This window comes from Pleurodeles waltl, chromosome 6 (assembly GCF_031143425.1).
Source record: "Pleurodeles waltl isolate 20211129_DDA chromosome 6, aPleWal1.hap1.20221129, whole genome shotgun sequence".
NCBI lineage: Eukaryota > Metazoa > Chordata > Amphibia > Caudata > Salamandridae > Pleurodeles > Pleurodeles waltl.
Window position 1 is genome coordinate 1052139103 of NC_090445.1, and position 144179 is coordinate 1052283281.

The 144179-nt window shown below is 48.1% G+C and overlaps 3 protein-coding genes across 3 annotated transcripts; 2 read left to right on the forward strand and 1 right to left on the reverse strand.

Moving 5' to 3' along the window:
• Positions 1-843: 843 nt before the first annotated feature.
• Positions 844-75692, reverse strand: RPL22 (ribosomal protein L22). The gene is made up of 4 exons (XM_069240001.1): positions 75566-75692; positions 67260-67364; positions 42208-42332; positions 844-1054 (listed from the first exon to the last, which is right to left on the reverse strand). Exons 1-4 carry the CDS (start codon positions 75575-75577, stop codon positions 910-912), a joined length of 387 nt encoding a protein of 128 aa, XP_069096102.1. The 5' UTR covers positions 75578-75692; the 3' UTR covers positions 844-909.
• Positions 3148-33317, forward strand: LOC138302225 (proline-rich protein 36-like; the record flags this gene model as incomplete). The annotated part of the gene is made up of 6 exons (XM_069242550.1): positions 3148-3250; positions 26418-27455; positions 27542-30156; positions 30698-32347; positions 32398-32478; positions 33270-33317. Coding segments are annotated over exons 1-6 (5535 nt in total), but the record flags the coding sequence as incomplete, so codon positions are not given.
• Positions 35565-36186, forward strand: LOC138302227 (putative uncharacterized protein DDB_G0290521; the record flags this gene model as incomplete). The annotated part of the gene is made up of 2 exons (XM_069242551.1): positions 35565-35735; positions 36091-36186. Coding segments are annotated over 2 exons (267 nt in total), but the record flags the coding sequence as incomplete, so codon positions are not given.
• Positions 75693-144179: the final 68487 nt, after the last annotated feature.

Below are 144179 nucleotides of genomic sequence, written 5' to 3' on the forward strand. Positions count from 1 at the left end.
GATGCTGTTTTCTTTACAAAACATTAATGTGCCAAATTCTTGTATTACTATGTGGACAAAGCTGTCTGCCATTATTAGACCAGTGTTCATACCACCCGAGGTATTGCCTGTACAAGTCCAACCTGGAATCCTACTTTTGATCAAGCCAACATTTCAACAGGGCGAGTGTAACATATTCCCAAACAGTTGGATGACCCAAACTTTCTTCAGGTGAATAATCCCAATATATCATGGCATTTACTCATTGCAACAATAATTCAAGAGCACATGGCTACTCTACATGGAGCTGAAAGAAGTGTTCTTAATGAGCTCACCTACATTAAGGAACCCCACACCCATGTAACTGCTGTGTGGCTCCGATATACATTTTCTGTTTCAGTAATAAAATGTCTTCTTTGTTGTGTGAGTTGGCTTGATACAAAGTGTGCAGGATTTTGCTTATTTAAACAAAAAAATAAAAATTAGGCAATGGAATATAGTATCAATCTGCTGAGCACATCGAAAACCCACCATGTTTGTTAATTTTCCTTCTATAATTTGGCTGTCAAATTGTATGCGACTTGCTCCCTCCCTTCCCCATTACCAAAATTGTGACCCTTACCTTGCGGACAAGGAATTAATTGACTCAACAACCTCCTGCCAGCCCATAAAAAGATTCTTCACTCACAGGTTTGAGTATCGTGTTCTACATGGATCTGGATGGATTGCCCTTAGAGGCAATGTACTTTAGGATTGTTAACGTCCTTCCTAACAAAGGCAGGTATGTACAATGGATAAAAGGATTTTACAGAGAAATAATGGATTTAGACACAATAGAATACTGGTAAATTAATAAAACCAAAATTTTCTTTCCACTAATTTTATTTCAGGAAATTAATATACAAAAATGGTCCAATGTTTTTTGTTTTTTTAATCCTCATCTTCCTCCTCCTCTTCATCCTGATTAATTTGGAAGTATCTCAGCTCGTAGCTTTCCTTGCTGTTTGCAACAACACGTAACCAATCCCGCAGATTATTTTTCTTCAGATACTTCTTAGTTAGGTACTTGAGATACCTGCAAATAAAAAGGAAAAGTGAGAAACTACAACCGACATCTACAAGCTAGTGTGCAACAGCAATCGTAATAGATTTGGACATACTTTAAACAGAACCATTTAACATATTAAGTCAAAAGTAAAATGAAGTTACCATGTAATGAGGGTACACGGTCAAGCTATTCAACCCAAATGCAGCTGGTAACTTGGAACCACCAGTCAAATTAAAAATACCCACAATAATAAATGCCCAGTTTAAATGCTAATAACATTTGTTACTCTAGTCCCACATATTCTTATCCTAGCATTTACACCAATGCATTTACAGTAGAGCACTTTTCTTAATCAAACGCACTCAAAAGAGATGGGAACAACACTTTTACCGGGACAGGGAACAGTTAGAAATAATCCCACTTTGTTATTTCATGACATGAAATACTAAAGTAGTACCTGACAACAAGCTAGAAACCAGAGTGATATACTAGCTGTCACTCCGACTATCATATCCAGTACAAATAAAGCACCCATCTAGGAGCTACTAAGAGATTAAAGAATATCGAAAGGGCAGAACAATTACTGTAGAATTAACAAAGATAACAGATCCTAGGAGAAGAGCAAGTTGAAAACCACTCAAAGACAACACTTTGAGCTTCCTAGACTATGCAATATGCTACCCTTGAGACTCTGAAAAGAAACTCATAAGGGGGAGGACCTGCTAGCCTTCAAGATCATTGAAAACTCATTTTCTCACTTACCAATAGGTAACGGTTTAAATCTCAAACTAGTTTAAATTATCCTATAGATTTTGGGGGTTTACAGCATACTTTCCATTGGCGTAATGTCCCTTAGGCAGATAAAGTGTACAGAACCAAGAGGAATGAAAAAACTAATAGAGCAAAGAAAGGAGACACCAGCCACTTCAATGAACAGACTAGAAAGAATGACATGTATTTTCTGTCACACCAAGAAAAACTAAAATCAAACAATTAGTCCATCAACTGAAGGCATGAACAAGTGCAGGAGTTCCATCAGATGTATCCAATTCCAACAGTGTTGGTAAGAGAACTCTTCAAGCCAGTCCAAGTAGACTTGAGGGTTGTGAAGTTGAAAGGCTGCAAATGTTTCTCACTGTCCAGGCGCAAAACATCTCTAGATCAGACCACTAGTATGAAGTCTTTCACTGCAATGAAGATGGAAATCTAAGATAATGCGTTTATGTTCAGAGGGACAGATCTGAACAAAACAAATCCAGACTGATATGAAAGGCTACCACTATGGAGACTGCCTGGGCTCAAGTCTCAAGAGCCAACATACCGTCACTGTCTCAGTCACACAGTTAATTTGCATAAAGGAGAGAAGGAATTCAAGAATCTTAAGCCCAGCATCACTACATGAACTGAATCTCCTCAGAAGCTAGTAGGATTTAGGGTGGTTCACTGAACGTAAGCACATTTAGGAATTTGAGTGCCTGAGCAATAAAACACTCTGTATCCTGCTTTGATATTGCCGGTTGAGACAGCTATCTAGCTAGATCTATAAACTCTCCTGCTGTCACAACTACAACCAGAAATTTAACAGGACAATGCTTTGCAAGGCAGCATTGGTTTCCTAGTGTGAAATGGCAGTATTTCCTGTATTATATCTTAAGTGGTATAATGAAGAGAGAATACTAGTCAATTGGGACAAAAGACTGCTTCCAAGCGAAAATCAGTCTTCACATTTTCAGGGAAAGGAGCTATTTTACAGATATTGAAATACAGTCTCCAATTTTACTTACAAAGAAACAGTATGGGCTATCACTACCCCTCACTATGTGGTAAAGGCTTCATCACTCTTAAAAAGTTTACCTTCCGAGGATGTCCTTGTGATATGGGGCAACTAAGAAACTGAACAGAGGATACGTAGCCGCTGCACAGCACAGTTCTTCACAACTGACAGAATCCAATTATCTGTGGCTATTGGGACCCACAGATGTTAATGATGGAAGGGAGAGGGTTGTTCTCTGGAGCGGTCAATGGGATATATACACATCACTCACATCTAAGCAGCAGGAGCTACCATAGGACTTGATTTAAGTCACTCATTTCTTGGCCTCCAGGACTGTAGGACTAGCATGACCTTTTATAATAATAAAATTGAAAAACTTGCCCTGGGACCCCAGGACTCTGGCTTTCAGTCCACATACATCAACCGGGCCCGTCAGCAAAAGAATCCAGGTTCTATGTGGCATGTGGAAAATGAATAAAGACTGCTCAACCTGTGCCTATTCTTTTCTGAATGCTACTAGTATGTGCAGTTTTTGAGCAGCGAGAGAGTTTATAGTGGGATATAGGGCACATGAGTAGGGTGTGTCACTTTTTTGTTGACTAGGAAGCTGACAATACTGTAACCTGTTACCAATTAAACCATTTAAATAAATAAAAAAAACAAAGGAAAAACTTCAGTTGCTTAACATCTACTTCATATGATTATTCTGAGACTGCCAGGATACTGAAGAGCTTACACAAATGTGCATGGAAAAAACTAGCACAAGAAATGTAGATTACTATTAAATATTTGTGCATGGCTTGAAACCCAAGCACTGCACCAGGATATGCCTTAAAGGAGAAGAAATAACCCCCAAAAAATTAGGGCAAGGAAACTGGCTTGCTAAATCACTGTAAAAAAGCACATTCAACTCAACCCTGCTGCAAGGTACCAGGATACCCAGAGGCTAGCAGCAGGTGAGACTCCAAAAAAGGTGCACATGGTGTGATCATGTTATTTCTGTTAACTGCTAAATTATATTGTGATCATGACCTCAATAACTAACATTGAAGAAGTGGGATAGCTCCCCAGGTGATGCCTAGTGTTGCCGAATGACTATAGAAAACAGGGTAAAGGTCAATCTACTACTGGTGCTTCCTGGCACTTCTGCTTTTTTCATACTTGGTTGACTTTCCCTGTACACTTAGATTAATCCCTCTGACTGCCAGGGTGTGTCTGCACTCATGGACTGGCTAACCTCTCAAGTCTTTGGACATATCTTAAACAAACAGTTGTACTTTCGTTCAGGTCTCCATCTTGGGATCATGGCATATATTTACACATTATAAGGATGAACTAGCATCTGGACATTCAGTGTGTGCCAGCCTACTCCTCTTTAAAAGCCCAGGTAAAGAAAGAACAAAGTCCTTCCTGCTACTTAATATGCTGACTTGATCTACTGGCCTAGTGTTGTTTAACACCGGGTTAAATAAATATAAATTCAGAGTCAATTGTTGGAAGTGAGCCCCTTTATGAATTTTCCTAAGTCATAACTTAATAAAACTTCAAAATGTGTTTTTGTTATGAGACAAAAAGGTACCTAAATTCTACTTCAGCAGTAGGTAAAACAACTTTAATTTGGCCAATTCGAATTTGCATTGAGGAGTCTGAAGTGAACAGAGGTAGCCCAATGTTAAAGGGGCCCGTATTGAAAGGCTTCAATAATTCCCAACACTAGGTGTGCCTAGAAGTTCCCTGAGTTTTAATCGCTCAGGAAATAGACTGAATAATTGAATTTGGGCTACTTTGCTGGCTACAAGCCTATTAAAGAGACCATCTCTCTGCACACGCACACAAATTAAGTTCCTAAAGAAATGATCACACAGGCAGTTTGTGGCTTGAAATTAAATATCAGTTTAGTGCAGTTTCTTTGTAGATTAGGTCGACAGATGGCTCCGGGATCATTTACCAAAAATGCACATTTAATCTTAGAAAATTTGTTGGGCTGCAAGTGATCCTGTACATCTTACATCAGCTGACTCCACTGCTCCCTTTTCAAGTCAAATGGAAACGAAGAATAACAGACTACCTTCGAAAAGTTTGTCGTCATCTTATCAAACATTCTAACTTCAATATTTAGATCTCCTGGATTCAAGTCACTTGTAACAAATATAGCATTGATAATTAAAACATTAAAATTACATATATCTGGTAGCTATGTATGTTATAGGAAATCAACAAGATGAAGCAGGGGCACCCATCACATAAACATAAAATGCTTTGGCTCCTCTAAGAGCTGAACTATGGTCAATGTACAGGGAGATTGAAATATTTTCGAAAACAAGCACCTGATCTACTGAAGTCACAAACTTATCTAGAGATTGTTCCTCAAAGGAGCATATTGATTTTCTACGCAAGGATAGCTTATTTTTTTCATAACCATTTATTGAATCAAATATCATATGAGTATAGTATAATACTAAATAAGAATGCCCTGTGATTTAGCCTTTGCCTATTCTGGTACTGATCTAAATCTTCAGTTAATGAAAGATAAGACCTCACAGTCAAATTGAGTACAGGGCAAACTTTTACCCTCATAGTGAATAATTTCACCCACCAACCTGAGTGGTTTTACAGAAGTGAATTCAATTAGTAATCATTTTACCATGCTTAAATTAAAATGAAGAGTAAGTTTTTCCTGTATCAGCATAGATTTACCCAATTTCCCGGCTACTTTAACCAGAGGGCAATTTAAAGTTTGGCCAGCACAGTTCCCAATAAATATAGCACCTAAAGAAAAACTGGTTCTAGGCAAACTCACATTTGCATTCATTTTGGGTTTTTGTTACTGCTTTCCTAGGACTACTATTTTGATCAGAGCCTGTAGAGGAAGAGACCCTATTGTCAAGACTTTGTTCATCTAGTGTAAACATGAAGACTTCTTTGAAATTAGGGCACCTTCAAAGTAGGAACTCCATTAGTGCCTACAAGTGAAGTGTTTTTGGGCTTGGTTTAAGACACTCATTTTTTGCAGATATCGTATTTATGATTTAGTTAGAGGGGCTTTTAGCCAGATCGTCTTTCACTACTAGCCAGCGTGACATTCACATTCTTCTTCCACCCACTACAGTATCAGACATTCAATAACTTGAGCACTTCTCTGATCACATGGAGGGGCGAGAGAGGCTTGAAAGGAGAGGAAAGGCTTTTCCTCTCCTTTCATGTCTCAGCATTTCTGCAATGCGATCGGGCAGCAGAAATGCTCACTTTGCATCAGGGATTTTTTTTTTCTTCTTTTTTTTAAATGCACAGGACAGATCGGCCTATTTTTATTAGGCTGATCTGCCCCCAAGGTTGAGCAGAATCCACTAGGCCCGTTTTTTTTTGTTTGTTTTTTTGCACCAATTTTACACACGTGGACTGACCTCTTAGGCAGATTTCTATTAGGCCAATCTGCCCCCTGGGGTAGCAGAAACCACTTAAGCACTAGGGATATATATATATGTGTGTGTGTGTGTGTTTTGTTTCGGGGTCGCACGTTCCTGTTGGCCATATCTGCCCCCTTGGGACAGATAGGGCAATTACCCTGATCCACACCCTGATGGGGCAGAAAGTCTACTAGATGCCAGTAAATAAATAAAAAAATTGTGGGGTGGTGGCTACCAACCAGTATGGGCCTGGTTATGCCCCCACCCCAACTGAAGGGGCTAACAGTCTTTCAGCTCTCCCCCCGCACACTAAAACATCTTATCCCACGGCAACCAAAATCACATTTGATTATTTTGGGTTTTGGTTTTCCATTTGAGCCATGGGAGCTTGGCTAACTCTCAAAATCGTCCGACTTGGAATGGTGAGGGCTGCACTTTTTGGACTTTGGGACACTGCCATGTAAAAAAATCCACTGGACTCCCTCGGGTATCTAGTTTTCAGAAAAGTCTGGGTTTTTAGGTTTCCCTGTATGGCTTCTGAGCCCAAGACCAAAATTGCAGGTGTGCCCCCCCGCCACAAAAACAGGTAATTTTGAATTTGATCATTTTGATGTGTCCAGATAGTGTTTGGGGCATTTCTTGTCGCGAGCACTAGGCTTTCCCACACAAGTGAGGTACCATTTTTATCGGGAGACTTGGGGGAATGCTGGGTGGAAGGAAATTTGTAGCTCTTCTCAGATTCCACAACTTTCTGTCACCGAAATGTGACCAAAGTGTTTTTTTGGGCCTACAAGTCACCCCACCCCAGATTCCCCTAGGTGTCTAGTTTAAAAAAAAAATGCACAGGTTTGGTATGTTTTCCGGCTGAGCTAGAGATCAAAATCCACAGCTAGGTACTTTCCACAAAACACGTCAGTTTTAAATGTAAAAATGTCATGTGTCCACGTTGCGTTTCGTGTCTTGGCCTGTAGGCCTTCCCATGCAAGTGAGGTACCATTTTTCATGTCAGAGGGCATGCAGTTGTGGTGCAAGCGAGGCGGCTGCAGTAACAGACCCTAATGATGGTGCTCAGCTTGGCCTCTGGAGAGAAGGTTGCATCCAAATATTCCATGTACAGGAGCGATAAGGGGGTGAGTCGCTTAAAGCTAGAGATCAGTGGGCGATAGCTATGTTCTGGGCATTCTGGGGAACAGAATGCCTACAGTTAAAGAAAAGCTCAGTTCTAGATCAATTTATTTACTTACATATATCATACCTCACTCTTGCTGAAGAGAGTAATCTGTGGGTGCCCATTACTGTTAGAACAATACAGGCGTCTTGCAAGTGGCAGGGTCTTGCATGTTACTACAGAGGATTTGGACACATTCTAGCTAAACTGTGTCCAGTAACAGGCCAGCAGGTGAATAATTCCAAAGAACTGCTTTTTAGAAATATACCTAAACCTTAAAGGTGGAAAATGCAGATTACATTTACAGCACTAAGAGTAATCTTGGTGAAAAGGTGCATTGTTTTATGCTGGTGGAAACTGAGGGAGCCACAATTGACCAATTTGTTGAAAGACATACTAGATACCGTAGAGTCATAAGAAGCTTAGGATAAGACTTAGCAAAGTGGACTACAATGATTTAGCAAGGTACAAGACTGCCCTGGAACTGAAGTATCAAGTGTTGCTTGACAGGGATAAAGCAAGTCTGTGAAATGATGCAGCTGATCCGTTTGGGTTGCTGTGATGGCATGGAGGGGTAAAAACTGAAGGGAGATCGGTCTGATACCTTCTTATCAATGTACATTGGACTCGCCTTTATGAATGTGCAGTCACAATGTCTAAGTAGGGGTGGCTGCATGATAAATGAAAGTGGACACTGTCATGTGATGTAATGATATGCTGTCAACCTGAGCTTAACATTGCTCCTATAACATCCTAGGTATTGCTTCTCTAACATTGCATTTTTCATATAGTCACATGTTTGAATCCTTCCCGGTCATCAGGCTCGGAATCCCTGGCAAAAATAAAGACCAGACAACAGTGCCTGAACAGTTTAAAAGCATATCCACCTCATTTGAAGCATCCTGAACCCCAGTCAGCTATCCTTCTCCTCCCTCAAGAGGCCATCGTAGCTCAGATTTCTACTGCATCTCAGGTGTGAGGGTCTCCGGACAGAGCTCTGCTCTACCCTTTCAGTGAACTCTCAAAATTGTTATTTTCTTGGTCTACCCTAGGACTGATCAAGAACTGTTTCCTGCTTCTACAGCACCATGTGGTTTTTAGTGAAACAGTTTTTTTGGTTTTGTGATTTATTTTTTTTGCTTGGAACAGGGGATGGGTTTGGGGGGGGGGGGGAGGGGAAGGAGACACTTTGGCTCTTTGACCAACTGTCATGGCTGACAGAGTGAAATCTCTTCAAATCCTGTTCACTTTGTGGGCAGAGAAAGATTTACACTGATCTGCATTCTCAGTTTACCTGTTGAGGTTATGCTGGCCTTAGAACACCACTGTACAAGAAAAAGACTATAGGTGTACATCCTTCTCAGTTCAAGCAGCCAAACTATGGAATTTGTTACCCCCATCTATAAGAGCCACAGTTCACTATCTTGTCTTCAGAAAACTACTCAAGAGTTGTCTCTTTCCTTCATAACCACCATATTCAAACAGCTATGGACTGCATATGCCTATATTGATAAATATTTGTATCTGATTATATGTATATTCTAGTTATATATAGTTCTTTAGAAAATATGTATCACTACTATGTCAAACTACACATGGTCTTCAAACCTGTTTAATGTATATTTACTCATGGTTGAAATATGTATGTGTGTGTTATTCTATGCTTAACATGTTCATAGTCCATTGCATAGCTCCTAGATAAATTGTTATATTTGATACTTATGAATACCTGCTCTTATTTTATATCACACTGTCTACCCATCACCATGTCATGTCTCTATCAATCTATCCTACTTTCCCATGTTGACTCATCCCAAATCCATTCTACTTTCATCTCCTAAATAACCCTGCCTACGTTCTTCCCTCCTCTTCCACATCTAACTCACCCAAACCTCACTTTACTACCATGATCTCCCAAACAACCCTACTAAATTCTCCCTCATTTATCTCAGCTCAAACTCATCCAAAAGCCCTCCTGCTATGATCTCCCTAACCCTTCCCACAGACTCTTCTCTCTTTCATCCCCCCCTTTGCTCATCCCAAGCCTAAATCCTATTACCATAAACTCCCAAATTAACACTTCGGGATTCTTCCCTCCTCCACCCCTCCATTACTCCAGTCAATCCAACTAACAAACTCACATATCCGCAGCTCAAATTAACTCCTAATACTAAAACTGTACTCATATTTCCCTATACTAATCCACCACTAATTCCTTTTTGGTTCCGGAGTAGTGTGCTACTCGCCGAAAAGCGCTTCAACGCCTCATCAGGGGTAGTAAGCGCTATATAATAAATACTATTACAATTCAATTTATCGCGAGAACACAGAATAGCAGAACAAGTGTTATTGCCCTTTGTCTTTCTCAACATGTTTTTCCTTCCAAATGTAACTATGTAAAAAAGACATCTGTAGGAAGTTGGCTCTGTATGTGCTATTTCAAAGTAAGGAATAGCATGCACAGAGTCCAAGGGTTCCCCTTAGAGGTAAAATAGTGGTAAAAATAGATAATACTAATGCTCTATTTTGTGGTAGTGTGGTCGAGCTGTAGGCTTATCCAAGGAGTAGTGTTAAGCATTTGTTGTACATACACATAGACAATAAATGAGGTACACACACTCAGAGACAAATCCAGCCAATAGGTTTTTGTATAGAAAAATCTCTTTTCTTAGTTTATTTTAAGAACCACAGGTTCAAATTCTACATGTAATATCTCATTTGAAAGGTATTGCAGGTAAGTACTTTAGGAACTTTAAATCATAAAAATTGCATGTATACTTTTCAAGTTATTGACAAATAGCGGTTTTAAAAGTTCACAGTTCCTAGGGGAGGTAAGTTTTGGTTAGTTTTACCAGGTAAGTAAGACACTTACAGGGTTCAGTTCTTGGTCCAAGGTAGCCCACCGTTGGGGGTTCAGAGCAACCCCAAAGTCACCACACCAGCAGCTCAGGGCCGGTCAGGTGCAGAGTTCAAAGTGGTGCCCAAAACACATAGGCTAGAATGGAGAGAAGGGGGTGCCCCGGTTCCGGTCTGCTTGCAGGTAAGTACCCGCGTCTTCGGAGGGCAGACCAGGGGGGTTTTGTAGGGCACCGGGGGGGACACAAGCCCACACAGAAATTTCACCCTCAGCAGCGCGGGGGCGGCCGGGTGCAGTGTAGAAACAAGCGTCGGGTTTGTAATGGAAGTCAATGGGAGATCTAGGGATCTCTTCAGCGCTGCAGGCAGGCAAGGGGGGGGGGTTCCTCGGGGAAACCTCCACTTGGTCAAGGGAGAGGGACTCCTGGGGGTCACTCCTCCAGTGAAAGTCCGGTCCTTCAGGTCCTGGGGGCTGCGGGTGCAGGGTCTCTCCCAGGTGTCGGGACTTAGGATTCAAAGAGTCGCGGTCAGGGGAAGCCTCGGGATTCCCTCTGCAGGCGGCGCTGTGGGGGCTCAGGGGGGACAGGTTTTTGTACTCACAGTCTTAGAGTAGTCCTGGGGTCCCTCCTGAGGTGTTGGATCGCCACCAGCCGAGTCGGGGTCGCTGGGTGCAGTGTTGCAAGTCTCACGCTTCTTGCGGGGAGCTTGCAGGGTTCTTTAAAGCTGCTGGAAACAAAGTTGCAGCTTTTCTTGGAGCAGGTCCGCTGTCCTCTGGAGTTTCTTGTCTTTTCGAAGCAGGGGCAGTCCTCAGAGGATGTCGAGGTCGCTGGTCCCTTTGGAAGGCGTCGCTGGAGCAGGATCTTTGGAAGGCAGGAGACAGGCCGGTGAGTTTCTGGAGCCAAGGCAGTTGTCGTCTTCTGGTCTTCCTCTGCAGGGGTTTTCAGCTAGGCAGTCCTTCTTGTAGTTGCAGGAATCTAATTTTCTAGGGTTCAGGGTAGCCCTTAAATACTAAATTTAAGGGCGTGTTTAGGTCTGGGGGGCTAGTAGCCAATGGCTACTAGCCCTGAGGGTGGGTACACCCTCTTTGTGCCTCCTCCCAAGGGGAGGGGGTCACAATCCTAACCCTATTGGGGGAATCCTCCATCTGCAAGATGGAGGATTTCTAAAAGTCAGAGTCACCTCAGCTCAGGACACCTTAGGGGCTGTCCTGACTGGCCAGTGACTCCTCCTTGTTGCTTTCTTTGTTCCCTCCAGCCTTGCTGCCAAAAGTGGGGGCCGTGGCCGGAGGGGGCGGGCAACTCCACTAAGCTGGAGTGCCCTGCTGGGCTGTGACAAAGGGGTGAGCCTTTGAGGCTCACCGCCAGGTGTTACAGCTCCTGCCTGGGGGAGGTGTTAGCATCTCCACCCAGAGCAGGCTTTGTTACGGGCCTCAGAGTGACAAAGGCACTCTCCCCATGGGACCAGCAACATGTCTCTAGTGTGGCAGGCTGCTGGGACCAGTCAGCCTACACAGATAGTCGGATAGGTTTCAGGGGGCACCTCTAAGGTGCCCTCTGTGGTGGGTTTTACAATAAAATGTACACTGGCATCAGTGTGCATTTATTGTGCTGAGAAGTTTGATACCAAACTTCCCAGTTTTCAGTGTAGCCATTATGGTGCTGTGGAGTTCGTGTTTCACAGACTCCCAGACCATATACTCTTATGGCTACCCTGCACTTACAATGTCTAAGGTTTTGTTTAGACACTGTAGGGGTACCATGCTCATGCACTGGTACCCTCACCTATGGTATAGTGCACCCTGCCTTAGGGCTGTAAGGCCTGCTAGAGGGGTGTCTTACCTATACTGCATAGGCAGTGAGAGGCTGGCATGGCACCCTGAGGGGAGTGCCATGTCGACTTACTCGTTTTGTCCTCACTAGCACACACAAGCTGGCAAGCAGTGTGTCTGTGCTGAGTGAGAGGTCTCCAGGGTGGCATAAGACATGCTGCAGCCCTTAGAGACCTTCCTTGGCATCAGGGCCCTTGGTACTAGAAGTACCAGTTACAAGGGACTTATCTGGATGCCAGGGTCTGCCAATTGTGGGTACAAAAGTACAGGTTAGGGAAAGAACACTGGTGCTGGGGCCTGGTTAGCAGGCCTCAGCACACTTTCAATTGTAAACATAGCATCAGCAAAGGCAAAAAGTCAGGGGGCAACCATGCCAAGGAGGCATTTCCTTACAACATCTATTTGAGAAATACCCTGTAATTCACATGCAGGTATGGGGACACCAGAATTCAGAGATGTGCAAATAACCATTGCTTCTCAGCACCTTATCTTGTGCCCATTTTGGAAATACAAAGGGTTTCTTGATAGCTATTTTTCACTCTTTGTGCAACTCATTTATTGGCTCTGGGTACCTAGGGTTCTTGATGAACCCACAAGCCCCTATATAATCCCACAACCAGAAGAGTCCAGCAGACGTAATGGTATATTGCTTTCAAAAACCTGACATCGCAGGAAAAAGCTAGAGTAAAACGTGGAGAAAAGTGGCTGTTTTTCTCCACTTCAATTTCGATATTTTTTTTATTTCAGCTGTTATTTTCTGTAGGAAAACCTTGCAGGATCTACACAAATGACCCCTTGCTGAATTGAGAATTTTGTCTACTTTTCAGAAATGTTTAGCTTTCTGGGATCCAGCATTGGTTTCACACCCATTTCTGTCATTAACTGGAAGGAGGCTAAAAGCACAAAAAAAATAGTAAAAATGGGGTATGTCCCAGTAAAATGCCAAAATTGTGTTGAAAATGTGGTTTGCTGATTCAAGTCTGCCTGTTCTTGAACGCCTTCTTCTGCAACCCTTTTTCCCATTTTTTTTTTTTAATGAATTTTTCACTGTATTTTGGCTAATGTCTTGGTCTCCTTTAGGGGGGACCCACAAACTCTGGGTACCTCTAGAATCCCTAGAACAGTGGGTCCCAACCTTTTGCCTTCTTTGGACCCCCAATTTATCAGTACTGGAGCCCGGAACCCCCACTGAATCTTTACTGAAATCCAGGGACCCCCCCCCCCCCACACAAAGTCATTAATGAAAGCTGGGGACCTAATCTGTTAATATTATTTAGTTTTCTTAGCAGTCGCGGACCCTCTGAGGATGCTTCGCAGACCACAGGTTGGGAACCACTGCCCTAGAATGTTGGGGAAAAAGGACGCAAATTTGGCGTGTCTAGCTTATGTGGACAAAAGGTTATGAGGGACTAAGCACGAACAGCCCCAAATAGCCAAAAAAAGTGCCTGGCACCTGAGGGGGATAAGGACTGGCAGCGAAGAGGTTAATCCTTTGGGCCAGAGTTCTGTTGGTAAGATGTTACTTTACAGGAGATACTTAGCACCTGGTTTAATAAACATGACAAACAAATTGTGTAGTTTTGGCACAGAAGCTGCTCAAGAAGTGCCGTAGTCACCAATTCAGTGGCCCTGAAATCATGGTAAGATTCACTCGACAAACTTCACTGAGCTGTGATCATTTCTGTCGAGAAATGTCAACAAATATGCTGAAGGAAGGTGGTGCAAAATCCATAGATATATAGTGTGTAGGTCTCAACAATGGAGATTTTAACTCCAAAAATCTACTCCCCAAAGGAAGTGGAATAATATGGTGAAACCAAAAAGGAAAAAGTAGAACTCACGAGATGTGCCATTGAACATATGCCAAACGTAAGAGTTGGTCTTGCCCATTTTGTATTACACTACTGTTAAATGGCATGAAATAAGTATCTGTAGTTTCAATTTGAACGAGGTTAAGCGTTAGGTAATTCATATACAAACCAAACAATTTCTACTGAATAGGTTGCCCCATTGAGGACGTTTGTTATAAAGCTGCAGCTTTGTAAATGTTGAACTAGAGAACATTTTGCACTGATAACATCGTTTAGCAAAATTTCCACTGGCAAAGGAACTATTTATCGCAATTTTCTAGACAGCCCTAAGGAAACTGTTCAGAAGATTAACAGTACCATCCCTATTAAACTATAGGAGCATGCCACTCGGCTACACTTCTTCTGGGTAAGGTCCTTTTGACATATATGCCCAAATTATTTCTTGACGTACACTGATTTTCCTAACCAGTCATGGTTGGATAATAAATGTTGTTACCTTTCAAAAGTAATGGTTATTTAAGCTGCTGGTCATATTAAATCCCTCTCGAGCACTTTTTGATGTTAGCTTCAGCTCAACGCATGCTGTTGAAAGGATAATTGTGCTCACCAAGAAGGTATATTTGTATTCTTCAGAATTCAAAGAGTGAGGCAGGGTGAACAGAGGAAAATTTATATCAAAAGGTGTTGCAAGATACCTCATTCTAATTGTTAGTTTCAAGAGGGACATTTAATCAAATAACAAGTTACACAAGTAACCTAAGCTGTGCAGTCTAAGTCACACACTGCATTATTCCGCCATCCAGTGGATGGGTCTGGAACAGCCCTGAATTAGTACTTTTGTTTTTAACCTTTACATTATCAATCGTTGGCAGAGTCTATGACATCAAGTGCAGGCCCACAAAGTCCCAGTGTTTGCCCTTCATTAGCATTTTTCAGATTCTTTTCCGGAGCGGTTTATTTTTTTAATTTAAAAAAGAAAACTAAACCACCAACCCAGGATGTGGGAAGGTTGGTTGTATCAAGCTACAAAAGTATGGGAACATGCAAGTAAATAGGTTCTTAGAGCACCACCCTTTCTAGATGCACATGCTTTGCACATATGTATACGACTTTCCGTTTCCTCCTATTGAGAGGTGTATGATGGATAATGAAAATGTCACTTACCCAGTGTACATCTGTTCGTGGCATCAGTCGCTGGAGATTCACATGTTCTGCATAGCTCGCCATCTGGTGTTGGGTCGGAGTGTTACAAGTTGTTTTTCTTCGAAGAAGTCTTTCGAGTCACGGGACCGAGTGACTCCTCCTTCTGTCTCCATTGCGCATGGGCGTCGACTCCATCTTCGATTGTTTTCCCCGCAGAGGGTGAGGTAGGAGTTGTGTTGTAGTAATAGTGCCCATGCAATGGAGTGACTAAGTATGTACCTATTTAAGGTTAAAATAATATAAATACAAATGTACAAAGTTGAAGCTAACTTCCAAACTGCTACAGGCTCCCGGGGAGGTGGGTGGGCACATGTGAATCTCCAGCGACTGATGCCACGAACAGATGTACACTGGGTAAGTGACATTTTCAGTTCGATGGCATCTGTCGCTGTAGATACACATGTTCTGCATAGACTAGTAAGCAGTTATCTCCCCAAAAGCGGTGGCTCAGCCTGTAGGAATGGAAGTGGTTTGAAATAATGTTCTTAACACGGCTTGACCTACTGTGGCTTGCTGTGCGGATAACACGTCTACACAGTAGTGCTTGGTGAACGTGTGTGGCGTAGACCATGTGGCTGCCTTACATATTTCTTGCATTGGGATGTTTCCTAGAAAGGCCATGGTAGCACCTTTTTTTTTTTGGTTGAGTGTGCCCTTGGTGTAATGGGCAGTTGTCGTTTTGCTTTAAGGTAGCAGATTTGGATGCATTTAACTATCCATCTGGCTATACCTTGTTTTGATATTGGGTTTCCTGCATGAGGTTTTTGGAATGCAATAAATAGTTGTTTAGTCTTTCTGATGTTTTTCGTTCTGTCAATGTAGTACATTAATGCTCTTTTGACATCTAATGTATGTAGTGCCCTCTCAGCTACGGAATCTGGCTGTGGGAAGAACACTGGTAGTTCCACTGTTTGATTTAGGTGGAACGGTGAAACAACCTTTGGTAAAAATTTTGGATTAGTCCTTAGGACGACTTTATTTTTGTGTAGTTGTATAAAAGGTTCTTGTATTGTAAACGCCTGAATTTCGCTTACTCTTCTTAGAGATGTAATGGCGATGAGAAATGCAACCTTCCAGGTTAGGAACTGTATTTCGCAAGAGTGCATGGGTTCAAAAGGTGGACCCATGAGTCTTGTTAAGACAACATTTAAGTTCCATGAAGGAACAGGTGGTGTTCTTGGTGGTATAATTCTTTTAAGGCCTTCCATGAATGCTTTAATGACTGGTATCCTATATAGGAAGTTGAATAGGTAGTCTGCAGGTATGCAGATATTGCCGCAAGGTGTATTTTAATGGAAGAGAAGGCTAGGTTAGATTTTTGTAAGTGAAGCAAGTAACCCACTACGTCCTTTGGAGTTGCGTGTAAAGGTTGGATCTGATTATGATGGCAGTAGCAGACAAACCTCTTCCATTTACTTGCATAGCAGTGCCTAGTGGACGGCCTTCTGGCTTGCTTTATGACGTCCATACATTCTTGAGTAAGTTGCAAGTGTCCGAATTCTAGGATTTCAGGAGCCAGATTGCTAGATTCAGTGATGCTGGATCTGGATGTCTGATCTGTTGGTTGTGTTGTGTTAACAGATCCGGCCTGTTGGGCAATTTGATGTGGGGTACTACTGATAGGTCTAGCAGTGTTGTGTACCAGGGTTGCCTTGCCCAAGTTGGTGCTATTAAAATGAGTTTGAGTTTGTTTTGACTCAATTTGTTTACCAGATAAGGAAGGAGAGGGAGAGGAGGAAAAGCGTAGGCAAATATCCCTGACCAGTTCATCCATATGGCATTGCCTTGGGACTGCCTGTGTGGGTATCTGGATGCGAAGTTTTGGCATTTTGCGTTCTCTCTTGTTGCAAACAAGTCTATTTGAGGTGTTCCCCAGAGTCTGAAGTAAGTGTTTAGAATTTGGGGGTGAATTTCCCATTCGTGGACCTGTTGGTGATCTCGAGAGAGATTGTCTGCAAGTTGATTCTGGATCCCTGGAATAAACTGCGCTATTAGGCAAATGTGGTTGTGAATTGCCCATCGCCATATCTTCTGTGCTAGAAGGCTCAACTGCGTTGTGTGTCCCCCCCTGTTTGTTTAGATAATACATTGTTGTCATGTTGTCTGTTTTGACAAGAATGTATTTGTGAGTTATAATTGGTTGGAAAGCCCTTAATGCTTGAAAAACTGCTAGCATTTCTAGGTGATTTATATGCAGTTTTGTTTGATGTACGTTCCATTGTCCTTGTATGCTGTGTTGATCGAGGTGTGCTCCCCACCCTGTCATGGAAGCATCTGTTATTACGCATTGTGGCACTGGGTCTTGGAATGGCCGCCCTTTGTTTAAATTTATACTGTTCCACCATAGAAGCGAGAGGTAAGTTTGGCGGTCTATTAACACCAGATCTAGAAGGTGACCCTGTGCTTGTGACCATTGTGATGCTAGGCACTGTTGTAAGGGCCTCATGTGTAGTCTTGCGTTCGAGACAATGGCTATGCATGAAGACATCATGCCTAGGAGTTGTAATATCATCTTTGCTTGTATTGTTTGTGTTGGATACATGCGTTGTATGGTCTTGTTGACATTTTGAATTCTTTGTGGACTTGGAGTGGCTACTCCTTTTGTTGTGTCTATTATGGCTCCCAGGTATTGTTGTACTTTGCAAGGCAAAATGTTGGATTTTGCAAAGTTGACGGTGAACCCTAGTTTGTAAAGGGTTTGTATGATTTGATTTGTGTGTTGTAAGCACTTTGTTAGTGAATTGGTTTTGATTAGCCAGTCGTCTAGATACGGGAATACATGTATTTGCTGCCTTCTGATGTGTGCAGCCACTACTGCTAGACATTTTGTAAAGACTCTTGGTGCGGTTGTTAAACCAAAAGGCAATACTTTGAATTGGTAATGTATTCCTTTGAATACGAACCGTAGGTATTTCCTGTGCGACGGATGTATTGGTATATGGAAATACGCGTCTTTGAGGTCTAAGGTTGTCATGTAGTCCTGTAGTTTTAGCAATGGTAACACTTCTTGTAGCGTGACCATGTGAAAGTGGTCTGATTTGATGTAGGTGTTTAGTATTCTGAGGTCTAGGATTGGGCTCAGTGTTTTGTCCTTTTTTGGTATTAAGAAGTACAGTGAATAGACTCCTGAGTTTGTGTGTTTGGTACTAATTAGATTGCATTCTTTTGCAATAGTGCTTGAACTTCTATTTCCAGGAGTTCGGAATGTTGTTTTGATAAATTCTGTGCTTTTGGTGGTATGTTTGGAGGGAATTGTAGGAATTCTATGCAATAACCATGTTGGATAATTGCTAAGACCCAAGTGTCTGTAGTTATTTCCTCCCATGCTTTGTAATAATGACCTATTCTTCCCCCCACTGGTGTTGTGTGGAGGGGGTGAGTGACATCTGAGTCACTGCTTGGTTGTAGGGGTTTTTGGGCTTCGAAATTTTCCTCTATTCCTAGGGAATTGCCCTCCTCTGTATTGGCCCCGAAAGCCTCCCCTGTACTGTCCCTGGTAGCTGGACGGTGTTGCCTGTGAGGTGCTGGCTTGTGTGGCCTGACCCCGAAACCCCCCTCTAAAGGGTGTCTTGCGGAAGGTGCTGTAGGTTCCTCTGCTCTGCGGGAAGTAGAGTGCGCCCATGGCTTTAGCAGTGTCAGTGTCTTTTTAAAGTTTTTCGATTGCCGTGTCCACTTCTGGTCCGAACAGTTGTTTTTCGTTGAATGGCATACTGAGCACTGCCTGCTGTATCTCTGGTTTGAACCCAGAAGTTCTTAGCCATGCGTGCCTTCTAATGGTCACAGATGTATTAATTGTTCTTGCAGCTGTGTCTGCTGCGTCCATAGAAGAACGTATCTGGTTATTTGATATGTTCTGCCCTTCCTCAACCACCTGCTTTGCCCTCTTTTGTAGTTCCTTGGGAAGATGCTCGATGAGGTGTTGCATCTCATCCCAATGGGCTCTGTCATAGCGCGCAAGTAGTGCTTGAGAGTTAGCGATGCGCCATTGGTTTGCAGCTTGTACTGCGACTCTTTTCCCAGCTGCATCGAACTTGCGGCTCTCTTTATCTGGGGGTGGTGCATCCCGAGATGTGTGGGAGTTGGCTCTTTTCCGAGCTGCTCCTACTACGACGGAATCTGGTGGCAGCTGTGTGGTGATGAAAACAGGGTCCGTAGGAGGTGCCTTATACTTCTTTTCCACCCTTGGCGTTATTGCCCTACTTTTGACCGGCTCCTTGAATATTTCCTTTGCGTGCCGAAGCATACCTGGCAGCATAGACAGGCTTTGGTAGGAGCTGTGGGTGGAGGAGAGGGTGTTGAATAAAAAGTCATCCTCGACTTGTTCTGAGTGGAGGTTTACGTTGTGGAATTGTGCTGCTCTAGCCACCACTTGAGAGTATGCTGAGCTGTCTTCTGGTGGTGAGGGCTTTGTTGGATTATGCCTCCGGACTGTTGTCCGACACCGGGGCGTCTATAAGTCCCAAGCGTCTTGATCCTGGTCACCTTGGCTCATGGTGGTGTGAGCCGGGGAATGTGACGGAGTTTGCGCTGGTGAGACGTTAATTACAGGTGGAGGAGAGGGTGGCGGAGTCCCCTTTTTCACCATTTTTGTTTGTGGCGCCTGGTCTGTTTGAAACTCCAGTCTCCTTTTTCTCCTAATAGGGGGAAGGGTGCTTATTCTTCCCGTTCCCTGCTGTATGAAAATACGTTTTTGCGTATGGTCCACTTCGGTGGATTGCAGCTCTTCCTCAAACCTATGCTTTCGCATCTGAGAGGACAGTGATTGTTCCTCTGTATAAGAGCCTGGACCTGGGTCGGTTACGGGTTGTTTCGGCACCGAAACCCTGCCTGTATCTCTTTTCGGCTCCGAGATGGCTTTTTTCTTTTTTGGCATCGAAACCTCTCGGCTTCGATCTTCGTCGGTGCCGCTGTCTCGGCGTCGAGCCGCTTCTACACCGCTATCTCGGTGTCGTTGCTTTTCTCCAGCACTTTCTCGATCCAGAGAAGGCTGCGTGCCGGTGTCTTGACCGGAGTCGGACGATCTCGGCACAGTTTTGGCCTTTTTCGGTGCCGATGGTCGGTCACCGAATTTATGGGTGGAGCCATGGCCTGGTGGCAGTGGCGTCCCCTGGGCCTTGTCACTTTTCTTCTGTGTTGTTTGACGTCTTACTCACGGTTCTTTGATCGTCGAATTCCTCGGAGTCCGATTCGTGGATCGAAAAGGTTTCTTCTTCCTCTTCTTCCTCGAACTCTCGGTGCGCTGTCGGCGTGGACGCCATCTGAAGTCTCCTGGCTCGACGGTCACGGAGTGTCTTTCGGGACCGGAACGCACGACAGGCCTCGCAAGTCTCTTCACTGTGCTCAGGCGACAGGCACAGGTTACAGACCAAATGTTGGTCTGTATACGGGTATTTGTTGTGGCATTTGGGACAAAAACGGAACGGGATCCGTTCCATTGACGTTGTTCGACACGCGGTCGGGCCGACCAGGCCCCGACGGGGGATCGAAAACTACCCCGAAGGGCACCGGAGCGCGTCGATCTTCGATGCGGTGTTGACTAACTACGCCGATCCCGAACGCAACAATACCGACGAAAATCTTCCGATATTAACTAACTTTCCGTTCCGAAACTCGGAGCGACAGGAACACGTCCGAACCCGATGGCGGAAAGAAAACAATCGAAGATGGAGTCGACACCCATGCGCAATGGAGACAGAAGGAGGAGTCACTCGGTCCCGTGACTCGAAAGACTTCTTCGAAGAAAAACAACTTGTAACACTCCGACCCAACACCAGATGGCGAGCTATGCAGAACATGTGTATCTACAGCGACAGATGCCATCGAACATGCATGTTTCAACACTGACTGTGTAAATACTTGTGTTTACTTGCTTGAATATCTAAACAGTAAGTGTGTGTGGGTAATAAGCATGCAGCTATTAGAACAGATCCACCAGCCAGGTATTTCTTCGGCCATCTACTGCAACGTTTTAAACACAGCTGATCATTAATGCATAAGGTATTCGCTTGCCCCTACTTTTATTGCATTTAATACACAATCCACACCATGCATGGCCATAGGAGAACCACGCCTTGGATTAGTGAAATCTTATTTCGTTTAACAGCAAAATTAGTTCCTTTTAGATCCAATCAGATACTGAAAAGGCATGCTTAAGATTACCCTGCCTCATCAGCATGTTCAGGAAATTAACACAACAAAATATGCTAAGCAATGATGTGCAACAGTATTTGTGAAGCTGGTGTCATCGGAAAAGGCTGTACAAGCACATTTGTGCGAACATTTTGGAAGAAAGTATAAGAAAAAATGAATACCAAACTAACTACGTCCACCGAAAGGAAAACCGAGACAACAGGCAGTGTTTACAAAGTATTCTGCAGTGCTGAATGTTTTTGCAATGAAAGTCCCTTTAATGGTTATAGCCAGAATATTCCCGAACAAAGAGAAAATACGGGTACTGCGGTCCTTTTTGGAAATCTCCATCTATACCTGAATGCAAAACAGGTCTACCAAGATACTTACTTTAAGGAATTTGTGTTCTGAGGCGGAAGTTAGTGTGACCTATATAAAAGGCACGGTTGATTATTCTCAACTACCAGTAACAGATACAGTCTTTAGAAAATAAAACTGGCTTAGTCAGAAAAAAACTCCTGGAAAAATCAAAGAGAAACGTCCACGTACTTTGAAGTAGTTTGCAAATGCACACTTTACAACAAAAGTGAGCTGGAGATGGTAAACAGACTGCAAATTGAGCTTACATTACCTAGAGACTGTTTCCAATGGTGTCTTTGGACAAAACTGGCTGAACTCTTAAAAGGTATCAACTTGATACAATGTGTGTTGATGACACATGGTACATTAAATATCAAAAGCAGCTGTGCAAATTTCAACACCGTGAATTAAGAGCGACCATCATTTGTATGGTAACTGCAAGTCACTCATTTGAATCGTGGCAGAGCTCCCCAGCCTCTTGAACGTTCTAGCTCAATGAGGTGTAGATGTTTAGATAGAATCCCTGTTTAATGAGAATTTAATTGTCTCATTTTGGTAATAAAAACAGTAAAAGTGAAAATTGTGATGGGCGTCTCTTGCGCAAATGCAAATAATACTTTTACTATACTAAATGTGTAATGCCCAGGTCGTGAATCCCTTTTCATAATCGGCATTCCATTCAATGAAACTACAGTTCCAAGAACGTTGTACAAAACATGAAATTCCAAAATCGAGATTTAAAAATGGTATGCAAGAGTAACTTTTACACAAGGCAGTAGTGTGTTCAAATTCATCTTTTTATTAGGCAGGGAATGTTAAAAATAACGTGCATTTAAATTTCCTAACCCAAGTCCTTGGATTTGAAGAAAGGGCATATACAATTTGTGTTTGAGGTGTGTATGTACGCGAGTTACAGCAGTATACGTTTAAAACAGTTGGTTAAATTAGGCGTGTATATCCTTACCAAAAACGTTACTGCAAATTACCGAGCATAAAATAACGGCTGTCATTTTTAGTGACTTATGTATAACCAGTTTGATTCGTTGTCAATGCCATTCTTGGAGCAACAAAGGGTCAACGAGGATCTTTTCATCTAAAACATGCGCTATTTTATATTCAGTTTCCATGGGAATGAGGTACAGTGTACTTTCACTACTAATGGACATGTAAGTGCACAGTAGGAAACAGACTAAACATTTCTTTCTATTCCAGAGAACTGTTAAATCTAATGCAGTCAGTCCCATTTAAGGATTTGCATTACTGGAATTTAACCCCTTCGCTGCCAGGCCTTTTCCTCCTCCTGTGCCAGGCCTTTTTTTTGGCTATTTGGGGCAGTTCGCGCTTAGGCCCTCATAACTTTTTGTCCATATAAGCGAGCCATGCCAAATTTGCATCCTTTTTTCCCCAACATCCTAGGGATTCTAGAGGTACCCAGACTTTGTGGGTTCCCCTGAAGGAGGCCAAGAAATTAGCCAAAATACAGTGAACATTTCGTGTTTTTCAAAATAAATTGAAAAAGTGGCTGCAGAAGGCGGCTTGTGGTTTTCCCCCTGAAAATGGCATCAACAAAGGGTTTGCGGTGCTAAAATCGCCAGCTTCCCAGCTTTCAGGAACAGGCAGACTTGAATCAGGAATAATTGGGTTTTAACACAAATTTGGCATTTTACTGGGACATACCCCATTTTTATGATTTTTTGTGCTTTCAGCCTCTCTCCAGTCAGTGACAGAAATGGGCGTGAAACCAATGCTGGATCCCAGAAACCTAAACATTTCTGAAAAGTGGACAAAATTCTGAATTCAGCAAGGGGTAATTTGTGTAGATCCTACAAGGGTTTCCTAAAGAAAACAACAACTGAAAAAGAAAAATATTGAAATGGCCTAAAATAAATTTGCCCCCCCACCTCCCCAACCCCTGTCCAGGAGCGACCCTTGCCTACGGGGTCGCTCCCCTTGTGTGACATTGGCGCAAAAAAACAAAATCCCCGGTGCCTAGTGGTTTCTCCCTTGGGGGCAGATTGACCTAAAATCGGCAGATCTTTCCCCAAGGGGGGCAGAAATGGTCTAAATACAATTTGCCACCCAGGGGAGTGACCCTTGCCTAATGGGTCGCTCCCCATCTCTAAAAAAAAAAAAAAAAAAAAAAAAAAAAAAAAAAAAAAAGTGCACTGGCGCCTAGAGGTTTCTGGTCTAATAACAATAGGCCGACATGCGCGGGGGGGGGGGGCAGAAATGGCCTAAAATAAACTTGCCCCCCTACCCCACCGGGAGCAACCCTTGCCTACGGGGTTGCTCCCCCTGCATGACATTGGCGCAAAAAAAAAAAAAAGATCCCCAGTGCCTAGTGGTTTCTGCCTAATCAAAATAGATTAAATAACCCCCCCCCCCCCCCAGGGGAGCGCCCCTTGCCTAAGGGGTCACTCCCCTTGCGTGAAATTCTATCTTCACAGTACATTAGAACTCTTTTGATGTCAAGAGTATGAAGGGCTCTTTCTGCAACTGAGTCTGGCTGTGGAAAGAAACTGGCAATTCCACTGTTTGGTTTATGTGAAAAGGTGATAACACTTTTGGCAGAAATTTGGTATTTGTACTAAGTACAACTTTATGTTTGTGCACTTGGAAAAAAGGTTTTCAAGAGTGAATGCTTGTATCTCCCTAACTTCGCAATGAAGTAACAGCTAATAGGAAGGCGACCTTCCATGTCAAAAATTGACTCACAAGAATGCATGGGTTTAAAAGGTGGGCCCATAAGTCTGGTGAGTACGATATTTAGATTCCAAGTAGTAACATGTGGGGTTCTAGGAGGAATAATACGTTGTAATCCATCCATGAAGGCTTTTATAACTGGAACGCTGATTAGAGAGGTATGTTGAAGACTGCAAGCATGCGGATATTGCAGTAAAATGGATTTTAATGAATGAGAAAGCTAGATATGATTTCTGCAAATGAAGTAGATAGCTTCTATAGCTTGGAAATATACATCTTGTATTGATGCTGTAAGTGGATTATTTTTTTTAGATTGACAGTAAACAAATCTTTTCCATTTGTTAGTATAACATTGTCTAGTGGTAGGTTTACGTGCCTGCTTGAGCACTTCCATGCATTCTAATGGAAGTTTTAGGTATCAAAATTCTACGACTTCAGTAGCCAAATCGCTAAGTTGAGAGCACTTGTGTTTCGATGCCTGATTTGATTTTTGTTTTGGGTTAACAAATCCAGCCTGTTTTGGAAGTGAGGTACTACCGACAGGTCTAGAAGTGTGGTGTACCAATGTTGTCGTGCCCACCTTGGGGCTATAAGTATCATGGTGAAAGACGCTTGACAGTTTGTTGACCAGAAATGGAAGTAATGAGAGAGGGGGGGAAAAGCGTAAGCAAAAATCCCTGACCAGTTGATCCATAGAACATTGCCCTTGGATAGAGGATGTGGGTATCTAGATGCGAAGTATTGGCATTTAGCGTTTTCGCTTGTTACAAATAAGTCTATTTCTGGTGTTCCCCACTTTTGAAAGTACTATTGAAGTACCTGAAAGTGAATTAATGTGTCAGTTGGTGGGTCCTGCTTAGGAGATCCACCAGCTGATTGTGTATTCCTGGAATGTAATCTGCTAATAGATGAATGAGATTGTGAATTGCCCATTTCCATATTGTCCGGGCTAAAAGGGACAGTTGAGACTAATGTGTCCCGCCTTGTTTTCTCAGGTAATATATGGCTGTCATTGTCTGTTTTTATCAGAACAATCTTGTGTCTGAGAAGGGGTTGAAACACTTTTAGGGCAAGAACACAGCTATATTCTAAATGGTTTATGTGAAAATTTCTCTGTTTCGAATCCCATTCCCCTTGAATGCTAAGATTGTTGAGATGAACTCCCCCAACCTATCATTGATGCATCTGTTATTGTGGTATGCGGCACAGGGTCTTGAAATGACCACCCCGTTGGTGGTCCAACAACAGTAGATCTTGCAATTGACCCTGTGCTTGAGACCACTGTTGTGAGAGGCACTGTTGTAGTGTCCTCATGTTGAGTCTTGTAGGTGGTACTATTGCTATGTGGGATGCCATCATTCCTAGGATTCTCATGATAAATCTTAGTGTATTGTTGATTTGGCTGTATTTGTGGTATGAGATTTTGGAAAGCTTCTATCCTTTGTGTATTTGGATATGCTAGGGCTCTTTGCGTATTTAAAATAGAACCTAGTGTACCTGTGCTGGCGGAAGATGAGATTTTTGGTAGCTGAGAGTGAACCCAAGTGTATGTAGGGTTGCTTCTACGTATTGAGTGTGTTGTTGCATTGTATAAAATTGCTTGATTTTATTAGCCTATCCTCTATATATGAAAAGTGTATGTGTTGCCTTCTTAGGTAGGCTGCTACTACCGCTAGATATTTTGTGAATACTCTTGGGGCTGTTATGCTATGACAAACCTGAGGTATTTTCTGTGAGCTGGACGGATGGGTATATGGAAATACGCATCTGAGGTCTAATGCAGTTATGTAGACTTGTTTTTGTAGTAGTGGAATGACGTCCTGCAAAGTTACCATGTAAAAGTGTTCTGACAGGATATATAGATTTAGAGATCTGAGGTCTAGGATGGGCCTGAGAGTGCCATCCTTTTTGGGAATAAGGAAGTATAGTGAGTATACTCCTGTTCCTTGTTGAGAATGTGGGACCAATTCTATTGCTTGTTTTAGTAGTAGCGATTGCACTTCTTGTTGTAATAGAACATTGTGCTCTGGGGACAGCCTGTGGTAACATGGAGGAATGTCTGGAGGGGTAGAAATCAATTCTAGGCAATAGCCATTGCGGATAATTGACAACACCCAATGGTCTGATGTTTTGCCAATGGGACTGGAATAGCTGCAGTCTTCCCACCACAGGAGAGGTGTGACCCCAGCCCAGAGTCCAGCCCAGAGTCCAGCCCAGCCGCCAGGCCCAGAGCCGAGCAGAGCCCAGCCCAGCCGCCAGGCCCAGAGCCGAGCAGAGTCCAGCCCAGCCGCCAGGCCCAGAGCCGAGCAGAGTCCAGCCCAGCCGCCAGGCCCAGAGCCGAGCAGAGTCCAGCCCAGCGCCCAGCCCCGCGCCAGGCCCAGAGCCGAGCAGAGTCCAGCCCAGCCGCCAGGCCCAGAGCCGAGCAGAGTCCAGCCCAGCGCCCAGCCCCGAGCAGAGTCCAGCCCAGCGCCCAGCCGAGTCCAGCCCAGCGCCCAGCCGAGTCCAGCCCAGCGCCCAGCCGAGTCCAGCCCAGCGCCCAGCCGAGTCCAGCCCAGCGCCCAGCCGAGTCCAGCCCAGCGCCCAGCCCCGAGCAGAGTCCAGCCCAGCGCCCAGCCCCGAGCAGAGTCCAGCCCAGCGCCCAGCCGAGTCCAGCCCAGCGCCCAGCCGAGTCCAGCCCAGCGCCCAGCCGAGTCCAGCCCAGCGCCCAGCCGAGTCCAGCCCAGCGCCCAGCCGAGTCCAGCCCAGCGCCCAGCCGAGTCCAGCCCAGCGCCCAGCCGAGTCCAGCCCAGCGCCCAGCCGAGTCCAGCCCAGCCGAGTCCAGCCCAGCGCCCAGCCGAGTCCAGCCCAGCGCCCAGCCGAGTCCAGCCCAGCGCCCAGCCCCGAGCAGAGTCCAGCCCAGCCCCGAGCAGAGTCCAGCCCAGCGCCCAGCCCAGCCCCGAGCAGAGTCCAGCCCAGAGTCCAGCCCAGCCCCGAGCCGAGCAGAGTCCAGCCCAGCCCCGAGCAGAGTCCAGCCCAGAGTCCAGCCCAGCGCCCAGCAGAGTCCAGCCCAGCGCCCAGCCCCGAGCCGAGCAGAGTCCAGCCCAGCGCCCAGCCCCGAGCAGAGTCCAGCCCAGCGCCCAGCCCCGAGCAGAGTCCAGCCCAGCGCCCAGCCCCGAGCAGAGTCCAGCCCAGCGCCCAGCCCCGAGCAGAGTCCAGCCCAGCGCCCAGCCCCGAGCAGAGTCCAGCCCAGCGCCCAGCCCCGAGCAGAGTCCAGCCCAGCGCCCAGCCCCGAGCAGAGTCCAGCCCAGCGCCCAGCCCCGAGCAGAGTCCAGCCCAGCGCCCAGCCCCGAGCAGAGTCCAGCCCAGCCCCGAGCCCAGAGCCGAGCAGAGTCCAGCCCAGCCCCGAGCCCAGAGCCGAGCCCAGCCCAGCCCCGAGCCCAGAGCCGAGCAGAGTCCAGCCCAGCGCCGAGCCCAGAGCCGAGCAGAGTCCAGCCCAGAGCCGAGCAGAGTCCAGCCCAGCGCCGAGCCCAGAGCCGAGCAGAGTCCAGCCCAGAGCCGAGCAGAGTCCAGCGCCGAGCCCAGAGCCGAGCAGAGTCCAGCCCAGCGCCGAGCCCAGAGCCGAGCAGAGCCCAGCCCAGCGCCGAGCAGAGCCCAGCCCAGCGCCGAGCCGAGCCCAGCCCAGCGCCGAGCCGAGCCCAGCCCAGCGCCGAGCCGAGCCCAGCCCAGCGCCGAGCCGAGCCCAGCCCAGCGCCGAGCCGAGCCCAGCCCAGCGCCGAGCCGAGCCCAGCCCAGCGCCGAGCCCAGCCCAGCGCCGAGCAGAGCCCAGCCCAGCGCCGAGCAGAGCCCAGCCCAGCGCCGAGCAGAGCCCAGCCCAGCGCCGAGCAGAGCCCAGCCCAGCGCCGAGCAGAGCCCAGCCCAGCGCCGAGCAGAGCCCAGCCCAGCGCCGAGCAGAGCCCAGCCCAGCGCCGAGCAGAGCCCAGCCCAGCGCCGAGCAGAGCCCAGCCCAGCGCCGAGCAGAGCCCAGCCCAGCCCAGCGCCGAGCAGAGCCCAGCCCAGCGCCGAGCAGAGCCCAGCCCAGCGCCGAGCAGAGCCCAGCCCAGCGCCGAGCAGAGCCCAGCCCAGCGCCGAGCAGAGCCCAGCCCAGCGCCGAGCAGAGCCCAGCCCAGCGCCGAGCAGAGCCCAGCCCAGCGCCGAGCAGAGCCCAGCCCAGCCCCCAGCCCAGCCCAGCCCCCAGCCCAGCCCAGCGCCGAGCAGAGCCCAGCGCCGAGCAGAGCCCAGCGCCGAGCAGAGCCCAGCGCCGAGCAGAGCCCAGCGCCGAGCAGAGCCCAGCGCCGAGCAGAGCCCAGCGCCGAGCAGAGCCCAGCGCCGAGCAGAGCCCAGCGCCGAGCCCAGCGCCGAGCCCAGCGCCGAGCCCAGCGCCGAGCCCAGCGCCGAGCCCAGCGCCGAGCCCAGCGCCGAGCCCAGCGCCGAGCCCAGCGCCGAGCCCAGCGCCGAGCCCAGCCCCGAGTCCAGCCCCGAGCAGAGTCCAGCCCCGAGCCCAGAGCAGAGTCCAGCCCCGAGCCCAGAGCAGAGTCCAGCCCCGAGCCCAGAGCAGAGTCCAGCCCCGAGCCCAGAGCCCAGCCCAGAGCCCAGAGCCGAGCAGAGTCCAGCCCAGCCTGGAGCAGAGCCCAGCCCCGAGCCCAGAGCCGAGCAGAGTCCAGCCCAGCCTGGAGCAGAGCCCAGCCCTCAGCCCCCAGCCCAGAGCCCAGAGCCGAGCAGAGTCCAGCCCAGCCTGGAGCAGAGCCCAGCCCTCAGCCCCCAGCCCAGAGCCCAGAGCCGAGCAGAGTCCAGCCCAGCCTGGAGCAGAGCCCAGCCCTCAGCCCCCAGCCCAGAGCCCAGAGCCGAGCAGAGTCCAGCCCAGCCTGGAGCAGAGCCCAGCCCTCAGCCCCCAGCCCAGAGCCCAGAGCCGAGCAGAGTCCAGCCCAGCCTGGAGCAGAGCCCAGCCCTCAGCCCCCAGCCCAGAGCCCAGAGCCGAGCAGAGTCCAGCCCAGCCTGGAGCAGAGTCCAGCCCAGCCTGGAGCAGAGCCCAGCCCTCAGCCCCCAGCCCCCAGCCCCCAGCCCCCAGCCCCCAGCCCAGCCTGGAGCAGAGTCCAGCCCAGCCTGGAGCAGAGCCCAGCCCTCAGCCCCCAGCCCAGAGCCGAGCAGAGTCCAGCCCAGCCTGGAGCAGAGCCCAGCCCTCAGCCCCCAGCCCAGAGCCGAGCAGAGTCCAGCCCAGCCCTCAGCCCCCAGCCCCCAGCCCAGAGCCGAGCAGAGTCCAGCCCAGCCCTCAGCCCCCAGCCCAGAGCCGAGCAGAGTCCAGCCCAGCCCTCAGCCCCCAGCCCAGAGCCCAGAGCCGAGCAGAGTCCAGCCCAGCCCTCAGCCCCCAGCCCAGAGCCCAGAGCCCAGAGCCCAGAGCCCAGCAGAGTCCAGCCCAGCCCAGAGCCGAGCAGAGTCCAGCCCAGCCCTCAGCCCCCAGCCCAGAGCCCAGAGCCGAGCAGAGTCCAGCCCAGCCCTCAGCCCAGAGCCCAGAGCCCAGAGCCGAGCAGAGTCCAGCCCAGCCCTCAGCCCCCAGCCCCGAGCCCAGAGCCCAGAGCCGAGCAGAGTCCAGCCCAGCCCTCAGCCCCCAGCCCAGAGCCCAGAGCCGAGCAGAGTCCAGCCCAGCCCTCAGCCCCCAGCCCAGAGCCCAGAGCCGAGCAGAGTCCAGCCCAGCCCAGCCCTCAGCCCCCAGCCCAGAGCCGAGCAGAGTCCAGCCCAGCCCTCAGCCCCCAGCCCAGAGCCCAGAGCCGAGCAGAGTCCAGCCCAGCCCTCAGCCCCCAGCCCAGAGCCCAGAGCAGAGTCCAGCCCAGCCTGGAGCAGAGCCCAGCCCTCAGCCCCCAGCCCAGAGCCGAGCAGAGTCCAGCCCAGCCTGGAGCAGAGCCCAGCCCTCAGCCCCCAGCCCAGAGCCCCGAGCCCAGCGCTGAACCCAGCCCCCAGCCCAGCGCTGAACCCAGCCCAGCCCCGAGCCCAGCGCTGAACCCAGCCCCGCGCTGAACCCAGCCCAGCCCCCAGCCCAGAGCCCCGAGCCCAGCGCTGAACCCAGCCCCCAGCCCAGCGCTGAACCCAGCCCAGCCCCCAGCCCAGAGCCCCGAGCCCAGCGCTGAACCCAGCCCCCAGCCCAGCGCTGAACCCAGCCCAGCCCCCAGCCCAGAGCCCCGAGCCCAGCGCTGAACCCAGCCCCCAGCCCAGAGCCCCGAGCCCAGCGCTGAACCCAGCCTCCAGCCTCCAGCCCAGCGCTGAACCCAGCCCAGCCCCCAGCCCAGAGCCCCGAGCCCAGCGCTGAACCCAGCCCCCAGCCCAGCGCTGAACCCAGCCCAGCCCCCAGCCCAGCCCCCAGCCCAGCGCTGAACCCAGCCCAGCCCCCAACCCAGCGCTGAACCGAGCCCAGCCCCCAGCAGAGCCCAGCCCCCAGCAGAGCCCAGCCGAGCCCAGCCCCCAGCAGAGCCCAGCCGAGCCCAGCCCCCAGCAGAGCCCAGCCGAGCCCAGCCGAGCCCAGCCCCCAGCAGAGCCCAGCCGAGCCCAGCCGAGCCCAGCCCCCAGCAGAGCCCAGCCGAGCCCAGCCGAGCCCAGCCCCCAGCCGAGCCCAGCCGAGCCCAGCCCCCAGCAGAGCCCAGCCGAGCCCAGCCGAGCCCAGCCCCCAGCAGAGCCCAGCCGAGCCCAGCCGAGCCCAGCCCCCAGCAGAGCCCAGCCGAGCCCAGCCGAGCCCAGCCGAGCCCAGCCGAGCCCAGCCCCCAGCAGAGCCCAGCCGAGCCCAGCCGAGCCCAGCCCCCAGCAGAGCCCAGCCGAGCCCAGCCGAGCCCAGCCCCCAGCCGAGCCCAGCCGAGCCCAGCCCCCAGCAGAGCCCAGCCGAGCCCAGCCGAGCCCAGCCCCCAGCAGAGCCCAGCCGAGCCCAGCCGAGCCCAGCCCCCAGCAGAGCCCAGCCGAGCCCAGCCGAGCCCAGCCCCCAGCAGAGCCCAGCCGAGCCCAGCCGAGCCCAGCCGAGCCCAGCCGAGCCCAGCCGAGCCCAGCCCCCAGCAGAGCCCAGCCGAGCCCAGCCCCCAGCCGAGCCCAGCCCCCAGCAGAGCCCAGCCGAGCCCAGCCGAGCCCAGCCCCCAGCAGAGCCCAGCCGAGCCCAGCCGAGCCCAGCCGAGCCCAGCCGAGCCCAGCCGAGCCCAGCCGAGCCCAGCCGAGCCCAGCCCCCAGCAGAGCCCAGCCGAGCCCAGCCGAGCCCAGCCGAGCCCAGCCGAGCCCAGCCGAGCCCAGCCGAGCCCAGCCGAGCCCAGCCGAGCCCAGCCCCCAGCAGAGCCCAGCCGAGCCCAGCCGAGCCCAGCCGAGCCCAGCCGAGCCCAGCCGAGCCCAGCCCCCAGCCGAGCCCAGCCGAGCCCAGCAGAGCCCAGCCGAGCCCAGCCGAGCCCAGCCCCCAGCCGAGCCCAGCCGAGCCCAGAGCCCAGCCGAGCCCAGCCGAGCCCAGCCCCCAGCAGAGCCCAGCCGAGCCCAGCCGAGCCCAGAGCCCAGCCGAGCCCAGCCGAGCCCAGCCCCCAGCAGAGCCCAGCCGAGCCCAGCCGAGCCCAGCCCCCAGCAGAGCCCAGCCGAGCCCAGCAGAGCCCAGCCGAGCCCAGCCGAGCCCAGCCCCCAGCAGAGCCCAGCCGAGCCCAGCCGAGCCCAGCCCCCAGCCGAGCCCAGCCGAGCCCAGCCCCCAGCAGAGCCCAGCCGAGCCCAGCCGAGCCCAGCCCCCAGCCGAGCCCAGCCGAGCCCAGCCGAGCCCAGCCCCCAGCAGAGCCCAGCCGAGCCCAGCCGAGCCCAGCAGAGCCCAGCCGAGCCCAGCCGAGCCCAGCCGAGCCCAGCCGAGCCCAGCCGAGCCCAGCCGAGCCCAGCCGAGCCCAGCCGAGCCCAGCCGAGCCCAGCCGAGCCCAGCCGAGCCCAGCCCCCAGCCGAGCCCAGCCGAGCCCAGCCCCCAGCCGAGCCCAGCCGAGCCCAGCCGAGCCCAGCCGAGCCCAGCCGAGCCCAGCCGAGCCCAGCCGAGCCCAGCCGAGCCCAGCCCCCAGCCGAGCCCAGCCGAGCCCAGCCGAGCCCAGCCGAGCCCAGCCCCCAGCCGAGCCCAGCCCCCAGCCGAGCCCAGCCCCCAGCCGAGCCCAGCCCCCAGCAGAGCCCAGCCCCCAGCAGAGCCCAGCCCCCAGCAGAGCCCAGCCCCCAGCCCAGAGTCCAGCCCCCAGCCCAGAGTCCAGCCCAGAGTCCAGCCCAGCCCCCAGCCGAGCAGAGTCCAGCCCAGCCCCCAGCCGAGCAGAGTCCAGCCCAGCCCCCAGCCGAGCAGAGTCCAGCCCAGAGCCGAGCAGAGTCCAGCCCAGAGCCGAGCAGAGTCCAGCCCAGAGCCGAGCAGAGTCCAGCCCAGAGCCGAGCAGAGTCCAGCCCAGAGCCGAGCAGAGTCCAGCCCAGAGCCGAGCAGAGTCCAGCCCAGAGCCGAGCAGAGTCCAGCCCAGAGCCGAGCAGAGTCCAGCCCAGAGCCGAGCAGAGTCCAGCCCAGAGCCGAGCAGAGTCCAGCCCAGAGCCGAGCAGAGTCCAGCCCAGAGCCGAGCAGAGTCCAGCCCAGAGCCGAGCAGAGTCCAGCCCAGAGCCGAGCAGAGTCCAGCCCAGAGCCGAGCAGAGTCCAGCCCAGAGTCCAGCCCAGAGTCCAGCCCAGAGTCCAGCCCAGAGTCCAGCCCAGAGTCCAGCCCAGAGTCCAGCCCAGAGTCCAGCCCAGAGTCCAGCCCAGAGTCCAGCCCAGAGTCCAGCCCAGAGTCCAGCCCAGAGTCCAGCCCAGAGTCCAGCCCAGAGTCCAGCCCAGAGTCCAGCCCCCAGCTCAGAGTCCAGCCCCCAGCTCAGAGTCCAGCCCCCAGCTCAGAGTCCAGCCCCCAGCTCAGAGTCCAGCCCCCAGCTCAGAGTCCAGCCCCCAGCTCAGAGTCCAGCCCCCAGCTCAGAGTCCAGCCCCCAGCTCAGAGTCCAGCCCCCAGCCCCGAGTCCAGCCCCCAGCCCCGAGTCCAGCCCCCAGCCCCGAGTCCAGCCCCCAGCCCCGAGTCCAGCCCCCAGCCCCGAGTCCAGCCCCCAGCCCCGAGTCCAGCCCCCAGCCCCGAGTCCAGCCCCCAGCCCCGAGTCCAGCCCCCAGCCCCGAGTCCAGCCCCCAGCCCCGAGTCCAGCCCCCAGCCCCGAGTCCAGCCCCGAGTCCAGCCCCCAGCCCCGAGTCCAGCCCAGAGTCCAGCCCCCAGCCCCGAGTCCAGCCCAGAGTCCAGCCCCGAGTCCAGCCCCCAGCCCCGAGTCCAGCCCAGAGTCCAGCCCCCAGCCCCGAGTCCAGCCCAGAGTCCAGCCCCGAGTCCAGCCCCCAGCCCCGAGTCCAGCCCCCAGCCCCGAGTCCAGCCCAGAGTCCAGCCCCGAGTCCAGCCCCCAGCCCCGAGTCCAGCCCCCAGCCCCGAGTCCAGCCCCCAGCCCCGAGTCCAGCCCCCAGCCCCGAGTCCAGCCCCCAGCCCCGAGTCCAGCCCCCAGCCCCGAGTCCAGCCCCCAGCCCCGAGTCCAGCCCAGAGTCCAGCCCCCAGCCCCGAGTCCAGCCCCCAGCCCCGAGTCCAGCCCAGAGTCCAGCCCCCAGCCCCGAGTCCAGCCCAGAGTCCAGCCCCCAGCCCAGAGTCCAGCCCCCAGCCCAGAGTCCAGAGTCCAGCCCCCAGCCCAGAGTCCAGAGTCCAGCCCCCAGCCCAGAGTCCAGAGTCCAGCCCCCAGCCCAGAGTCCAGAGTCCAGCCCCCAGCCCAGAGTCCAGAGTCCAGCCCCCAGCCCAGAGTCCAGAGTCCAGCCCCCAGCCCAGAGTCCAGAGTCCAGCCCCCAGCCCAGAGTCCAGCCCCCAGCCCAGAGTCCAGAGTCCAGCCCCCAGCCCAGAGTCCAGCCCCCAGCCCAGAGTCCAGAGTCCAGCCCCCAGCCCAGAGTCCAGCCCAGAGTCCAGCCCCCAGTCCAGAGTCCAGCCCCCAGCCCAGCCCCCAGTCCAGAGTCCAGCCCCCAGCCCAGAGTCCAGCCCAGAGTCCAGCCCAGAGTCCAGAGTCCAGCCCCCAGCCCAGAGTCCAGCCCCCAGCCCAGAGTCCAGCCCCCAGCCCAGAGTCCAGCCCCCAGCCCAGAGTCCAGCCCCCAGCCCAGAGTCCAGCCCCCAGCCCAGAGTCCAGCCCCCAGCCCAGAGTCCAGCCCCCAGCCCCGAGTCCAGCCCAGAGTCCAGCCCCCAGCCCCGAGTCCAGCCCCCAGCCCCGAGTCCAGCCCCCAGCCCCGAGTCCAGCCCAGAGTCCAGCCCCCAGCCCAGAGTCCAGCCCCCAGCCCCGAGTCCAGCCCAGAGTCCAGCCCCCAGCCCCGAGTCCAGCCCCCAGCCCAGAGTCCAGCCCCCAGCCCAGAGTCCAGCCCAGAGTCCAGCCCCCAGCCCAGAGTCCAGCCCCCAGCCCAGAGTCCAGCCCCCAGCCCAGAGTCCAGCCCCCAGCCCAGAGTCCAGCCCCCAGCCCAGAGTCCAGCCCCCAGCCCAGAGTCCAGCCCAGAGTCCAGCCCCCAGCCCAGAGTCCAGCCCCCAGCCCAGAGTCCAGCCCCCAGCCCAGAGTCCAGCCCCCAGCCCAGAGTCCAGCCCCCAGCCCAGAGTCCAGCCCCCAGCCCAGAGTCCAGCCCAGAGTCCAGCCCAGAGTCCAGCCCCCAGCCCCCAGTCCAGAGTCCAGCCCAGAGTCCAGAGTCCAGCCCAGAGTCCAGAGTCCAGCCCAGAGTCCAGCCCCGAGTCCAGCCCAGAGTCCAGAGTCCAGCCCAGAGTCCAGAGTCCAGCCCAGAGTCCAGCCCAGAGTCCAGCCCCCAGCCCCGAGTCCAGCCCAGAGTCCAGCCCCCAGCCCCGAGTCCAGCCCAGAGTCCAGCCCCCAGCCCCGAGTCCAGCCCAGAGTCCAGCCCCCAGCCCCGAGTCCAGCCCAGAGTCCAGCCCCCAGCCCCGAGTCCAGCCCAGAGTCCAGCCCCCAGCCCCGAGTCCAGCCCAGAGTCCAGCCCCCAGCCCCGAGTCCAGCCCAGAGTCCAGCCCCCAGCCCCGAGTCCAGCCCAGAGTCCAGCCCCCAGCCCCGAGTCCAGCCCCCAGCCCAGAGTCCAGCCCAGAGTCCAGCCCAGAGTCCAGCCCCCAGCCCAGAGTCCAGCCCAGAGTCCAGCCCAGAGTCCAGCCCAGAGTCCAGCCCAGAGTCCAGCCCAGAGTCCAGCCCAGAGTCCAGCCCAGAGTCCAGCCCCCAGCCCAGCCCCCAGCCCCGAGTCCAGCCCAGAGTCCAGCCCAGAGTCCAGCCCAGAGTCCAGCCCAGAGTCCAGCCCCGAGTCCAGCCCAGAGTCCAGCCCAGAGTCCAGCCCCGAGTCCAGCCCCGAGTCCAGCCCCGAGTCCAGCCCCGAGTCCAGCCCCGAGTCCAGCCCCGAGTCCAGCCCCGAGTCCAGCCCAGAGTCCAGCCCAGAGTCCAGCCCAGAGTCCAGCCCAGAGTCCAGCCCCGAGTCCAGCCCAGAGTCCAGCCCCGAGTCCAGCCCAGAGTCCAGAGTCCAGCCCCGAGTCCAGCCCCGAGTCCAGTCCAGAGTCCAGCCCCGAGTCCAGCCCCGAGTCCAGCCCAGAGTCCAGCCCAGAGTCCAGCCCAGAGTCCAGCCCAGAGTCCAGCCCAGAGTCCAGCCCAGAGTCCAGCCCAGAGTCCAGCCCAGAGTCCAGCCCAGAGTCCAGCCCAGAGTCCAGCCCAGAGTCCAGCCCAGAGTCCAGCCCAGAGTCCAGCCCAGAGTCCAGCCCAGAGTCCAGCCCCGAGTCCAGCCCCGAGTCCAGCCCCGAGTCCAGCCCCGAGTCCAGCCCCGAGTCCAGCCCCGAGTCCAGCCCCGAGTCCAGCCCCGAGTCCAGCCCCGAGTCCAGCCCAGAGTCCAGCCCCGAGTCCAGCCCAGAGTCCAGCCCCGAGTCCAGCCCCGAGTCCAGCCCCGAGTCCAGCCCCGAGTCCAGCCCCGAGTCCAGCCCCGAGTCCAGCCCCGAGTCCAGCCCAGAGTCCAGAGTCCAGTCCAGAGTCCAGCCCCGAGTCCAGCCCCGAGTCCAGCCCCGAGTCCAGCCCCGAGTCCAGCCCCGAGTCCAGCCCCGAGTCCAGCCCCGAGTCCAGCCCCGAGTCCAGCCCCGAGTCCAGCCCCGAGTCCAGCCCCGAGTCCAGCCCCGAGTCCAGCCCCGAGTCCAGCCCCGAGTCCAGCCCCGAGTCCCGAGTCCAGCCCCCAGCCCAGCCCCCAGCCCAGCCCCCAGCCCAGCCCCCAGCCCAGAGTCCAGCCCAGAGTCCAGCCCAGAGTCCAGCCCAGAGCCGAGCAGAGTCCAGCCCAGAGCCGAGCAGAGTCCAGCCCAGAGCCGAGCAGAGTCCAGCCCAGAGCCGAGCAGAGTCCAGCCCAGAGTCCAGCCCAGAGTCCAGCCCAGAGTCCAGCCCAGAGTCCAGCCCAGAGTCCAGCCCAGAGTCCAGCCCAGAGTCCAGCCCAGAGTCCAGCCCAGAGTCCAGCCCAGAGTCCAGCCCAGAGTCCAGCCCAGAGTCCAGCCCCGAGTCCAGCCCCGAGTCCAGCCCCGAGTCCAGCCCCGAGTCCAGCCCCGAGTCCAGCCCCGAGTCCAGCCCCGAGTCCAGCCCCGAGTCCAGCCCCGAGTCCAGCCCCGAGTCCAGCCCCGAGTCCAGCCCCGAGTCCAGCTCAGAGTCCAGCCCCCAGCTCAGAGTCCAGCCCCCAGCTCAGAGTCCAGCCCCCAGCTCAGAGTCCAGCCCCCAGCTCAGAGTCCAGCCCCCAGCTCAGAGTCCAGCCCCCAGCTCAGAGTCCAGCCCCCAGCTCAGAGTCCAGCCCCCAGCTCAGAGTCCAGCCCCCAGCTCAGAGTCCAGCCCCCAGCTCAGAGTCCAGCCCCCAGCCCAGAGTCCAGCCCCCAGCCCAGAGTCCAGCCCCCAGCCCAGAGTCCAGCCCCGAGTCCAGCCCCCAGCCCAGAGTCCAGTCCAGAGTCCAGCCCAGAGTCCAGAGTCCAGCCCAGAGTCCAGTCCAGAGTCCAGCCCAGAGTCCAGCCCAGAGTCCAGCCCAGAGTCCAGCCCAGAGTCCAGCCCAGAGTCCAGCCCAGAGTCCAGCCCAGAGTCCAGCCCAGAGTCCAGCCCAGAGTCCAGCCCAGAGTCCAGCCCAGAGTCCAGCCCAGAGTCCAGCCCCGAGTCCAGCCCCGAGTCCAGCCCCGAGTCCAGCCCCGAGTCCAGCCCCGAGTCCAGCCCCGAGTCCAGCCCAGAGTCCAGCCCAGAGTCCAGCCCAGAGTCCAGCCCAGAGTCCAGCCCAGAGTCCAGCCCAGAGTCCAGCCCCCAGCCCCGAGTCCCGAGTCCAGCCCAGAGTCCAGCCCAGAGTCCAGCCCCCAGCCCCGAGTCCCGAGTCCCGAGTCCAGCCCAGAGTCCAGCCCAGAGTCCAGCCCCCAGCCCAGCCCCGAGTCCCGAGTCCAGCCCAGCCCCCAGCCCCGAGTCCAGCCCAGAGTCCAGCCCAGCCCCCAGCCCCGAGTCCAGCCCAGAGTCCAGCCCCGAGTCCAGCCCAGAGTCCAGCCCCCAGCCCCGAGTCCAGCCCAGAGTCCAGCCCAGAGTCCAGCCCAGAGTCCAGCCCCGAGTCCAGCCCCGAGTCCAGCCCCGAGTCCAGCCCCGAGTCCAGCCCCGAGTCCAGCCCCGAGTCCAGCCCCGAGTCCAGCCCCGAGTCCAGCCCCGAGTCCAGCCCCGAGTCCAGCCCCGAGTCCAGCCCCGAGTCCAGCCCCGAGTCCAGCCCCGAGTCCAGCCCCGAGTCCAGCCCCGAGTCCAGCCCCGAGTCCAGCCCCCAGCCCCCAGCCCCCAGTCCAGCCCAGAGTCCAGCCCCCAGCCCCGAGTCCCGAGTCCAGCCCAGAGTCCAGCCCCCAGCCCCGAGTCCAGCCCAGAGTCCAGCCCAGAGTCCAGCCCAGAGTCCAGCCCAGAGTCCAGCCCAGAGTCCAGCCCAGAGTCCAGCCCAGAGTCCAGCCCCCAGCCCAGCCCCCAGCCCCGAGTCCAGCCCAGAGTCCAGCCCAGAGTCCAGCCCCCAGCCCAGCCCCCAGCCCCGAGTCCCGCCCCCAGCCCAGCCCCCAGCCCCGAGTCCCGAGTCCCGCCCCCAGCCCAGCCCCGAGTCCCGAGTCCCGCCCCCAGCCCAGCCCCCAGCCCCGAGTCCCGAGTCCCGCCCCCAGCCCAGCCCCCAGCCCCCAGTCCCGAGTCCCGAGTCCAGCCCCCAGCCCAGCCCCCAGCCCAGCGTCCAGCCCCCAGCCCAGCCCAGAGTCCAGCCCCCAGCCCAGCCCAGAGTCCAGCCCCCAGCCCAGCCCCCAGCCCAGCGTCCAGCCCCCAGCCCAGCCCAGAGTCCAGCCCCCAGCCCAGCCCAGAGTCCAGCCCCCAGCCCAGCCCCCAGCCCCCAGCCCAGCCCAGAGTCCAGCCCCCAGCCCAGCCCCCAGCCCAGCCCCCAGCCCCGAGTCCAGCCCAGAGTCCAGCCCCCAGCCCAGCCCCGAGTCCAGCCCAGAGTCCAGCCCAGAGTCCAGCCCCCAGCCCAGCCCCGAGTCCAGCCCCGAGTCCAGCCCCGAGTCCAGCCCCGAGTCCAGCCCCGAGTCCAGCCCCGAGTCCAGCCCCGAGTCCAGCCCCGAGTCCAGCCCCGAGTCCAGCCCCGAGTCCAGCCCCGAGTCCAGCCCCGAGTCCAGCCCCGAGTCCAGCCCCGAGTCCAGCCCCGAGTCCAGCCCCGAGTCCAGCCCCGAGTCCAGCCCAGAGTCCAGCCCAGAGTCCAGCCCAGAGTCCAGCCCAGAGTCCAGCCCAGAGTCCAGCCCAGAGTCCAGCCCAGAGTCCAGCCCAGAGTCCCGCCCCGAGTCCAGCCCCGAGTCCAGCCCCGAGTCCAGCCCAGAGTCCCGCCCCCAGCCCAGCCCCCAGCCCCGAGTCCCGAGTCCAGCCCAGAGTCCCGCCCCCAGCCCAGCCCCCAGCCCCGAGTCCCGAGTCCAGCCCAGAGTCCAGCCCCCAGCCCAGCCCCCAGCCCCGAGTCCCGAGTCCAGCCCAGAGTCCAGCCCCCAGCCCAGCCCCGAGTCCAGCCCAGAGTCCAGCCCCCAGCCCAGCCCCGAGTCCCGAGTCCCGCCCCGAGTCCAGCCCCCAGCCCAGCCCCGAGTCCCGAGTCCCGCCCCGAGTCCAGCCCCCAGCCCCGAGTCCCGAGTCCCGCCCCGAGTCCAGCCCCCAGCCCAGCCCCGAGTCCCGAGTCCAGCCCCGAGTCCAGCCCCCAGCCCAGCCCCGAGTCCCGAGTCCAGCCCCGAGTCCAGCCCCCAGCCCAGCCCCCAGCCCCGAGTCCCGAGTCCAGCCCCCAGCCCAGCCCCCAGCCCAGCCCAGAGTCCAGCCCCCAGCCCAGCCCCCAGCCCAGCCCAGAGTCCAGCCCCCAGCCCAGCCCAGAGTCCAGCCCCCAGCCCAGCCCAGAGTCCAGCCCCCAGCCCAGCCCAGAGTCCAGCCCCCAGCCCAGAGTCCAGAGTCCAGAGTCCAGCCCCGAGTCCAGCCCCCAGCCCCGAGTCCAGCCCCCAGCCCCCAGCCCCGAGTCCAGCCCCCAGCCCAGAGTCCAGAGTCCAGCCCCGAGTCCAGAGTCCAGCCCCCAGCCCAGAGTCCAGCCCCCAGCCCAGCCCAGAGTCCAGCCCCCAGCCCAGCCCAGAGTCCAGCCCCCAGCCCAGCCCAGAGTCCAGCCCCCAGCCCAGCCCAGAGTCCAGCCCCCAGCCCAGCCCAGAGTCCAGCCCCCAGCCCAGAGTCCAGCCCCCAGCCCAGCCCAGAGTCCAGCCCCCAGCCCAGAGTCCAGCCCCCAGCCCAGCCCAGAGTCCAGCCCCCAGCCCAGCCCAGAGTCCAGCCCCCAGCCCAGCCCAGAGTCCAGCCCAGAGTCCAGCCCAGAGTCCAGCCCCCAGTCCAGCCCCCAGTCCAGCCCCCAGTCCAGCCCCCAGTCCAGCCCCCAGTCCAGCCCCCAGTCCAGCCCCCAGTCCAGCCCCCAGTCCAGAGTCCAGCCCCCAGCCCAGAGTCCAGCCCCCAGCCCAGAGTCCAGCCCCCAGCCCAGAGTCCAGCCCCCAGCCCAGAGTCCAGCCCCCAGCCCAGAGTCCAGCCCCCAGCCCAGAGTCCAGCCCCCAGCCCAGAGTCCAGCCCCCAGCCCAGAGTCCAGCCCCCAGCCCAGAGTCCAGCCCCCAGCCCAGAGTCCAGCCCCGAGTCCAGAGTCCAGCCCAGCAGAGTCCAGCCCAGCAGCGTCCAGCGCCGAGCAGCGTCCAGCGCCGAGCAGCGTCCAGCGCCGAGCAGCGTCCAGCGCCGAGCAGCGTCCAGCGCCCAGCAGCGTCCAGCCCAGCAGCGTCCAGCCCAGCAGCGTCCAGAGCCCAGGGAGCAGAGCCCAGAGCCCAGGGAGCAGAGCCCAGAGCCCAGGGAGCAGAGCCCAGAGCCCAGGGAGCAGAGCCCAGAGCCCAGGGAGCAGAGCCCAGAGCCCAGGGAGCAGAGCCCAGAGCCCAGGGAGCAGAGCCCAGAGCCCAGGGAGCAGAGCCCAGAGCCCAGAGCCCAGGGAGCAGAGCCCAGAGCCCAGAGCCCAGGGAGCAGAGCCCAGAGCCCAGGGAGCAGAGCCCAGAGCCCAGGGAGCAGAGCCCAGAGCCCAGGGAGCAGAGCCCAGAGCCCAGAGCCCAGGGAGCAGAGCCCAGAGCCCAGGGAGCAGAGCCCAGAGCCCAGGGAGCAGAGCCCAGAGCCCAGGGAGCAGAGCCCAGAGCCCAGGGAGCAGAGCCCAGAGCCCAGGGAGCAGAGCCCAGAGCCCAGGGAGCAGAGCCCAGAGTCCAGGGAGCAGAGCCCAGAGTCCAGGGAGCAGAGCCCAGAGTCCAGGGAGCAGAGCCCGGAGCCGAGCCCGGAGCCGAGCCCGGAGCCGAGCCCAGAGCCGAGCCCAGAGCCGAGCCCAGAGCCGAGCCCAGAGCCGAGTCCAGAGCCGAGTCCAGAGCCGAGTCCAGAGCCGAGTCCAGAGCTAAGAACAGTGCAGTGGAGTACAGCAGTGCAGAGTAGATTATGAATGGTGTGAGGTAGCAGATTGCCATTACAGACAACACATTTTCAAATGGAATTATTATGATTGCAGACACAAGTTTTGCAAATAAAAACATACAGCGCATAAACAATGTGCGGAAATGGCATCAACTAGTGTATTGATTAAACCATATTAAAGTATTTGTTTACACACTTCATAATTAACAAAAATGTATTTCATTTGTGCTTTCCTAAGTCTATTATGCTCTAAAACACTTGCACAGTTAATTTGTTTTGTGTTAGAAAAAAACTCTTTCCTACCCAGATTATGCAGCAAGATTGTCACATAAATGCTCTCACTTTGAAGTCAGAGAAAGTAAAGTAAACAACATTCTCCTTGGAAGACGGAGCCTAACATTTGAATTCTGTCTTTAAATTTATAGCAAATGTGATAAGGTAAGAAAGATTTACAGGCCTGTTTAGAGAAAGGAGCACTTGTGGAAGAATACAAGGAGCGGTAGTGCGAGGGACTAACTCACACTTGACAGCTTAAAACAAATAGTCAGCAAATAGGAAGTTGGTAAATTATTTTACTTTTGTTAGAAATCCTTGTCCATAAACACAAAAAAGTAGGGAAAACTCAGTCTGCATTTTGTTTTGTGCAAAATGAAGTGGGCAAAATTGATTTGGGTTGAAGTGCAGTCCCATCTTTGAAAGTTGAAAAGTGAAAAATAAGTTAAGTGTGGCACAAATATGTGAGATTAGCTTGCACCCTGGTTGCGATTACTGTTTCTTGAATTTATTAGTATACAAAAAGCAAAAATGAATTGCCCTAATTCCAACACAATTTTTCTATCACAGAGCCCTCAAGGACAATACAGGAGATGATACAATTTGGACATACCATCTAGATTGCACATGCCTTTCATGTTTCAGGTTTGGAGCTTACCTCTTAGAAAATGGGACCTCTGAAGTTACAGTTATTTTACTCTTGCTTCTCTCTATGGTCACAACGCCACCACCGAGATTACCAGCTTTACCATTCACTTTGATTCGTTCTTGCAAGAACTGCTCCTGTGAAAAGTATAATTTGGCATTATATTACTTTTTTTGTTTAATTTTGTGAATTGAGTTAATCATTTAGAAGTACAACAAGTAAATGAAAAACAAATGTCCAGAGCTCACAGAGCAATCATAAACCACAATGAACGTTACCTAGAAATACCAACTATATATAAATGCCAATCAAGCCAATCTCCAGCTGCACTAATGGCTGGAAAAAGCCTGCTGCAACTTGAACGAACAGTTAAAACTAATTCCTCTTAAAAATTAATGACAAAGCAGTCTCACCCTAACGTACAAAGCATTACTAGTAACCTTATCTGGATTCACACAATGTAGTAAGGTCTGAAAAGGTGACAAAGGAGTGGAGGAGCCTTTCAACATTCTTGATGACAGCAGCACCAGCTTGCTGGTTCTTTCAGATCCATTGGTAGCTTTTTGCCAAGCTAAACAACGGGTCTTCTAATAAACCTAATGCGGTACAGAGCACAAGGTAGAAGAGAAGTTTTTTCTTTTTATTCAGAACACCACCATTTGCCAAAGTTGAGCTCTCTACAAATTTGGTGCAGCCTTTTTACCTATGAACCCACTAAAGTTTAAGAAGGGTCACTTATACACAGGGAACATTGCATCACTTTGAGACACATCCAGAGTCCACAAATCTCTTAAAAAGGGCATAGTCACAATTTGCCTTTCCACTTCAAGCTCACATCCAGAAAACTTCACCTCTTGATATGACAGATAATGTATCCCAATACCGAATCAACTTTTTACATCGACTAGTAAAGTAAGCTTTTGATTCCTGCAACAGACTTTTGTACTTTGGTACACTTGCTTTTCACTTTTGACACAGCAAATGCACTTTTTTTGTTTTAGTAGTCCCAGTTCAGTGGTCAACCAATTACCATAAAATAAAAAACAATAACAAAAAAATCATTAATTCACCAGCAAGACCAGTATTTCAGCTACTGTATAATATCGGAGTACACAGTCTTTCCAAGCGTCGCTCAAACACATAAAATGGATTGCTTTGCAAGTAACACTCCTGATACCTTTCATTCCAACTTAAAAATTTATAAAAAGTAACTGGATTTTTGGGAGGTGACCCTAAAAATAAACCCAGGATGTCGTGCTTAAGATAGTCAATCTTCAGCCCTACAACAGTAGTTCAAGTATTAAGACTAGGGCCAATTATGTGGCATGGTTGAGTAAATTATTGGGCAAGAAAAAACTAATTATATGGCATAGTGTGCACATTTTGTAATGGTACTTCATTATTTTGTCATTTTTAGGTTGAGCGTAAGCATTCAACCTTGTGTATACTTTTAGTATACTTATTACTTATAGGGATTTCATTTGTTGGCTGCAGTGTCCTTAAAAATTCTTGCTCGCTAGTGGTCAGTTCTGCCTTTTTCTGTTACAGAGCACTGAGTAACTACTGTATTACTCCACTTTGGTTTCTTTATCAGGTGCTGTGACAGACTATTTTTGTTATTTCTTTGGTGCTCCCCTTTCATTGTGGGTGTTTTAGGCTGGTAGCTGCCTGCCTTTTAAGGCAGCATGCCTTTCCTCCCATGTCGCTGACATTTGTTTTGGCTTTATTCCAGTGCTCTCCTCGTTTACCTCTGGCTCCTAACTTTTACAAAAGAAACACCCTGTTTAGCTCACTGCTAATGAAAGGCACAATATGCCCTTTCTGGTAGACTGTAGCTAAACCTAGAAGCAATGACGTGATACTAGCTTAGCCTTACATTGCATCTTGAGCGTCTCTCTCTCCAGGGCCCCTCCCTGACAATATTCAACATCACACACATGGCATCGCTAATCTCCTTTATTGGGGCCATAAATCTTCTCAGGCTGCTCTGCTGGTTGGGAGGCAAGAATGTTTGCAAGACTCATTATGTTAAAATAAAAAGAATACTATTCTAGCCTTATTTTCCAATTTCTGTTCAGATGTTTACACAACGCGAGGTAGTGCAGTCATCTTCTCATCTCTCCTCAGGGGTTTGCGATTTCTCATGTCAGTAGCCACCAGTGACCACCAAAACATGGCAGGAAAAGACAACATTATGAGACAGGGTTGACCAATTTATGTAGCAAGAAAAGTCCAGTTCTGAATTTACAATGCCAATAGCTGTACCTCAAGAAAATGCTAGACCCATAGCATTGCAAATGCTTGTTAAACTTGGTAACACTGTACAGGCATTTGCTGCACCCCATTAGTACCAGTTTAACACTCAAATATAACAATAGGCTACAGAAAAACCAGTCCAGCTTTTCAAAGCGCCTTCCATTGTGCTGCAACACGCGTCCCTCCATTTTTAGTATCTTTTGAACAGTTTCAGCTACAATGTTTTTTGTTAAAATCTGCAGACTATGCAGCAGATGAGTTATGTGGCAAATCTATAATTATGCGAAAACTGCTGCGGCCACACAATCACATAATTCCAGTGGCTCTACTTAATCCCTTCGTCAGACTGCTGCAATTGGGCATTTTTCTTAAAGGTGACCCAAAGAAAGATGGAGACGCCAATTCACGCACAAGAGATGATGCATTCCTTTCTATTCCAAATATCAATATCAGAATAACACTTACCAGCTGGAACTGATCCAGTCTCTGGGGGCAAACGTAGGGCAAAAGCATTATGTGTAGTCTACGAATCTGTTTAAAAACAGATAAGTCCCAATTACGAGATGATGTGCTACTTCTTGCCCAGATAAGTAACATAGGGACAGAAAAAATAAAATAAATCAATCATGGATCGTCACAACCAGAGACCTCAGAAAAATGTTATAATGTAGTAGCGGTGATATATTAAAACAGCCTGAAAGGTATTATATTGATACGCGCCCTTGTTCATTTCAGGGCTCATCTTTCAAACTAACTGAAAAAGTGGAAGTTCAAAGCACAGACATGAAGACCGAAAAAGGACTTAATGCTCGTCTGATATTATCAGGGATTTGGACTTTCTATTGACTGACGCCTGGGACATATTGTGTGGGGTCAAGGGCAACAAGCTTTCATATTTATTTTGCCCTTTGGACAAGTAGGCCCAAACCCTGCAGCACAAACCCTTTGGCTGCCAGTTTACATAGAAGGGAACTGTCTGTAGTTGAGATAATGTGCTTGTCCATATGTTAATGCAGTTCAAACTTGTATCTATGGTTCATTAATGAAAAGCCTTCAATATTAGGGTGAGCGCTGTAAATAAACGTTTGAAGGTCTCACTACACTACTGAGTTGTTCCAGCAAACAAAAGAAATAAAAAGGTGTACACACATTTGAAAGGTTTAACAATATGAGTCTAAGTATAATGATCCCAGAATGCTCTCTAATTAGATGCAAATGTTTGCAGAAGCTTCTAAGAGTGATGATCTGAAAACAATGCGAGTAGGAAAAAAAAAATGTTTTGCTACTATGAAATTTTAGGTGCTATTTCTTTGAAACGTCTTTTAGTAAACTGTGTTGCTGCATGCCATTATTTCAAAAAAATATATTATATTCCTAATGGGAAAAAAAAAATCAGTTTAGTTATGCCACTTATTGCCAAGTTCCTGGCACTGAACAAAACTAATTTGTGTGCCTATGTGCTTCTTGTTGAAGAGCAGAATGCGATCACTCACAGCCAATAGAGAAACATAAGTTTAATAAAAACAAAATGTCTTTGTTAATGCCAGACCTAATTAGGGACCCAATTCTTAAAGAAAGTCACACAAGTGCACCAATGGTATGTGTCTTTGAATTAGAGCCTTTCATGAATTCACAAGAACTTGCAGAAGTAGACCAGGAATCGTACTCCTAGAAAATGTGTACTGTATTTTAGCACAAGAAAAAATGCATGTGTAGATTTCCTCACAAGAAAATCTATTGATAGTTTTCAAGTTCACTTTCCCTTCAACCACTTTCCCCCCCAATCCTGGAAGAACTTCTACTTCTGCCATTGTCAGGAGTAAGTGTCCAACCTTTCTCATTAGGGGAAAAGATACAGAACAGCTGGTGAAAATTCTTAAAACATTCAAGTTAGGAGGTCTGCAGACTCAATGGCATTCCAGCCCTGGAACAATTGGTTACTGCTTCCTCCAACCGCAGTATGTAGATCTGCGGAATAGTGGCAAAATAAGGAAATTGCTAAAGTAGGAATTTAAGCTGCAAGTATTCAAGTCCTACTATAAAGTAGTAGTCCTAGCATAACCAGAGAAGCTATTATCAGAGCTCTTACATGATACGATTGCTGCCATAATTTGACGCCCACTACATGGCACCAAAGGACAAGTAGATTTTTTTTTTTTTTTTTACAGGACAAGTATATTTAAGAAGCAGCCTGTCCCATGGACAAGTAGATATTTTATTAAATTACACACCCTGCATTATATATTTAAAAAATAATATTAAAATAAATAAAAAAAAAAAAAAGGAAGCAAAACGTCCAACAAAAACTCCTATTCAAAAAGAAAAAGGTTGTGGGCACTTGGACTAAATATGTGACACAAATTTAGGACGGTCCTTCAGAACAGGACATGGGCAATCACTCTGCTAGACAGCATGGAAGGGGTCATAATAGTTTGGAAGAATCTTCAAGAGTTTCTGGATGTAGAAGCAACTAAAGACTTCATTGAAGTGGAGATCCCAGATCTGTGGATTGGCCCTCAATAAAGATTATGTAAACTAAATATACAAATTGAGGGGGACATAACACACATGGTTAAAGTAATATTCTAAGAACATTTAACACTCTGCTATGAAATTCTCTTGGCTAAAAAAAAGACTACCCATCAGAGTTTGTTAAAACACTCCTATAGACCAGATGTAAAAATACCCTCTCTTCCTCTGTCTTTGTTCCTGAAGGTTACGCAAATCAATGCTGCAGAATGGGCTCTTGCATAAGCCCCAGCACTTTACTGCAACCATGTTGGCCGGGATAAGGATTTGCCTCACATAATACCCATAAGGTCCAGGCCGCAAGTGCAACCAAAATACCCAATAAAACACAAAGCGAAAGCTGCTGCAAGGGAAATTCTCACAGAATAATTGAACCCTGTGTATCTCCTAGGAATAACAGATGGATAACTCAGACTATGAAACTACATTGAACACACTTACCACATACTCCCTCATTTCAGACATCCTTCTCTACAAAAAGCACTAGCAATAAATCATGCTTTTAAATGAAAGGATATCTTCAGTCACACGTGGGTATACTCACTGAATAAGTCATTGTAGACACACTGTCACTCACTCTTGCGTTCATATATCCACTCTTTTCAAACCATCAGCGCATTCATCTGCTGTCTTCTAAACATGGTATGTATATGCTTACAGTAACAAAAATACAGAAGCTGTAGCAGCCCTGCAATAGTGTGGTACATGTGTGGGGGCTAGTGCTTTGCTGGTTCCATGTGGACTGGCACTTGGATGGTGATTGTCAGGCTTCATACGGTTTTATTTTATTTCTTGTCATCATTTGCAATCGTAATGTAGTTCTCCTTATTTTAGTGTAAATCTCATTTGCTGCGACTCCTGCTTGCGGTTTTGGCACTGGTAGAGGTGTAGTTGCGTGTGTTTGGTAAGAACAATTTTTTGTACTGTTTACCCCAAGTAAGTAACACTGCCCTGCATAAAAGTGTTTTCTGTTTATGGTGTAATAGCATATTTAGCTTATGGTGTACTGTGTGTGAAATTCTCCTTGGATTTGTGCACAATGTGTATTGTATTGTGTTGTCTTATGTGTAATTTTTTTTATTTCCGTTCTAATGGCATAGCATTGGTGCTTGCTGTGTCTGTGCAGAGTAGATGCAGGTGATCCTGAGTCTAGTTGTCTCTGGCAAGTGAGTGGTATTGTATTTGAGTACATAGGTTTTGTGTGCTTTGGATTGATTGACTTTTCTTTTCAGATTACTAAATGCCATTAGTTTTACTTTGTTTGATAAAGTCACATTGTTCAGTGTTTATCTTTCACAGTTTGGCTATTGTTGACTTCTCAAATTACTTTTATTAGTAGGGATTATGGCTAGGCAAAGGATTACTGCTCAGCAGGTTGTTGGCTTGCATTTAAATCTTCCTCTAACCACGATTATGAGACGGACTGCTTCTGTGGCACAGGAGGAAATGCAAGATTCCAGCAGTGCATTTTCTGCCAGAGCGGAATCAACTGATGATGAAGTCACTCTCAGTGCAGAAGAAGTGTCTCTTTTAGAGGAGGACACTGATGAGCCGATAGTGCAGCAAGAGGCACATGGATTGTAGTTGTGGCTAAAAGGCTTCCCTATTGGAAGAGCTGAACTTTGGGTTGCCTCAAAAATGGTGCAGCCGGTGTTGCCTGCCTTTACCGGAGTCCCAAGGTGTAGAGTGAATACCAAATTTTTTTTTGCCTATAAATTTCTTTCAGTTGATTATGGACGATGTATTTTTCGATGAGATTGTTGACCAGACTGATTTGGATGCTGAACAGTATTTGAGAGACAACACTGCCAGACTTAGGCCTCACTAGTGCTACCCAGTGGACTCCAACTAATCTAAAGTAGTTGAAGTTCTTGGGTTTAACTGTTGATGGGCTTAATAATTAAACCTTCACTACCTTCATATTGGTCTGCCAGTCCCTTGATGGGAACAGCTATACTTCTCTTTAACCTTGAGTTGTGATCGGTATTTGCTTCTGCACTGGATGCGACATTTAGTTGATAATGCTTCAGCCTTGCAACAAGATCACCTCGATTGTGACAACATTTTTAAGGTTCGGCCTGTCCTTGATTACTTGGTAGATCATTTTTCCCAGTTCTATGTTCCAGGGAAAGAAATAGTTGTGGATGAGTTTGATTCTGTTCAAAAGCTCTTTGGTTTTTATGCAGTACATTCCTAGCAAGAGGGCGTGTTATAAAATCAAGAGGTATACGCCGTCAGGAGTAGTACTGGATAGGTCTATAATTTCAGGGTGTACACCTGTAGGGATTCCACTATTGCTGAACCCCCTACCTGCTGCGCAGCCACTTCTAGAGTTAGTGTGGGAAAGTGGTAGAGGACTTTTTAACAAAGGTCACAACTTTTACACTGGTGTGCAATTGCTAAGGGAATTGTTCAGGTGACACCGGTGCCTTTGGCACATTCTCCTCTAACCGTAGAAGTCACTAAAGCGTTTGTTTTATTAAAAAAAACAAAAAAAAACACCTGAGGAGTGCAGTGCCCTGTGAAGTGATGAACTTTCCCTGTAGAAGATGAAGAGTCTGCGTCCGAAGATGCATGCGTAAGGAGAGTAATATGCACTGCCCAGTGTCGTCCTAATCCTGGGCTATGTGTGCCACACACAACTTAGTTACTGGGAGCAACCGTGAGCAGAAAAGTGAACTGACTTGTCTGTATGGTTCTATATTTTTTTGTTCATATTTCATGGTTGGCAATAGTGTTATGCATTTATTAAGAGCTATTGTGTTTGTAGTTATAGTTTTGTATCTACTTTGAACTGGTTTGTGTTTTGTAAAAAATAATAACACAATGGCAATGAATATGGACGGACAGTGTATATGGACTGGGCCTGGCTGTCAGTGTGTGTGAGTAGTGACTTGCTGCAGGTCACCACACTCACTGGTAGCTAAAAGCCAGGCCACCTACTCTGTCAGCCGGTTTGTTCACTGCATCAGTCATGTGGGCATATGGAAGTGACGGGCCCTGGCGGATGGTGGTGTGATTGGTCTTTGTGTCACATTTTGTGAGCCCAGCATCTTCCCTGTGTCCTAATACAGGCCAGAGTTCAAGGATTGCTAAAAGACCTAGGTACGGAGCCTCAGACTTTTCTGGTTAATTATATTATTTGTTCAAAAGTGTTTTTCAGCTACCTGCGCCTGTTTTACTGTAGAGTCTGTTTCAGGCAGCTTGAACTTTTAAAGTGGTGTGTTTTTTTTTTTTTTTTTGCCATGTGTGTGAATTACCTTTCTAGTTTGTGTCACATGACTTCATAACCCCACCGTCTTTCCTAAGTAAAAAGGCTACATACATCTTGCAGTGTGTGTTTAGGAGACGGTTTAATTTCTTTCTGTGATTTAAATTGTGTTTAGAAACTGTCTGCTTCCCCTGTTTTTTGCCTTATAAAAGCCACATTTCTGAGTGCGCGACAAGCAGTATTTCAGTGTTTGTTTTTAGCCAACCTCTCCCTTGCCTGGAAAGTAGACTCTGCTTGCTTGAAAAAGTGGATTCAGCCTGTCTGTATCCAAAGAGATTCTGAATAGAGCAGCAGGTGCCTCCTCCCTGCCCACAGGGAACTGGACTTCAGTTAACTTGCTCCTTATATAAGTTCCTATAGGTTGTTGCATATGTTCTTGTGATAGGTTGTTGGGGGCTGGTCTTTCCATTGGTTGCTGGTTCCAGGGCTGGGGCTGTGAATGGTGGATAGGGCTGGGATTCTGATTAGTTGCTGGTTCTAGGACTGTGTTTGGTGGATAGGGCTGAGATTCTGATTGGTTGCTGGTTCTAGGGCTGTGTTTGGTGGATAGGGCTGGGAATCTGATTGGTTGCTGGTTCTAGGGCCATGGCTGTGATTAGTGGTCAGGATTAGGGGTATGAATGGTGATTAGGGCTGGGTCTCCCATTAGTTGTTTGAATCAGAATTACAAATCTGATTGGTTAGGTTAGGACTAGGTTTCTATTGGCCAGTAGGGCTAGTTAAGCCTAGGACTCAGGGCGTCTCAGCAAAGGGGGAGAGGACAAGGGCAGTTGCGGTTTGGGCCTGGTAGGGACTAGGGCCAGAAATGCTGCCCAATTCTCAATTGACCAGGAATGATTTCAGTCCCTACACATCCATCCAAATGCAAACACATTATCTGCAAAGACATCCAACCCATGCATCACAAACTGGCCGCACCGCAGACAGATTGCAATGTCCCATCACCCAACACAATACCCATTATACAACACATACACATATCCTCCACAACTACAACAGTCAAACACCTGCATTCTCACAACAAACACTACTCTGTCCACTCCCACTAACACAACCTGCCATCACCCACACAACACAAAACCACACTATACATTTCTCTCAGCCTTCCAGATACACACAACCTGTTCATACTAACCAACACTATCCTGTTTGCTCCACACAGACCACCTTTCATCATAACAATCCCAAACCCAGCCTTCCAACACACAATCTACAAACACCCTTCCCCTCTCTTCACCAATTACACACAACCATACAATCCCCACACATTACCTCTTCCAGTCACCACAACTAACACTAACTCGCCTGATACACATCCATCCCCTCTTACATATCTCATACATTTATCGCCGAAACACATCAACACCTTCTGTAACACTAATTCCACTCACGAGCAGTAACTTGCATACGAATCACTCACCAAAAACTACATTAATAGCCCCTCTCACTATTCCACAAAAACAATACAGACCACACATCAGCACATCAAATCAACACAAAATTTCATTACACTTATCGTCACACCCACTCCACCCTCAGGACTACACAAAGAATACAAGCCCTGTCTTTACCCCTACTTTCTCACTCTTCACTAACACCTACCACAAGCACCCCAACCCAGCAACTTTCATTCACTAGCCTCTCCTCCACTGCACAATTTAGAGCCTTACATCATGATCCAAATGCTCCTCCACCACCCCTAACCCATACTCCATCCACACTAAACAGAGGCAAACAAAATAACATGCCACTCTTAACTTTGCATCCCCTTGTTTATTACATAATAGGGCTACCCTACAAAAAACAGTACACTCTTCATGTCTCTCTCAGCCACCAAGTCCACCACCCACCCACACAGACTCGACAAAATGCCTCCTTAACCTGCTGGAAGAGGAACACTACATTGAAAAGCAAGACTATTGTGAGCCTCACACAGTTATCACAACACACCTGCTTCAAGCTCAAATTATACTGCTTACCCTTCTCCTAAACAAAACACTGCCACTAACACACATTTTATAAACTGCCAGCTCATAAATGCTCTATCACTCTCAAAAAAACAAGCACCACAGACACACAACCTGACTTACTATTCGTAACAGAATCTTGGTTGGGAGATGACATGGCCCCAGTGTTGCACGAAGCCCTTCCTCCGGGCTATCAAACCATCACACGAAACCGTATAGGCAAGAAAGGAGGTGGACTAGCTATTATTTTTAAACAAGCAATGAATCTCAGTAAAGCAGACAACATATCCATACAAGGTTGTGAAGCCCTCCTCACCAGATGCCACCCTACTCCAACTTCCTCCTGTAATTTTCTCCGCCTTTACAGACCTCCACCCAACAACTCAACATTCCCAGATACTTTTCTAGATACAGTCTCAAACTTTATTACACTATACTCCAACCTATGCATTCTTGGGGGAATCTAAAGATTTGGTTTGACAAACCCAATATGCCCCATCCAAAAGCTATCACCACTGGCCTAGTCGCATTGAACCTACATCAGATTGTACACAATCCCACATACATCGCTGGACACATCCTAGATGTAATTTTTGCTAAGTCTGAACTAGTTACCATTCATAGCATCACGCCAATCACATGGTCAGACCACCATTTGATAACTTTCTGACATAAAACTCCACAAATCAACACATCCCACAACTACTTACATACATGCACTTATCGACCATGGAGCAAACTCAATTTGGATCGCTTAGAAACACAACTAACAGGCAACACAGATCTAGATACAATTAATTATGTTCCAAAACGTTATGAGTGGCTACAGGAAGCTTTTGATATTCTAATACCACTCAGAAAAACTAAACCCGACAAAAGAAAACCAACACCTTGGGGAAACACAGAAGTTAAAAAGATAAAAGCAACAAATCAGAAAGTTGCAGCGGACCTGGCTCAAAACAAACAACATTCAAGACAAACTGCAGCTACACAAACTTAACAGAACATACAAATCAATCAAAAAAGCAAAAAATAGGTACTACTCCGACAGAATTCAAAATGCTAAATCTACAACCAAGGAATTTTATAAAATTCTCAATAATTTTGTAAACCTACATGCATGGAAGTAAGTCATCCCACTACTCAAGATTTCACAAACAAACTGGCAACTCATTACACAACCATGGCAGACACATTGGACTCCTATTTAAAACAGAAGAAAACCATCAGCACCTAACCCTTTCCTAACATACCCTCGAAGAGTAAACAACCCAGCTTCTACAGTCCTTCAAACAAATATCCCAAGGTGAATTTATATATTTGGTCAAAGCAAGCAGGCCTTCCAGTTTCTCTTCTGACCCTTGTCCACCACAAATCTTCAAGAACTCTTATCTACTTCTGCTGGCACACCTGTAAGAAGAATCTTCAACAACTATCACTACAGGAACTTTTCCTGTAGACCTGAAAAAGGCATACATACGACTGTTATTAAAGAAAACAAACCTAGACCCGCAGGACCCCAACAACTACAGACCAATCACAAATGGACCTTTCCTGGGAAAACTAATAGAAAGAGCAGCATTCACCCAGATGTCACAACTCATTGAAGACAATTCTATACTTTTGGACTTCCAAACTGGATTTCGCCCAGGAAGAGGCACTGAATCAGCACTCCTAGCGATCTGGGATGATCTTAAAAACAGTCGAGCGCAATGGAGTTGCTGCACTACTTCTCTTGGACCTCTCTGCTGCCTTTGATACGGTTGACCATGACACCCTAATTCAAAGACTCCACGAAACCGGCATACAAGGGACTGCTCTCGACTGGATTACTTCCTCTCTTCATAAAAGATCTAATATCATCTACTCGCCCCCCTCCTCATCCAAACCCTACCTCACAAAAGCAGGGGTCCCCCAAGGAGCAATCATCTCACCCTTTGCTTTTCAACATCTACATGATATTACCAGAACTGATCAATGATTTTCATCTCACATGCTACAACTATGCAGATGACACACAAATATTCCTTAAATTAGAATGCCCAAAAAACATTGAAAACCCACTAATCTTCAGTTGCCTCAGAGCCTTTGATCAGTGGATGACCTGGAGCCATCGCAAACTGAATACCTCCAAAACAGAAATACTCATATGTGGTGACTGGAAACGTTATGACCCACTGTGCGCCTGGCCTGATGATCTCGGACCACCTCCTCAATTATCCAAGAAAGTTAAAAACCTTGGAATCGCCATGGACTCCAAGTTAACTATGAATGCCCAAGTGGACAAATTAGCACGAACAAGCTTCATCACCTTGAAGACTCTACGACGCATCTTACCCCACCTCAGATTTCCACACAAGGTGCAAGCTACTATCTCGCTTGTACTATCCCAACCGGATTATGCCAATGGCCTCTACCATGGACCATCTCTATCTATTATGAAAAAACTACAACGTATTCAGAACTCTGTAGCCAGGCTACTATTACATGTAAAGCCACAAGCCAACATCTCCCCTGCCTTGAGAGCACTACACTGATTACCCGTTGCCAGAAGATGCACTTTCAAGCTGCTTTGTATCACCCACAAAGCTATACATGGAACAGGACTGCTTTTTATCAGAAACAAAATAACCAAATGCATTCAAAGAAACCTCCGCTCAAGATTGGCATCCCGCCTTAGAACACCACCATACAAGAAAAAGACTATAGGTGGTACATCCTTCTCCGTTCAAGCACCCAAACTATGGAACTCATTACCCCAACTATAAGAGACAGATTACTTTGTCTTAGGAAAACTACTCAAGAGTTGGCTCTTTCCTTCATAACCACCATATTCAAACAACTATGGACTGCATATGCCTATGTTGATAAATATTTTTTCTGATTATGTGTATATTTCTAGTTATGCATAGTTCTATCGAAAATATGTATTGCTACTATGGCATACCAAACTACACCCACACACTCTTTAAAACCATGGGTAAATATACTCAAACAGGTTTAAATATGTATTGTATGTACATATATGTGTGTGTATGTGTGTGTGTGTGTGTGTGTGTGTGTGTTCTGTGCTTGGCATGTTCATGGGTCATTGCATGGCTCCTGGGTGGGTTGTTATACTAGATATCTATGAATCCCCACTCTCATCTTATCACAATTATCTACCCATCATCATAAGTCATGTCTCTATCAATCTATCCTCCATTCCCACTCTGACTCATCCCAAATCCTTTCTACTATTTTCATCTCCTAAATAACTCTGCCTAAGCTCTTCCCCTCCGCTTCCACACCTAACTCACCAAACCTCACTTTACTACCATGACCTCCCAAACAACCCTACTAAATTTGCCCTCATTTATCTCACCCTGTTGTAGGAAGTTGGCTCTGTATGCACTATTTCAAAGTAAGGAATAGTATGCACAGAGTCCAAGGGTTCCCCTTAGAGGTAAGATAGTGGCAAAAAGAGATAATACTAATGCTCTATTTTGTGGTAGTGTGGTCGAGCAGTAGGCTTATCAAAGGAGTAGTGTTAAGCATTTGTTGTACACACACAAGCAATAAATGAGGAACACACACTCAGACAATTCCAGGCCAATAGGTTTTTGTATAGAAAAATATCTTTTCTTAGTTTTTTTTAAGAACCACAGGTTCAAATTTTACATGTAATACTTCAAATGAAAGGTATTGCAGGTAAGTACTTTAGGAACTTTGAATAATCGCAATAGCATATATACTTTTCAAATAAATCACATATAGCTATTTTAAAACTAGACAGTACAATTTTCAACAGCTCCTGGGGGAGGTAAGTATTTGTTAGTTTTTGTAGGTAAGTAAACCACCTACGGGGTTCAAGTTTGGGTCCAAGATAGCCCACCGTTGAGGGTTCAGAGCAACCCTAAAGTTACCACACCAGCAGCTCAGGGCCGGTCAGGTGCAGAGTTCAAAGTGGTGCCCAAAACACATAGGCTTCAATAGAGAAGGGGGTGCCCCGGTTCCAGTCTGCCAGCAGGTATAAGTACCCGCATCTTCGGAGGGCAGACCAGGGGGGTTTAGTAGGGCACCAAGGTGTGTGTGTGTGTGTGGGGGGGGGGGGGGGGATGACAAGTAAGCACAGAAAGTACACCCTCAGCAGCACGGGGCGGCCGGGTGCAGTGTGCAAACACACGTCGGGTTTCCAATGGAAATCAATGGGAGACCAAGGGGTCTCTTCAGCGATGCAGGCAGGCAAGGGGGGGGCTCCTCGTGGTAGCCACCACCTGGGCAAGGGGGAGGGCCTCCTGGGGGTCACTCCTGCACTGGAGTTCCGATCTCTCAGGTCCTGGGGGCTGCGGGTGCAGAGTCTTTACCAGGCGTCGGAATCTGGGAAGCAGGCAGTCGCAGTCAGGGGGAGCCTTGGGAATCCCTCTGCAGGCGTCGCTGTGGGGGCTCAGGGGGGGCAACTCTGGCTACTCACAGTCTCGTAGTCGCCGGGGAGTCCTCCCTGAAGTGTTGTTTCTCCACAAGTCGAGCCGGGGGCGTCGGGTGCAGAGTAGCAAGTCTCACGCTTCCGGCGGGAAACGCAGTTGTCTTGAAGTTGCTTCTTTGGAAACAAAGTTGCAGTCTTGGGTGAACAAAGCCGCAGTCCTCGGGAGTTTCTTGGTCCTTCTAGAGCAGGGCAGTCCTCTGAGGATTCAGAGGTCGCTGGTCCTGGGGAAAGCGTCGCTGGAGCAGTGTCTTTTCGAAAGTGGGGAGACAAGCCGGTATAGCTGGGGCCAAAGCAGTTGGTGTCTCCGTCTTCTCTGCAGGGTTTTTCAGCTTAGCAGTCCTTTTCTTCTTAGGTTGCAGGAATCTGAGTTCCTAGGTTCTGGGGAGCCCCTAAATACTGAATTTAGGGGGGTGTTTAGGTCTGGGAGGGCAGTAGCCAATGGCTACTGTCCTTGAGGGTGGCTACACCCTCTTTGTGCCTCCTCCCAAGGGGAGGGGGTCACATTCCTATCCCTATTGGGGGGGATCCTCCATCTGCAAGATGGAGGATTCCTAAAAGTCAGAGTCACCTCAGCTCAGGACACCTTAGGGGCTGTCCTGACTGGCCAGTGACGACTCCTTGTTTTTCTCATTATCTCCTCCGGCCTTGCCGCCAAAAGTGGGGCCGTGGCCGGAGGGGGCGGGCAACTCCACTAACTGGAATGCCCTGTGGTGCTGTAACAAAGGGGGTGAGCCTTTGAGGCTCCCCGCCAGGTGTTACAGCTCCTGCAAGGGGGAGGTGATAGTAGCTCCACCCTGTGCAGGCTTTGTTACTAGCCACAGAGTGACAAAGGCACTCTCCTCATGTGGCCAGCAACATGTCTCGAGTGTGGCAGGCTGCTAAAACCAGTCAGCCTACACGGGTAGTTGGTTAAGGTTTCAGGGGGCACCTCTAAGGTGCCCTCTGGGGTGTATGTTACAATAAAATGTACACTGGCATCAGTGTGCATTTATTGTGCTGAGAAGTTTGATACCAAACTTCCCAGTTTTCAGTGTAGCCATTATGGTGCTGTGGAGTTCGTGTTTGACAGACTCCCAGACCATATACTCTTATGGCTACCCTGCACTTACAATGTCTAAGATTTGGCTTAGACACTGTAGGGGCACAGTGCTCATGCACTGGTGCCCTCACCTATGGTATAGTGCACCCGGCCTTAAGGCTGTAAGGCCTGCTAGAGGGGCGACTCATCTATACTGCATAGGCAGTGTGAGGTTGGCATGGCACCCTGAGGGGAGTGCCATGTCGACTTACTCGTTTTGTCCTCACCAGCACACACCAGCTGGCAAGCAGTGTGTCTGTGCTGAGTGAGGGGTCCCCAGGGTGGCATAAGACATGCTGCAGCCCTTAGAGACCTTCCCTGGCATCAGGACCCTTGGTACCAGGGGTACCAGTTACAAGGGACTTACCTGGATGCCATGGTGTGCCAATTGTGAAAACAAAAGTACAGGTTAGGGAAAGAACACTGGTGCTGGGGCCTGGTTAGAAGGCATCAGCACACTTTCAAATCAAAACTTAGCATCAGCAAAGGCAAAAAGTCAGGGGGCATTTCCTTACACCCTGCTTCTATGATCTCCCTAACCTCTTCCACGGACTCTTCCCTCCTTCCATCCTCCTTTACTTATGTCAAGCCTAAATCCTACTACCATATACTCCCAATTGACACTTCTGGATTCTTTCCTCCTCCACCCCTCCATTACTCTAGTCAATCTAACTATCAAACTGATATCAGCTGCTCAAATTAACTCATAATACTTAAACTGTACTCAAACTTCCAGATACTAATCCATCACTAATTCTTCATGAATTAATGGTTGTGCAATAATATTTGTCGTTTGTCTTTCTCTGCCAAGGTGTACATTGTCTCTAGGAAAAGGATCCCTACAAGTCTTCTTACCCACAATGCCCTGCAAAGCTCCAAAAGTGACTAAAATCACATTTTCTTGTATTTCTGTGCCATATTCTAACACAATCAAAAGAAAACCACAAACTTCCTACCACCCAGCATTTCTCAACTTGTGCCAATAAAAATGCTGCCCAACTTGTGTGGATGGGTCTAGTGCTTGCGACAGGAACTGATCAAATATCTATGGGAGTCCTCGCAAAGGGGCCCTCCTTGACCTTGGTTTGATTTGTTCCAGTACTGGCACTAGGCCCACCACAAAAGGTACCATTTTTATTGGGGTAATGTCTGGTGGAAGGAAGTTGGTGGTTCCACCTAGATTCTAGAACTTTCCATCACAGACATTTGAAGAAAATGTGTTTTGTTTTTTAATCAAAAGTTTGAGGTTTGTAAAGAATTCTGGGTAATATGCGGTGATGGATACCCTTATGTGTCTAGTTTTCAATAATGTACAGGATGGCTAGGTTTCCATAAGTGTCGGCTGAGCTAGGGTCCAGAATCTAGAGCTACCCATATTGAAATATAGGGCCAAAAGAGAAAAAATGAGATGCATCTATGCTGCGCTTTGGGTAGTTTCCTGTTGCTGGCACTAGGTCTACCCACACAAGTGAGGTACTTTTTTTTTTTTTTTTTTTTTTTTTTTTTTTTTTTTTTTTTTTAAATCGAGAGGCTTGTGGGAGTATAGAATAGTAGAACATTAGTTACTACCACCCGGATTTTGCTGCATTTGAGCCTTTCAAATGAAAGCCAGTGTAAAAGAAAAATTACATTTTAAAAAATACCCTCCAAATCATATGCTAGTAACCAGTACCCACAAATTCAGAAATATAGAAATAACCACTGCTCCTAAACTCGATCTTGTGCCCGTTTCAGAAATATGCACTTTTCTATAAAAATTAGTCTATGCTCGGTACGCAATGAAAACCCTTTAAACTATGTAACTCAGCTGTTTGCTCTAGGTACCCTGGGTTCTTTGAGAACCTACAAACCCTATATCCCGCAACAAGAAGGGTATAGAGGATGTAAAGCTATATTGTTTTTGTCAAACGGCCATCATGACAAACAATTACAGATAAAATGATGCCACAAATGTATTTCTTCTGAATCATTTTCAGTTTCTTCATTTTGAAAGTTATCTTCCTTTGAAATACCTTCAGGAATCTACACAACACCTTGCTGAATTCGGAAACTTGCCTTTTTTTCAGAAATGTATAACATTGCTATATCACCCATGGGTTTCCCACTGGTTTCCACCACAAACTGGAAGTAGGCTGAGAGCACAAACAATAGGGAAAATTGGCTATGTCTGTGGTACAAAATTAGGCTTTTGACTGAACTCTGCATGTTCCTGAAAGCTGGGAAGAGGGTGACTTTAGTACAGTAAACCAGTGGTTCCCAACCTGTGGTCCGGGGAGCCATGGGGGTCTGCGAAGCCTTCTCAAGGGGTCCGCGAGAGCCTAGAAAATTAAAAAATATTAACTAATATTGACAAATTAGGTCCCCAGCTTCCTGTAATGACTCAGATTGGGGTCCCTGGGTTCCATTAATGTGAAAGTGGGGATCCACAGAAATCAAAATGTTGGGAACCACTGCAGTAAACCAGTTGTGGATTCTGTTTTTAGGGGGACAAAAAAGACTGACACTTACGGGGCACCGTTTCCCTGTACCAAAAAAAAAAAAATATATATCAAATGTTTCTATAATTTTGCCTATTTTCTTGGTCCCCTCTAGGGGAATCCACAAAATCTGGGTATCGTTAGAATCCCCAGGATGTTGGGAAAAAAAGGGGACACAGATTTGGCATGGATACCTTTATCTAGAAGAAGAAAAAAGAAATTACGGCGCCCTAAGCACAAGCTACCCCAAAAAGCCAAAAAGCTCAGCAAGGGGTGGAAAGGCCTTCCAGCAAAGGGTTTAAGAGCTGCAATATTTACCCCAATGCCAGAGAACACAACAGCCTTCAATAGGTGTGGCCAAAGTTTGAAAATGATGGACTTGAGCATGTTCAGGATGGATGCATCAAAAAATATTTGTCCTGCATGCGTTAGACATGGGTCCTGTAGCGGTAACCAGGGGCCCTAAGGGTGCTTACTTATGACTGGTACCCTTAAATGGGTTTCCCAACAACAAAAAAGCTCACAGCCTGGGAAATATAACAAAGTCATACCATGGGACTAATACTACAATATCCAAATGAGATTACCAACCAGGAAGATGGCCAAATTCCACTGAGCGGAAATATTTTGCAGCCAGCTTCATTCTGAACCTCAAACACAACTGACAAACTGTGTTAGACCGGACAGCCTTAGGGTGGTCACCCTCAACTTTTTGCCTGCCTCCCTCTACTTTTGGACACTGTTTTGCTGGTTTTAGGACTCTGCACACTTTACCACTGCTAACCAGTGCTAAAGTGCATTTGTTCTCTCCCTTAAAACATGGTGACACTGGCTCATACTCAATTGGCTTATTTAATTTACGTATAAGTCCCTAGTAAAATTACACTACATGTGCCCCGGGCCTGTAGATTAAATGCTACTAGTGGGCCTGCAGCACTGATTGTGCCACCCACTTAAGTAGCCACCTAACCATGTCTCAGGCCTGCCACTGAAAGGCCTGTGTGTGCAGTTTCTCTGCCGATTCCAATTGGCATTTAAAAGTACTTGCCCAGTCTTAAACTACCCTTTTTCTACATATAAGTCACCCCTAGGATAGGCCCTAGGTAACCCATAGGGCAGGATGCTATGTATGGAAAAGGCAGGACATTTACCTGTGTAGTTTATATGTCCTGGTAGTGTAAAACTCCTAAATTCGTTTTACACTGCTGTGAGGCCTGCTCCTTTCACCGGCTAACATTAGGGCTACCCTCATACACTGTTGGAGTGGTAGATTCTGATCTGAAAGAAGTATCAAGGTCATATTCAGTATGGCCAGAATGGTAATACAAAATCCTGCTGACTGGTGAAGTTGGATTTAATATTACTATTTTAGAGATGCCACTTTTAGAACGTGAGCATTTCTCTGCACTTAAATCCGTCTGAGGCTTACAATCTCCGTCTGACAGAGTTAGCCGACTGCTCCCTTCTGCGTTTCACTCAGACAACCCCAAACACAGGATGCTCAGTCATACCTGCACAAATCTGCATACTAAATGGGTCTTCCTGGGCTGGACTCTTACATTTCAAAGGACAGTGGCCTGCTCTCACACAATGGACTGCCAAACCCCCTACTGGGACCCTGGCAGACAGGATGGAACCGAAAGGGGACCTTCTGCACTTCTAAGCCACTCTTTGAAGTCTCCCCCACTTCAAGGCACATTTGTGTATTTTAACAGGGCCTTCCACCCTACCAACTCAGACACTTCTTGACAAGATACCTCCTGGGAAATAAACTCTGAACATGCAACCTGCTAAAAAAAGCTGCCTAGCTGCGCAAAGGACTCACCTGACTGCTTTGCTGTAAAGGACTGCTGCCTTGCTGTTGCCCAGCTGCCTTGCTGCCCTCTGGCTCTGCTGAGAAAATCACTGCAACGCCAAACCAGAACGACGCAGCACCAGTGTTGCGACCGGAACTTCAATGCACGGCCCACCGGATCAACACATAGCTGAGCCAGAACAATGCAGCCCGACTTCCTGCAAGAGGAATCGCTGCAGTGTCTGCTGTGCAACAGATATTTCCCTGCATTGCCCACCGGATCGACAGCTCCTGTGACTTCGCCCTGCACACCCAGGATTTCGCCGCATCATCCCCGGGGTGTCCAAATTCCCCGCAACCCGAAGAGGATCCAGGTCTGCACGTCAGAAATCGGCGCAAAGCCCTTGCTGCGTGGAAAAGCATTGACACATTGTCTGTGCGGTCCCAGAGAAACTAACGCACATCTCCCCATTTTCCACAAATCTCCTCCTCTGTGGTCCCGTACGGATAATTTAGACGCAAATCAGGTACTTTGTGTAAGAGACACTTATTGCTTTTTAAGAACTAAAGACTATTACCAAAGTGACATTTCAACTTGTACTTATCAAATCTTGATCGTTTTGACCTTATTTTAAGCAGACAAATATTCTACATTTTTCTAAACCTGTGTGGTGTATTTTTGTGGTGTTTACTGTGTTATTGCATGATTTATTGCACAAATACTTTACACATTGCCTTCTAAGTTAAGCCTGACTGCTCAGTGCCAAGCTACCAGAGGGTGGGCACAGGATAATTTGGATTGTGTGTGGCTTACCCTGACTAGAGTGAGGGTCCTTGCTTGGACAGGGGGTAACCTGACTGCGAACCAGAGACCTCATTTATAACACTCTCCTTGAAAATCTCATTTTAATGAATCCACCTCAGCCTGAATTTCCAGAGAGAAAGTGTGCAGAAGCATATGAAAGCGTGCAGAAGCATATGAAAGCAGGGCAGCATCCACCTCTGTCAACGTACAATAGAAATAATGTTAGCAATGACTGAGGTGGTAATTTACTATAAAGAAAGCTCAGCAGGCTGACCTTAGGAATTGGTACCTATGGGAAAGTCAGCTTTAATGTGATGAAATGGAAACTTTCACACAATGCAACAAGGACAGATTGTGCTCACGCTCAGGAGCGCTCACAAAAGATGGTGTGCAAAGGAGGTAAAAACATGTAAACCTGATACATGGAGACAGATGAGCTAGGTTTCTTAAGGGCAGGCATTTCTCATCACTTCATCACTTATGTGCAGGGCTGATGTCAAAGGTGCAAAGCAAGAACTTGTATACTTAAGTCAGCTTACTCTCAAAACATTGTTATGCTGAAAATAAAATATAAGAAGTACTTTCACTGGCATTCTCCGAAAGGATGCTTTACATTTGGATGTTGGTAGGCAGAATTCTTACATCAAGAGTACTCAGTGACAACTACAGGCCACAATATGTCGCAACAGGGCTCAAAAATCAGCTACGTTTGCAGCCTGATTTAAAAACAAAAAAAACAAAAAAAAAAACACATCCATATCAAGTTATTCTTTACTCAACACATCAACAATACATATTAGAAAACGCCTGACTTCATCAGGCACAAAATCTGACTTAAGTCATGCTGCTGGCTAAGCATTTGCCACCTCACCAGTGCTATACTAAGATCGCAGCACACCAAGAGCACACAATCGACAACTCCTGATACATCTGACACTGACACACACACACACCAGTTCAGAGCCATTTAGCTAGCCAAGTTGCTTGCTAGCTCACCCTTTGTGAAGGATTTAAGTTAATCTTAAATCAACAGCATATGCACAGAGAATGCAATTCAATCCAAAGATGCCTCAAAAAAGCCATCTGAAGCAATGCACAAGTGTGCAACCCACACCTGAGAACATGCACCCAGGCACATAATGCTCCACAAATATCCTCTGCAAGTGCATATAAAATCATTAAACAATACGTCAGTCTTTGCAGCCATTAACAATGTGACTACAATCTATACAACATGAGACAACCATACAAGATATTAACAGGCCACCAATGGCGTGGAGTTCCTATAGCCCTACGCCAAGGCCATATTTAGGGTCAAAGAAAACAAGTTTTCACGTTTATTTTGTCTTTTGGACAAGTAGGCCCAACCCCCTGCAGTACAAACCCTTTGGCTGGCAGTTTACAGTACCCCATTATGAATCAGAGAAGGGCATTGTCTGCAGTTAAGGTAATATGTGTGCCCATATGTTAATGCGGTTCACACTTTATGGTCCATTAAAGCAAAGTCTTTATTATTTGGGTGGCTACTAACAAAATGCTATAAGCTGCACTACTGGCAGTGGATCCAATGTAAAAATGTGTACACCCAACTGCAAAGTTTAATAATATGAGACTAAATATATTGCTCCCAGCATACTCTCTGGTTTGATGCAAATATTTGCAGAAGCTTGAAAACAAGATTGGTGATCTTTGCTTTCAAAATAAAATGTTCACAAAAAAAATGAAACTAGGAAAAAAAAGTTTTGCTAAACTGCAGTGAAATATTGCCCCTCCATTTCTTTGAATCATAATTCAGTAAAATTTGTAATGCGCGCTAGTATTTAAAACAAACAAAAAAAAACATAATAGAAAAAAAAAAAAAAAAAAAAAAGTTTAACTAGTTCCAACAAGATTATGGGAAACATAAAATAAACAACAATAGGCAAAGCCAGTAGGGCCGACATTGGCGGTCAGCCTTTTGGTTTTGTCAATGTGTGTTGTTTTGACATGGTTTTTGTGAAACATTATTGTTGTGGGAGCTGCTGGACTCTCACCATCATACCAAACAATCAAAATATTTTTGATTTCAAAAAGTACATCTTGCCACAGTAGTTCAAGGCACTGAATTTAACTACTTTATGTGCCAAAATGCTCCTTGTGAAAGATCAGAATGCTGCCACTCACAGTGAAGTCAGCTGATAAACAGAGAGAAAGAATTGAAATAAAAACAAAAAAGGTCTAAATTCTTAAAGGAAATCACAAAGGTGCACCAATGGTATTTGTCCTTGCATTAGTGACAATTTCTGGCTTTCATGAATTCACAGAAGTAGGTCAGGAAATCATACTCCTAGAAAATATTTGTGAACTGCACTTAAGCTTGATCAAATATGCTTGTGTAGATCTGCTCATGCGAAAATGCGTTGAGTGCTTACAAGTTCCCTTTCCCTTCAACCACTTTTCCCCAACCCTGGAAGAATTTACTTCTGCCCTTGTCAGGAGTAAATTTCCGGCTTTCTCTGTATGGGAAAAGTTTAGAGAAGAGCTGGTGAAAACCCCCAAAACATACAAGTTAGTACATTTGCAAAGATTAAACAGGGTATTCCAACCCTGGAACTATTGCTTACCCCTATATGTAGATCTGATCAAAGGTGGCATAATAAGGGAACTGCTAGTATTCAAACCTTACAACAGTATCAGGCTTGGCGTAATGAGAGAGACTGACATCAGAGCTCTTGTATGAGATTGCTGCCATAATTTGTCACCGCACTACATAGCACCAAAGGGACAAGTGGATTTTTTTTTTTGCAGGGCAAGTAGATTTATGAAGCAATGTCTCCCATGGACAAGTAAATATTTTATACAATTCCACACCACTGGGCCGCTGACTGCGCTCAATGAGAATGGGCTGCAATCCTCACTCGGTGGGTAACCCCAGTTAAAAGCAGAATCAGGATCACCTTTCAAATTGTAATTTAGAGCCCAAGGACTTAGGTCACCTAACCTCATGAAAACATCATACTTGTCTCCTTTGTGGGTTGGGGGAGGAGGGGTTGATTTTTCTTAACGTTGCCAGATTGTCTGAGATCAGAGGCATTTACAATGAAGTAAACACTGCATTTTATACAGTTTTATTCAGAGAATAAAGCTATGCCCGATGTTGGCCAAATTGTAAAGGCTTAGTGGTCAGTGTCGAAGACACCTCTCTGAGACCAAAAAAAGCAACTTGCAAAGCAATCACAAACAACATGGAAGACAAAAGAGCCCGTAAGCAAACATCAAATGTGACGCCAAGCTTTGAAGCTAAATACACTTCCAGAACTGGCATGAACTGACCTTAAATAATTTTCTTCAATGTTTCTTAAGTTATGAATCAGACAATACTGCAAAGAAGACTAAAGAAAACTGACTGGAATCAGAGTACCAGGTTGCAGTAAAAGCAAATTTATTACTAAATAACACTTTACATTACAATTAAACGCGAAGCTTTAATACCAAATTATTTTTAAAGATGGCAAGTTACTGTTTTTTTTTTTTTTAACACTTCTTGAGCCTACGAAGGGGAATAGGTCAACACGGCAAATTGTACTTTGCACTCTCAAAAGCACAAAACAAAGTGCTATATTCAGAAACTGATTTTTAACATTGTCTTTGTTCAGTAGTTCAGTGCCAATAGCTGTAACGTTAATAAAACATTTATTTCATATATAGCCAGTCCTGCGGTGGTTAGCTTGCCAAACCTGAAACTAGATTATGAGAACAACTACTGGGATTAAAATTGTGAATTTTAATAACGTAACGATATCAGATTCAGAGATATCAAAACAAATGTATATGATAACAGCGATGTTTGCTTGGGGTAGTCATTCTAAGTTAGATGCCTTCAGAAGAGACCAGAATTGCACAGACATTTGGGGTTCTGCAACAGAGTAAAAATAAGCACACAGCAAAACGCTCAGTGAAAAGCAATATTTTCCACTGCCACCCTCAGAAACAACTTAACACTAAGGTGAAGAGTTTGATATGGGGCTGTATCACCCAGGAGAAACTGTATGCTGGTGAACGTATGTTATTTATTCTTTAGAGCTGTTGCCATGTAATGTATGGAGCCTGAGATGATAAAGGGAAAAAAGAGGAAGTTTATTATTATTAGGTAAAGACTACTGCAGCAGTCTTCTCTGAGGATCCTTGGGCAGATAAATGAGTGCGAGGTGTAGTAAACTCTAGGGGAGAGGTTTCTAGGCAGAAGAAGCTGTCGCTCATGTATATTTAGGAACCTGAAGATAGTCTGTTGTCCAACGGTAGTCGAGTATTTTGGCTCAGAGGTCAGGCAAATGACCATGTACACAGATCAAAAGTTGGTAGTCATCCTTTTTGTCCAATTAATTAGCAGCCATGTTCATCACCCTCACAATAAAATGTAATAAATGACAAAAAATACTCACAAAGTTAGACGCATCCATGATGCCATCTTCAACGGGATGGGTACAGTCCAAAGTAAACTTCAGAACCTGCTTCTTTTTTTTGCTGCCCTTTGTTGCAGGCTTCTTCTGCAAGTGAATACACAATAGTGTGTCACGTGTTTGAGGAATCATTTTCTTTGCAAACTATGGCACGACAAACGTAAACTCTGTAAAGGACAGGCCCCCCTTGGCCCAGTGACTGGTTTATTTTGAATGTTGGATTATCAGCAAATCATCTTTTGCTGCAATGCAGAAGCTACTAACAGCCAAGTGGTTCTAGGACCTACTTAGTGGAGGGGAATCCAATGTTGGATTGGAGGGCTAGATACTTGTAATATTAACATCAGATTTAAATACAGTGATTAAATGAACATCAAGCACGGTGGATGTTAAAATTTGACTGTTGAACGTATTCCCAAGGAAAAATACACTTAACTATGACTTGCATCCCAGACCAAGTCCACTATTCCATGAAATAGTTTTAAAAAAGTGTTGCTTGACCCTCTTCTACAGGGCATGTAACTGTTAAATCTTAAGCTTTCCAACACACAGGCAGGAATATTTTATCTTTTTTATGCATAGTTAATTTCCAATTTCTGAACACAAAAACAATAACAGCTTTTAACAGCTTTGATATAATCTCTTTGGCATGTCCAGGTGAGAAGGATCTCCTGGTCAATTATAATCTGCCATTTCTAAGCGAGTTATCCAACAATTACCAGAGCCCCTCGGAAGCTGCTGGTAGAACAAGAATTCCTTGACATAAAGGGCATCTCAACATAAAAGCAGCATGTATACAATGAAATCTTACTAATTTCAAAGGCAATCATACTCAGACTTCAACCTGAACTTCATGGTCATCTCCACATTTTTAGCTTTTAGGCTCCTTTACCTGCCATTTCTCCAGTTTGACTGTTGATGGAAACAACCCCTGTGTACCAACAGCATGTGCTGCCTCTGTAACGCAGAGACTGAAATGTTGAACATAGAATTTGCTTATGCCCTGAAAGAAGCTGTCGAAAAGCTCCTTCAAAACAGAATGGATAAGAACTATACAGAAGGATATTCCGGTCTGCTTTCAGGGCTCCACACCTAAACTAGTCAGACAAGTGATAACATTATCTTTAGCAATCAAAAGATGGGAAGGAAAATTGGGAATGACAATCTGTGGAACAACAGGAGGATCAACACTTTCTAATTATTGCAATATTTTAAGGTTTATATATTTTAATGCTTACAGATTTGGTTTCACTTACTGTGTATTGATTTAAATAACTGGAACAATAAAATATCAATCAGTACATAAACAACAAACTTACCCAATAAACTTAATACTCTGTTCCTACATATTCATTTAACATGTTGCTATAAAACCCAGCACTGCCTTCATGTATTCACTATAATACTATGTACAGTGTATGTATTATGTTGTATATTGCTTCCATGAGAATCCTCTATCATTTACAACAGATTATAAATCTGATAACTCACTGCTATGACACAGCAACAGTTAATAACAAAACGTGTTACCCACTGCTGCTACGTCATATAAGCCTTCTAGGCCGGGTTGACAGGACTCCTTAAGAGCCTGTCAATGGAACACTGCATGTCTACTTAAGTAAATACAGAAGCACATCACAGGAGTGGCAAGGAAGGCAGTAGGATGGCAGATAAGGTATATTTCTTTACATTTGGGCCATGGAGGAGAGGACATGTTATGCATGGCTTCCCAGTTACCTCTCTGTACCTAAACAGCAGTTGAAAGCATGAGCATATTATACTGGGACCATAGATAACAAAATTATAGCTGGGTAAAAAGTAGATTACAAGGATGTTTTTCACCTCAGAGTTCTGAGTGACATTGAAAATTCAAGCTTTGCTCTCATCGTCTAATTGAAGTCAATTAGAACCGCTCAGTGAAAAACATCCCCATAATTCACAGTTACACATCTATTATTCTCTATAATCCTAGGTGTAACAGTTGGCAGCCAATAAATGTCAACAATTAGAACAGAAAATGAACAAGGTATTTATTTAGAATAAAAATACAAGTTACTCAGATTACTCGAACTATAGTCAGGGCCACTGGAATTATGCGATTGAGCAGCTGCTGCAGTTGTATTTTTTTTTTGCAAAATTAGATTCGTTGCAGTTGACACAATCAACCTGTTGCATGTTCAGCAGATTTACCCCCCCCCCCCCCCCCCCCCCAAAAAGCGTTCCCAGCTCCAACCGTTCAAAAGTTACTAAAAATGCAGAGACGTGTTGCTGCGTTATAAAAGGCTCTTTTGCAAAGCTGTACTGGTCACCGTTCTGATGCTTATTGCTACATTTGGATTTTAAACAGATACTAATGCAGTATAGGCAATATCAAGATCTGTTACCAAGTTAAAAAAATTATGAAATAACGGAGATACTATTACAAAATGTACCATGTTTTGCTGCATAATTTGCCCTCTCTTTGGGCATAATTTACTCAACCCTGCCGCATAATTTTCCCCTCTCCTTCCGCATAATTCTAGTGGCCCTGACTATAGTGTTGCATAGTTTTAACTAAATGTAGCCGGGAACCGGTTGCAGGTTAGAATATGGAACATTTGAATGTGTTATGTTTAGCAAGACGAATCTCCCCCAGCAGTCGGCGATTGCAGCTTGCCAGGGATCGCTTATTTAATGTAATCTATAAACCTTACAAACTGTCATAACCAGCAAGAAGAAGGGTCTTTTTTTATGGCGACAAGGATGTGATGCAGCACCTAATGGACCAACCCTACTTTAAGGCGATGTGGGGAAACATGCGAGGTTGAAGTAAAGATAGTAGAAAGCACCATGAGGAATCCAATCACAACCAAGCTTAGCCACGACACCTGGGAGTAGCGCAAGAAGTGTAGCGTGCACAAGGCAGGGAGTTCAACTGCCAAGGCATTTACGCTGCCAGCGCAGAGGGTGCGGGTAAACAAGAGCGCTGCGAATACCTGTGGCGCAGCTACCCCCGGGCAGGTGAGGAGTGCGAGACAAGCCTAGTCTCTGAGGAGGGTCTGTGTGAGTGGGCATAAGCTGTGTGATGCAAGGGAGAGGAGTGTGAGATCAAGCGCTATCATCGGCGGCAAGGAGCCCTGTTAGACCAGGCGCTGTCAGAGGCAATGACTGCGCGAGCTGTCTTAAGCAGGTGCAGAACCAACGTAAGCTTTTAAGCTGAAGGGAAAAGAAAACCAGCAGCTGCTTCCGCAACAGGATAGGAACCACAGCGGAGCATGTTATAACAAATGTAAACAGGGGGGGGGGGGAGCATAAAAGCATATTACCGGAGTAAGGATTTAGACGTGTGCACATTCCGATTCTGGGAAGCAAACTAATGTGGGAAAGCCATCACCGAAAAGCTCTGATCTCATGAGATGCCTGAAACTGAAGGCCAATTATATTAAGAAAGAGGTCATGGAAAGCACGCTGTAATTCTATTGGATGCTGGTGAGAAGCAAACTGTTATGGAGTTCCTATTGGCAGGTCCCTTTTGGGTGTTGTATTGGAACTAGACAGCCAACTACACACAACTTAGGTATAAGGAAAATATACAGCATTTAAAGGAGGTATGGAATGAAATATTTGTGACAGCAGAACACTAAGACAGAAAGAAGATACTTGAACAGTGGTGACTACTTTTTAATGTAAGTTTTGTTTTCAAGACAATGGTGACTACCTTTTTTGTAAATGTTTGTTTTGTTGGTGTAACGTAGGCAAAAAGCAGTCTGTAATTCCCCCACCTGTCTTTTTAGCCACTCAGGAAGAACCTGTGATACCATGGGAAGATTGGTGGGAAGCCTTTGAAACATTTAGAAGCTATGGGTAGGGAAATATTCACTGCAAAAAGAAAGTAGCAATGGTGAAGCACAATTTGGGAGCGGAGGGCAAGACCGTGTTAAAAACCCTACCATATAGACGGAGTATGGAGAATGAAATCAAACATGGAAGAAAAGTAGGAGTATGTGCTGGCAATGAAAGCAATGGATTATGGAAAAAAAGTCAGACTGGTTGTAGAGCAGCAGAATTTTTTTTTGTCGTGCGCAGTTGCCCAATGAAACAGTAGATCAATAAGTAGTGGTGCTTCAAACGTAGTCGCTACATGTAAATTGAAAGATCTCCAGGAAGAGAGTATCAGGGATTAACAAATTTTACATCTAACATGAGAATTCAAGAAAAGTTACTAACCTTAAAAGAGCCACTTTTAGAGAACGCTATAATAGCTGCTAAATGAATAAAATACATTACAACATGTAAAGGAATTAGAAAGAAGTGATGCTGCACAAGTTGCTGCACAGATTGTAGACAAAACAAAACCGAGAACCAAGCCAGGCACAGGTGCGGAGAATTCCAAGAAATCGTATTACAGGTGTGGAAGCACGAAACATAATGCAATATATGGAAATTGACCAGCAATAAAAAGGAAATGTTCAAAGTGTAATCGAATGGGTACGTTTCAAGAGTGTGCAGTAAAGAAAAATGTAATCCCAAGCATAGTGTAAATATGTTGGAACAAGGGATGGGAAAAGATGCAGAATACCCAGGGGAAGGTGTGTCAGATGAGGATGTAGAAGAGTTGGTGATGTGTGATGAATCTTAAAAAAAAAAACAGGCAGCAGATGAAGTGAACAGATCATACCATCCACCTAAACGTCTGATAGAAAATGATAAGGTGGAAGTGGCTATGTGGGTGGACTCATGTTGGCCATATATATTGATTGATAAAGAAACTTGGTGCAAGGTGGGAAAAAATAATTGTCGGCAACAGATGTAGAGCTGGTTGGATTTTGTGGAACAAAATTACCTGTGATGGGGCACTTTCAAGCAAATTTGTGATTCAGAGGGAGAAATAATCAGTGCCGCTTGTATGTGGTAGAAAAGGAAAAACGTTGTTAGGATGGTGTGAACAACATGCAATGAAAATAGTGTTGACTAAGGTGAGCAGGTTTTAGTACTGGAACTAAGTGAATCTGAAAGGCGAACGAAAGTTTCCAGTGTATTTTATGAATGAAAGCTGAGATGTCTGAAAAAGTTTGTTCACAAAAATTTTCTAAAAAAGTACAGTGGTAAACACGCACAAGGTGTGCAGTGTACCGACTGTACTAAAGGATGTCTTGAAGGAAGAACTGAACAGGTTGTTGGAGGAAGGCACAGAGCATACTGAATCATCAGAATGGTTGAGTTTGACAGCAACAGCCCATAAACGTAACAGCAGGATCAGAATGTGTGTGGATCTCAGATCCGAACAGCAACGTATGGGTGGATCGTCATTCCATACCCAACATAGGAGAACTGTTGACTTAAGTAAAGGAAGGATGCTGGTATTTCACCCTCGATCTGTTGAGTGTTTATTACCAGATATTGTTAAATGCGGAATCCAGACAATTATCATTTGTAACACCAGAAGGAGCATTCCGTTTTGTAAGGATGACATTTGGGCTAGTGTCAGCATAAGCAGTATTTCATGAAGAGTAAGGTGTGGGAGGATTTTTGGTGGCCAGGAACGGATCATGATGTAGAGAGGAATGTGAGAGGATATTTGAGTTTCACTTGTTGTGAAGTCTAATGTTGCTAAAGAGACCAATTAAATTTTCTGTGTAAAGCGAGGTAAAAATTAGCTATGGACATGTGTGGTCCTTTTGAGTTGTCAAGTGCAGGGCATAAATTTGCCATAGTTATCATGGATTACTTTTCGAAAAGGCCAGAGGTGACTTTAGTGGGTGAGGTAAAAACCAAAACCATGACTAAATTTTGTGGACTATGGCTATGGGAGGCATCTCTCAAAAGAAGTTATCACAGACAACAGTCCCAAGTTTAAGTCGAATCATATCTGGTTCAGCATGGTATTGAGCATACTAAAACTGCAATTAAAAGGTAAAAGATAAAAAGTATACAAAATAGTCAATGCCCTCTTTTAGGCACTATAACAAGTAGGAGAGTGAAGAAGTTAAAATTGGCTCAAAACCCAAACAAGACACCTAAATGTAATGGTCAAATAAATGGTTACTTGTTTGGTGGGGGCAAATTCAATTCATTCAGTTACTAAAAAGATAACCATAATATAGAAATAAAGTCATAATGATCATACATACATAATTTAAAATACATCCAAAGGATTAAAAATTCACAGAACTACGCCAGTGTCACACATTTGAGAAAAGACGCCACAGCAGACAAAATCATCTGACACCATACGTAAGTAATAAAAAGGTATACAGCAATGTAAAAAACCCTTTAGTTTCAAAATGGAAAATAAAAATCGGCACCTAAAAGGAACATAAAATGCAAAAGAGTGTACAAAGTGCACCAGTCTGTAAAGAGGGACCATCACAATAACATACTTGAATGCTTTTGGGTCGAAATGGCCTAGAACAGTGGTTCCCAAACTTTTGATTTCGGTGGACCCCCACTTTAACATTAATGGAATCCAGGGACCCCCACTGAATCATCATGGAAATCCGGGGAACCATGCCTGAGTTACTACTGGAAGCTGGTGACCTAATTTGTCAATATTTGTTCATATTTTTTTTAATTTTCTAGGCTCTCGCGGACCCCCTGAAAAGGCTTTGTGGGCCCCCAGGGGTCCCCGGACCACAGGTTGGGAACCACTGGCCTAGAAGCACAGAATACATCTTTCAGTTCCCAATCAAAATCTGGTAATGTGTCCTTTCCCTCACATTTTTAACCTGAAATAAGTAGGACTCAACTCCTAGGTGAACCTGGATGGTAGCAAACTCCTGAACTGAGGGTTTAATCAACTCATTAGCTTTCCTTCTTCACATGGCAATTTTTTTTAAATTAAATTTTAGCCTAGTGCTCATCAGATCTTAATAGCTGCGGGAAAGCATATCTCCGGCATGCCCAAATGAAATGCAGTAATCCTAATGTAATTTAACCAAGGGATAACCCGGCCTTGGTCACACGATAGACAGTTCTTAACTATTAAGGGAAGCATACTTATTTGCCCAGATAGAAATACATAGAAGCAATGGCGCTATCTTAATGCTATCCTCTACATAGTCCAGATCAAGTTCCTCACACAAACAAAACCCCAGTCTCAGGGCCCAGCATCTAGCAAAATCTTCTTTTTGGGGTGATGGGTTATTTCGATAGCCCCAAATTGATGCCAAATATGTTAGTACTGGTACACCCCAAGCAAGGGATATGATAAGTTTACAACCAACCCTTGAAGAAAATTCAAAAGTTGAGCCTACTGCAGCATTAAAACGAGTACAACGCTTAGATATACAGGAAAGCCAATGTTTCTCATCAAAAGTCACCCCCAGATTGGAAAACTCGTGAACGCGGCTGAGAACCTGGCCATTAATTATCACTGACCCCAATTTACTCTGAGGCTTGCCACACACCGAATAATGGGCTTCAGTTATATTAACTTAAAGGTCCAAATCAATCATATATCCCAATAAGGAATTTACTGCGTCTCGTGAGCATTCATGGTGCGTGCCATTAAGACAGCGTCATCGGCGTATAGCAGAGTAGGCACACTTTTCACCATTTATCACAGGCGCTTGAGAGGGACATTTGCTTTAATATGATTTATAGCGTCACAATACGTCTAAAATATATATATATATATATATATATATCAAATAAAGGAACATTCTGGGATGCTTATTGCTGGCGATAGTTAGCATGCCCGACAAACTAAAAATAATTTATTTTTCTTTTCGGTAAAACGCCCCTTTAAGATATAAATTAAAAAACTACAGTACTTTCAAAGGAACGTTTTGCTATGTTGACCACCATGTTTGCCCTTGGTGGGCCGTTTTCTGGTCAAAATAGGCCAACATGTACACATTTACGTTCAAAAGCGTGGTGTAAATACAGAGTCAGGGTATCACGACGACTACACCCATTTAACACCGGGCATAACTAGAACGCAGGATCCCCGTTTGCACCGACACATGCTTCCAACATGCGAGGAAACTGTCACGTGCATATCGAGTATTAAAAGTAAAGCTATTGCAACACCAATCGTGCGCACGCCACACAGGGTCTGTGCTCATCAGCCCCCAGAGACTACTCAGCTCTCAAGGTAGTAAGGATTCCTGTTAAACTGTGCCGCTATAGGCCGCCTGGCAGCAGCGCAACGTGCCCTCGGTCTCTGCAAAACGGTACCCCAACCGCGACGCCCCACACTCTTAAAGTGGACTACAGGCTGGAATCAATGAAAACGAGAGAGCAAAGGGTGTAGTTTAAGCAATGAAAACCAAGTTAACAACAAAACCTAAGAACACCCAGATACTGACCACAGGCGCCATTGCGACTCAATTACGGCCGAAAGGAAGAAAGCCAAGCGCGCGTGCGCGAAGTACTTCCGAGCGCAGACAGCATACATCAAACTAGGAACAGATCATGGTGGTCGGTGATCGATTATTCAAGTCGTCAAACGGGGCAGCGTTAGCAGGGCGCATTGATCTTTGTAAAATTTTGCGCCTGTTACAGAATTGTTTTGCAGAAAATTCTATTTTCGTTGTTCTGTACATTTTAGCTGATTAACACAATCTACTTCATACATCGTTACAATTTGCGCTAAGTAATCAACAAATATTTTATTTAAACGTCAGAACATTTGATAACTTTTAAACTTCGATTTATCTAATAAATGCAAATTACAAACATTGAGAATATGTGACGATTTGGCTAGTTGTTAGAAACTTGGGTTACTTGCTGAATTGATATCGGGAATCATTGCTTGTAACTACGATTGTGTTTATTTGCCATTTTTGTGCTTCATTTCTAGAAGTAGTTCAGTGTCGCCACTTAGTTTATCTTTTGTGTCAATGATCTGAATCACGTAATTTGCATCATGCAGCAAGCGTCATATGGCGGATTACGTCGGACGCAAAACAAAATGTACTCTAGTCTTCATCGTGGCTGTCAGGATGTGGCGGCCATCTTGGACAGGCAGTACTTTTATTTTGGCTTCTTTTTCAACAACATTAAAATTTTTCAAAATTATGAATGACGTTTGCTTATAGTCTTCTGTTGTGCAATACCAATATCCACACTAGATCTACATTTAAGACTACTAGTTAACGTGGCGACATTTTTAAATGGATTCTGAAAAAGACGATACAGACGAGCGTTTATAGTATTCTTAAAACATTTCATGCCAAGGAAAGTGCAGTCCCTTCAAACACAACATACTGCATTGACTGTGTAGGTCAGATATAAGTAACTCTGCCTTTTTCATTTTTTATATTAACCTACATTGTTGCATTACATTTCCATATCAATGATGACATCATTTCTAGCAATTAATTTTATAAATACATGCGAACATTTTAGAAGAGGAAAGTGAGAGGCTTTTAAAAACATAATCAGGAGAAAGTATTTCACCCACTGATTTCTATGAAAACATGGAATTCTATGTCAGGACCGGAGACGACGATTATGTATGTCTTTCTTCACCCTTTTTTATATAAGCCAATTCAAAGTTCAACAATAAACGTAAAAAACTACGAATCCCAAGAGTCCATCAAATCTCCATGGTAACCCATATCCAATCCTCTCCCTTTTGGACTGTCTCTCTCTCTCTTTCTCTCTCTCTCTCGCTCTCTCTCTCTCTATATATATATATATATATGAACCGCTGCCATAGTCTTTCCTCTTTCTTCACTGCTCGAGCGTCAGTGAAGGCACTTTTTGCCCTTACTGCCTCGTAGAGCTATTTAAAAATTAGAATGTTTGTGTGCTAATTGCCTGACTAACTGTATTGTTTTCACACTATTTCTGCCACCTGACGATCTTGTGGCAGACAATTCACCTCAAGCACAGAGTCGTCACTCAGTGACGAGTCCACCAGAGGGTGCTCTTTTGTGCCGCAGTGATGACCCCGAGCGCATCTCTGAAACGGATCGAGTCACTGTGGGCGCTCAATCGTCTTAGTAGTGCATTGAAGGGGGATAGAGCCTGTGGCTCAGTTTTAACCCCTCCAACCCCTGCAGAACACCACACTGCGGTAGGATTTAACCCCTGCTGGGGCCTATAATGCAGACCGTGTTAAGCGTGCGCAGAGGCTGTTGGCCATCAAATCTGACAGGAGTACAGGGTGGTTAACCTTATTATTATTAGGTTTTTTTTTTCTGTCAGTGCTGCTACCCTGTGTTTCCCCCTCTTGCAATAATTCAGTCCCTTCAGGGCCACAATTTTTTCCTTAACCTGCCCCCAGGGGAAGGCCCTTCTCAGCATCATCTTCCCCCAGAGGTGGATGCCATCCTTTCACAGGCCATCACAAAGGCCCTGGCACCTCTAAAGGAAAGTGTGGCCAGGTTGTCTGAACAGGTGTCAAAAGGGACAGGCACGTTTGGAGAGACTGGAGCAGGCCAGAGTGTTAACGTGGTGACAGCTCCCAAGAAATCGCGGAAGCGTGATGCAGGGCACCTGGAGAGCTTAAAACGCTTCACTGAAGCCTTCCATAAGAGTGCATGCATGCTAAAGTGAGTACCCGTCCGGGAGGAAGTATGGGCCGGAGAGATTGGTGAAGAGGTTCACCCCGTATTCAACTCTGACCGTAGGTCACCCATACGTGCAGAGGACGACACAGAGGGTGACACATCCTCCAGTGAGGATCAAGGCTCCGGTCGACTACGAGCACGCCAGATCCAGAGGAGGGGGCCAGTCCACTTCGGACATGTTTGGCCTCAATGGTATATACTATCCCAGATCCTCTGAGTGGCAACCGGAGCAGAAAGTTGCTGACTACGTAGCCAGCAAAAGTAGGCAACCCCTGGATAAGGAGGTTCGTGCCAGGTTGAGGGCCGAATGTCCCTGCCCTACTTTGGCTGGCAAAGTAGCGGCGACGCCTGACATCGACCCGAAACTGTGTACCTTCTTCTCGAAGTACACCGAAGATCCTAAAAAGGGCATTGATCGGTCCTGGAGTGCATGCCAGGCTAAATTATTGGATGTGTTAGGACCCCTGACACAGATTTTTCAGCTGGGCGAGCAGGCAAAGCACACACACAGTCCATTGCCTACTGACATTGTGGCAGGCAGGGCCCAAAGGACAGTTTGTCTTCTGGGAAATGCCAACTGCGCCATCTCCGTGGAGAGGCACAGCTCGTTATTAATAAAGATAGACCCCAAGCTGGTGGAGCTTTCAGGATCAGGGGCAGGGGCGGTCGCCCAGGGCCACCTGTTTGGCGCTCTGTTCGTTAAGGAACTGGGAAAGTTCGTAGCTATGTTTTCAGCGCTCGATAAAGCGCAAATCTCCATCAAGAAATTTTACCCAGGGCCGAAAGAGGTAGGGGTCGCTCCTCTGGCCGCATTAACCAACAAAGCCCCAGTAACACTTACACCAGTAGAAACAACAGATGCAAGACTGCCATCAAGGCACATTCTTCCCCAACCGGGGAAGAGAGAAGGACAGACCCGGGAGAGGTGTCCGTGGCGGAGCAAATGCCCCAGGAGGCCCTAACGGTAAGCATTATCCCTTCTTCCTCTCGGGCTCTCGGAGGGAGGTTGCGGAAGTTTGCACACAAGTGGGTACACATAACATCAGACGCTTGGGTCTTGCAGACAGAGAGTGGGGTTCCACATAGAATTCTGGGGAACCCCAGTCCAGGAATCACTCCAGAGACCTCTGTTTTTCTCGGACGCGGACATGGCGCTGATAGACTCAGAGGTCCAAGATCTTTTGATGAAGGAGGCTATACACAGATCAGTTCTCCATCCCAGGGGTTTCTTGAGCAATATATTCCTGGTAGAAAAGAAAGACAAACGTTTCCGACCGGTTATCAACCTCCGGGCCTTCAACAAATCGCTGGTATACAGACACTTCAAGATGGAAGGTATCCACACGCTCAGGGAACTCCTCTTGCAAGGGGACTGGATGATTAGACTGGACCTCAAGGGCGTATACTTGACGGTCATTATTTTTCCTCCACATTGCAGATTTCTACAATTTCTATGGATGGAACAAGTGTTCGAGTTCAGGTCCCTCCCATTCGGACTATCATCGGCACTGTGGTGTTTCACTAAACTACTTAAACCAGTGGTGGAACACCTTAGGCCTCAGGGAGTGTGCCTGATGATTTATCTGGCCGATATCCTCCTGATGGATCAGTCCTGCTCACAACTGCATTTCAATGCGAACATGACTATTGCTCTGCTCCAGGAGTTGGGGTTCATAATAAATCAACAGAAGTCAGAGCTTCTTCCCTCACAGTCTATGACCTTTCTGGGGTTTCTCATAGACTCCACCACAGATTCCCCCAGCCTTCAAGCCACGAAGGTGACCAAGATCGAGGAGGAACTGAGGAAGGTCATGAGAAGGGACAGGATTTCCCTCAGGCAGTCGGCCAGAATTGTGGGACTTCTTTCGTCCTCAATTCAAGCCATTTTCATGGGTCCCCTAACTACAGAGCACTTCAGTGCCTGAAAGCGCACCATTTCAGACGCGGCGTGACTTACTCCAAATTGATATCCCTCTCTCAGGAGGTAAGGACGGAACTCCAATGGTAGCTAGACCACAAGGAGGCTTGGAACGGCAGGGCGATCTTTGGGTCCTCGCCGGATCTCATCATCGAATCAGACGACAGCCGTCAGGGCTGGGGAGGTAGATGTATGGGGACGTTGGACCCCACAGGAGCTCAATCTCCATATCAATTGCTTGGAGCTCTTGGCGGGATCATTCGCGATCAGGTCCCTGATGCGGGACAGGGTCTCTTGTTGTGTCCTTCTGAGGATGGACAATGTGTCCGAAGTCCAGTCCATTAATCGCGTGGGTGGCACTCGCTCGAAATCCCTGGCGGAACTAGCAAAGGATTTCTGGGACTGTTGCCTTCAACATCAAATATCTGAGAGGGCAGAATACCTTCCAGGCTCCCAGAATGTTTTAGTGGACTTGAACTCCAGATTTCTGGAGGATACCAGCGATTGGCAACTAGATAGAGGAGTATTCTTGGCACTGATGGATCGCTGGGGACCGTATTCAGTGGATCTATTTGTGTCCAGACTGAACACCCAACTGCTGAGGTACTTCAGCTGGCGTCCGGATCTGGGGGCGTCAGCTGTGGATGCGTTCTTGCAGGATTGGGGGCAGGATCAGGTTTACGCTTTTCCCCCCTTCCTGTTGATTCCGAGAGTGTCAGCTCAAGTGCGTCATCAGAGGGCATCATTGATCTTGGTAACTCCGATGTGGAGATCACAAGTGTGGTGCCTGACTCTGCTGGAGCTCTCTCACGAATTCCCGCTCCTTCTTCTGACTTTCCCGCAGATACTGTTGGACCCCTTGGGCCAACCTCATCCTATGGTTCTACAGGGCCATCTCAGTCTTATGGCATGGAGGATTTCAGGAGCCACTAGGAAGACAACAGACTTTCAAAAGAGGCTGAGAGATTCCTCCACCAGGCTTCGGCACCAGGCACATGTAAGAGATATAGGTCCACCTGGAACCGCTGGGTTTGTTGGTGTGTGAAGAGACACCTCAATCCCATCGGGTCCCAAATTACAGATATCATACATTTTCTGGTGGGGTTGGCAGAGTTTTGACTATCTTAATGCTCGATCAGTTCTTTCAGATCGGCAATCTCGGTGGGGCACCCCCCCACTGAATAATGTCCCAGTGGGGGAACATCCCTTGGTGTGCAAACTACTCAAGGGTATCAGGATATCTAACCCTCCGGAACCTAGGGATTTAAGACTGGGACGTCAGTGAGGTTTTACGCCTCTTGCCTTGTAAGGAAATGCCTCCTTGGCATGGTTGCCCCCTGACTTTTTGCCTTTGCTGATGCTATGTTTACAATTGAAAGTGTGCTGAGGCCTGCTAACCAGGCCCCAGCACCAGTGTTCTTTCCCTAACCTGTACTTTTGTACCCACAATTGGCAGACCCTGGCATCCAGATAAGTCCCTTGTAACTGGTACTTCTAGTACCAAGGGCCCTGATGCCAAGGAAGGTCTCTAAGGGCTGCAGCATGTCTTATGCCACCCTGGAGACCTCTCACTCAGCACAGACACACTGCTTGCCAGCTTGTGTGTGCTAGTGAGGACAAAACGAGTAAGTCGACATGGCACTCCCCTCAGGGTGCCATGCCAGCCTCTCACTGCCTATGCAGTATAGGTAAGACACCCCTCTAGCAGGCCTTACAGCCCTAAGGCAGGGTGCACTATACCATAGGTGAGGGTACCAGTGCATGAGCATGGTACCCCTACAGTGTCTAAACAAAACCTTAGACATTGTAAGTGCAGGGTAGCCATAAGAGTATATGGTCTGGGAGTCTGTCAAACACGAACTCCACAGCACCATAATGGCTACACTGAAAACTGGGAAGTTTGGTATCAAACTTCTCAGCACAATAAATGCACACTGATGCCAGTGTACATTTTATTGTAAAATACACCACAGAGGGCACCTTAGAGGTGCCCCCTGAAACTTAACCGACTGTCTGTGTAGGCTGACTAGTTCCAGCAGCCTGCCACACCAGAGACATGTTGCTGGCCCCATGGGGAGAGTGCCTTTGTCACTCTGAGGCCAGTAACAAAGCCTGCACTGGGTGGAGATGCTAACACCTCCCCCAGGCAGGAGCTGTGACACCTGGCGGTGAGCCTCAAAGGCTCACCCCTTTGTCACAGCCCAGCAGGGCACTCCAGCTTAGTGGAGTTGCCCGCCCCCTCCGGCCACGGCCCCCACTTTTGGCGGCAAGGCTGGAGGGAACAAAGAAAGCAACAAGGAGGAGTCACTGGCCAGTCAGGACAGCCCCTAAGGTGTCCTGAGCTGAGGTGACTCTGACTTTTAGAAATCCTCCATCTTGCAGATGGAGGATTCCCCCAATAGGGTTAGGATTGTGACCCCCTCCCCTTGGGAGGAGGCACAAAGAGGGTGTACCCACCCTCAGGGCTAGTAGCCATTGGCTACTAACCCCCCAGACCTAAACACGCCCTTAAATTTAGTATTTAAGGGCTACCCTGAACCCTAGAAAATTAGATTCCTGCAACTACAAGAAGAAGGACTGCCTAGCTGAAAAACCCCTGCAGAGGAAGACCAGAAGACGACAACTGCCTTGGCTCCAGAAACTCACCGGCCTGTCTCCTGCCTTCCAAAGATCCTGCTCCAGCGACGCCTTCCAAAGGGACCAGCGACCTCGACATCCTCTGAGGACTGCCCCTGCTTCGAAAAGACAAGAAACTCCCGAGGACAGCGGACCTGCTCCAAGAAAAGCTGCAACTTTGTTTCCAGCAGCTTTAAAGAACCCTGCAAGCTCCCCGCAAGAAGCGTGAGACTTGCAACACTGCACCCGGCGACCCCGACTCGGCTGGTGGCGATCCAACACCTCAGGAGGGACCCCAGGACTACTCTAAGACTGTGAGTACAAAAACCTGTCCCCCCTGAGCCCCCACAGCGCCGCCTGCAGAGGGAATCCCGAGGCTTCCCCTGACCGCGACTCTTTGAATCCTAAGTCCCGACACCTGGGAGAGACCCTGCACCCGCAGCCCCCAGGACCTGAAGGACCGGACTTTCACTGGAGGAGTGACCCCCAGGAGTCCCTCTCCCTTGACCAAGTGGAGGTTTCCCCGAGGAACCCCCCCCTTGACTGCCTGCAGCGCTGAAGAGATCCCTAGATCTCCCATTGACTTCCATTACAAACCCGACGCTTGTTTCTACACTGCACCCGGCCGCCCCCGCGCTGCTGAGGGTGAAATTTCTGTGTGGGCTTGTGTCCCCCCCGGTGCCCTACAAAACCCCCCTGGTCTGCCCTCCGAAGACGCGGGTACTTACCTGCAAGCAGACCGGAACCGGGGCACCCCCTTCTCTCCATTCTAGCCTATGTGTTTTGGGCACCACTTTGAACTCTGCACCTGACCGGCCCTGAGCTGCTGGTGTGGTGACTTTGGGGTTGCTCTGAACCCCCAACGGTGGGCTACCTTGGACCAAGAACTAAGCCCTGTAAGTGTCTTACTTACCTGGTTAACCTAACAAATACTTACCTCCCCTAGGAACTGTGAAAATTGCACTGTGTCCACTTTTAAAACAGCTATTTGTCAATAACTTGAAAAGTATACATGCAATTTTTATGATTTAAAGTTCCTAAAGTACTTACCTGCAATACCTTTCAAATGAGATATTACATGTAGAATTTGAACCTGTGGTTCTTAAAATAAACTAAGAAAATATATTTTTCTATACAAAAACCTATTGGCTGGATTTGTCTCTGAGTGTGTGTACCTCATTTATTGTCTATGTGTATGTACAACAAATGCTTAACACTACTCCTTGGATAAGCCTACTGCTCGACCACACTACCACAAAATAGAGCATTAGTATTATCTATTTTTACCACTATTTTACCTCTAAGGGGAACCCTTGGACTCTGTGCATGCTATTCCTTACTTTGAAATAGCACATACAGAGCCAACTTCCTACATTGGTGGATCAGCGGTGGGGTACAAGACTTTGCATTTGCTGGACTACTCAGCCAATACCTGATCACACGACAAATTCCAAAATTGTCATTAGAAATTCATTTTTGCAATTTGAAATTTTTCTAAATTCTTAAAAGTCCTGCTAGGGCCTTGTGTGTTAAGTCCCTGTTTAGCATTGTCTTTTAGAGTTTAAAAGTTTGTTAAAAGTTTGAAATTAGATTCTAGAAACAGTTTTAGATTCTTTAAAAAGTCTTCCAACTCTTAGCAAAATAATGTCTGATACAGAGATGAATGTGGTGGAACTCGACACCACACCTTACCTCCATCTTAAGATGAGGGAGCTAAGGTCTCTCTGTAATATCAAAAAAATAACCATTGGCTCCAGACCTACCAAAATTCAGCTCCAGGAGCTGTTGGCAGAGTTTGAAAAAGCCAACCCCTCTGATGATGACCTCACAGAGGAAGAAATTAGTGACTTGGAGGCCAATGTCCCTCCTCCAGTCCTAAATAGGGAGAACAGGACCCCTCAAGTCCTGTCTCCAACTGTGTTAGTCAGAAATAGTGAGTCCCTCACAGGAGGGTCCCACATTTCTGAAATCACTGAGGATGCTCTCAGTGAAGATGACCTCCTGTTAGCCAGGATGGCCAAAAGATTGGCTTTAGAGAGACAGCTCCTAGCCATAGAAAGGGAAAGACAAGAGATGGGCCTAGGACCCATCAATGGTGGCAGCAATATAAATAGGGTCAGAGATTCTCCTGACATGTTAAAAATCCCCAAAGGGATTGTGACAAAATATGAAGATGGTGATGACATCACCAAATGGTTCACAGCTTTTGAGAGGGCTTGTGTAACAAGAAAAGTGAACAGGTCTCACTGGGGTGCTCTCCTTTGGGAAATGTTCACTGGAAAGTGTAGGGATAGACTCCTCACACTCTCTGGAAAAGATGCAGAATCTTATGACCTCATGAAGGGTACCCTGATTGAGGGCTTTGGATTCTCCACTGAGGAGTACAGGATTAGGTTCAGGGGGGCTCAAAAATCCTCGAGCCAGACCTGGGTTGACTTTGTTGACTACTCAGTGAAAACACTAGATGGTTGGATTCAAGGCAGTGGTGTAAGTAATTATGATGGGCTGTACAATTTATTTGTGAAAGAACACCTATTGAGTAATTGTTTCAATGATAAACTGCATCAGCATCTGGTAGACCTAGGACCAATTTCTCCCCAAGAATTGGGAAAGAAGGCGGACCATTGGGTCAAGACAAGGGTGTCCAAGACTTCAACAGGGGGTGACCAAAAGAAAGGGGTCACAAAGACTCCCCAGGGGAAGGGTGATGAGACAACCAAAACTAAAAATAGTAAAGAGTCTTCTACAGGCCCCCAAAAACCTGCACAGGAGGGTGGGCCCAGAGCCTCTTCACAAAACAATGGGTACAAGGGTAAAAACTTTGATCCCAAAAAGGCCTGGTGTCATAGCTGTAGACAGCATGGACACCAAACTGGAGACAAGGCCTGTCCCAAGAAAGGTTCCACTCCAAACTCCCATCCAGGTAACACTGGTATGGCTAGTCTCCAAGTGGGATCAACAGTGTGCCCAGAGCAAATCAGGGTCCACACTGAAGCTACTCTAGTTTCTGAGGGTGGGGTGGATTTAGCCACACTAGCTGTCTGGCCGCCTAACATGCAAAAATACAGACAGCAACTCTTAATTAATGGGACTAGAATAGAGGGCCTGAGGGATACAGGTGCCAGTGTCACCATGGTGACAGAGAAACTGGTTTCCCCTGGCCAATACCTGACTGGAAAAACTTACACAGTCACCAACGCTGACAATCAGAGAAAAGTACATCCCATGGCAATGGTTACTTTAGAATGGGGAGGGGTCAATGGCCTGAAACAGGTGGTGGTCTCCTCAAATATCCCAGTGGACTGTCTGCTTGGAAATGACCTGGAGTCCTCAGCATGGGCTGAGGTAGAACTAAAAACCCATGCAGCAATGCTGGGTATCCCTGAACTGGTGTGTGTGAAAACAAGAGCACAGTGCAAGGCACAGGGTGAACAAGTAGAGCTGGAGTCTGGAAGAATGGCCCAGCCTACCAAGAGGAAAGGAAAGTCAGTTGGGAAACCAACTGCAACACAGCAAAAGAAAGGGAACCTCTCTTCTCAGGAAGAAGTTCTGCCCTCTGAGGGAACTGAGCCTTTGGAGCTTGAACCTTATCAGGTTGAGCTCTTAGGCCCAGGGGGACCCTCAAGGGAGGAGCTGTGTAAGGGACAAGAAACCTGTCCCTCTCTTGAAGGCCTTAGGCAGCAAGCTGCTGAAGAGTCCAAAGGCAAGAAAAATGGAACGCATAGGGTCTATTGGGAAGATGGACTCCTGTACACTGAGGCCAGAGACCCCAAACCTGGTGCCACTAGGAGAGTGGTAGTGCCTCAGCTGTTCAGAGAGTTCATCCTAACATTGGCCCATGACATTCCCCTTGCTGGACATTTGGGACAAACCAAGACGTGGGAGAGGTTAGTCAACCACTTCTACTGGCCCAATATGTCCAACATGGTTAAGGAGTTTTGCCTCTCCTGCCCCACCTGTCAAGCCAGTGGGAAGACAGGTGGGCATCCAAAGGCCCCCCTCATTCCACTTCCAGTGGTGGGGGTTCCCTTTGATAGAGTGGGTGTGGACATAGTTGGTCCACTAGAACCTCCCACAGCCTCAGGAAATATGTATATCCTGGTAGTAGTGGATCATGCTACCAGGTATCCTGAAGCTATTCCCCTTAGGTCGACTACTGCCCCTGCAGTAGCCAAGGCCCTCATTGGTATCTTTACCAGAGTGGGTTTCCCTAAGGAGGTGGTGTCTGACAGAGGTACCAACTTCATGTCAGCATACCTAAAACACATGTGGAATGAGTGTGGAGTGACTTACAAATTCACTACACCTTACCATCCACAAACTAATGGCTTAGTTGAGAGATTCAACAAGACATTAAAGGGCATGATCATGGGGCTCCCAGAAAAACTCAAAAGGAGGTGGGATGTCCTCTTGCCATGTCTGCTTTTCGCTTACAGAGAGGTGCCACAGAAGGGAGTAGGATTCTCACCCTTTGAACTTCTGTTTGGTCATCCTGTAAGGGGACCACTTGCTCTTGTTAAAGAAGGCTGGGAGAGACCTCTCCATGAGCCTAAACAGGACATAGTGGACTATGTACTTGGCCTTCGCTCTAGAATGGCAGAGTACATGGAAAAGGCAACCAAAAACCTTGAGGCCAGCCAACAGCTCCAGAAGTTTTGGTATGACCAAAAGGCTGCACTGGTTGAGTTCCAACCAGGGCAGAAAGTCTGGGTTCTGGAGCCTGTGGCTCCCAGGGCACTCCAGGACAAATGGAGTGGCCCTTACCCAGTGCTAGAAAGGAAGAGTCAGGTCACCTACTTGGTGGACCTGGGCACAAGCAGGAGCCCCAAGAGGGTGATCCATGTGAACCGCCTTAAACTCTTCCATGACAGGGCTGATGTGAATCTGTTGATGGTAACAGATGAGGATCAGGAGGCAGAGAGTGAACCTCTCCCTGATCTTCTGTCATCAGACCCAAAAGATGGCACAGTAGATGGAGTGATCTACTCAGACACCCTCTCTGGCCAACAGCAAGCTGATTGTAGGAGAGTCCTACAACAGTTTCCTGAACTCTTCTCCTTAACCCCTGGTCAGACACACCTGTGTACCCATGATGTGGACACAGGAGACAGCATGCCTGTCAAGAACAAAATCTTTAGACAATCTGACCATGTTAAGGAAAGCATCAAGGTGGAAGTCCACAAGATGCTGGAATTGGGAGTAATTGAGCGCTCTGACAGCCCCTGGGCTAGCCCAGTGGTCTTAGTCCCCAAACCTCACACCAAAGATGGAAAGAAAGAGATGAGGTTTTGTGTGGACTACAGAGGGCTCAATTCTGTCACCAAGACAGATGCTCATCCAATTCCAAGAGCTGATGAGCTCATAGACAAATTAGATGCTGCCAAATTCTTAAGTACCTTTGACTTGACAGCAGGGTACTGGCAAATAAAAATGGCACCTGGAGCAAAAGAGAAAACAGCATTCTCCACACCTGATGGGCATTATCAGTTTACTGTTATGCCCTTTGGTTTAAAGAATGCCCCTGCCACCTTCCAAAGGTTGGTGAATCAAGTCCTTGCTGGCTTGGAGTCCTTTAGCACAGCTTATCTTGATGATATTGCTGTCTTTAGCTCCACCTGGCAGGATCACCTGGTCCACCTGAAGAAGGTTTTGAAGGCTCTGCAATCTGCAGGCCTCTCTATCAAGGCATCCAAATGCCAGATAGGGCAGGGAACTGTGGTTTACTTGGGACACCTTGTAGGTGGAGGCCAAGTTCAGCCACTCCAACCCAAGATCCAGACTATTCTGGACTGGGTAGCTCCAAAAACCCAGACTCAAGTCAGGGCATTCCTTGGCTTGACTGGGTATTACAGGAGGTTTGTGAAGGGATATGGATCCATTGTGACAGCCCTCACTGAACTCACCTCCAAGAAAATGCCCAAGAAAGTGAACTGGACTGTGGAATGCCAACAGGCCTTTGACACCCTGAAACAAGCAATGTGCTCAGCACCAGTTCTAAAAGCTCCAGATTATTCTAAGCAGTTCATTGTGCAGACTGATGCCTCTGAACATGGGATAGGGGAAGTTTTGTCCCAAACAAATGATGATGGCCTTGACCAGCCTGTTGCTTTCATTAGCAGGAGGTTACTCCCCAGGGAGCAGCGTTGGAGTGCCATTGAGAGGGAGGCCTTTGCTGTGGTTTGGTCCCTGAAGAAGCTGAGACCATACCTCTTTGGGACTCACTTCCTAGTTCAAACTGACCACAGACCTCTCAAATGGCTGATGCAAATGAAAGGTGAAAATCCTAAACTGTTGAGGTGGTCCATCTCCCTACAGGGAATGGACTTTATAGTGGAACACAGACCTGGGACTGCCCATGCCAATGCAGATGGCCTTTCCAGGTTCTTCCACTTAGAAAATGAAGACTCTCTTGGGAAAGGTTAGTCTCATCCTCTTTCGTTTGGGGGGGGTTGTGTAAGGAAATGCCTCCTTGGCATGGTTGCCCCCTGACTTTTTGCCTTTGCTGATGCTATGTTTACAATTGAAAGTGTGCTGAGGCCTGCTAACCAGGCCCCAGCACCAGTGTTCTTTCCCTAACCTGTACTTTTGTACCCACAATTGGCAGACCCTGGCATCCAGATAAGTCCCTTGTAACTGGTACTTCTAGTACCAAGGGCCCTGATGCCAAGGAAGGTCTCTAAGGGCTGCAGCATGTCTTATGCCACCCTGGAGACCTCTCACTCAGCACAGACACACTGCTTGCCAGCTTGTGTGTGCTAGTGAGGACAAAACGAGTAAGTCGACATGGCACTCCCCTCAGGGTGCCATGCCAGCCTCTCACTGCCTATGCAGTATAGGTAAGACACCCCTCTAGCAGGCCTTACAGCCCTAAGGCAGGGTGCACTATACCATAGGTGAGGGTACCAGTGCATGAGCATGGTACCCCTACAGTGTCTAAACAAAACCTTAGACATTGTAAGTGCAGGGTAGCCATAAGAGTATATGGTCTGGGAGTCTGTCAAACACGAACTCCACAGCACCATAATGGCTACACTGAAAACTGGGAAGTTTGGTATCAAACTTCTCAGCACAATAAATGCACACTGATGCCAGTGTACATTTTATTGTAAAATACACCACAGAGGGCACCTTAGAGGTGCCCCCTGAAACTTAACCGACTGTCTGTGTAGGCTGACTAGTTCCAGCAGCCTGCCACACCAGAGACATGTTGCTGGCCCCATGGGGAGAGTGCCTTTGTCACTCTGAGGCCAGTAACAAAGCCTGCACTGGGTGGAGATGCTAACACCTCCCCCAGGCAGGAGCTGTGACACCTGGCGGTGAGCCTCAAAGGCTCACCCCTTTGTCACAGCCCAGCAGGGCACTCCAGCTTAGTGGAGTTGCCCGCCCCCTCCGGCCACGGCCCCCACTTTTGGCGGCAAGGCTGGAGGGAACAAAGAAAGCAACAAGGAGGAGTCACTGGCCAGTCAGGACAGCCCCTAAGGTGTCCTGAGCTGAGGTGACTCTGACTTTTAGAAATCCTCCATCTTGCAGATGGAGGATTCCCCCAATAGGGTTAGGATTGTGACCCCCTCCCCTTGGGAGGAGGCACAAAGAGGGTGTACCCACCCTCAGGGCTAGTAGCCATTGGCTACTAACCCCCCAGACCTAAACACGCCCTTAAATTTAGTATTTAAGGGCTACCCTGAACCCTAGAAAATTAGATTCCTGCAACTACAAGAAGAAGGACTGCCTAGCTGAAAAACCCCTGCAGAGGAAGACCAGAAGACGACAACTGCCTTGGCTCCAGAAACTCACCGGCCTGTCTCCTGCCTTCCAAAGATCCTGCTCCAGCGACGCCTTCCAAAGGGACCAGCGACCTCGACATCCTCTGAGGACTGCCCCTGCTTCGAAAAGACAAGAAACTCCCGAGGACAGCGGACCTGCTCCAAGAAAAGCTGCAACTTTGTTTCCAGCAGCTTTAAAGAACCCTGCAAGCTCCCCGCAAGAAGCGTGAGACTTGCAACACTGCACCCGGCGACCCCGACTCGGCTGGTGGCGATCCAACACCTCAGGAGGGACCCCAGGACTACTCTAAGACTGTGAGTACAAAAACCTGTCCCCCCTGAGCCCCCACAGCGCCGCCTGCAGAGGGAATCCCGAGGCTTCCCCTGACCGCGACTCTTTGAATCCTAAGTCCCGACACCTGGGAGAGACCCTGCACCCGCAGCCCCCAGGACCTGAAGGACCGGACTTTCACTGGAGGAGTGACCCCCAGGAGTCCCTCTCCCTTGACCAAGTGGAGGTTTCCCCGAGGAACCCCCCCCTTGCCTGCCTGCAGCGCTGAAGAGATCCCTAGATCTCCCATTGACTTCCATTACAAACCCGATGCTTGTTTCTACACTGCACCCGGCCGCCCCGTGCTGCTGAGGGTGAAATTTCTGTGTGGGCTTGTGTCCCCCCCGGTGCCCTACAAAACCCCCCTGGTCTGCCCTCCGAAGACGCGGGTACTTACCTGCAAGCAGACCGGAACCGGGGCACCCCCTTCTCTCCATTCTAGCCTATGTGTTTTGGGCACCACTTTGAACTCTGCACCTGACCGGCCCTGAGCTGCTGGTGTGGTGACTTTGGGGTTGCTCTGAACCCCCAACGGTGGGCTACCTTGGACCAAGAACTAAGCCCTGTAAGTGTCTTACTTACCTGGTTAACCTAACAAATACTTACCTCCCCTAGGAACTGTGAAAATTGCACTGTGTCCACTTTTAAAACAGCTATTTGTCAATAACTTGAAAAGTATACATGCAATTTTTATGATTTAAAGTTCCTAAAGTACTTACCTGCAATACCTTTCAAATGAGATATTACATGTAGAATTTGAACCTGTGGTTCTTAAAATAAACTAAGAAAAGATATTTTTCTATACAAAAACCTATTGGCTGGATTTGTCTCTGAGTGTGTGTACCTCATTTATTGTCTATGTGTATGTACAACAAATGCTTAACACTACTCCTTGGATAAGCCTACTGCTCGACCACACTACCACAAAATAGAGCATTAGTATTATCTATTTTTACCACTATTTTACCTCTAAGGGGAACCCTTGGACTCTGTGCATGCTATTCCTTACTTTGAAATAGCACATACAGAGCCAACTTCCTACAGTCCTCTTGGCAGGACAACCAATATCTTTTGAGGAAAGAGTTGTCAGCGAAGCTGGCTATGTTGCTCTTGCCTCATATCTTGTAAAATAGTTTCGAATGTGAGAGCCCTCAACATATTGGCTTGGACTTTCTGACCTGAGTGGGTAACTTTCACTGTATCCCAAAGGACTAAATGAAATACCAGGTCGATAACTGTAAGGAAATGCCTCCTTGGCATGGTTACCCCCTAACATTTTGCCTTTGCTGATGCTAAGTTTTGATTGAAAGTGTGCTGGGACCCTGCTAACCAGGCCCCAGAAGCAGTGTTCTTTCCCTAAACTGTACCTTTGCTTCCACAATTGGCACAGCCCTGGCACTCAGATCAATCCCTTGTAACTGGTACCCCTGGTACCAAGGGCCCTGATGCTAGGGAAGGTCTCTATGGGCTGCAGCATGTCTTATGTCACACTGGGGACCCCTCACTCAGCACATGCACACTGCTTCACAGCTTGTGTGTGCTGGTGGGGAGAAAAAGACTAAGTCGACATGGCACTCCCCTCAGAGTGCCATGCCAACCTGACACTGCCTGTGGCATAGGCAAGTCACCCCTCTAGCAGGGCTTACAGCCCTAGGGCAGGGTGCACTATACCACAGGTGAGGGCAGATGTGCATGAGCACTATGCCCCTACAGTGTCTAAGCAAAACCTTGGACATTGTAAGTACAGGATAGCCATAAGAGTATATGGTCTGGGAGTTTGTCAAACACGAACTCCACAGTTCCATAATGGCTACACTGAAATCTGGGAAGTTTGGTATCAAACTTCTCAGCACAATAAATGCACACTGATGCCAGTGTACAATTTATTGTAACATGCACCCAGAGGGCATCTTAGAGATGCCCCCTGAATACCAATCCGAATTCTAGTGTAGGCTGACCAATTCCTGCCAGCGTGCCACAAACCAGACAAGTTGCTGGCCACATGGGGAGAGTGCCTTTGTCACTCTGTGGCCAGGAACAAAGCCTGTACCCGGTGTAGGTCCTTCGCACCTCCCCCTGCAGGAACTGTAACACCTGGCGGTGAGCCTCAAAGGCTCACCACTTTTGTTACAGCGCCCCATGGCATCCCAGCTAGTGTAGATGCCCACCCCTCCAGCCACTGCCCCCACTTTTGGTGGCAAGGCTGGAGGGGATAATGAGAAAAACAAGGAGGAGTCACCCACCATTCAGGACAGCCCCTAAGGTGTTCTGAGCTGAGGTGACCCCTGCATTTAGAAATCCTCCATCTTAGTTTTGGAGGACTCCCCCAATAGGAATAGGGTTGTGCCCCCCTCCCCTCAGGGAAGAGGCACAAAGAGGGTGTAGCCACCCTCCAGGACAGTAGCCATTGGCTACTGCCCTCCCAGACCTAAACACACCCTAAATCTAATATTTAGGGGCACCCCAGAACCCAGGAAATCAGATTCCTGTAACCTGAAGAAACAAGAATGACTGCTGACCTACAAGCCTGCAGAGAAGATGGAAAACAACAACTGCTTTGGCCCCAGCCCTACCGGCCTGTCTCCTGACTCAAAAACCTGCAACCAGCGACGTATTTGACAGGGACCAGCGACCTCTGAAGCCTCAGAGGACTGCCCTGGACTAAAGGACCAAGAAACTCCTGTGAGCAGAGGCTCTTCTCAACACCAGCAACTTCTTTGCAGCAAAGAAGCAACTTTTAAAGAACTCACGTTTTCCGCCGGAAGCGTGAGGCTTCACACTCTGCACCCGATGCCCCCGGCTCAAGATCCAGAGAACAAACACCACAGGGAGGTTTCCCCGGCAATTGCGAGCCCGTGAGTAGCCCGAAATGATGCCCCCTGAGCCCCCACAGCGACGCCTGCAGAGAGAATCTAGAGGCTCCCCCTGACCGCGACTGCCTGTAACAAGGGACCCGACGCCTGGAACCAGCACTGCACCCGCATCCCCCAGGACCTGAAGGAAGCGAACCTCAGCGCAGGAGTGACCCCCAGGCGACCCTCTGCCAAGCCCAGGTGTTGACAGTCCCGAGAAGCCCCCCGTGCCTGCCTGCACCGCTAGAGTGACCCCCGGGTCCCTCCATTGAAACCAATACAAAACCCGACGCCTGCTTTGCACACTGCACCCGGCCGCCCCTGAGGGTGTGTTTTGTGTGCCTACTTGTGTCCCCCCAGTGCTCTACAAAATCCCCCTGGTCTGCCCCCCAAGGGCACGGGTACTTACCTGCTGGCAGACTGGAACCGGAGCACCCCTGTTCTCCATAGGCGCATATGTGTTTTGGGCACCTCTTTGACCTCTGCACCTGAGCTGCTGGTGTGGTAACTTTGGGGTTGCCTTGAACCCCCAACGGTGGGCTGCCTATGTCCAGGAACTGAGACTTGTAAATGTCTTATTTACCTCACAAACTAACCTTTACTTACCTCCCCCAGGAACTGTTGATTTTTGCACTGTGTCCACTTTTAAAATAGCTTATTGCCATTTTAACAAAGACTGTATATGATATTGCTTTTATTCAAAGTTCCTAACTTACCTGTGTGAAGTACCTTGCATTTTATGTGTTTACTTCAAATCGTGAACCTGTGGTTCTTAAAATAAACTAAGAAAATATATTTTTCTATATAAAAACATATTGGCCTGGAGTAAGTCTTTGAGCGTGTGTTCCTCATTTATTGCCTGTGTGTGTACAACAAATGCTTAACACTACCCTCTGATAAGCCTACTGCTCAACCACACTACCACAAAATAGAGCATTAGAATAATCTATTTTTGCCACTATCTTACCTCTAAGGGGAACCCTTGGACTCTGTGCACACTATTTCTTACCTTGAAACAGTATATAGAGCCAACTGCTTACTTTGGTGGATCAGCGGTGGGACCTAAGACTTTGCATTTGCCGGACTACTCAGCCAATACCTGATCACACCACTAAATTCCAAAAATTGTCATTAGAAAGTGATTTTTTAAATTTGAGCTATTTTTCTAAATTTTTAAAAGTCCTGCTAGGCCTTTGTGTAAGTCCCTGTTAGCATTTCTTTTAGAGTTTAAAAGTTTGTAAAAGTTTGGATTTAAGTTCTAGAAATAGTTTTTAGATTCTTAAAAAGTTATCCCATCTTTTAGAGAAATAATGTCTAGCACAAAAGAGATAGTAGTGGAACTCAGCCCCACCCCTTACCTGCATCTGGGTATGTCAGAACTATGGACTCTCTATAAGCTAAAAAACATAAAGACAGGGTCCAACCCTACCAAAGTTAAGCTCCAGGAGCCTTTGGCAGAGTTTGCAAAGGACCACCCCTCTGAGGATAATCCTACAGAGGGGGAAGCTAGTGACCAGGAGGAGGATTCCCTCCCTCATGTCCTAGTTAGGGAGGCCAGGGTTCTTCAAACCTTGACTCCACAAGTGATAGTCAGAGACACTGGTTCTTCCACAGGGGAGACCAGTAACTCTAGAAACATTGAGGACAGCCTCAATGAAGATGACCTACTGTTAGCCAGGATGGCCTAAAGATTAGCTTTGAAGAGACAGCTCCTAGCCATAGAGAGGGAAAAAAAAGAGATGGGTTTACCTCCCATCAATGGTGGCAACAACATAAATAGGGTCAGCGAAAGTACTGATATGCTAAAAATCCCCAAAGGGATTGTAACAAAATATGAAGATGGTGATGATATCACCAAGTGGTTCACAGCTTTTGAGAGGGCTTGTGCAACCAGAAAAGTAAACAAATCTCACAGGGGTGCTCTCCTTTGGGAAATTTTCACTGGAAAGTGTAGGGATAGACTCCTCACACTCTCTGGTAAAGATGCAGAGTCCTATGACCTCATGAAGGCTACCCTGATTGAGGACTTTGGATTTTCAACTGAGGAGTACAGGATTACGTTTATGGGGGCTCAAAAATCCTCCAGCCAGACCTGGGTTGATTTTGTTGACTTGTCAGTCAAAACACTAGATGGTTGGATTAATGACAGTGGTGTAAATGATTATGATGGGCTGTATAACCTGTTTATGAAAGAACATCTGTGTCACGACTCACATGCTGCTTGCGCCTGGAATTTGCAGATCTAGTGGCGTGGATCTTCGATGTTCGGCTTTGGCCCAAAAAGGGGCGACTCTTTCTGGTAGCCACGGTGCTGTAGGTGATGGAGACGCCAAGAACAGACCGTGGCCTTCAGAAAATAGCGCCAGAGGGAAAAAAAACCTTAGAACAAAAGGGGAAAAAACCTCTAAACAGGAGGACTCCTGAAAAACAAGAACAAAAAGCAGGAATCAAAAAGAACAAAATTCAGGAAACACAGAGCGATGAAATCCAGAACCAAAAAGGCGAGGAAATCAGGAGCGAAGACACTATCTGAGCAGAAAGTGTTGCAGCGCAAGGAAATGAAGAAAACATAGCCCTTATATACCAAAAGACAGGAAGTGACCCACAGGAAGTAAAAGGACACCATATTAGACAGGGAGAGGTACATAGAACAAAACAGAATAGAAACCATAGAGAATAGGGAACAATGAATGCTGGGAAGAGAAAGGTAACCTGGGAAGGGAAGAAGACATAAAAAAAGTACAACAAAAAGACCCCAGAAAGAAGAAAAGAAAGAGGACAAGAAAGAGGACAAGAAAGAAGAAAGAAGAACAGGTAAGAGGGGTCAGGAGACCCCAGCAAGGCGGTGGAAAACGACAGAGCGAGGCCCCATGCAATGCCTGGGGCCTCGAAAAGTGCATGAAAGGCTGGGGGCGCGCCGCGTTTTAGAAACGCGCTGTGCGGCCCCAGCCGAACGCCCGGCTTGTGCCGAACATTCGGCTCGCGCCGCACCACGCGGCGCGACAATCTGTTAAGTGTTTGTTTCAATGATAGACTGCATCAGCATCTGGTAGACCTAAATCCATTTTCTCCCCAAGAATTGGGAAAGAAGGCAGACCACTGGGTCAAGACAAAGGTGACCAAGACTTCCACAGGGGGTGACCAAAAGAAAGGGGTCACAAAGCCTCCCCAGGGGAAGAGTATTGAGACATCCAAGGGAAAAAGTAAAGAGTCTTCTACAGGGCCCCAAAAACCTGCTCAGGAGTGTGGGTCCAAAGCCTCTTCACAATCCTCATTTGGGTATAAGGGTAAAAACTTTGATCCCAAAAAGGCCTGGTGTCACAGATGTAATCAGCATGGACACCAAACTGGAGACAAGGCCTGTCCCAAGAAAGGTTCTACTACAACTACTGTAGGAAAGTACCATCTTGCCTGGCATGTTACCCCCATATTTCACTGTATATATGTTGTTTTAGTTGTATGTGCCACTGGGACCCTGCCAGCCAGGGCCCCAGTGCTCATAAGTGTGCCCTGTATGTGTTACCTGTGTTATGTCTAACTGTCTCACTGAGGCTCTGCTATTCAGAACCTCAGTGGTTATGCTCTCTCATTTCTTTCCAAATTGTCACTAACAGGCTAGTGACCAATTTCACCAATTTACATTGGCATACTGGAACACCCTTATAATTCCCTAGTATATGGTACTGAGGTACCCAGGGTATTGGGGTTCCAGGAGATCCCTATGGGCTGCAGCATTTCTTGTGCCACCCATAGGGAGATCTGACAATTCTTACACAGGCCTGCCAGTGCAGCCTGAGTGAAATAACGTCCACGTTATTTCACAGCCATTTACCACTGCACTTAAGTAACTTATAAGTCACCTAAATGTCTAACCTTTACCTGGTAAAGGTTGGGTGCTAAGTTACTTAGTGTGTGTGCACCCTGGCACTAGCCAAGGTGCTCCCACATTGTTCAGGGCAAATTCCCCGGACTTTGTGAGTGCGGGGACACCATTACACTCGTGCACTATACATATGTCACGACATATGTATAGCGTCACAATGGTAACTCCGAACATGGCCATGTAACATGTCTAAGATAATGGAATTGTCACCCAAATGCCATTCTGGCATTGGGGAGACAATTCCATGATCCCCGAGTCTCTAGCTCAGACCCGGGTACTGCCAAACTACCTTTCCCGGGGTTTCACTGCAGCTGCTGCTTCTGCCAACCCCTCAGACAGGTTTCTGCCCTCCTGGGGTCCAGCCAGGCTTGGCCCAGGAAGGCAGAACAAAGGACTTCCTCAGAGAGAGGGTGTTACACCCTCTCCCTTTGGAAAAAGGTGTCAGGGCTGGGGAGGATAGCCTCCCCCAGCCTCTGGAAATGCTTTGATGGGCACAGATGGTGCCCATCTCTGCATAAGCCAGTCTGCACCAGTTCAGGGATCCCTCAGCCCTGCTCTGGCGCGAAACTGGACAAAGGAAAGGGGAGCGACCACTCCCCTGACCTGCACCTCCCCTGGGAGGTGCCCAGAGCCCCTCCAGTGTGCTCCAGACCTCTGCCATCTTGGAAACAGAGGTGCTGCTGGCACACTGCATTGCTCGAGTGGCCAGTGCCAGCAGGTGACGTCAGAGACTCCTTCTGATAGGCTCCTTCAGGTGTTGCTTGCCTATCCTCTCTCCTAGGTAGCCAAACCTCCTTTTCTGGCTATTTAGGGTCTCTGCTTTGGGGAATTCGGTAGATAACGAATGCAAGAGCTCATCAGAGTTCCTCTGCATCTCTCTCTTCACCTTCTGCCAAGGAATCGACTGCTGACCGCGCTGGAAGCCTGCAAAACTGCAACAAAGTAGCAAAGACGACTACTGCGACCTTGTAACGCTGATCCTGCCGCCTTCTCGACTGTTTTCCTGGTGGTGCATGCTGTGGGGGTAGTCTGCCTCCTCTCTGCACTAGAAGCTCAGAAGAAATCTCCCGTGGGTCGATGGAATCTTCCCCCTGCAACCGCAGGCACCAAAGAACTGCATCACCGGTCCTCTGGGTCTCCTCTCAGCACGACGAGCGAGGTCCCTTGAACTCAGCAACTCTGTCCAAGTGACTCCCACAGTCCAGTGACTCTTCAGTCCAAGTTTGGTGGAGGTAAGTCCTTGCCTCCCCACGCTAGACTGCATTGCTGGGAACCGCGTGTTTAGCAGCTACTCTGGCTCCTGTGCACTCTTCCAGGATTTCCTTTGTGCACAGCCAAGCCTGGGTCCCCGGCACTCTAACCTGCATTGCACGACCTCCTGAGTTGTCCTCCGGCTTCGTGGGACCCTCTTGTGCAACTTCGGGTGAGCACCAATTCACTCCACTTTGTAGTGCCTGTTCTGGCACTTCTGCGGGTGCTGCTTGCTTCTGAGTGGGCTCTTTGTCTTGCTGGACGCCCCCTCTGTCTCCTCACGCAATTGGCGACATCCTGGTCCCTCCTGGGCCACAGCAGCATCCAAAAACTCTAACCGCAAGCTTTGCAGCTAGCAAGGCTTGTTTGCGGTCTTCCTGCGGGAAAACACTTCTGCACAACTCTTCACGACGTGGGACATCCATCCTCCAAAGGGGAAGTTTCTAGCCCCTGTCGTTCTTGCAGAATCCACAGCTTCTACCATCCGGTGGCAGCTTCTTTGCACCCACAGCTGGCATTTCCTGGGCATCTGCCCACTCCCGACTTGATCGTGACTTTTGGACTTGGTCCCCTTGTTCCACAGGTACTCTCGTCTGGAAATCCATCGTTGGTGCATTGCTGGTGTTGGTCTTTCCTGCAGAATTCCCCTATCACGACTTCTGTGCTCTTTGGGGAACTTAGGTGCACTATGCACCCACTTTTCAGGGTCTTGGGGTGGGCTATTTTTCTAACCCTCACTGTTTCCTTACAGTCCCAGCGACCCTCTACAAGGTCACATAGGTTTGGGGTCCATTCGTGGTTCGCATTCCACTTCTAGAGTATATGGTTTGTGTTGCCCCTATCCCTATGTGCCCCCATTGCAATCTATTGTGACTATACATTGTTTGCACTGTTTTCTATTGCTATACTGCATATTTTTGGTATTGTGTACATATATCTTGTGTATATTTGCTGTCCTCATACTGAGGGTACTCACTGAGATACTTTGACATATTGTCATAAAAATAAAGTACCTTTATTTTTAGTATATCTGTGTATTGTGTTTTCTTATGATATTGTGCAAGTGACACTAGTGGTACTGTAGGAGCTTCACTCGTCTCCTAGTTCAGCCTAAGCTGCTCTGCTAAGCTACCTTTTCTATCAGCCTAAGCTGCTAGACACCCCTCTACACTAATAAGGGATACCTGGGCCTGGTGCAAGGTGTAAGTACCTCTTGGTACCCACTACAAGCCAGTCCAGCATCCTACAACTACTACTCCAGTTAGCACTGGAATAGCCAGTCTCCAGGTGGGATCAACAGTGCGCGCAGAGCAAATCAGGGTTCACACTGAAGCTACATTAGTCTCAGAGGGTGGGGTGGACCTAGCCACACTTGCTGCCTGGCCGCCTAAAATGCAAAAATACAGGCAGCAGCTCTTAATTAACTGGACTAGAGTAGAAGCCCTGAGGGATACAGGTGCCAGTGTCACTATGGTGACAGACAAACTGGTTTTCCCAGGACAATACCTGGCTGGACAAACATATCCAGTCACCAATGCTGACAATCAGACTAAAGTCCATCCCATGGCAATGGCAACTTTAGAATGGGGAGGGGTCACTGGCCTGAAACAGGTGGTAGTCTCTTCTGCTATACCAGTAGAATATCTGCTTGGAAATGATCTGGAGTCCTCAGCATGGGCTGAGGTAGAACTCAAAACCCATGCAGCCATGCTGGGTATCCCTGAACTGGTGTGTGTCAAGACTAGGACACAGTGCAGGGCTCAGGGTGAAAAAAGAAGTGTTGGAGACTGGAATAATGGCCCAACCTTCCAAGAGAAAAGGAAAGAAGACTGGGGAACCAGCTTCAGCACAGACAAAGAAACAGAACCTCTCTTCTCAGGAAGAAGTTCTATCCCCTGAGGGAACTGAGTCCATGGAGCTAGAACCTTACCAGGTTGAGCTCTTGGGCACAGGGGGACCCTCAAGGGAATAGCTGTGCAAGGGGTAAGAAACTTGTCCCTCTCTTGAAGGCCTAAGACAGCAAGCAGTTGAACAAGAAAAAGGAAATGTCAGTGGAACGCACAGGGTCTATTGCGAAGATGGACTCCTTTACACTGAGGCAAGAGATCCCAAACCTGGTGCCACTTGGAGAGTGGTAGTGCCTCAGGAGTTTAGGGAGTTCATTCTGACCTTAGCCCATCACATTCCCCTTGCTGGGCATTTGGGACAAACCAAGACATGGGTGAGGTTAGTCAACCATTTCTATTGGCCCAATATGTCCCAAAAGGCAAAGGAGTTTTGTACCTCCTGTGTCACCTGTCAAGCCAGTGGTAAGACAGGTGGCCATCCAAAGGCCCCCCTCATTCCACATCCAGTGGTGGGGGTCCCCTTTGAAAGAGTGGGAGTGGATATAGTGGGTCCACTTTAACCTCCCACAGCATCAGGGAATCAATATACCCTAGTAGTAGTGGATCATGCTACTAGGTACCCTGAGGCAATTCCCCTTAGGTCCACTACTGCCCCTGTAGTAGCCAAAGCACTCATTGGTATTTTTACCAGATTGGGATTTCCTAAGGCGGTGGTTTCTGACAGAGGTACCAACTTCATGTCAGCTTACCTAAAACACATGAGTGTGGGGTGACTTACAAATTCACCACACCATACCATCCACAAACCAATGGTCTTGTTGAGAGATTTAACAAGAGATTAACGGGCATGATCATGGGGCTCCCTGAAAAACTCAAAAGAAGATGGGATGTCCTCTTGCCATGCCTGCTTTCCGCCTACAGAGAGGTGCCTCTGAAGGGAGAAGAGTTTTCCCCCTTTGAACGTCTGTTTGGCCATTCTGTTGGGGGGCCACTAGCTCTTGCAAAAGAAGGCTGGGAGAGACCTCTCTATGAGCCTAAACAAGATGTGGTGGACTATGCGCTAGGCCTAGGTTCAAGGATGGCGGAGTACATGGAAAAGGCAAGCAAAAACCTTGTGGCCAGCCAACAGCTCCAGAAGATGTGGCATGACCAAAAGGCTGCTATGGTGGAGTTTCAGCCAGGGCGGAAAGTCTGGGTTTTGGAATGTGTGGCTCCCAGGGCACTTCAGGACAAATGGAGTGGCCCTTACCCAGTGCTAGAAAAAAAGAGTCAGGTCACCTACCTGGTGGACCTAGGCACTAGAAGGACCCCCAAGAGGGTGATCCATGTTAATCGCCTCAAACTCTTCCATGACAGGGCAGATATATTCATGTTAATGTTTACAGATGAGGACCAGGAAGCAGAGAGTGAACCTCTCCTTGATCTCTTCTCCACTGACCCTAAGGATGGCACAGTAGATGGAGTGATCTATTCAGACACCCTCTCTGGCCAACAACAGGTTGACTGCAGGCAAGTCCTCCAGCAGTTTGCTGAGCTCTTTTCCCCAACCCCTGGTCAGACACACCTGTGTACCCATGATGTGGACACAAGAGACAGCATGCCTGTCAAAAACAAGATATTTAGACAGTCTGATGAGGTTAAGGAAAGCATCAAAGTGGAAGTCCACAAGATGCTGGAGTTGGGAGTGATTGAGCACTCTGACGGAACCTGTACTAGCCCAGTGGTCTTGGTCACCAAACCTCCCACAGAAGATGGCAAGAGAGAGATGAGGTTTTGTGTGGACTTCAGAGGGCTTTACTCTGCCACCAAGACAGATGCTCACCCCATTCCCAGGGCAGATGAATTAATTGACAAATTGGGTGCTGCCAAATACTTAAGTACCTTTGACTTAACAGCAGGGTACTGGCAAATAAGAATGGCACCAAGAGCAAAAGAGAAAACAGCATTATCTACACCTAATGGGCACTACCAGTTTACTGTGATGCCCTTTGGCTTAAAGAATGCTCCTGCCACCTTCCAAAAGTTGGTGAATCAAGTCCTTGCTGGCTTGGAGTCCTTTAGTGCAGCTTATCTTGATGATATTGCTGTCTTTAGCTCCAGCTGGCAGGATCACCTGGTCCACCTGAAGAAGGTTTTGCAGGCCATGCATGCAGCAGGCCTCTCTATCAAGGCATCTACATGTCAGATAAGGCAGGGTACTGTGGTTTACTTGGGTCACCTTGTAGGTGGAGGCCAAGTTCAGCCACTCCAGCCCAAGATCCAGACTATTCTGGACTGGGTAGCTCCAAAAACCCAGACTCAAGTCAGGGCATTCCTTGGCTTGACTGGGTACTATAGGAGGTTTGTGAAGGTATATGGATCAATAGTGACACCCTTCACAGAACTTACCTCCAAGAAAATGCCGAAGAAAGTGAACTGGACTGTGGACTGTCAAAAGGCCTTTGACACCCTGAAGCAAGCAATGTGTACAGCACCAGTTTTGAAAGCTCCAGATTATTCTAAGCAGTTCATTGTGCAGACAGATGCCTCTGAACATGGGATAGGAGCAGTCCTGCCCCAAACAAATGATGATGGCCTTGAGCAGCCTGTTGCTTTTATTAGCAGGAGGTTACCCCCCAGGGAACAGTGTTGGAGTGCCATTGAGAGGGAGGCCTTTGCTGTGGTCTGGTCCCTGAAGAAGGTGAGACCATACCCTTTTGGTACTCACTTCATAGTTCAAACTGACCACAGACCTCTCAGATGGCTAATGCAAATGAAAGGAGAAAACCCTAAACTGTTGAGGTGGTCCATATCCCTACAGGGAATGGACTTTGTACTGCAGCACAGACCTGGGACTGCCCATGCCAATGCTGATGGCCTTTCCAGGTTCTTCCACTTAGAAAATGGAGACTCTCTTGGGAAAGGTTAGTCTCATCTTCTTTTGTTTGGGGGTGTGTGTGTAAGGAAGTGCCTCCTTGACATGGTTACCGCCTAACTTTTTGCCTTTGCTGATGCTAAGTTTTGATTGAAAGTGTGCTGGGCCCCTGCTAACCAGGCCCAAGCAAACCTGTTCTTTCCCTAAACTGTACCTTTGCTTCCACAATTGGCACAGCCCTGGTACTCAGATCAGTCCCTTGTAACTGGTACCCCTGGTACCAAGGGCCCTGATGCTAGGGAAAGTTTCTAAGGGCTGTAACATGTCTTATGCCACCCTGGGGACCCGTCACTCAGCACATGCACACTGCCTCACAGCTTGTGTGTGCTGGTGGGGAGAAAAAGACTAAGTCGGCATGCACTCCCCTCAGAGTGCCATGCCAACCTGACACTGCCTGTGGCATAGGTAAGCCATCCCTCTAGTAGGCCTTACAGCCCTAGGGCAGGGTGCACTATACCACAGGTGAGGGCAGATGTGCATGAGCACTATGCCCCTACAGTGTCTAAGCAAAACCTTAGACATTGTAAGTGCAAGGTAGCAATAAGAGTATATGGTCTGGGAGTTTGTCAACCACGAACTCCACAGTTCCATAATGGCTACACTGAAATCTGGGAAGTTTGGTATCAAACTTCTCAGCACAATAAATGCACACTGATGCCAGTGTATAATTTATTGTAACATGCACCCAGAGGGCATCTTAGAGATTCCCCCTGAATACCAATCTGACTTTTAGTGTAGGCTGACCAGTTCCTGCCAGCCTGCCACAAACAAGACCAGCTGGCCACATGGAGAGAGTGCCTTTGTCACTCTGTGGCCAGGAACAAAGCCTGTACCGGGTGGAGGTGCTTCAAACGTCCCCTTGCAGGAACTGTAACACCTGGAGGTGAGCCTCAATGGCTCACCCCTTTTGTTACAGCGCCCCAGGGCATCCCAACAAGTGGACCTGCCCGCCCCTCCGGCCACTGCTCCCACTTTTGGTGGCAAGGCTGGAGGAGATAATGAGAAAAACAAGGAGGAGTCATCCACCAGTCAGGACAGGTCCTAAGGTGTCCTGAGCTGAGGTGACCCCTGCCTTTAGAAATCCTCCATCTTAGTTTTGGAGGATTACCGCAACAGAAATAGGGATGTGCCCCCCTCGCCTCAGGGAGGAGGCACAAAGAGGGTGTAGCCACCCTCCAGGACCCGCACACTAATTTTCTATGTTAAGTCAATTTCTATGCAGATTCATAATTCTAAGTACATAAGTATTTATTAGTAAAAAATCAACGTTTACAATCCATCCTCTGATGACTAAATATGTCATCACACTTACATCTTCCCGCACAAATTTTGCTCCCCTAAAATTTGTCCTTCTTACAGCTTTTATGTCTTCTTTCCTTTTTTGAATTTTCCCTGAACAATTTCTCAATTTTAATTTTTTCCGCCCTCTGATAATTTTTCAATCTTATTCTTTATAATCACATGATACAATTTTCAAATTCTCCAAGCTCCAATTATGCAAATCACAATAATCAATATTACTTGCATTATCTTCAATATTATCCTTTTCTCTAGGTTGCCAAGCCAATTTCCCACAGAAGCAAATCCTTTCCCAACATTTTCCCAAACTCTTGGTTCTTTCAAATCGCACTGTCATTAGTCAGTTTGTTAATAATGCTCACAATTTCATTACGATTGTTAGGTATATATGAGCAACAATGTTGCAGATTCAGCATTTTACAAAGTCCGCCCTCCATTGCTAAAAGGATGCCTAACACAAGGTGATTCTGAAGAGTCATAGATCTTACCGCAGCCATTTCTGTATCTATTAGGATCATGGCTCCTGAAACATTTGTCAGCATGTTATCCACAATAGTAGACAACTTTCGAATTTACAACAAATTCAAAATAACTCCTACTGAAGTAATTATTGTTCCAAATATGTCTCCAACTATGCCAGGATATGATTCTTGCTTTTGTCTAACATTATGTAATTCAGTCATTTTAGGTAATTTACTCAAGTTCTCAAGTTGATAAATCTTTGGGAAAACTATCCCTAAGTAACATGCGATACTGGACGGAAATACGCATTTGGCCCACAGATGTAATAAACTCCTGGAATTGCTGGTTGTTGTCCATTCAACATGAACGCCCATTTACTCTGAAAAAAAAACCACATGTCCACATTGACTCGTTCCCACAAACAACATATCAGTTCCAGATTTTGGCCTATATATACAAAGCTTTCTTAAGTGTTGTGCATCTAAAGTGGCCTATATACACAGAGCTTTCTTAAGTGTTGTGCATCTAAAGCTAACCTCCCTTGTGTCTTTATGTCACTAAACGCATGATCATTTCTAAATGTCCTTTTCTCTAAGCCCTTTTCTAATTTCTCCTTTAATGTCTTTCTTCTATCATGTGTCTGATCTAAGAAACTCTTTTCTATAAGCGTAAGCAAGCAGGCCAAGTTATTCCTGTGCACGTAAGCTGTGCTAAAAGTCAATGTAGGTTGAAAAAATCTTCTCACTAATTCTATAGTGTTTTCCTTAGCTATTCTACTCAGGTACTTAATTATAGGAACAAACGAAAGCACCACATCGTGGTTCGAGTAGAAGTACTGAATGTATTCCTACTCATAAAATCTTGTTAGTAAAAGACTGCAACTTATTCCATAAGTAAGGGCCAAACTATAGAAGAAATCTGCGTGCAGACATAACAATTTCTTGCATCCATCGTCTCAACATACTCACGCAATAAGCAATAGAAAACATTAGAAGAACGTTCCCCTTCAGTACTATCTACGTGCAAAAATTTCACATCTACCCTCAGCATATCTGCTTCTGTGAGTGCAGAAGTTATCCGTAAAGCTGAGGTATGGTTGGCCACACTCTTATCAAGAAAAGCCATACTCACAATAAACACCAGACACAATATCATGCAAACAAACGCCAAACCAATACCCGTGTATCTACAGCACCTATTCTTCCTACTGTGTCGGCTAAGACTATTCATGATCTGTAAAGAATCAGAAAGTAGAAGATAAAAATTATGACAATGCAGCAAAAATCAAAAACAAAACCTTCAATCTTCTTTAGCAGTAATTTACAGCTTTCAGTATTTCCACTAGGACCCTTTGTCAAAATCTGTTTATCAGCTTGTCAAATCAGGTTATCAAAAAGTCTTTTCCAGTTAATTTCAACAGTCTCTCTCATGCACTTTTCTCAGATTTACAGTTTTGTAAAGTTCAGTTCATTTATTTTCTTCACATGCCAAAATACTGACCTGGAATGTCTCGATCAAAACAAAAAGACAAAAATTCACTCTGCCATTCACTTGTCATTGCATACGCCCATTAAGGACCTGCATACCTTCAATTTGCAATTCTCTTTCTTCTCAGCCTTTGATCTCCATTTAACTCTCTATCACTCAAATCTCCTCTCCTTGTTGTGTCTACTTCTTCTTCAATTGTTGTCACTGTAAATTCTTCTTTTCTCTTTGCTGGTGATTTCAGCCACTTATCTCCCTTCTGTAAACCTTTTGCCAATGCTCTTTTCAGTGCTGGATTTGCAATTTCTCCTTGCTCTGCAGGATTTTCTCTTGATGTACCTGTGACTGGTTCAGGCGGAGTCAGATCATTTTGGCTTTGAACTGCCTCGACTCCTTCTATCTCGGGATCTGTCATTTGTTCTGTTTGTCTTTCAAGACCATCTGCTTCTGGGAGATCTCTCCTCTGACTAGACTGTCCTGCTACCTCAGTTGAGGTTGGTTCACTGCCACTCTCCTCTACGTTTTTCACTTCGTCTCTCACAGGAATGTTTGTACTGGCTTCAGTTTGCTCAGCTTCAGTCTCTGATTATCCTTCTCCCCTCTCCAATTCTGGAGTCGGTCTGGATATTGTTGGTACTCTCAACAACTCTTCTTCATTGTCCAAAGGACATGCTACTCTCTGAGTATGGCTGGCATGGGTCCAGTTCGGAACTCCTGCGCACTTCACAGCTGTAGTAGTAATCAGTACTACTTGGTAAGGACATTTCCACTGAGGCTCCAAACACGTCTTCCTCTGTGCTTTCTGATCACAACCCAATCTCCCGCACTGAAGTTGTGGCTTTGATCTTGAGATGGTTGCAGTGTGGTGGCTTCCACCTGATGAGAGAAAGAGTGAACCACATCAGCCAGACCTTTGCAATAGTCCAACACCATATCATCTGTCATGTTCACAAGAGCACTGGCAGGAACTGCTGCCAACCTCATTTCTCTGCCCATGAGGATCTCATGCGGTGACATTCCTGTCTTCCTGTCAGGTCTGTTTCTCATTGTCATCAAAACTAACAGCAGTGCGTCAGGCCACTACCGATTCATGAACACACACATTTTCACCAATCTGGATTTCAAGGTACCATTCATCTGCTCCACAAGTCCTGAGGCTTCAGGGGGGTAACTACCATGCAACTTCTGCTCAATGTTTAAAGCTGAATACAGTAATTGAATTACTTTGTTGTTGAAGTGACTTCCTCTATCTGATTCTAAAGAGACCGGAAACCCAAAACATGATACCAGTTCCCTAAGCAGTAACTTCGCTACTGTAAGGCTGTCATTTCTTCATGTAGGGTAAGCTTCAATCCATTGACTAAAGATACAGTCAGTCACCAACACACATATCAATCTTCCATAAACAGACATCTCAATGAAATCCATCTGCATTCTGCTAAATGGGCCTCCCACTCTTCCAATGTGGCTCAAATTGACCTCTGTACCTTTACCCACATTCATCTGTTGACAGATGACACAACAACGGCAAACTGCTTCAGCAACCTGTCTAAATTTTGGATTGAACCAGAATTGCTTGATTGTTCTAATCATGGCATCCATCCCAACATGTGCTTGATCATGATAATATCTAGCTATTTGAGTCAACAGGCTATCAGGCAGAACCACTTGTCCTTCCCCTGAAACCCAGATATCATCTTCACATTGAACACAGTTTAACTTTACCCAGTACTTTATCTCATCTTTGTCAACATTATCCTGCAATGCTTTAAATTCTTCCAATGTATCTATAACATGAAATGCATAATTTGAGCATGTTTCGTCTTCAGGTAACAATTCCCACTTATCTTTGAATGATATACCGTTCATTGCGAAAACCTTCAGACTTGATCCACATAACCATTTCCCGTTGACACAAAATCTTGTGATTCCAGGTGTGCACTGCATTTCACCACAGTAATCTTTTCAGGCATTTGAATAGCTTGTAACAACTCATGAATTCTCTTACCATTTCAGACTGGTGAACCAGAAGAGGTCAGGAAACCTCTCGGTGACCACAGCTGGCTAAAATCATGGACTATTCCAAAGCCATACCGGCTGTCGGCATAGACGGTAACTTTAAGCTGCGCAGAAATATGGCATGCTCTAGTAAGGGCTACCAGTTCAGTCACTTGCGCAAAATACACTCCTTGAAGCCAGGACGCTTTGTGTATACCAGAAAATGTGCACACAGAATTTCCTGCTCTCAATGTTCCCATGTTATCTCTTAAACAGGAACCATCAACAAAAATAATCTGGTCATTTTTTTCCAATCGAGTATCTTGAATATCAGGTCTCGGTTTTGTGCACAAACCGTTACTTCCAGGCAGTCATGTTCAACTTCTATCAATTTGTCAGCTTCAATATTCTCTTTTGGAAGTAAAGTTGCTGGGTTAAGCACCGTACACCTTTTGAGTGACACATTTGGGGACCCCAGGAGGACCGTCTCATAACGTGTCAGCCTGGCACTTCTAAGATGCTGAGTCTTGGTTCTGGTGAGCAAAACTTCAATGGAGTGCAGGACCATGACAGTTAAAGGACGTCCCATTACAATGCTCTCACTCTGAGTGAGGCTCAGTCCAACCGCTGCAACGGACCGCAGACAGCCTGGTAAAGCTCCTGCAACTGGGTCCAAAGTAGCTGAAAAATATGCTACTGGGCGGTTTACACCACCATGGACTTGAGTCAAGACAGAAAAAGAACATGCATCACTCTCATGACAGAACAACATGAAGGGTTTTGTATACTCAGGTATTCCCAACAACCGAGCTTTGCACAGGCTTTCTATCAACTCAGAAGATGCTTCCATACAGGCTTGATCTAACATGAGGGGATCAGTGACTTCTTTGTGAGTTAGCTTCTGCAATGGCTTTGAAATGACTAAAAAGTTGGGAATCCACTGGCGACAATAGCTCACCATTCCCAAAAACATTCTGACATCTCTCTGTGTTGCTGGAGGATTCATCTACAATATGGCTGTGACCCTTTCTCTAGAAATGTCCCTAGTTCCCTTCTCAACCAGGTGTCCCAGATATTTCACCTCTTTCTGACAGCACTGTAATGTAGAAGGGGACACTGTGGCCCTCATTACGATGGCTACAGAATAATTCATCTCAGACTTTGTGAGAGTGTGTGAAAAGAAAATGACAATCATTTCCTTTCCTGCAATTATTTGGGAAAGTGCGGCTCCTAGTCCTTTGTTACTGGTCTGTAGTTAGTATAGTTTTTTGACTGGGTTCAAAATTACATAAGTATGGTGCTGTCAGTATAGCTTCTTTAAGTTTCTCGAATGCCAGTTGGTTTTCTTCCCCCATTTGTACAGTGTGTGGCTTTTTAAAAGATCTCTGAGACTACTTGTTAGGCTGGCAAAATTCTTAACATATTTTGCCATATACTTTGCAAGTCCTAAGAATGACTTGAGCTCGATCTTGGTTTCTGGGGCAGGAGCTTTTTTAACAGCTTCTAGAATGCAAATTTTGGGTTTCTACCCATCTTTACATATAGGCCCTCATTATGACACTGATGGTAAATCCCGTTTACCGCCACGCTGACCGCTGCCAACTTACCGTGGCGGATATCCGTTCACCATATTATGACACAAACACACCAATCTGACAGAATACAGCCACATACACAAATCCGCCAGACCAAAGGTCAGTGATAAAGTGGCAGTATCAAAACCCACTACATTGCACCAACAGAACAAGGCCCATCACATTATGACCTACGAGTCACCACGGGAGACATTTAACGGCGGTAAACCATTGGCGGTACATACCGCTGCTCTCACAATGGACACCCACAAACAAAACAACACCACATTGGAAAATTCAAACAACACACACCTGACACCCATACACGCCACACCACTATAAAACACACCCACAGTACCCACATCCTTTTATGAATACCAGTAAGCGCCACCAGACTGACACCAAGACCACTGTGACAACTAGACACACACACACCACATACACCCATATATCTCTCATGCCCCCCACTTCACACCCCCACCAACACATTACCCAACACACTCTCACCAACACACATCATATAACACCCATGGCACCACAAAGGCACCCCTGTTTCACTAAGGAGGAGTTAAGGGTCAGGGTGGAGGAAATCGTCAGGGTAGAGTCACATCTATTTGGAGCACAGGTGCAGCCTATATCAATAGCTAGGACGATGGAGCTATGGCGGAGAATCGTGGACAGGGTGAATGCTGTGGGACAGCACCCAAGATCAAGGGACGACATCAGAAAGAGGTGGAATGACCTACGGGGGAAGGTACGTTCTATAGCAGCAAGACACCAGCTCGCTAAACAGAGGACTGGCGGTGGACCACCACCTCCTCCCCCACAGCTCACAGCATGGGAGGAGCAAATCTTGGCAATACTGCATCCTGAGGGCCTGGCTGGAGTCGGAGGAGGACTGGACTCTGGTAAGTCAACTTCCATCAATTATCACTCCCCATACCTACATACCCTCACCCTCACTCCCATTACTTAACTCCATCCCACATACTCCACCATCACATCTTACTAATCCCAATGCCAAGCCCTGCATGCTGCACCAATGCATGGGCACCCCTCACAGCCCTGCATGGATACTCATCACTAAAGCATGCACAGCAGAGGGAAACTAACAATCCCACCATACACTAACATACACAAGTAAAAGCTGGCAGGGCGTCAACTCAATCTCTTCACAACAGTACTTTGCATACTGCAATACTTCATCAATCAGCTTCACTTGCCAACAGATCAAATGACTCTTAATCATCTAGCTGATTTCAGGTCTCAATCCTTCAACAAATCTGAACACAAAATGAATCATGTCTTTTGGCTCAATTGTTTCTGTAACATTGTAATGCTTAAAACATCTGCAACAATTTCTCATGGTATGAATGTATTGACTCTTTCGCTTCCTGGGCTGTCCTGTCTATTCTCTGCCAGTCAGTATTCTTGGGCGGAATTCTAATTTTTAAGAATTTAATCATCTTATAGTAATATTTCATTACGTCAAGGGATGGTGCTTCTGTTACTGGATCTCTCTGGGGTTCTCTTGTCAGCCAATCGTGCTCCTCTTGCACTCAATCCATAAATCTGCTGGGACTACTATCTTTAACAGGGTGTTCAAATCCTCCCACAGACATTTTGCGAGCTTTGTGAACCTGTCTGTTTGTTGGTACCATTCTACTGGTTTCTCTCTTAACCCGGGATTATTATTTGTAAAGGAAAGAATGTCACTTCTGCTCCAAGGGGCATGGACAAAATTCCCTCCTGGAATCTCTCTCGTGGGTAGGATCTTTACTGTGTCTTCAACCTGCTGCATATTCGCAGTAAGATTCACAGAATCCTTTTTTCTTTTGTCTCTTTTCTTTACCCATCTGCCTTCCCATTTGTTTAATGCTCCCTATGTTTGAATGCTCTGAATTAATTCCCTAAAGTGAATTTTTATTCCTGGTACTCTCATGTTTTCAAAATCTTTTGAGTCAAAGTCTAATCTGTAATTCCTCTTCAAGTGCTTTGTTTTCTCGATCTCTATGTCATATTTCTCTGCTAAATCTGCTAATTTCTGATGTGTTATTCCTGCTTTGTTAGTAATCAGTTTACACAAGTAACGCAACTCATCTTCTCTGAATGTGTCAATCTTGTCTAATCCCATTGTTCCCCCAATTAGGTCTTCTGCCTCTAGTCTAAGTCTGGTCAAGTTTAGGGCACTTTCTCCACTAGAATCTCCTTGGCTGCTACTCAACTTCTCTAAGCATTCAGTCAGTTGTTGTGCTGTCAAATCTTGTAATGTAACATTGCTTTGGCTTACACCTGACACTTGCTGTAATGTTTTGTTTGGGGTTTCTGTTGTCACCATGCTTGGATTTGGACCTATGTATTATCTCACCTCATTATTTGGAGGAGTCCTGAAATGACTTAAGTCAATTAACGGACCTGTTCATCAAATGTTGGTCTCATGGGAGTTATCATTCTTGCGTGTGCGTTATATCTCTCCTTTTCTATACTCGGGTTCACGGTTTTCTGCTCACTGTTCTCGTTATTTCCCTGGGCGAACAACGGTATGACTGGACCTATGGTAACTGGAACTGACCCTGCATCTGGACCTGGTCGAGCAATTGGGTCTTGTGGGTCCATTATTTCTGTATTTTGACTTGTCAAAGTGGACATCTCTGCCTGTGATCCTTTTAGGTGGGTGTATCTCAGGATCGTCTGTGTCAGAGACATCAAGTTCAGGGTTGACTCTATCTGGACCAATGTTGGCTTCTGGTAAACTTGTCCTGTCGTCACTATCAAGTTTGTTGCAGTATCTACAATAGGTATATCTGGGTAAATTTTGGGAATATCCATCTGTGGCGTGGGCCTTTAAATCATTGAAGTAGCTGGAATATGATGACTAACCTGAATGTGACAATCAATCAGTGTGACAATTGTTATCAGGACTGTAGGATCTACGCTGTTACTTGAACTCCTCTCGTGTGCAGCATATGGTGGGGGCCGAATTCACATTAACTGAAAAATAAACTCATCATCATCTAACTCTTCGTCAGGTGCCAAAGACTTCCTAGACTCTGTGGATGTCTGCTCTCTGTTGCCTGTAGGGCAAGAATCCCTCTTCCTAGTACAGTTTTTAGCTTCATTCACGTTTTCTTGTGTAATTGCAGGAAACAACTTAATTCGCTGTAAAGTCTATGTTCTCCAAAATGTCTGGTCAATTTGCCATCTAGCCTGTATTAGTGTCTTCTCAGCTTTTCTCATTCTTCTCTCAAATTTCAGTTGCTGTTGTTGTCTAGCTACCAGTTCCCAAATTGCTAATGCCTCACATTGTGCTGGTCTCAGAGGAGGTTTCAAATCATACAATAGTCTCCTCAGATTCTCTAAAATCCTCAAATTAACTGTGCCATGAGCTGGAAATGCTAAGCTCCCATCTTTCGCTGTCTCTTTGCACCATTGTTTCAACCAAGACATGGTGCAGCACTCTGCTCTTCAAATACAATATAGGCAGGTGTACCTTCTGGTCGTGTGATTTCTCTGATTCTTATTGGAATAAACGTATCTCCCCTTAGGGCACTCTTCAAAGCTTTTAAAAATGTCATCTTTGGTCATTTACGCTACTTTTAATTGAATCAGGAACTGACTTTCAATCCCAAAATCCTTTTCGCTGACCTTCTCCACCAATTGCGCTTCATGGTTGACCACCAGTGCGTCCCGACCCTTCGCACTAAGCAATGTATCCCAGCACAGCTCTAACAACGTCACACTCACACATACAGCGGCTGACAAAGTCTTTTGGCTTGCCCTGCTTAACTCAGATTCACACAAAACTAATGCAAAATATTGCAAGCACTAAGTAAAATCAAAACCCAATTTGTCTGTTTACCACAGGTAGGGTAACCCAATCGCTTCTGAAACCTTACTGATTTTTCACTGACGGACTTTCGCTCTAATAGCTACTCTTTCTTTTTCGGTTTCCCTGATGCGCAAGCAAAATTCTACCCACAAATTTCACTCTCAACCGCTCATTGGGTCTGTCCTGGTGCACATAGGACTCATCAGTCTCAGTCGAAAAACCTTTCACTCACTTTAACACGCACTCTTGAGGTTGTCAACCACACCCGATTGACCTATTAAACCAGACAAATTACAACAATTAACCAAGTGTCTCATACACTTTTCAATACTCCGGAGTCTTAGACCAGGCAGGGTAGGTATACCAACAACAACGTGGACAATTTTTTAGCACGAAGTGCCACACACATGTGAAGTTCAAAGACTTCCCTACTCTAACACTTCGGAGTACGCAAACTCCTTCAACAAGTTGATTTGGAATAAGAAAACTTCCTAAACCCTCAAAAATATCACAGTTCACCTGCAGTTTGCTTAAGCTGTACAAGTGAAAAACCTATTCCATTCACAATGTCACTAGAACACCAAGAACATCCTCAAACAGGCATTGACAAGCTCTGTAGGTTCTTAGCGTGACATTTTCGCTCCACTTTGTATCATCAAATCTGAAAATCTTAACCTTTACCAATTTCTCTTACTGAATCTAAGAATTACCATGATCTCTTAAGGAGATTTCCCCTCCAACTCTCTTACTGTTTCTATCCTGCTATCATTTCTAATATAACGGGCTCTTTAGGAGACAAACCGTGTAAAGATTCTATGATGGCACCCCAAGGAGGAGACCATCCTACCCTCTTATCATTTCTAGAAAGCAAAAAGACCTTATGATAGGCTCTTAGGAAGACCACCCATGGACCGGGCCTTGTGATAGGCTCTTAAGGAGATTAACCATTCTACTTTGCTACCATTTCTGTTAGCGCGTTGGACCTTATTTGGTTTCTTATCTCTAATTTATAAGGGGACGTTTTAGAGGTTCGATGGAACTTTTGACAGCGCTAAGAGTAATTTCCACCATAAATCCCAAATACAACACAAAATCATCAATGAACAACAGTAAGTACCTTTGTAGTCAGAAACGTTTACGCACCATAACCCCTTTGGCCATATATAACCACACCTTTATTTAAAGTTAGAAAGTTTATTTCCCTATATTAGCAATGCTAATATCATGTAAATTAATCTCAAAACCAAATGATAAACATACAAAAACAACACTGGTTGACCAAATCTTCTAAGGAATCTCAATGTAACTAGTGCATGGATTACTACACATTCAGTTATTTCAGTGCAGATCAAAAGCAAGAACAACTGTGCAATAGATATAACATACATTTAGGTTGAGCAACTGAGCAACATCAAATGTTATCAATAGCAACCTGTTAACATGTCAGGGTTTCCCTTACTAATCTTTTCATTAGAATAGCAAGCTTGGGCTTCATGCAAAGCAATTTAGTCAACATAAATTTGGAAAAACATCTAGCGAGGGCTATATCAAAATAGCGGTTGGTACCTAGAAACAATAGACAATTTACAACAAGAACATTATCATTTCGTTATACCTCTCCTCAGTATGGATCAGCAAGCTGCGATTATCTTCATCATTTGGACATCAGCTCATTCAGCAGCAGCAACAGGCCATGAAAGGGAATGATTCAGACACAGGGACTCTAAGCTATCTGAATCATTAAGAAGCAATGTCTTAGGGATCAGCATTCAGCATCAGAAGTTTAATCAATAAAGTTAAAGACAGAACTAAAGCCACCAGGAACCGTTCAGCTCCCAAGCAGAATAGAATGAGCATGCAAATGAGAATGATCAAAAACTGGTCTCTTCTCCTCTGTGCAGTCGGGCTAAGTTAAAATCACCTAAAGAACTTCCCACGTGGCCATTGGTCAAAGAATCGTACGTTTACAATTAGTCCCGTAAGGATGCATTTCTAAATTTAAGATATAGCTAAACTGTCTTTCACATGTCAATGATTGGCTCCTCTTCTCCTGTTCCCACCATCAGGGGCATCAGGTAACACTTTAGTATCCATCTGTATTCCAGTCAGTGCATCATTTATTAGCCCCTGGGAACATCGCTGTCTCACGCATCAAACTATACACTGTAGCAATAACTAGTACAAGATCTTCTAGCAAGCAGTTCTCATGAGACATCTGCTAACGTTTGCTCAACTCAATAAAAAAACAATACATGTATTAATTTCTTCAGGGGTACATTTCTCACGATTTATTAGAACAGTATGGATTAACATGAGGCTGTGTAAACTAGACTCAAAACCTTGCTAACTTAAGGCCTGCAATTTATAAAGCAAAAAAATAATGCAAATTCATTAATACCTCCTACTACTGCATTTTCTTAGAGTAAATACTTCAATTAATATTAATCAGCCTTTAATAAAGACACTCCGTGATTAATGAGGGCCATTCAAGTGGGCACATTTTCCATGTCGCACACTAATTTTCTATGTTGAGTCAAAATCTATGCAGATTCGTAATTCCAGGTGCATCTTTATTTATTTGTAAAAATTCAGCGTTCACATTGGTATGTATTGCTCTTCACCAGGGCATCTTTACCTCTTCTGATCCAGACTGGTTCCTTCCAAGAACTGTTCGGAGACCTCTGCAGCCACACTCATTGTTCTGGGCCTTATTTTCCATAACCAGTACAGCTGCTGCTGTACTTTCCGCCTCATTCCTTGGCTGCCAATCAACAAGAGTTCCGATAGCAGGCCTCTGGACCAGCTCATATCCAAAGGTGTTCCTTAGAGGGTCGTGCTTGCCAGGCCCTCAGTAATTCTTCATGGCGATATGCTATGGAGCTGATGGGACGTTCTGAGACATGTCTTCAGTGTAGTTTACGGTGATAGGGACACAGAGAGAAGCGGCTACGCGTGTCAAGGATCTTTTTCATGTGACACACACACCTTTAACTTTATATTCTTGGAGATTATCTTTAATCTGCAATGACATGCCCACTTTTATTGAACATATCTTGTCTCAGCGATGACACACACACCAAAATCTTCTCACAGTGTGTCCTAGAATTTGTTGCTTACGGTGACACACACACATTTAGGCATTACTTCTATAAAGTGTGTCATGTCTTCCATCTGGATAAAATACACTTTCAAGCAATTTAACTGTGGCGTCTCGCTTAGAGAGTTCAGTGTATGGAATTGTAGTGCACCACAATCACTATTTTAGCAAACCTTAAGTCATTGCTATTATTGTAGTACTGTGACACCTCAAAGTTCAGGAGTATTTGTTCTGTTCTATTCAAACACACTCTTTATTATTAAAGCGTACTTAATTTTTTAATTACAGTTATAGCTTGTTATATTTTCTAAAAGTCTAAGAATACTACAGAATGGGCCAATTTATATCAAGCAAAGAGAATTTTACTTTAAAACTTTCTACGTATTAGCCATATAGTAATTAGCATAGTATTATCTTGCACCTCATACATTCATTGTTAGTCTGCTACTGATTAAATTATATTTTGATGTTAAATGGGGTATTCAAGTTTTAAGCCTTTAAATTCACTCATTGTATAGGTATAAGCGATTATTATTTAAAGTATTCCAAAATTCTATATATGCTTGTAAATTATACTATATCTTAATTGCTACATTTCTAGTTACAATTAAATAGAAAGAACAGTGAATTGAAGTCAGAATATTTTATTACTAAAATGTCTTCAAAACTCCAGTTGCTAGCATGTCACAACCTGCACCATTTTTAAATGAATTAGGAGAACCGAATGTACTGTGAAAAGAACGAGTAAAAATCTTTGAATCCTACCTTATAGCCAATGGAGGAGAAAAAGTCAGCCCTGTAAGGAAGTAACACATATTACTACACAATTTAGGCATACATGGGAGGAACATTTTCGAAACGTTACCAGAACCAGAGATTACACAATAAGAGCAAGATGATGAGGATAAACAAGTTGACGAGTACACCATAACTTTATTAAAATGAGAAAATCAATTTAGGGACAAAAATAAATTTCTACTCGAATGTCATACATTTTTCAGCCGCACAAGAAAGGCGTGGCAGTACTTCAAGGGTTATGCAAGCTGTGTGAATTTGGGGATATAAATGACTGTCTAATAAGAGATCATCTAGTGTGATAAACAAACAACACTAATATACAAGAGAAATTGTTACAGAAACAACCTAACTTAGGTGAAGCCATTGAAATTGGGAAGACAACAGCACACAAAGCCATGTGTTTAAAAGAATGAAACATTTCTTAGTTCTTCGTTTTATTTATAGCAGCCAAATATCAGTACAACAGACTTCATCTCCTATAACACCAAGTGAAAGAAGTCATAGCAACAACAGTAAACAACCAGTCAACACATTCTCTGCATTGTTATAATCCCATGCCTCTTTTGCCACCTCCTCTTTCTTCCTGCGAGTGCCGCCAGAGAGAGTCCTCCTTTATCTTGCTACGACCCATCAGAGTCTATAAGAATAAAAGCCAAGTGTAAGAAACTGTAAGCAAATTCGACTATTACCAGCGTGAAATACACAATTCAGAAGACATGAAACACAATTGCTCGCCAAACTCATAACATACAATATCACAGGCAGAAATATCCATACTTACTTCAACTTGGCTCAGTACAGCGTTGGAGAGGGAAGAGAAATGATTCAGGTGGGTTACTCTGCACCTCTGTGTCCTTAATAGAATTGAAACATTCCTTTACGCTAGCTAGGAAATCTTTCATTCTGTGGCGGGACTGGAGGCACTGGTTTAAAGCCTATTTGCCACCAGCAAAGCAATGCTGGGAACTGGTTTAAAATAAAAATTTTTAAAGATAAAGTCAGATGACCAGTTCGCAGCACTGAGTAAATCCTCCAGGCGAGTGCCCAGAGAAAATGCCTTGGAGGCCATAGCCACCATGACAGAATGTGCCCCAAATATAGTTGTGTTCATGCCTGCTTCCTGCATGGCCCATTGGACCCATCGAGCAATCATTGGGGAGGAAACTACCCTAAATGGCTTTTGTAATGCAATGAGCAACTGTCCGTCATGGTTTTGTATGCCTTGATGCACCTTACCACACACAGTTTAGGGGAATCTGGAAAAGAAGGGCGGTTAACTAGTCTAGAGTTGCATTTTGTCTGCATAGAAATGTGGAAAGAAACCCCTTCAGGAGTAAATACCCTCTTCGTAAAATCCAGTGCTCTGACATCTGAAATGCGTTGGCAGGAGATCAGACAAGTGAGTGAGGCTAGCTTAGCCGCAACTGCTTATGGGATAAGAGTCTATTAGATGGCCAGGACTGAAAAAGATTAAGAAGCTTATTAACATCCCAAAGGGTCGAGTATCTGGGTTCCAGAGGACTGGTAAGGCTGATTCCTCGTAAGCGCTTAGGCACCAATTGATGTTCCCCTACTCGACGATCGCCCACTTGGGAGTGGCCTGCCGAGATAGCTGATCTAAAAGTGTTGATAGTTCAATACACCAGGCCCTCCGAGGCCTGGAGGCGAGGAAGTTTAGGATGTGGACAACATCCGCAACCATGGGATCCAAGTGTCTTGTACCACACCAGCCCAACCATCGAGACCATGCTGACCAGTAGTGCTTAGTCGTACTCTCTGCCCATGCTTTGGAGAGGAGAGACGCAGCTTGTCTCAAAACACCATGAACTTCCCAATGTCTCCTGTAATCCTCCATGCCATAAGGGTAAGAGACTTCTCTAGGACCAGGGGTGGGGATGTCCCTCCGGATCTGGCAGGAGATTTGGAAACTGGGGTAGAAGGATTGGAGAATCTCAAGAAAGTTCCAGAAGAACTGGAAACAAGGCTTGAGATCTTCACATCAGGGTCACCAGGGTGATGTCCACTTCTTGACGTCTGACCTGGGCTCAGAAACGCTGATCTTTGCGAATTTAGGAAAGGCATACTAGTGTTTCTATCGCCAGTCTTAGAGAAAGGCATCTGTGACAGATCCCACTGGATCCGGACGTCAGCTGAAGAACTTTGGGAGTTGATGATCTAGCCGGGAGGCAAACAGATCCACAGAGAAAGGGCCCCATCTGTCTGAGATGAGCCGAAACATTGAAGGATGCAGATGCCACTGGCTTGTGTCCCTGAAATGGTGAGAATGCCAGTCAGCCGCCTGGTTGGCATCCCATGGAAGGTGTTCTGCCGAGACGGAGATCTGGTTCTGAAGGCCGTAATCCCAAAAGTTGTGTAGTAGATCTGCTAGATTCTTGGATAGAATTCCTCCTAGATGGTTTACGTAGTTGTATTGCTACATGCACTACGTTCAAGTGCACTACGTGCAAGGTGAAAAGTGGTGCAGGGTAAGAACAATGAAATATAGTATGGACCATTGGCCTCTGCTTCCATTTTACATTGGTTCACGACTCCATTTTGTCGAGTCTGGTTCTGTGCGTAAAGCACTGTTCTGTGTTTTTCCACAAGCTTCTGCAAGCTGCAGGGTGGGGTGTTTTTCTGCTCAACTTCGCTCCATCTGCCTGATACGAAGGGCGCTATTTACATTCCACGAGCTATCAGTTAGGACAACAGGGGGATGCGTCTGTACTCAAGGAGGAATGTAAGCTTCACCTTGGAGCCCTCATCTGGGAACCTGGCCCGTTCCGAGGAGACGTCTCGAAGCGTGAACAAGGTACCACCGATTGCACAATTTGTAAAGGAGGGGGTCTTTTTCTAGAAAAGACTCCTGGGCGTTAGTAAATACTATAAAGGTCAGGAGCCTTGATGGACTGGTTTAGGAACTCTCTTCTGGGTTGGACGTAACGCCAGGAGGACTGATTTTCCCTTTGCCAGTCGATTTGGGTTCCCCGGCTTTGTGTGCGGCGGAGAGATGCAGAATCTCTTTTTGGTGAAGCCTTTCAATTTATAAGCGTTGAAGCATATTGTGTGTGTGCGTGTGTAATATGCACTTATTCTTGCAGTTATTTTTGTGTTATTTTTCATGATATCACAGAGTGTTTTCCCACAGTTATTCACATGTTATTTTTCATGATATACTAGTGTGGTCAGTTTTGCTATATGAGAACTTGCCCCATAAATAAACTTGATTATTCTACTTACTAAGGTGTTTGAGAGTGATTGTTTCACATTGTGCCCTAAACTATCCTGAAGTGCATAGTTCTGTTATTCTGAAGAGTGAAGCAACACAATTTGGCGTAGTTGTTTGCAGGATAAAAAAAAAAAAAAGGAAAATGTTTAATAAGATCAAAGCGAGTTCAAAAGCAAGTTCTCATGTATCAAATCCGGACATAGAAATACCGGGGTGGGAAACTGCCCCGTAAAAACTTTTAGCTCAGGAATGGTCACGTTGTGCTGGTTTGTGTGAAAATTGGAATGCGTGTATGTTAAATGCAGAACCTGAAAATGTTTTAACATGTTTACAAAAAGTGTCAATTGACAAGGGAAAAGAGATTTGTACGTTAGGGAGGCGAGGCTGGATCTTGCTCTCTGCGTACAGAAAGTTACATGAATTTTTTTTACAGTTACAGAAAGACCACGAGCAGCTGGAGAAGGAGTTAGTAGAAGCCCGAAATTCCTCTACCATGTTAGCTTGTCAAAATAAATTGTTAAGTGATAAGCTTGAAATGTACCAGCTGGTTGCAGAGAGGACGGCAGTTAGCGTCCCTCAATATAAACACAAGAAATGAAGAGGGAAAGTTAATAAAAAGAAGGTACATTTAACTATCTCTCAGGCAGGGTTTGCCTTTGACCATGAATTTTGGGATGGAAACATCTGGGATTCGTCTGATTTTTCAGATGGGTCCGGGGGTGATAACTGTCAAGATGTTAGTCAGGAAAAGGCAGGGCGCAGGAATGTTGTCCGTGCGCAGCCAATATATCGGCGAAAGTTACAGCATAGCCCAGCTAACCCTGGAGGGGTGATGCTGGATGCTCTGGAGGATTACACACAGCAAGAACTAAGTGATGTGATAGACAGATTTCGACAGAGGTCTGGGGAAACATTGCTTACGTGGATGGTGCGAGTGCATGATATGGGGGGGGGTCAGGGGGTCCAATTAGGTCACGGCGACGCCCCGAGGCTTTGTATCTTAAGTACGGACCCAGTTATCCAAAATGAGTTTAGAACTTATCCAGGGATTGGTCCCATAATCAATCTGTTGGAGTTAGCGGCGCAAGGGTGTGCTCAGAAGTATCCGACAGAGTCGGACTGGCGGCCTAATGATAAACCTTTGTATACTTTAAGAGATGCAGTACAGAGATTGAAGGAGGAAGGGATGAAAACAGCTATCTTTCTGGGTAATGCTCATAATTTGATGAATGGAATTTTAAATGTGTCTGTGCGAAACAGGCTGATTAGGTCCGCTCCTCCTGCATACAAGCATGTCATCATGACTTTGTTAATTAATCAGACTGGTAACCCACTGTCTCAGGTGGTAGAAGCGGTGCGTGAGTTAAGTGATTTAGGGGAGTTGACTAAGCCAGAGAGGAATTCACGGTCTTAGAGTCGTACTGATAACAACAGGGTGTCAAGGCGGGACATGTTTCTGGCCTTGCTGAAAGATGGGGTGGCCAGGGATGACATTGATGGGATAACCACCAAGGACATGTGGGAGATGTACCGCAAATGCGGTTTAGATAAGAAGGAGGGGAGCAGGAAAGGGAACAAGAAAGATAACAAACTGGTGAACCAGAGAAAGGCAGGATGGGAGGAGCGCGAGGATGAAAAGGGAGAGAGAGGGAGAGAGCCCCGCAGTAGAGAGAGATCCCCAGATGATGGAGATTGGGAGCAAGAGCACCGAGGCTCAGAGGGAACCCGGAGCAGAGAGAGAGACCGGGGACAGACAGGTCCCGAGAGAACTCGAGGCAGAGAGTGGGAGAGAGAGCTGGTAAGCTCAGAGAGGTTGCGAAGCAGAGACAGGAAGGAGGAGTTTCCTGAGAATTACCGCAGATTGTATCCAGATCTGACTTAGGCAGACTCCAATGTGCGCAGAGTGAAAATAGACTAGGAAATAGGTCAAACTCCGGTGCAGGGATGGACTCGCAAAGATAACAGACCACATGTTAAAGTAGAAATTTTTTGGAAATGTGGAAATGTTCAGAAAGTTCGAGCCCTCGTTGACACCGGAGCAGAGGCCTCTTTAATTCATGGAAACCCAAGAAAATTCAAGGGACAGTACTTCATCATTACGTGATTGGGTAGAAAAGAAACCCCAGCAGTGCAGATAGTGGTTCCCATGAAAATAGGGGCACAACCCAAAGAGAGAAAACACTGTCTTGATTGTGCCCATTCCCGAGTACATTATTGGGATTAACAATTTGAAAGGGATCATCCTACATTTGGAAGATGGATGTTATCAATTTGGTTCCAAAAGATTTATATCAATAGCCGCCGCGAGGGTGGGGCTGTTGAAGATTCCTACAGTAACACTTCCCCAAGCCACTAAGGTGATTCAAATGAAACAGTACAGAATACCGGGAGGACATGAAGAGATTAGCCAGACTATACATGACTTACTGGAGGCCGGGGTAATAATTCTCATCACCACTGCGTGGAATAATGCCCTCTGGCCTGTTCGCAAAAGTGATAACAGTTGGAGGATTTGCATTGATTATCGCCAGTTGAATAAATATACCCCTCCTCTGACTGCAGCGGTCCCAGACACCATTACCTTGATTTAAAACATACAGAAACACAGTGGGACTTGGTATGCCGCAATCGACATTGCCAATGCGTTCTTCACCATACAAATAGCCACTGAGAGCCAGCCCCAGCTGGCATTCCAGTGGGCGGGGCGCCAGTACACCTTCTGTAGATTGCCCATGGGGTATTTACATAGCCCTACTATCTATCACTGGCTGGTGGCAGAGCATTTGGATGAAGTACCAGTGGTTCCCAGAGTGCAAATTTCCCACTACATAGATGACGTGATGATGCAGGGAGAGACACAAGAACAGGTGCAGATTCAGCTAGACAGGGTGGTGGAACATTTGCAGAATAAAGGGTGGGAGATTAACCCCGAGAAAGTGCAGGGACCGTCTCAGAGCGTGAAATGTTTGGGCATTTAGTGGAATCAGGGACACAGAGAAGTGTTGCCAAAAGTGAAAGAAAAGATTAAAGAATTTGCAGTGCCACGAAATCTAAAGGAAGCCCAGAGTTTTATTGGACTATTCGGGTATTGGAGACAGCACATACCCCATTTGTCTAAAATTTTGGCCCCATTGTACAAAGTTACACGAAAGAAGAATGCGTTTGAATGGGGAGAGCAGAAGCAGCGCGCGTTTGAATTGTCGAAAGACACCATTCAGCATGCTTTGGATTTGTGGCCGATTCGGGAGGTAGACATCGAGCTGAATGTGACAGTCCAGGGGCAGCATGCTATTGGAGCTTATGGCAAAAACAAGGAAGAAAGAGAGTGCCCCTGGGATTTTGGACAAAGAAGTTACCCGAGGCAGGAGAGCGGTACACTCCCTTTGAGAAGCAGCTGCTGGCTTGCTATTGGGCTCTGGTTGATACCGAGCAAATTACATTGGGACATGTTGTGATTTTAAGACCTGAAATACCCATCATGCAGTGGGTGATGAGTTCTCCTAAGACTCACAGAATTGGGCATGCGCAGGAAGCCAGCATTATAAAATGGAAATGGTATGTCCAGGACAGGGCACGAGCGGGTCCAAAAGGAACCGCCGTTTTGCATGAGAAGGTAGCGCAGGCTCCCGTGGAGAATTCAGAAATGTTGCACGATGTACCTCCGGTGTGTGAATCTCCGGTAGGATGGGGCCAGCCGTTCGCAGACTTGTCTGCAGATGATAAAAAACATGCGTGGTTCACAGATGGCTCAGCAAAATATGTTGGAGCGAAAAGGCACTGGAAAGCAGTGTCCTGTTATCCTGTTACAAAGAAGCTTTTAACAACTACAGGACAGGGAAGAAGTAGCCAGTTTGCAGAGCTTTACGCTGTGTATCAAGCTTTGAAACAAGAGCTACCCGGAAAATGTCACATTTATACAGATTCCTGGTCTACCGCCAATGGGTTAGCTACTTGGCTTCCCACGTGGCATGCACATCAGTACAAAATCCATAACAAAGAGGTATGGGGGAAGGAGTTATGGCAAGAGATCTGGGAAATGTTACCTCAAAGCACCGTGACTGTCTATCATGTGGATGCTCACTGTCCAACTGATTCATTAGACCGATCGTTCAATTGTCTTTCAGACGATCGAGCCAAGATTCAAGAGGCTGAAGTGGAGGAGCAGAATTCTGATTTGGTGGGAATGGCTAAATGGGCACACCAGAAATGCGGACATCTTGGAGAAAAAGATACTCACAGGTGGGCAGAGATTAGAGGGATGCCTCTTCCCCTAGATTTAATTAAAACAGCCATCATTGAATGTCCCATTTGTCAGCATACACAGCACAGACCGGTCCCACAGGTGGTGAGAGGTCAGCTAGGCAGAGGTAAATTGCCAGGACAGATATGGCAGATTGACTACATTGGACCAATGCCAGTGAGCAGAGGGTGTCAGTATGCCTGCACAGTGGTGGATACTTACTCTGGTTATCTCATAGCCTTTCCCTGCAAGCGCGCAACTCAGCAGAGCACTCTGAAAACATTAGATCTGTTGATTCTGTACTATGGAGTGCCGCTCCAAATTCAAAGTGATAACGCCAGCCACTTCAAGGGCAGATGAGTGCAGGACTATTGTGCACAACACAACATTGAGTGGATTTTTCACATACCTTACTACTCACAAGCAGCGGGACTGATTGAGAGAATGAATGGGTTGTTGAAAGAACAAATGCGCAAACTGTCTGATGGGACACTGAAGGGGCGGAGGGATAATTTGTATGATGCCTTGCAAATTCTGAACAACCGACCCCTTACGAATGCCGAGACAACTCTCATGAGAAATCTCACACCTGCTTTACAGATGAATCCATTTACAGCAAGCAATACCATCGTGTATTGGGAAACAGCTCCAGGAGCTTTGGCCCCATATCGAGCTACACCAGAATCTGCAGGACTTGACCTGCATGCTTTACACATGCATCGATTGAAGCCTAGAGACATCAGTCTGATTGAAACAGGGGTTGGAATTCAGATTCCCCCTGAGCATTATGGTCTAATCGCCCCTCGATCTGGGCTTGCCCTGAGAGGCATCCACATTTTAGGAGGCGTGATAGATGCAGACTACCAGGGCGAGTTGAAAGTCATTCTCTTGAACAGTGGTGACACAGACCTAGTGGTGCAACCCGGTGATCGCGTTGCCCAAATTGTCATCATGCTGGTTTATGGAGGTGTTGTCAAGAAGGGGAGTGCCCCAGCCCTTCTCACTGTAAGAGGCAAAGGAGGGTTCGGATCTACTGACAAGAAACCAGGGGCCAAAGTGTGGATTGAATCCCTAAATAACCCTCCTCAACCCGCTGATGTCATTGCCACTGGACCAGACAATGTCCTGGTAGTTATGCGACCTGGTCAAGACAAATGGGAACATGTTCCTGCTGACAAATGCTATTTGCGAGAATGATAATACATGTTTTGTCTTTTGTTCTTTTCAGATCATCCTGTGGGGTGCCTGTGCGATGAGTGTTGTATATGGAGCCCTTTCGGGAGGCTTCACCGGGGTGTGGGAGGGGCTCATAGCCCAAAAATTCAATTGTCAGCTGCAGATGCCGACGCTACTGCATCAACCGAACAATGTTTGGATTCATCTGGCGCAGGAAGTGCTGAATGTATCTCACTTCTGTATGAGTAACATGCGAAGCGTTCAAGATCTGATTACCACTTGTCTGATGGCGGTGCCCACTCCTGCTGCGGTATTATTGCACATCTTTAACAATACAAACCAGGATGGAATGGTGGATTTGAGTGACATTCGCTCTCATCTGTCACTCTATGAGTACTGCCGTCATTCCCCGGAGGTAGGCAGGCGGTTGTGGAGGAACATGACATCCATACTCACGTTTAACATCTCAAATGGGGATGTGTGCTATTCATTGACCTGTGATCCTATAAAAATAGGTAAATGTGCTCAGCTTAAATTGGAGAAAAGAGACAAAAACTTAACTGCTGGACAACAGACATTTAGATTGATCACTGGCCTGTACCCACTGTCCCACTTTTCTACAGTGAAGATATTGCTGAGAGAATCTTGGGATGAGAACGTTCCTCACAATGGCTCCTTTTTGTAGAAGATCGGCAATCTCCTTGTCCACCAGAGAGGCATAAGCTGAAGAAAAGACAAAAGGGATTGGGGTTGTGTCTTGACGGTGTTAGCTGTAAAAATCTAAGTGCACAGTCTGAACAGTCTGGATGACCCAGGCTTTGAAAAGTTAGAGCTCGCCAATTGTGGAGGAAGAGTTGTAGTCTGCTGTAGGAAAGTACCATCTTGCCTGGCATGTTACCCCCATATTTTAATGTATATATGTAGTTTTAGTCTATGTGTCACTGGGACCCTGCCAGGCAGGGCCCCAGTGCTCATAAGTATGTGCCCTGTATATGTTCCCTGTGTGATGCCCAACTGTCCCACTGAGGCTCTGCTAACAAGAACCTCAGTGGTTATGCTCTCTCTGCTTGTCAAGACAAACAGGCTAGTGACTAAATTTACCAATTCACATTGGCATACTGGTACACCCATATAATTCCCTAGTATATGGTACTGAGGTACCCAGGGTATTGGGGTTCCAGGAGATCCCTATGGGCTGCAGCATTTATTTTGCCACTCATAGGGAGCTCTGACAATTCTTACACAGGCCTGCATGCAGCATGCGTGAAATAACGTCCACGTTATTTCACAGCCATTTACCACTGCACTTAAGTAACTTATAAGTCACCTATATGTCTAACCATCACCTGGTGAAGGTTGGGTGCAAAGTTACTCAGTGTGTGGGCACCCTGGCACTAGCCAAGGTGCTCCCACATTGTTCAGGGCAAATTCCCCGGACTTTATGAGTGCGGGGACACCATTACACGTGTGCACTATACATAGGTCACTACCTATGTATAGCGTCAAAATGGTAACTCCGAACATGTCCATGTAACATGTCTAAGATCATGGAATTGTCACCCCAATACCATTCTGGTATTGGGGGTGACAATTCCATGATCCCCGAGTCTCTAGCACAGTACCCGGGTACTGCCAAACTGCCTTTCCGGGGTCTCCACTGCAGCTGCTGCTGTTGCCAACCCCTCAGACAGGTTTCAGCCCTGGCCCAGGAAGGCAGAACAAAGGACTTCCTCTGAGAGAGGGTGTAACACCCTATCCCTTTGGAAATAGGTGTGAGGGCTGGGGAGGAATAGCCTCTGGTATTGGGGGGACAATTCCATGATCCCCCGGGTCTCTAGCACAGTACCCTGGTACTGCCAAACTGCCTTTCCGGGGTCTCCACTGCAGCTGCTGCCAACCCCTCAGACAGGTTTCTGCCCTCCTGGGGTCCAGGCAGCCCTGGCCCAGGAAGGCAGAACAAAGGACTTCCTCTGAGAGATGGTGTAACACCCTATCCCTTTGGAAATAGGTGTGAGGGCTGGGGAGGAGTAGCCTCCCCCAGCCTCTGGAAATGCTTTGATGGGCACAGATGGTGCCCATCTCTGCATAAGCCAGTCTACACCGGTTCAGGGATCCCCCAGCCCTGCTCTGGCGCGAAACTGGACAAAGGAAAGGGGAGTGACCACTCCCCTGACCTGCACCTCCCATGGGAGGTGCCCAGAACTCCTCCAGTGTGTCCCAGACCTCTGCCATCTTGGAAACAGAGGTGTTGGGGGCACACTGGACTGCTCTGAGTGGCCAATGCCAGCAGGTGACGTCAGAGGCTCCTTCTGATAGGCTCTTACCTCTCTTGGTAGCCAATCCTCCTTCCTCGGTAGCCAAACCTCCTTTTCTGGCTATTTAGGGTCTCTGCTTTGGGGAGTTCTTTAGATAACGAATGCAAGAGCTCACCAGAGTTCCTCTACATCTCCCTCTTCACCTTCTGCCAAAGGATCGACCGCTGACTGCCCAGGACGCCTGCAAAACCGCAACAAAGTAGCAAGACGACTACTAGCAACCTTGTATCGCCTCATCCTGCCAGCTTTCTCAACTGTTTCCAGGTCGTGCATGCTCTGGGGTAGCCTGCCTCCTCCCTGCACCAGGAGCTCTGAAGAAATCTCCAGTGGGTCGACGGAATCTTCCCCCTTCTAACGCAGGCACCAAAAGACTGCAACACTGGTCCTCTGGATCCCCTCTCAGCCTGATGAGGGTGGTCCCTGGAACTCAGCAACTCTGTCCAAGTGACTCACACAGTCCAGTGACTCTTCAGTCCAAGTTTGGGGGAGGTAAGTTCTTGCCTCCCCACACTAGACTGCATTGCTGGGTACCGCGTGATTTGCAGCTGCTCTGGCTCCTGTGCACTCTTCCAGGATTTCCTTTGTGCACAGCCAAGCCTGGGTCCCCGACACTCTATCCTGCAGTGCACAACCTTCTGAGTTGTCCTCCGGTGTCGTGGGACTCCCTTTTGTGACTTCGCATGGACTCCGGTTCACTTTCCTTCCATAGACAGCCAATGTACCACACCAACCGCAATGGTGGAAACAATGGCCACCATGGTGGTAGCCGTCAACAGCCAGGTGGAAGACAAAGTTACGCCCACCATATCATGACACTGCAATCCGCCACCTTTTCCAGGGGGGTACCAACGCTAACAAAAGCATGGCGGAAACAGAGCTCAGAAGTGAAAGGACTCACCATTGGAGACACAGGGAAGAACCACGCCACCATAGAACCCAAACTGCAAGTTTTCCCGATGATCTTCTACGTTATGCTCCACCTGGAACACCAACGCCGACGAAGACGACGACGGTGAGTACAACCGCCTAGCACACAAGGGAGGGAGGGAGGAAAATGAGAGTGACACACACGCACAACACACACCATACACACAACCAGCTGCAAACGCAAACCAATTGTGCAAGACACACAGCAGAATAATACACCGACCATAATGCTGGAGTAACAACAATGTATTAGCATAGCAAAATCTACCCCACTAACCAAATGTATACTAATGTCCATAAAGGGCCAATGCCCAGTCCAAAGTCATGAAGGAACACAAGGCCACAGGGCACATTTCAAGGCCCAACATGTTCCCTGATACAGCCGGAGAGAACACTGCAGGGGCATCATTTTGGGAAGGCACCTCAGGGGAAGGGGGGCACCTCAGCCGAATACAGGAACGTTCCCACTGGTCCTGGAGGGGGGCAACATGCCCATTGCTTTGTCCTGGGGAGTGCAAGGCCACAGTCTTTCAAGTGGGTGACTTTCCCACTGGTTCTGGAGGGGGCAACATGCCCATTCCTTTGTCCGGGGGAGTGCAAGGCCACAGTCTCTCAAGTGGGTGACTTGCCCACTGGTTCTGGAGGGAGCAACATGCCCATTGCTTTGTCCTGGGAAGTGCAAGGCCACAGTCTCTCAAGTGGGTGACTTTCCCACCTGTTCTGTAGGGAGCAACATGCCCAATGCTTTGTCCTGGGGAGTGCAAGACCACAGTCTCTCAACTGGGTGACTTGCCCGCTGGTTCTGGAGGGGGCAACATGCCCATTGCTTTGTCCTGGGGAGTGCAAGACCACAGTCTCTCAACTGGATGACTTTCCCACTGGTTCTGGAGGGGGCAGCCTGCACAGTACCCTCTGGAGGGTGGACTACATGACGTCCGCTGGTGGTGACGGCTGCATTGTGGTGGTCGTTGGAGGTGGCTCCTGGGCAGCCTCTGTACTCACTGATGGCTGCATTGTGGTGGTGGCTGGAGGAGGCTCCTGGGCAGTCCCTGCACTCACTGATGGCTGCATTGTGGTGGTGGTTGGAGGAGGCTCCTGGGCAGCCCCTGCACTCACTGATGGCTGCACATCAACAGCTGGCAGTGAGGGCCCGTGACAGCTGGTGGTGGTGGCGGTGGTAGCCTGACAGCTTCCGCTGGCATAGAGTGCCTCGTCTCCTCCTGTTCATGTGCCAGGGATCCCTTACCCTTCCTGGCAGGGGTGGATGGGCTCTTCCTCTCTGCCTGGTGGTGCAGGCTCCTTCCCCTTCTTCACAGCTGGCGCAGGCTCTTTCCCCTTCTTCACAGCTGGTGCAGGCTCCATTCCCTTTTTCACAGCTGGCGCAGGCTCCTTCCACTTCCTCACAGCTGGAGCAGGCCCCTTCCCCTTCCTCACAGCTGGTGCAGGACTCTTCCCTTTCATCCCTGGTGGTGCTGGCTCCTTCCCCTTCAGTGTCGTAGGTCTGGCATCCTTACCACCACGAGTAGGTGGTACTACAACTGTCCCCGTGGACTGTTTGGGTGATGTGCTGGGCTGTGCCGTTGGTACCCTTCCCATACGTGCAGGATGGGTAAGAGGGGCAGGGAAGAGGTCAATTTGGGAAAGGAAACACTTTTTAGGGACGTTGGAGCGGGAGGAGGGAGGAGTAATGGGAGTGGAGGATGAAGGCGTGGTTGTTGGAGGTATATGTGTGCTTGATTTGGGTGCATGGGTTGTATGCTCATGTGAGGCCGTCCCCAGCTGGGCCTCCGCCGTCTTCTGTGCCCAGCGTCTCAGGTCCTCCCACCGTTGCCGACAGTGGGTGCTCGCCTTCCATATACCCCCAGGGTTCGCACCTCCTTGGAGATTGCACGCCATATACTCTTCTTTTGATGGGCGCTGACCTGCAGAGGTAAGACATACAGATGAACTCCATTAAACAAACAGTCCAGCCTGTCACACACATGACCCACCATACCTGATTCCATCACCATTGGCACACACATAGGCCAGATCACAACATGTACACCACCAACAGGCAATCCCCTCAACCACCCTTACACGATGCCTTCACACACATCTTCCTGCATCCATGCCACATGCATCGTGCCTACAGTGTACTCACCTGTTGGTCTGGAGGCACATGCAGCAGTCCATACTGGGGTAGGCACCATCCACCAGTCACTCCAACTCCTCCGAAGTGAAGGCTGGGGCCCTTTCCCCAGTCACAAGGGCCACAGTAGGTTCCAGACACTGGTCGCAGCAGCGCATACAGTCTTGGTCTTCTCCTGTGTAGGTCAGTAAACAAGTAAGGAATCAGATAGAAAATGGCGGTCATGTCCAGGGCGGTGTACACTTTCACCACTGGCGTGGATCCCAATTGGCCACTGTACTCCAAAGGGCCCAATATTATCCAATAAGGAATTGCACGGTGGTTCACGACCGCCTCCCGCCATGGCGCACAACGTCAGTGTAATTACCTCACTTCCAACTGTCCCTCCACACAGGACAGGCGGTCGCTATTTCAGGGAGGGTGAACAGGCCTATCGATAATTGTTGGTTCACAGGATAAATAGGCACATACTTTTAATTGACACTGTCCCATTACATGATTGCATGATGTGGGCTGCTGTTGTGGTATAGTTGTTCAAATTGTGCCAGTCTACTCACTCTTGTGCCCCTGAGCTACCTACCGCTGCGGGTGAATAGGAGATGGAGACTGGCCCCGTGTACAGAGCCCTGGTGGACTAAGCTACACTGGAGGACAGGCACATAATACTCACCTATAGAATGGACAAGGCCACAATCACAGAGCTGTGTGCCCAGTTGGAGCCTGACCTGATCTCAGCTATCCGTCACCTGACTGGGATCCCCCCTCTTATGCAGGTTCTATCATTGCTCCATTTCCTGGCAACAGGTTCTTTCCAAGTGACAGTGGGCTTGGCAGCAGGAATGTCACAGCCAATGTTCTCAATCATGCTGGCAAGAATCTTGTCTGCCCTGGTAAAACACATGTGCAGCTACATTGCTTTCCCCCAGGTGGAAGATTTGGCCATTGTGAAGGCCGGATTCTATGCAATGGGACATATCCCCAGTATTATTGGGGCGATTGACAGAACACATATTGCGTTTGTCCCCACTCCCGGCAGAATGAACAGGTGTACAGGAATCATAAGAGTTTCCACTCCATGAATGTGCAGATGGTGTGCCTGGCGGAGCAGTACATCTCCCACGTCAATGCCAAATATCCTGGGTCAGTGCCTGATGCCTTTGTCCTGAGGAATAGCAGCATCCCAAATGTGATGACCCAACTACAGAGGCACAGGGTGTGGCTTATAGGTGAGCCTTGGTCCCCATCCAGTGTATGTTGGTGTATGCCTCTGCTGCTAGCCAAATAAGACGGTGTGTGGCTAAATGTTGTCCCTCGATACTTGCAGGTGATTCTGGCTACCCAAACCTATTGTGGCTACTGACCCCTGTGAGGAATGCCAGGACAAGGGCAGAAGAACGTTATAATGAGGCACATGGGTGAACCAGAAGGATCATTCAGAGGGCCTTCGGCCTCCTGAGGGCCAGGTTCTGGTGCCTTCATCTGACAGGTGGATTCCTGTGCTACTCACCCGAGAAAGTCTTCCAGATAGTAGTAGCCTGCTGCATGTTGCACAATCTGGCCCTCAGATACCATGTACCTTTTCTGCAGGAGGAGGAGACTGGAGATGCCCATGTGGCAGCAGTGGACCCTGAGGACAGTGAGGATGAGGAGGTGGAGGATGAGGATGTGGACCACAGAACATTAGTGAGTACTTCCAATGACACACAGGTGACACATTGTAACTTCACATTTCTATGACTATTGTTGTATTCTGTGTGGCAGTGGCATGCTGGCATTACCCACTTGTTACCCCTACTTACTGTCTCCTATGGATCATCATTTTACAGATGTTGGTGATATGACAAGAATGGCCTGATGTGACCACTACAGCCAGTAACAGGTCATTCATTCTATGCTCTCACTATGTACAGTTCATTTGCAATGGATGTAGCTGTTTCAATCAATACAAATTTTCAATACATGAAATACTAGTATTTGAGTTTTATCCAGGGCTGTTCATTGTAGTGCTAAAAAATAGAGGGGAAAGTGCAATGGAATGGTGTGATGATGGAGGAAAGTCCAGGGTATTGTTCCAGTCTGTTTGTAGCACAGGTGCAGTGTCCAAGGGGACATTGGAAGGGGAGCAATGGCAGTTCAAGGTGGACAAGGCGACTGATTGGGCCACAAGGAGGACAATCAGGATAGTCTAATTTCCTGGCGGTGGTCTTGGCAAGCGTCTCTGGCTTCTGTCTGGGTCGCAGGGAACGTTTGTAGGGTGGTTCACCTTCTGCGGGGGAGGGGTGCTGGTGGCCTGTGAGTCCTGTGGCGGGCCCCCTGGCCACTAGCGGCAGCGGTGGGGAGGGCTGTTCAGTTGACTAGCTAGTGGTAGGGGCCCACTGATGTGCTGTTGCCTCCCTCATGATGTTGGCCATGTCTGCCTGCACCCCTGCTATGGAGATGAGGGTGTTGTTAATGGCCTGCAAGTCCTCCCTGAACGCCGCATACTGTCCCTCCACCAGCCACCTGTTCTCCTACACGTTGTCAAGGATCTGCCCCAACATGTCCTGGGAATGTTGGTAGGCTCCCGGGATCTCGGTGAGTGGCTCCTGGGAGTCGGTTCCCTGCTCCTGTCCTCCCCCTGGAGCACAGCAGTCCTCCCAGTGTCCCTGTTGGCCTGTGCCTCTGTCCCCTGAACGGTGTGACCACTGCCACTGACCCCAGGTCCCTGATTGTCTTGGAGGCGAGGTGTGGCCTGGGGTCCCTGTACAGGTGGGCACACTGCTGATTGATGTGTCCTGGGGTCAAAGGTGTGAGTACACTGGGTTGATGCTGTGGTGTTGGTTCCTGATGGGGGAGGCTCAGTGGTGGTCTGTAAGTGGGCTTCGGTGACCGGCTGTCCAGTCGTCCCTGATGGATCAGGGACGTCCTCCAGATCCAGAAATCCAGAGTTACTGTCATCACTGGGGGCCTCTTCTGTTGGGGGACTGGATAGTAGCGGCACCTCCTCTCCACTGACATTGGATGGGGTACCTGTGGGGATGTAAATTATGTATTATGCTTCAAGTATATAACATTTGTACTTCTCTAGCTTCCCCTCTATGGTTGCTGTTGCCCTGCCAGCTTTTGCTTGTGTATGGTGATGTATTGTGGGATTGTTAGTTTCCATATGCTGTGCATGCTTTAGTGATGGTGTCCATGCATTGGTATGACATGCAGTGCTTGGCATTTGGATTAGTGAGATGTATCGGTGTAGTGTGTGGGATGGAGTAGAGTGATGGGAATGAGGGTGTGGGTGTGAGATGGCATGCAGGTATTGCGGGCGTGATAGGTGGTAAATATTGACTTACCAGTCTCCAGTCCTCTGGCAACTCCAGAGAGTCCCTCAGGATGCAGTATTGCAAGTACCAGCTCCTCCCATGCTGTGAGCTGATGGGGAGGAGGTGGGGGTCCACCGCCATACCTCTGTATGGCGAGCTGGTGTCTTGCTGCTATGGAACATACCTCCCCCCGTAGGTCGTTCCACCTCTTCCAGATGTCGTCCCTTGTTCTTCGGTGCCGTCCCACGGCATTGACCCTGTCCACGATTCTCCACCATAGCTCCATCTTCCTTGCTATAGATATTTGCTGTACCTGTGCTCCAAACAGCTGTGGCTCTACCCTGACAAGTTCCTCCACCATGACCCTTAAACATGGGTGCCTTTGTGGTGCCATGGGTGTTGTGTGATGTGTGTTGGTGAGGGTGTGTTGGGTAATGTGGTGCGGTGTGTGATGTGGAGTGCGTGAGCGGTGTATGGGTGTAAGTGGTGTGTGTGTCTAGTTGTCTCTGTGCTCATCTTCTCAGTCTCCTGGGGGCAATTGTTGTTTGTAAAGGGTTGTGGGTACTGTGGGTGTGTGTTTTATAGTGGTGTGGGTGTGTGGGAGTAGTGTGTGTATGAGTGTCAGGTGTGTGTTTTTAGTATTGGCCAATGTGGTGTTGTTTTGTATATGGTTGTTCATTCTGAGCACGGCCGTATGTACTGCAACTGGTTTACTGCCGTTAAATGTCTGCTGTGGTGATTTGTAAGTCATAATGTGATGGGTGTTGTTTTGTTGGTGTAACAGTATGGGTTTAGGGACCTCCACATAATCACTGACCTTTAGTCTGGCGGATTTCTGTATGTGGCTGTATTTGGTCGGATTGGTGTGTGTGTGTAATAATATGGTGAACGGATATCTGCCACCGCGGCTGTATATTGGCGGCCGTCAGCGTGGCGTTTAGTGCGATTTACCGCCAGTGTCATAATGAGGGCCTATATCTAAAGATGGGTACAAACCCAAAATTTGCATACTAGAAACTGTTAAAAAAGCTCCTGCCCCAGAAACTAAAGTCAAGCTCAAATTATTCTTAGGACTTGCTGAGTATATGGCAAAATATGTTAAGAATTTTGCCAGCCTAACAAGTAGTCTTAGAGATCTTTTAAAAAGCCACACACGGTACAAATGGGGGGATGAAAACCAAATGGCATTCGAGAAACTTAAAGAAGCTATACTGACAGCCCCATACTTATGTAATTTTGAACCCAGTCAAAAACCTATACTAACTACAGACCAGTAACAAAGGACTAGGAGCCACACTTTCCTAAATAATTGCTGGAAAGGAAATGATTGTCGCTTTCTCTTCACACACTCTCACAATGTCTGAGATTAATTATTCTGTAGCCGTAATGGAACACCTTGCACTTCTAGGCTATCAAACATTTTAAAGTCTTTCTGTGGGGGTTTATACTTTTGCATACGAACAGATCATAAACATCTCACATATATTTTTACATCCAAAGGGACTCCCAACAGCACACCCCACATAGCTAGATGGGTATTAGGCTTGGAAAGCTTTTGCTTCTAATGCATTCCAGGAAACCTAAACACAGCAGCTGACTTTTTATCAGAGCCTCTTTGGACAAGGAAGAAGATTATGAAACTTCACAGTACCCTATATTAGAAATCTGTTCCCTGGAAATCACTTCCAAAGAGTGGGTGGAATGTACTACAGAGGATGTATCTTTACAAAAACTGAGAACATACATATTACAAGGTTAGCCCAAATCTTGCAAAGAGCTAAATGATGAAATTAAAAAGGTTTTGGGAAGTACTCCATGAAATCAACGTTGATAAAAATCTTATACTGAGAGAGGATAAAATAATACCTCCTGAAGACTGAACAACTAAAGGCCCTCATTACAACCCTGGCGGTCGGTGATAAAGCAGCGGTGATACCGCCAACACAGACAGCCACTTTAACACACTGACCGCCATGGCGGTAGCAACAAACACCTCATCGGTAACCGCCAACAGGCAGGCGGAAGACAATGTACCGCCCACTCTATTAAAAGCCACCAATCCGCCAGATTTTCCGAGGCGGTACCAACGCCATCAAAAGCACGGCGGAAACAGTACTCTGAAGGGGAACCACTCACCTTTCGACACTCAATGAAGAACCATGATGCCATGGAGCCTGAACTACAGGTCCTGCCGATGCTGGTGTATCTGCTAATACACCAGGAATGTCAAAGAAGGCGGCAGCGACGACCAAGGTGAGTACTGCACCTAGCACACGGGGGAAAGAAAAAGACAGTGACACACACACGCAACACCCTCACCCCCACTCCCACCCTCACCCACATAACCAACCACACTTGACTCCTGCCTCAAAATGGAGAGAACACTGCAGAGGCATCAGGTCGAAAACACACAGGCACCTCAGGAGGATGGGGAAGGGGGGACACCTCAGCCGGAAAATGGAATAACGCCACTGCTCCTGGAGGGGGCTCCATGCCCACAGCGATGTCCTGGGGAGTGCAAGGCCACAGTCTCTCAAGTGGGTGGTTTGCCCACTGCTTGGCCCTGGGAAGTGCAAAGCCACAGTCTCTCAAGTGGGTGGTTTGCCCACTGCTTGGTCCTGGGGAGTGCAAAGCCACAGTCTCTCAAGTCTCATACGTGGGTGCTTTTCCCACTGCTTGTTCCTAGGGAGTGCAATGCCACAGTCTCCCAAGTCTCTCAATTGGGGACTCTGCCCACTGCTTGGTCATGGGGAGTGCAAAGTCACAGTCTCTCAAGTGGGTGACATGTTCCACTGGTTCTGGAAGGGGCCTTGTGCCCAGTCTGCTTCATCCTGCCAAGGATAGTGATAGTGGATGCACATCTCCACTGGTTCTGAAGGGGGCCTTGTGCCCCGTTTGCTTCATCCTGCCAAGGCTAGAGATAGTGGATGCATATCTCCACTGGTTCTGGTGGGAGCCTTGTGCCCAGTCTGCTTCATCCTGCAAAGGATAGTGATAGTGGATGCATATCTCCCCTGGTTCTGGAGGGGGCCTTGTGCCCAGTGATGCTGCACCTGGGATGTGGCAGTTCCCAATCCCTCACACGAGATGTGCAGGGAACAGGTAGCATGATACTCCATGGAGGCAGAGCCAGACTCCATCCTGCGGTGACTTAGGCTGCAAACTGCTGGTAGTGCCGGTGCTTCAAGTGGTGGGCCCAGGCCATCTCCTGCAGCCTCGGACGGCTGCCCACTGGGGATCCTGCTGCTGACAGATGTAGTGGCACCGGCTTGACATGTGGCAGTGCATATGGTGGTGGAGGTGGCAGTGCCTGCCACGGTTTTCTATGGCGGAGATGCTGCCGGTGCTGCCCGTGGTGCAGGTGCTGGTAGTAGTGGAGGAGGGAGACACCAGGCCATCTCCTGCAGCCTCGGACGGCTGCCCACTGGGGATGATGCTGCTGACTGTTGTCTCAGCGGCGGTGCAGGTGGCGATGCAGATGGCTGTGCCTGCGGCGGTAATTTCCGCCGTACAGGTTGCTGGGCTGTCAGGTCTAATGGTAGGCACCAGTCCCTCACCTGGAGGCTCCGAGGCCTGAAGTGCCTTGCCTTGGTTTTTCTTGCCCTTCCCCACCTTGGCAGATGCTGCTGGGACCTTGGCTCTGGCAGATGCAGTTTTTGAGGAGCCCTTGCTGGGTGGGTCGTGCTTCTGGGCCGTGCTGCATGCTGGCCCCTTCTTCACTTTGGCAGGTGGCGGAATCGGTTGGTCCTTTGCATTGGTCGGTGGCACATTGCCAGCCCTGACGGGTGCCACGTATGACCCCCTTGCACGCCAAGTTGGTGGATGAGGTGCTGGGCTGTGATCTTGACACCCTGGCCCTAGGGGAAGGACGGGGGGAGGGGGAGGGGGAGGGAAGAGGTCAATGTTAGCCAGGAAAATCTTTTTAGACACACTGGGACAGGAAGATGGAGGGGGTTTGGGAGTAAGGGAAGAGGGAGTGGTTGTAGGAGGTGTACGTCTGCTGAGTTTGGGTGAAGGTGCATGGGCTGGATGCTCTTGTGAGGTGGATGGCTGTTGGGTGGGTGTGTGCTTGTGTTTGTGTACTTTGGGAGGAGGGGTCACAGACACACTGGGAGAGGACACAGGGGAAATGTGCATGGTTGTGGGGGTGGTGACTGCACGTGAGGGGTGTGTAGTGATGGGCTTGCTGGTGATGGAGGTAGTGGATGATGATGTAGTGCATGCAGGTGTGAGTGAAGACGCTACTGGGAGGGAGGTGGACGAAGAGGAGGAGGGGGACACAGTGGAGGCAGTGGATGTTGGTAAGTTTGCATGGGTATGGCGCTTGTGTGAGTGCCTGTGAGATAATTTGTGGTGCTTATGTTTTCCTGAGCCACTTTTGTGTGTTGATTTGTGTGCATGCTGGTCTGAAGGTGTGCTTGGGGTAGAGTGAGGTAGAGGGGATTAGGTCTGGGTAGTGGAAGTTGGAGGGGGAGGCTGGACACAGGGACAATGGCTGCCATCAGTGCTGAGGCCAGCGGCTGAAATTCTCTCTGTTGGGCCGCCACGCCAGAATGAATGCCCTCCAGTTATGCATTTGTTTGTTTCAAATGCCTCTCGACACCTTGGATGCCATTCAGAATGGTTGAGTGCCCAACAGTGAGGGATCTCAGGAGGTCAATAGCCTCCTCACTGAGGGCAGCAGGGCTGACTGAGGCAGGGCCTGAGGTGCCTGGTGCGAAGGAGATGCCCACCCTCCTGGTTGAGCGGGCACGGGAAACATGCTGAGGGACTGCTGGGAGGCAGTGCTGGTGGGGGGGTGGCACAGAGGTGTCCAACACCGCCAGGGAGCTTCCATCGGAGGACGAATCGCTGTCACTGGTCTCCCCTCCTGTCCCGTCGTGGAGCTCCCCTCGCCCCTGTCCATCTGGTGCCTTAACCTTCGGTGGATTCGGCCTCCAGGCCCATGTGGGATGCAGCTCCCTCCGTTGCCGGTGCCTCTGCTCCTCTGCCAGATGATGCTAATGCACACAAGGACAGGGTGACAAAAAAAAAAGGGGGGGAGAGACAGAGGATACACTTGGTCAATGCAGCAACACCACTATCGTTGGCGTACACAACACACACAGGGAGCAGCCCTATGCACTAGGCTATGCCCAACCAGTCACTAAGATGGTCACCAGCCCATGGGGTACAATGCCTAACGCGAGCATCTGCACACCTGACACCCACAGGACCTCTGCCCAGTAGTAGTTGGCCACTTGTACCATTGGGGTAGGACTCCTTCAGAGCCTGCACATTAGGGAACTACCCTGCCATGATCACCCTGGCCTAGGAGCATCCACTGCCCCCATCCGCCACCCTGCTAGCTCCTAAAGCGCACAAAGTCAGCTTTCAGAATCTGTACTTACCCCCTTGTGGCTGCTGTGATGCTCTCAAGGGTCCATCCAACTCCGGATAGGCCACCGCCAGGATGCGGAACATCAGAGGGGTCATGGTGCGATGGGCAAACCCTTCCACGTTTGGAGGCCAGCCGCAGCTGGGCCTCTGCCGTTTTCTTGGTCCAGCAGTGCAGGTCCTCCCATCTCTTGCGGCAGTGGGTGCTACGCCTGTGATAGACCCCCAGGGTCCGCACCTCCTTGGCGATGGCACGCCAAATATCCTTTTTCTGGAGGGTGCTGATCTAGAGGGAAAAGACAGCGAAAAAGGAAATTACTCACCCGTCTGGGCTGTCATACTCATTGCCAACCCATGCCCTGACACACACACACTGACCACCTCTCATGCAGCACTCAGGCCAGGATGCCTTAGCACCCCCCAACATGTGGCTTATATCCACACCACTCCAAACATGCATTGCCCACATATCATGCTCACAGAGTACTCACCTGTTTGTCTGGAGGACCGTAGAGTAACCAGTTTCTCCAACTCCTCTGCAGTGAACGCAGGGGCCCTTCCCCAGACACTCTAGCCATTGTCGCTTCCAGACTCTGGTCACAGCAGCACCTGCAGTGTAGTTCCTCTCCTGTTGATGATCAGGTAACAAGTGAGTAAATAGCTAGAAAATGACGGTGATGTCCGTGGCAATGCGTACCGGCACCGCCGGCGTACATCGCCATTGGCTCCTGGGACCCATAGGGCCCAATGATAACCAATGCGAAGTTGCGTGGCGGTCATCGACCGCCTACCGCCACGCAGCACAACGCCAGCGCACTTACCTCATTTCCCATTGTCCCTCCTCACAGGTCAGGCAGCTGCTATTTCAGGGGGGCACATGGCATAGCACCTAACTGCATCACAGCAGACATTCGCACATCAACTGACTCTTGACTTCACACACTGCTTCTGTGACGTAAATTTAACAACAGCTGTGCCATCTATGTGGAAATATGACCTTCTGCCACAGCTGTCCTCCATAGGCTACTACCGCTGAGGCAGATGATGAGATGGCGGCATCCTCCAGTGTACAGACCCCTGGTGGACCTGTCGACAATGGAGGACAGACACATTATCATCACATACAGACTTGATCGTGCCACAATCCAAGAACTGTGTGCCCAATTGGAGCCAGACCTGATGTCAGCTATCAGTCAGCCCACAGGAGTACCTCTTCTAGTGCAGGTTCTGTCAGTGCTCCATTTCCTGGCAAGTGGTTCCTTTCAAACTACAGTGGCCATGGCATCAGGAATGTCTCAGCCAATGTTCTCCAACGTGTTAACCAGAGTGTTGTTTGCCCTGCTGAAGCACGTGCACAGCTACATTGTTTTCCCCCAGGTGGATGATTTGGCCACAGTGAAAGCTGACTTCTCTGCCCTGGGACATATCCCCAACATCATTGGTGCCACTGATGGTACACATGTGGCATTTGTCTCCCCCCCGAAGAAATGGACAGGTTTACAGGAATAGAAAAAGCTATCACTCGATGAATGTGCAAATGGTGTGTTTGGCGGACCAGTACATCTCCCATGTGAATGCCAAATATCCTGGGCCTGTGCATGACACCTATATCTTGAGGAATAGCAGCATCCCTTACGTGATTGGTCAACTCCAGAGGCACCGGGTGTGGCTAATAGTTGAGGCCAAGGTCCCTACACAGTATAATTTGGGGTCTGAGTATGGGGTTGTCCCTAAGGGTTAGTGTGAGTCTAACAGCTGTCCCTCGATATTTGCAGGTGACTCTTGTTACCCTACCTCTCATGGCTACTGACCCCAGTGAGGAATCCCAGGACAAGGGCAGAGGAACATTACAATGAGGCACGTAGGTGTACAAGGAGGATTATTGAGAGAACCTTCGGCCTCCTGAAGGCCAGGTTCCGGTGCCTCCATCTGACAGGTGGATCCCTGTACTGCTCACCCAAGAAGGTGTGTCAGATCATCGTGGCATGCTGTATGTTGCACAACCTGGCCTTGAAACCCCAGGTGCCTTTTCTGCAGGAGGATGAGCCTGGAAATGGTCTTGTGGCAGCGGTGGAGCCCGTGGAGAGTGAGGAAGAGGAGGCAGATGAAGAAGATGTGGACTACAGAACAAACATTATACAGCAGTACTTCCAGTGACACACAGATAAGAGACTGTAACTCAACTTTACATTACAGTAATCTTTTGGACATTGTACATGGCAGGCTCTTACCCTCTGTCTATGGACACTGACTGTTCCCTTTGGATTCTCTATTTTCAGATCTGTGTACCCCATTCTGGCTCCTGTTATATGTACTGCTGCCCACCAAAGGTCATCCTGTAGTATATTTCACTGAACATAGACTTTGCAATGCTTTGATAATGTTCTAATAATACATTTTTTCTAATTATAACACTGACTCCAAAATGGTTTATGTTTCAAGGGTGTTTATTTTTGTGCAAATAAGTATGGGGTAAGTGCAAGGGGCAGGGGTGATGGTGGAGGAATGTCCAATTAGAGTCCAGTCTATTGGTATCACAGGTGCATTGCCCAAGGGGGCATTAGAAATGGAGCAGTGGCAGTTCAAGGTGGATAGGGTGACATAGTGGGACAGAAGGGTGACAATCAGGAGAGTCTTATTTCCTTGGCAATGTTCTCTGTCTTCTGCCTGGATCACAGGGACCGTTTGCGGGGTGGTTCTCCTTCTGCAGGGGGTGGGGTGCTGGTGGCCTGTTGGTCCTGTGGCAGGGCCTCCTGTCCACTAGCGCCTGCGGAGGTGAAAGGCTGTGCCTCGGTTTGGCTAGTGTCAGGGGCCCTTTGTTGTGCCACTGCCTCCCTCATGGTCTTACCCATGTCAGCCAGCACCCCTGCAATGGTAACCAGGATGGTGTATATTTTCCCCAGGTACTGTCCCTCCTACAGCCGCTGGGTCTCCTGTAATTTGGACAGTACCTGGCCCATGGTCTCCTGGGAATGGTGGAATGCTCCCATGATGTTTGAGAGTGCCTCGTGGAGGGTCGGTTCCCTGGGCCTGTCCTCCCCCTGTCACACAGCAGTCCTCCCAGCTTCCCTGTTGTCCTGTGCCTCTGTCCCCTGAACCATGTGACCACGGCCACTGACCCCAGGTCCCTGATCGTCCTGTGTTTGTGGGGTTGCCTGGGGTCCCTGTAGTGGTTGACACACTGCTGATTGATGTGTCCTGGGAACAGAGGTATGAGCCCGCTGGGTGAGAGCTATGCTGGTGTTTCCTGAGGGGGGAGGCTCTGTGGTGGTTTGGGACTGTGGCAGGGTAACCGACTGTCCAGAGGTCCCTGATGGGCCAGGTTGGTCATAGTGATCCAGGCGTGCAGAGCTGCTGTCATCACTGTGGGCCTCTCCTGGGGGGCTGGATGTAGCTGGCACCTCCTCTATGGTGACGTTGGGTAGGGGTCCTGTTGGGATGCAAATGCATTGCTGATGTATCTGCGTGTGCCATCTTGTGCATGGGTGTGTTTGCCTGTATGATTGGGCTTTCCCTGTCGGCGTGGCCTTGTGTGAGTGGTAATTTTGTGGGCTGGGTGAGTCCCTCAATTGGGCATGCTGGGGTGATGGGTGCCCACGCAGGTCTGTGATGGGGTTCCATGCATTGTTTTTGCATGCACAGCTTGGTATTGGGATGGGTGGGTTGTGATAGTGGGATATATGTGAGTTGGTGGAGTGATGGGAGTGAGGGTAAGGGTGGGGGGATGTGATGGCATGCAGGTAGGGTGCAGGATATAGTAATAGAGATTTGTCTTACTAGAGTCCAGTCCTCCTGC

Bases quoted from the DNA above. Each gene is read 5' to 3' on its own strand.
- RPL22 (XM_069240001.1), bottom strand. The intron at 42,333-67,259 runs GTGAGTATTTTT...TACTTTTCACAG, and splicing joins TCATGGATGCGTCTAACTTT to GAGCAGTTCTTGCAAGAACG. The intron at 1,055-42,207 runs GTAAGCTCCAAA...TTTTATTTGCAG, and splicing joins GAGGTCCCATTTTCTAAGAG to GTATCTCAAGTACCTAACTA.